The sequence below is a fragment of the Aplidium turbinatum genome, chromosome 2 (assembly GCF_918807975.1).
Source record: "Aplidium turbinatum chromosome 2, kaAplTurb1.1, whole genome shotgun sequence".
In the NCBI taxonomy this organism is placed as follows: domain Eukaryota; kingdom Metazoa; phylum Chordata; class Ascidiacea; order Aplousobranchia; family Polyclinidae; genus Aplidium; species Aplidium turbinatum.
In genome coordinates this window covers 43694906-43839084 of record NC_137473.1, presented here as the reverse complement: position 1 = coordinate 43839084, position 144179 = coordinate 43694906, and the positions used below count along the sequence as shown (strand labels likewise).

At 38.2% G+C, this 144179-nt stretch overlaps 3 protein-coding genes, 1 non-coding gene and 1 pseudogene across 8 annotated transcripts; 2 read left to right on the top strand and 3 right to left on the bottom strand.

Annotated features, from left to right (window-relative positions):
- Window positions 1-40260: 40260 nt before the first annotated feature.
- On the top strand, window positions 40261-67701 carry LOC145765621 (syntaxin-binding protein 1-like). 2 transcript variants are annotated; one of them, XM_082577455.1, is made up of 17 exons: window positions 40261-40416; window positions 43413-43462; window positions 43547-43628; window positions 48644-48793; window positions 49301-49404; window positions 50094-50242; window positions 51378-51438; window positions 51837-51991; window positions 52651-52758; window positions 54503-54629; window positions 54797-55016; window positions 56303-56415; window positions 57287-57468; window positions 57624-57787; window positions 63093-63238; window positions 63745-63944; window positions 64409-67701. In XM_082577455.1, exons 1-15 carry the CDS (start codon window positions 40389-40391, stop codon window positions 63167-63169), a joined length of 1770 nt encoding a protein of 589 aa, XP_082433581.1. In that variant the 5' UTR covers window positions 40261-40388; the 3' UTR covers window positions 63170-63238; window positions 63745-63944; window positions 64409-67701. The 2 variants fall into 2 exon arrangements, with proteins under 2 accessions (XP_082433581.1, XP_082433582.1); XM_082577456.1 differs by lacking the exons at window positions 63093-63238; window positions 63745-63944; window positions 64409-67701 and adding an exon at window positions 58679-58906.
- A 14445-nt stretch (window positions 67702-82146) lies between these two features.
- Window positions 82147-83287, bottom strand: LOC145764323 (leukocyte elastase inhibitor pseudogene; annotated as a pseudogene).
- A 14736-nt stretch (window positions 83288-98023) lies between these two features.
- Window positions 98024-106846, bottom strand: LOC145764322 (uncharacterized). The gene is made up of 4 exons (XM_082575940.1): window positions 105771-106846; window positions 104973-104995; window positions 103703-103797; window positions 98024-100954 (listed from the first exon to the last, which is right to left on the bottom strand). Exons 1-4 carry the CDS (start codon window positions 106775-106777, stop codon window positions 99818-99820), a joined length of 2262 nt encoding a protein of 753 aa, XP_082432066.1. The 5' UTR covers window positions 106778-106846; the 3' UTR covers window positions 98024-99817.
- A 1949-nt stretch (window positions 106847-108795) lies between these two features.
- Window positions 108796-108904, bottom strand: LOC145765730 (U6 spliceosomal RNA). Its single transcript, XR_014288613.1, has one exon. It is a non-coding gene; the product is annotated as a U6 spliceosomal RNA (small nuclear RNA).
- A 25098-nt stretch (window positions 108905-134002) lies between these two features.
- Window positions 134003-141527, top strand: LOC145764955 (uncharacterized). Of its 4 annotated transcripts, XM_082576673.1 has the most exons (5): window positions 134005-134666; window positions 138630-138781; window positions 139196-139268; window positions 139652-139886; window positions 140294-140499. In XM_082576673.1, exons 2-5 carry the CDS (start codon window positions 138717-138719, stop codon window positions 140353-140355), a joined length of 435 nt encoding a protein of 144 aa, XP_082432799.1. In that variant the 5' UTR covers window positions 134005-134666; window positions 138630-138716; the 3' UTR covers window positions 140356-140499. The 4 variants fall into 4 exon arrangements, with proteins under 4 accessions (XP_082432797.1, XP_082432799.1, XP_082432798.1 ...); XM_082576671.1 differs by lacking the exon at window positions 138630-138781 and having other exon boundaries at window positions 134003-134666; XM_082576672.1 differs by lacking the exon at window positions 134005-134666 and having other exon boundaries at window positions 137121-138781.
- The last annotated feature ends 2652 nt before the right edge of the window (window positions 141528-144179 follow it).

Genomic DNA, 144179 nt, shown 5'->3' with positions numbered 1-144179 from the left:
GTACACCTCAAATTGCAATTTAGGGCCTCGGAGGCCCGGTTGTAGTTTAGAGTAAATTTTAGATTATGATCTAAATTATAATAGAATTAAGAAGTGGTAGGCATACACCAGCGAGGTGGTGTTTGCCCATTTTAAAGTTTATGAGTCAGTAATTCTAGAACTGGCCTGTGTTGACTTTGATTTGAGTACGAACATCGGTCTTGCGTAGCGTGAAGTGTCGACCTAAGATTGGTGACCTTGCCATCTCTGAGCTGTGTCGTTCTGTGTTCTGCAGCGGCTGTTTGGAGAGTTTCACTATGCCAACCTGAGTATCATACAGCTCCAATTGGGGTTTCAGGGTGGGATTGGGGAATGATTTGGATGTCGGGGGGCTCTCTTGAGTGTGGAGCTCATTTATCTTGGGTTAGGGTTGTGTTTGTCCATCATTCACATTACGTTCTTTTCATTTTGTTTCCGTATATGTTAATTCCGTATACGTATATATATATATAATATGTATAACGATCAATGCATCCTTCCAACCGCTACATATGGTGCAGAAACTTGGAACCTTACAAAGAAATTAACATTTAAACTAAGAACTATGCAGAGAGCACATGAACGAATCATGATGGGTTTAACATGGCGAGATAAAAAGACTGCCGAATGGATCAGAAATCAAACGAAATTACGAGATATATTAAGCACAATCAAGAAACTAAAATGGTCCTGGGCAGGTCATATAGCAAGCTATCAGGACAATAGATGTAGATTAAAAAATTAACAACATGGACACCACGAGAAACCAAAAGAAAGGAAAACCAAAAGTGAGATGGAGGGACGACATTGACAAACAATGCAATACAACCAATTGGTACCAACTAGCACATAGCCTAATCATTAGGGTGGGTCGAAATTTGGACTTTTTCTCCGATTTCATTGCTACAAACTTTTTTTCTTGCGAATAGTCATAAAACGACATTCCTGAAAATTTGAGCTTGATCGGACATCCTCTTCATTTCTAAAAATCGCGATTTATAAAGGTACCTGAAGCGATTTTTTCGAGGCTAGAAAATGCATTGTTTTTAATAGGAAGTTGTTTTCACGAGATTTGAAAACGTCATAACTTACTTAATTCTTATTGTAAAAAGATGATTTATGCGTCAACAGATTCAATATAATTAGGAGAATCCAATTCATGGTGTACTGACTACGAAAAATGATGACGTCAGCAATGACGTCATTAAACAGTAATTTGCAAATAACGATAAAACTGATAATCCTTCATCTCTAAGTTATTTGATAATGAATTGATGTACTTTCTAAACATAAACATCATACTAGTGATTGATGACGTCACATACATTATTAAATTACATTTCACTATGATGGCTTCTGGAAAATATTGCGTGTTTCTGATAATGGATCGTTATCAATTAGTTATGATTCGCTTGATTTTAAATAACAATATTGCTCTTTAAAGATTTGTTTCACACTGCCTTTCCGGGTGTGCAAAATAGGCATTCTTTTTAACATATTTCAACGCAATGTCTCGAATTTTATCAGGCAAAAGTGAACAGCACTGCAATGATTTAAGGATATGCTTTGGTCTATCTTTGTACAATGGTTCACATTTTATATTGAACCAACATGAGGCATATTGAATGACTATATGCGCAACAATTATTTTCAAGTTTTCTGCAATGTCACTTGGCAATTTGTGATCACTGATGTATAGTTTGTAGCAACGTGAAGCGAAAGTTGGCCACCACGAATGATTTAACGGACCAATCTTTGCGTACATTAGTTTAGATGAAACATAACCATTCCTAATGGCATTGGTAATCTCGTACAGATACCTTTGATCAGTCGATAGATCTTTTACTATGTGCTCCGGTAGCAAACGATTTCCTGGCCCCATATTGACAGGCACAAATAAAGGGTTGACTTCTTCAAATTCAACTCTACTTAGAAGCTTCCCTATTGGCCCTTTAAATGGTCTGTCACCACTGGTAGGTCCATCTAACGTAGCGAAGACGTGTCGAAGGGGTAACTCATTGGCTGCAACTGTGCAACATGCATAGCCTATAAACCAACTCACACGATGACCTATAAACCAACTCACACGAAGGCGTTGTTCCAGTCCAGTTATCACATCTGATTTAAATCCAGTGTTTACATTCACGGAATTACACCCAACTACTTTGACACAATGCACCATATTATATTTTTTGATACAGTCCATGAGAGCAGTTGTAATATCTTCAGCTGTTCCTGATACTGGACTGACAACAGTTAAATACTGATTTCCAGGTTTCTGAACAACACTGTAGTGTTCTTCGCGAACAAAAATCTTGCCACCTGTTCTTGATGCTATCTTAACAGTTTCATCTTAATAAAGTGGGTGACGTCATCAATTACGTCATCAAGTACCAGCATGATGTTTATGTTTGGAAAGTACATCAAGTCATTATCAAATAACTTAGAGATGAAGCATGTAGGATTATCAGTTTTATCGCTATTTCCAAATTACTGTTTAATGACGTCATTGATGACGTCATCATTTTTCGGAGTCAGTACACAATGAATTGGATTCTCCTAATTATATTGAATCTGTTGACGTATAAATCATCTTTTTACAATAAGAATTAAGTAAGTTATTACGTTTTCAAATCTCGTGAAAACTACTCCCTATTAAAAACAATGCATTTTCAAGCCTCGAAAAAATCGCTTCAGGTACCTTTATAAATCGCGGTTTTTAGAAATGAAGAGGATGTCCGATCAAGCTCAAATTTTCAGGAATGTCGTTTTATGACTATTCACAAGAAAAAAAGTTTGTAGCAATGAAATCGGAGAAAAAGTCCAAATTTCGACCCACCCTACTAATCATGTAAACTGGCATGAAAAGGGGAAGGCTTACGCTCTGCAGTGTACTCTCACAGGCTGAAAATGATGTTATGTTAATTCATTTACATAGATAGTACTAGACAAAACGATAAATTTCAGTAACATATATTGGGCTGCAGATTCATTGCTTTATATCCAATAAAACATACATTTACTGTTTAGTTTTACAAAGATTTAAAACTGTCAACATTGAAGTGATTACTGGTAATGCTTACTGAGTATTCTATTGGCGTGCCCATAACCTATTTCAATTAGGCTATATCACTAAGTTATGACTGTATTACTATAGTTGCTTAATACATGTGTTTTTTATATAACTACAGCTGTTTGATTTTGACACTGGATAGGCTGAAAATGTAGTTTTTTGTTGTTAACTATTGCTGGGATGAAACCAGTTTCAAAACATTTGGGGGAAAATCTGGAGTCACCCCAAGAAAATATTTTTGAAATGGTAGAGCTACATTGAATTTAGCACATTCTGTGGCAATTTTGGGATTGCAATTTTCCGAAGGGCAAAATAAAATTTTTAGGGGGGCAGTTCCTCCCCTGGGCAACCCTCCCAGTCAGCAAGGGTTCGTGGGGCCCACGTGGGATTTCCATGGGCATTCGTGGGCTTAAGGTGAGTTTATCTGATGTTTCCGATTAGGCCCCAAGTGCGCGGCCTACTTCATATTTTTTTCTTTACAACCGATTCCCGACATCTTTTATTGAATTTATCTTTATAATGTTATCATATCATGAAAATGTATCTGGGAATTTATTTTCATTTCTTGAAACAAACTTTCTGGGCTTTCTGTGGGCATGAAGTGGGCTACCCACCATGATGAAAAATTATAAAATATACGTTCGCACCGGTCCATTATGCTATATTAAAGTGCAATAATCATAAAAATTGAATATATACAACGATACAATGCGACGGCGGTTTACATTTTAATAATGGTTTCATGGTAGGCTACCCACCCATTAGACGTAGGTGGGCTGCCCACTTGGGACATTTCTGCAAACCGTGGACACATAGGTACTGGGGCCCACGCAATACAATGTGAGTAACCCATATGCAGCCCAAGTGGGCCCCACGAACCTTTGCTGACTGGGCTGTTGCTACATCCGTGCATTATAGGCAACTTTGGCCTACAATCATTTCTGAAAACGAATACAGCCGATGTAATGAATTGAGATACGATTGACTTACTTTTTCATATTATGTTGGTATTGGGCCTGAGAGGCCCGTAATCGCTGTTTGTGTTGCAGAACAGTAATTACAGGATAAGGGTTAAGACAGTTTATAATTAGGAAAACAGATATAATACTTGTTGCGCGGTTAGAGAAGTAGTGAAATAAACTAAAGAATGCCCTACACTCGACTTCAAATCTTTTCCGTTTACAACATTATCTTTGTATTCACAACTTAGTGCCGTACTATAGTCAATAAAGCAAGCAGAATATTGTCAAGAAATCTGTAAAATAAGATAGGGGTACTGTCGGCTTGTTTCTACAGTATTTTAACACAAAGTCGCTTGCTGCCTTTTGGTTGTGTTTTTGTGGCCATGCTAACGACAGACTGTGCCCGAATAGGCGAATAACTGTTCAGTGTGTACTCGTTGTAAACCTCTCATCTCATGGTTTTGCCAGTTTTTCCTATTTGTGTGCTAACATATTGCATATTGTTGCCGGAGCAGCACTTATGGATACGCCAGTGACAAAACAATAATGTGAAGTGTTATTAAAGTGTACATTGTACAAACAGTTGGGAGCATTTTATCCTGCATTTATGAACACAAAGTGTTAATTGTTCAAGAACCTTTTGTGTGAGTGGTGCCTAGTACAGGGTGCGGACAAAGTCCTTGGACTGCTTTAAAGTGTAATATTTCTGTAAACAGTAAATAAAATCACAAAATATTTTAACGGTGTATTGCCAAGACAGTAACTAACAATCGTACAAAGTTTTATTCAATATGTCCCCCTCTGGCCGGAATAACACGCTTAAGTCTACTTCTGAAACTCCCTACCGCTTTACGTATGGTTTCTTGGGGTATTTTGCACCATGCTTTTTTGAGAGAGCACTTCAACGCCTCAACTGAGTCATGGGATGAAGCACAGGCATGCTGCCAAGAACATAGCCATGTGCTCTTAAGCGGTATCGAACCGGCACCCTTTCGAGTACTGTACCAAGGCTCTCACCACTCGTCATAGTTTTAAATGCTTGAGTTAACAGTTAATATACTTTAGCTCAGCATCATCGAGCACCTGGCCACCAAGCATCAAGCCCTCATCATCCTCCTCCAGGAGACCCACTGCACATCTGTGGATAAGTTGGTGCTAACCAACTTCACACTCGCAGGCGCAACCTGCAGCAGGATACACGGCCTCGCCACGTTTGTCCATGACCAGCTGAGCTGGTCCATGGTTGATCAAGCTCAATTGGAGATCGAGTGGCTTTGTGTAGATGTAGCAGGCTGCGACATCGTCAATGTCTACAAGCCCCCACCTTCGCGGATAACATCAACAACCATCCCAGTGTTCCCCCACCACAGCCTCTACGCTGGCGACTTTAACTGCCACCACACTGACTGGTGCTACAACTCCATCAACAACGACGGAGAAAGTCTGGCCGCTTGGGCAACCAACAACAACCTCGCCCTCTTATACGATCCTAAGGACGCAGCGAGCTTCCTCTCTGGTCGTTGGAACACTGGCACGAACCCAGACCTGGCTTTCGCAAGTGATGACCCCGATGATCGCCAGCCAGACAGACGTGTGCTAGAGAAGTTCCCAAGGTCTCAACATCGACCCTCGCTTATCACGTCCCCCTTGCTCGCCACACCTATTCCGAGCAAGCGATGGAACTTCAGAAAGGCCGATTGGAAATACTACAGCTTCCTCACAAACAAAGCTACGAGTATCTCCCATCCCCACTAGGCTGGCTCAAAATCTCGAAAAAAAAATTTTTTCTTATAAATTTTTCGTCAGTTTGTAATATTGTTCCTTTTGGTAAATGTATCTCCTAATACCAAATTTTACAAAAAAATATTACCGTTTGACCCTGGTTCACCTGGTTTGAATTTTTTCAAAATATCGAATTTTCGCTTATCCCTGAAACTGCTCACTCGCTCTCTTCTAATGCACTCTAGCATTAATGGACACAATAAGAGGCAGTAACACAAACTTGTAGCAAGCAAAGTGGTTTAATTAGCAACTCCATGAACACTGACACGTGTATTACTCTCAAAATGTCGAATTCTACCACATTTCAGGCATGATTTTCTTTGTGCACCGTTCACCGTAGTAAATATCTACTGGCTACTGCTTTCAGTTTCTTGAATCATTTGACGATGTTTATCGATTTTCACAGGCCAACAAAAAAAAAATTATATAAAGACAGGACATGTGAGAGTCATTTTAAGTTAGGTCGAGGCCCCTGATTCTAAAAATGCACTTAGTTTTCTCGAATTGGCTCTAGTTTTTGAGTTAGCCAAGATTCCAGCTACCACTTTTGATAACTAAATCTTTAACTACTAGGCTACAGTAGGTGGTAGAAATAGTTTTGAGAAAAAAGCTTGACCTTGCTGCAAAACATTAGCCTTCTGAAGGTATATTGAGGTTACTCTCAGTCATGCCCGTTTTCCTATTGTTTCAAGCAAATCACCACTTGAAACAAGAGAGGGCAAACAGAAATAGCAACGTCCACGCAATGACTGCCTTGCATACTCCATGTAAAAATGATGTTCCAACTTCCTTCGAACATGCTCACCGTACAGAAGTATCAATTTTCATGATGATTCCACGGCTCTCTTTATGCCATGGCACTCTGAACTTCTTAGCCTTGAGCCCAGAAACGGGTTTGAGTGTAATGTTTGCATACTGTAGGAGGAACCCAGGACTTATCTTGATCACCCAGCTTCATGTCAAAGTAATAATAATGCTTGTTTTTTATCTAGCGCTGTATCCATCGCAGAATGCGTTGCTCCTCTGCGTTGCCTCATGCAGTATAATATATCTGGGTTGTTTGTACAGCATCCTACTTGTCAAAGGCATATTTTATTAGCCTATAGGGGAGATGCGGGAGAGTTGAGCCAATTTTTGCTTTTGAGCCCATACTTCCGATTGTATGGTTGCTGGTCCAAATGTTGTGTGCTTATGTTGAAGTAGAACCAATGGGCTTCCAATCACTCTGATTAACTGTTAGTCAATATCAAACGTATTTTCAGAATTTAACTTCAAAAAAGTTTTCCCAAATGGCTCAACTCTCCTGCACCTACAGGAGAGTTGATCATAGGGTTAAGGAGAGTTGAACCGGATAAGGAGAGTTGATCCATGTAATGTAGAAGTTCAAAGTTAGAGTAGCAATGTTCTGCAAAAGCCTCATAAACCTTGTGAGTCATAATTTGTGCTTTCGACAAACAATCAGTGCAGTTAAGAATGACTTTTTCTGTTAAACAGTAAGCTATCTGTAAGCCTAATAGTATACTGTATATTTATGCACCACAGACTTTTATGAGTGCAGACTTTTTTAAAAGAAAACATCAAGCTTGTATAAGCAGTATGCCATAAAATAAACCCGGATTTCTATTCGTAGTAGCTCTGAAGAAGATCTCCAGCGTGCTGCTGAAGCAAATGAACGTGGCACCTGGATTCGATCAGCTGCAAACGAATTTGGGGTCAACAACAGGTCCACTTTAGAGCGATATATTAAGAAACGCAAAGAAAAACATCATGACAATTTTGAATACAAGAAATGTAAAACAGCTAATATGATATTTACAATGGAAATGGAAACCGAGCTAGCCAATCACGTGAAAGACTTGGCCTCTACCTATTATAGCTGGTCAAAAGACAAATGTCGCATGCTTGCCTACGAATTTGCTGTGAGAAGTAACGTTGTTATTCCCGATAGCTGGAAAGAGGACAAGAAAGCAGGACAAAGCTTCTGGTTGGGATTCAAAGATCGCCAAAAGTTGTCGATACATAGCCTACTCCTGAAGCGACATGATTAGCAAGGGCAACAGCATTTAATAGATAGCCTACACTGTTGGTACCTTCTTCGATAAACTTGCAACTGAATGGATTGCTATCATTTCCAGCCACAAGACATATAGACTACGGTATTGCATTTAGAAAAAACACGTTTTACTCAATGTGTCCGCCATTTACGTCGATAACAAGTCGGAGACGCTTCGAAAAGGACCTGCAAAAGTCACAAATAACTCTTTGAGGTATTGAGGTCCATTCTTTTTTCAGATTAGCCTTCAGCGCTTCCAAACTTTAGTTGTGTTTAGTCGAAACCTTGTTCTCCACTATCCAGGTAAGACCAGATACCAAAGTCCAGGAGGTTCAGATCTGGGGATGAAGAAGGCCATTCTTCCTTGGAAATGAAGAACGGCACATTATAGCTGAAAGCCAGTTTTGTGTTCTCTTTGCTCCATGTGAAGGGGCAGAATCTTGTTGGAATGACCAGTTAAGTTTTTTTGAAGTGTTTCTGTGCCCAAGGCAACAATGAACCCTCAAGAATATCATTTTTCTTGGTTCAATTTCACTCCTTGGTCCACAATGGACTCCTTCCTGTTGATTCGTTGACTGCGGCCCACACCATCACTGCTTTTGCCGCCCCTTGTCTCCGAGTGACTACCGGGGTTCCATGTAACCATTTCTTGACCAAACACGATCATTTTGACTGTTAAAATGATGCTAGACATCAAATTTCTTCTCATCGCTGAACACAAGGTTTGGCAGCGTGCCTCCTTCAATGCGTGAGAGCAGAATTCTGGCTCTGGAGAGACGTTTCTCAATAGTATTGACATTTAGCAACTGTTTCTTCATGTATTTAAATGGGCTCATCTTCAAATCCTTCTTGAGAACTGTGAACATGGTTCCATAGGCCACGTTCGCCTTCTTTGCCAGTTTTTGAATTGAATCTCTTGTAACGTTAATTATTAATGACCCTTGTAATAGATATAAGTAGGGTTGCCAGATGTTCACTATTTTAGTGAACAAATCACTATTTTAAGAAAATGTTCACTGTAAACTATTTTGCTAATAGTGATAGTCAACATGTTCACTATTTTGACAATTAATTTTTGTCTACAATTCTGTCAATATATTTTAGCCAATAGCCATGGATTAACCAGTGACTATACACTTCTGCTGCTTAGAAAGTAAAAGCACATGAGTCTGGTGCTTTGAGGAAAAACCCCTAATATGCTACTCCAGTGTAATTTCGCCAAAGCCAGACTTGGCCAGCACGAAGTCCAAAAGTGGAGTGTACACTGCACAGCCTAGGTAGCTGACAAACTGAAAGCCACTAGCCTGAGCAACTAACAGCCTAGAAGTTTGGCCATTTAACTGTTTGTTTATAGACTGTGTAGGCCAGCTACTCAATCATGTGTGATGTGGCTAATAAGTTAAGAATTAAGATCATCGCTGGAAAAGTGGACTAACTTCTTTCAGAAAGAAACTGCACCTAAATTGTTAAAATCTGTCCAGTATACAATGTCTATCCCTGTATTTAATGCCAATGTTGAGAGAATTTTCAGTGTTATGGGTCACATATGGACAGATGAGCGCAGTGGCGTAGCCAAGGGGGGGGTGTTTTGGGGGTTACAACCCCCCCCCCTTTGTCACGCGTGTGACATATTGAGAATGATGCTTTCGGTCTCTATGCCTCAAAACAAAGTTTGCCTAATTTTAAACGAAACTGCATTAAAAGAGCGAGTTTTGCCAATACCAAACATTCAAATATCTCAGCTGGGAATTAGCAACAAGAAAACATAGAGACATAGCTCTATTACCGAAAAATGCCCAAGAAATAATGATCTTATCCTTTTGTTATGCCACCAGACAGCACCATTTTACAGAAATATTTATACCCACATTTTTGTTGAAAATGCTCTCAGAATGCACCAAATTCAAAGTAATTTTTCAAAATTGTTTGGGGGAGGCCCCCCAGACCTCCCGCCACTGGGTGTCGCCTCTGGCGCGCCTGGCGTCAACCCCACCCCCTTTCACAATTCCTGGCTACGCCACTGCTTTGAGAACTTTGAGGATGCGGTCGCGCGCTTTCAAAATGTTCACTATTTTTAGGAAAAATATCTGGCAACCCTAGATATAAGCCGTTAGGTTAGCTATTCAATCACACTATAACAAATAATTCAGCAAAGATAGCTTGGGCTCTTTTGTAGAACTCACCACAATGCCTGAAACATGTGCATGATTGGCTAGACTGTTTTAACAAATAGGTTGAAGCAAAAGTCCAGTTTTTTGCTTCAATAATTAACTGTTGCAAGCAAGTAGGCCTATAGACCTATCGTTTTTAGGCATAAAACAACAATTTAAACGCTAGAATTGTAGATTTGAGAAAAAAAAATTTCATTAAATAAAAGGGAGAGTTGAGCCATGTGGTTCAACTCTCTTTGACGTGATGGTTCAACTCTCCTAATCGTAGCCATTTTGAATTTAGAGTGGATTTCTTCAAAACGCTTTTAAGAAGCTGCATGGTAATTGTTGCATACAATCACCTTTTCCAAAGGTACCCTGCACTATATTTCTAATTTAAATATCTTTTATAGATCTAGAGTTATTTAAGCAAATGCTGAAATTTGTCAAATCTACTTTTTGATACATTTTTTGCATTTTTAAAGATAACTTTCCGTGGCTATATTGTGAAGCCTTCTTGACAACAGTGAAGCTGTAACATTGTTTTTTCATACCACCAGTGACAGTAGAGTGCAATTATGTTAAACAGAATTTCTGCTAGAGGTGGTGGTTCAACTCTCCTGCATCTCCCCTATGCCATTTATTTAGCCTAAATACCACAAAAAAACGCAGCAAAGACTTGGCCTTAGCAAAGGCTTAGACTAAAACTTCACTTGTACAGTATCCATTTCAATAGGCCTACCTTTTCATTTTCAATATAAAGCTGCACTGATTCACAACTCTTTTCATTGAATAATTGTCTCCCTTACGTTTAACACAGTTCATTTCAACCTTTGCTTGCGTTTTGAACTTTCGTGCAATATGAACCAATTGAACTAGACAAGTGCAATTATAGTCTATGACATCATAATGGTAAACAGGGCTGAAAATAAGTAATTTGCTAATTGAAAGCTTTTGAGTAACGATTTCAAAAATATTTTCATTGTCGAACATCTCGAAAACTAGAGCCAATTCGAAAAAGTAAGTGCATTTTCGGAATCAGGGGCCCTGAAATACTCTAAAATGACTCTCATTTTTTGTGCCAAAAATTTTTGTTGGTCTATAGCCTACTCTATATGTTATAGATTCACTGACTGCGAAAAGGCTGTAAAATCAACTAAAATGACACTAAAAGCATGCACTATTAGTGACTCTCAGACTTGGAGTAGGGTGAAGATGTTCCACGTGGAAGTTAACAGAGGAAGAGACATCAAAATCACGTCGTCAAATTTTGAGAAATCCTTTTTTTAGATCAGGGGTTCTTAAACTGTTTTGATCACGGACCCCTTAAAAAAAACTTTTGGTTTGCGTGGACCCCCTTTGTGGCCTAGTCCGAGAAACTTTTCTGATCAGCATGGATTGGACATAACGCAATAAAATTAAAATGTGTTGGTAACAAAATTTATGTTTTATCAAATTTAAGAAATAGCGAATGCAGATTGTTTTTCAATATCTTCGATTTGATTTCATAAATGTGAAGGATGCTTCTGTTTGTCTTCAACAAGAACATGAAATTGTGGGTTCGTCTTTGATAGGCAACACGCATGTTATCCTTTGCATCCAACCGGTTTCGGCTCTTTGTTTTGATAGTTACCAAGGATGAAAATCCTGACTAACATAAATATGTAGTTGCAAAAGGGATTAAAGCAGCCATGGCTCTCTTTACCAAAAGAGCATATGCTTACGCCAACGAACTACAAAAATCGTCAATACTTTTCGAATTGAAGGACATTCTTAATGATTTCATTGCCCTTAGTTCAATGAACTCATCTTTTGTAAGGTCCTCATTACTGATAGATTTCAGTTCAACGAGTAAAGGGTAACGTATCCATGCTGAGTCTGTGTGCAGGGCCGGATTAAGGTTTTGATGGACGTGGGGCTATATGGTAATCTGAGGCCTATATTTCATTCCACTCATTGTAGGCCTACCAATCAATTAAAATGAAACAACAAAAATTATACCCGAAGTATAGTATTTACTTAAACACATTCAAATGACATGTTTTCTGGATTAAGCCAAAGCAAAGCTGCTAATAACATAATCAGTGTGTATTTTATTCCAAAATTTCGTTTTCAATGCAGAGTAGAGCTAAGGAATGCAACCTATTCTGAGTGACTCTGACCCATGAATAAACGCAGTTGATTCACTTTTTTAAGCACTGAAAATGAGCGCTCGCCTGAATAATTAGAAATCATCAGACAAAGATACATTCTCAGTACAACAGATCAGGAAATGCATATATAAATTCATTTTCATTGATGAATCAAACATTTGAGTTTCTTTGCAGCATTTGCTGTTAAAATGGTGTTGTTTTAGCAGTGCAAAAAAATGAATCATCCTTTCAGGCAGTGATTCTTCTAGATTAGGGGTCACCAAACTACGGCCCGTGAACTGATTTCATCCGGCCGCCACGTACTGCGGAAATCACAGCTGCACTACAACTGTTTTTTATCATTGTTTTTATCATTAGTCCACCACAATTTGGGACAGCCTAGGCCAAATTTGGAAAGATGTAATGTTTTATCAAGAGCACGATGCCCTGTAGTGTATCACAGCAGGGAATAACTTTTCCAGCAACCTTTCGATTTTCATCAAAACTTTACTATTCCACCACTGACTTTGTTATTTATTGTGCTCAATTCAAGTCAATGGAGATTCTAAATAGTTGTATATCTTTTCGCAATTTGCATCCCACCCGCAGCCGTTAATCTCGCAGCAATCCGACCCTCAGAGAAAAAAGCTTGGTGACCCCTGTTCTAGATCATCTAGATATGTGAAGCAACGTTTTAGCTCTCTTTTCAATTTTACAGTTAAAAATGGTGTTTAATTCCGCCAGAATCGAAAATCTTATTTGAAGACTATCGTATGCTGCAATTCGGGATTTTATACACATAATAATTTGGTCAATGATTGGCAAATATGAGTCTACTTTGAATCTGCTCGATGGATCAAGCGATATGTCTTCAGATCTACCTTCGCTCTCCAAGCATACTTTTCTTCTCTTTTTTCTTGAAATTTTTTCAGTATAATGATGACAGCCACTTAATACTCTACTCTTTTCTTCGATTCTTGAAACTGGGATCTTAATGTTTGAACAAAGTCATGTAGACCCTGAAGCAAATTTGTTGCCTTATTCAAACTAATTTTGCTATCCTGCAACGCCCGACTAGTTTTATGAAACCGTTCCATTATGCACGACCATAACTCAATTAAAATAACGATTTCAAGCTTTTCCATTGACAAGATAAACCCCTTGGCTGTTTCTTTAGTTTGCGATTGTTCGTTGCTTTCAAGACTTGAAGAACTGCTTGCTTGATATTTTTTTCTTAGGGCATGTATAGCGTCATATTGTGCCTACCAACGTGTATCAGACAAAGGTCTCGCGCCCCCTTGGAAATTAGCTGACGTCCCCCTGGTTAAAAACCACTGGTTTACACAGTTAGCATTTGTTCTACGATTTTATTTTTTCGATCTTAATAATGAGCATGTTAGTTGCTCTTAGTAAGTTGTTATCGGTGGGCCTATTTTTGTGGTGGGCCTGGGGCTGCAGCCCCATCAGCCCCCGCCTTAATCCGGCCCTATCTGTGTGCAGGGAAGATGGTAGAGCATTGCAAACTGCAGTTCCGTTTTGCAGCATAAATTCTTTCAACGTTGAGAAAATAGAATAGTTGTTAGTCTCCAATCTCCACTTCCACAAAGATAACTTGTCCTGAAAAGCTTCAAGTTTTTCAGAAGCGTCCATAGTTGTAACGGCAGGGCCTTGAACAGAACGATTTATCTCATTCATATGAGTAAAAGCATCCGCCAAGTAAGCTAATCCTTGAATAAACTCTTCACTGTTAAACTGCTTTGAGAGTTCAATATTTTTGTCTCTTAGAAAAAAAGAAACTTCGATTCGAAGTTTAAATAAGCGATTCAAAACTGTCCCTTTGACAGCCTGCGAACTTCTGTATGATAGAGAACTTCCTGTTCCGCTCCAATTTCTTGATAAAACCTCTTGAATATTTGATGTTTCAAAGCACAAGCTCTGATAAAATTAACGATTTTCACACTACCACACAAAATTTCTTTCAAATTTGTTGGGAGAGTTTTAGATGCTCATGCATGGCGATGTAAAAAGCAATGAGCAACGATGACCTGAGGAAAATCATCAGCGTTGTTTAAACGTAATCTCCATTCTTTTGAAAAAATTATTCCATTTTTGAAATTATACACGAAGATTTCCATTGGGCCTTCATGGACCCCCTAAAACTAGTCCGCAGACCCCATGGGGGTCTATGGACCCCAGTTTAAGAACCCCTGCTTTAGATACTGCTAAACCACTCCGAAATTTACTACAGTAGAATTCGCCTGTAGTGACACCTGAAGGGACTGCGGAAAAAGTGTCACCATAACCGAAGTGTCACTATAGCCGAATTCTACTCAACTGTTGCGTATGCAAACGGGACTTTGCAACAGGTGTCACTATAGGCGAAGTGTCACTATAGCCAAAGTCACTATAGGCGAATTCTACTGTAATTTTTCAGAAAAATTCAGAATTTCTCCTTGGGTGAACCAGGGTCAAAGATCAAAACCCAACAAAAATTTTTGGTTTGCAAATATCAGTGAGGAAAATGGAACATTATTCCAAACTGACAAAATTTTTAAAGAACATCAAGGAAAATGAGCCACCCTAATCCCCACACACCATCAAATTGGACGAAGCCTACCAGGACTTCTGTGATGCAATCATATCTGCGGCAAAAGACTCCATCCCGCGAGGTCGACGAAAAAGTTACATACCTTGCTGAGATGTGGAGTGTGGCAGGCTCTACCCAGGGCCGGATTTAGCTGATGGGGGGCCCGGGGCACTTTTAGATCGGGGGGCCCCCGTGCAAAAAAATTTTTTGCGCCTACGGCGCGAAAAACCGTCTCTACGTCTACAGTAGCATTAGTCCAGTACTGCACAGCATTTTGCAGAAACTTTAAAGGCCAAACGGAAAAAAATAACACAAAATCACATTTTTTTTCACATAGGGGGGCCCTTCAAAAGTCGGGGGGCCCGGGGCAACTGCCCCCTCTGCCCCCCCTAAATCCGGGCCTGGCTCTACCGCGACTTCCTCCGTTCTCTCCAGGCCCCAGCCACCTCCAACTCAGCAACAGCCCTGCTGGCAAGATTGAATTCAAAGAGGAAGGAGCGCTGGACAGAAGCCATCGACTTCACGCACTCCAGCCGCACAGCATGGAGTACACTCAACAACCTAACTGGCAGATCACGTGCCCCTCGTCGCCAATACCCCATTTCAGCAAATGCCATCGCCTCACAACTTGTGAAAAATGGAGTGCACAGAACGAGAGACCGTGAATCAAACAAGTCCGTCCTCAAGGAAATGACGGACCTCTGAAAGGTCCCAACACCTGTCGAGGGCAACATCTTTGGTGAGTTTACCCCAGAGGAATTTGCCTCCGCCCTCCAGCACCTAAAACCAGGCAAATCCCCGGGCCTTGACCACCTATGCCCGGAAGTTCCGGAACTAATACTCCAAGCTGCCCACACTATGAGGTCCTGGTTAAAAGACTTCCTTTCCTGCTGCTTGTGTCACCTGCGCATTCCAAGAATCTGGAGAAGAGCCCTAGTGGTTGCAGTCCCAAAGCCGAAGAAGCTCCCAGGCAATGCCGGTCTTGGGGTATTTCGGGCCCTGTGCGGAATATGCTTTGCGGCCCCCAATGATAATGAATAATGATCCTATTCAATAGCGTAGCTAGGTATTTTGAAAGAGGAGGGGGTGGTTTGACGGTCGGCGGGCGTTGCCTGATGGTGTGTTCGCCAAAGGCGACACCCAGCGGCGGGGGGTCTGGGGGGACCTACCCTAGAAAATTTTGAACAATTACTTTGAATTTGGGGCATTCTGAGGGCATGTTCAACAAAAATTTAGGTATGAATATTACTGTAAAATGGTGCTGTCCGCTGTCAACAACATCGAAATTCAACCTATTTCGTCCCCTGAAAAGATCGAGAGAAATTTTGAATTGTTTGCCGCAACTCCGATCAGCGACTTCGGCTCTGTTGTTTTTTCTCTCGATCTTTTCAGGATACGAAATGTTCAGGGTACGCAATAGGTTGTGTCTCTATGTTTTCTTGTTGCTAATTCTTTTGTTGAATTTTTTCCATTGGAAATGACAAAAATTACTGCATTTTTTGAGTAGCTTAAATTGCGGGCCCCCTAATTTTCGGGCCCTGTGCGATGGCACGGTTTGCACACCCCAAAGACCGGCACTGCTATAACGTCACTGAGGTGGTGACCTTCACATAATATAATCGTGCAATTATTCTTGCAGTCTCTTCGCTCAAATAGTCAGGCGTTTTACCAACTGAGCTGTCTTTGTGGACCCGCTAAACTTTAATAGGCCTATTACCATAGGGGAACGTTCAAATGTTACGTAACGCCTTCGAGAGGGGGGTTTATGCAAAGCGTTACGTTAGCGTCACATCGGGGGGGAGGGGGTTCAAGCAAAACGTTACATAACGCTTTCGAGTACGGAATGGTAGTTTTTTTGTGCCTACTTTGTAGTGAAAAAGCGTTACATGGGGGAGGGGGGGATTTAAAAAAGCGTTACGTTGGCGTTACATGGGAGAGGGGGGGGGTCAAAAATTTGGAAAAAAAGCGTTACGTAATATTTGAACGTTCCCTAGGCCGACATCTGCTGCTAGGGGCGTAGCTAGCAAAAAAATGTTCGGGGATGGGCAAATAAGTATTTTTGCACGTGAGTGAGCCTGGAAATAAATTACCGAAAGTGAAGCATATAGCCTACTGGTAGGGGCTCACTAGAAAGAATAAATTAAAATTGCGCAATTCTGAGGACACATTGTAGATTGTAGGCTATAGGCCTACTTACAAAACGAAGATTGGATTTGTTGACAACTTTTTTCGTTTGAAGTCTGTGACCGGTGCCTATTGTAGCATTCGCCTACGCCAAATGACAATAAGACATCTGCCGTTACGCTCTTTTAAAAAGTTTAGCCTAATAGTCCGGCAGCCCGTGACGTTTTTGTAACATCATAAGGTACAAAAAGTTTGAGTGTTTTATCAACCTTGCCCCACTGTGGGATGTTCAGAAACCCACATCCGAGGTTTCACTGCTGGGGCGTTTGGGGGCTACGGCCCGGTGAAAAACCCATTTTGGGGGTCAAAAAAACATCATAAGGTACAAGAACAAAGCCTACGCCAGAGTTTATGCCTTCACTTGTAGACTTTGGAACAAGTCGATCTGGGTGCCCCAGGTGGGGCATTCCCGAATAAGGGGCCCCCAAAGTTGGGGCAAAATACGTAAAAATAACATCATAAGGTACAAAGATGGAACTTATTTCATCAGTTAGGGCATGTTCCATTGAGTACGAAACAACTTTTCTTATGGCCCCAAGATGGGGCTTAACCTTATTTTGGGGGTATAACCCCTAAAATTCACAAAATTAACATCATAAGGTACATGGATAAAACCAAGTGTAGGTGATAGTACCTCACTTACGGACTTCAGAACATTAAAATTTGGTCGCCCCAGGTGGAGCATTCCCGAATAAGGGGCCCCCAAAGTTGGGGCAAAATACGTAAAAATAACATCATAAGGTACAAAGATGGAACTTGCATCATCAGTTAGGGCATGTTCCACTGAGTTCGAAACAACTTTTCTTATGGCCCCAAGGTGGGGCTTAACCTCATTTTGGGGGTATAATCCCTAAAATTAACATCATAAGGTACATGAATGAAACCAAGTGTAGGTGATAGTACCTCACTTACGGATTTCAGAACATTCAAATTTGGTCGCCCCAGGTGGGGCATTCCTGAATAAGGAGCTCCCAAAGTTGGATCAAAATACGTAGCCTACCGGTAAAAATAACATGATAAGGTGCGAAGATGGAACTTGTATCATCAGTTGGGGCATGTTCCACTGAGTTTGAAACAACTTTTCTTATGGCTCTAAGATGGGGCTTAACCTCATTTTGGGGTATAACCCCTAAAATTCACAAAATTAACATCATAAGGTATAAAACCAAGTGTCTCTCGTGTATATTTCAAAACGCCTGCAAATATTTTGGAAAATCAACGAAGCATGTAAGATATAATATCTACACAGCATAACATTTGCTTATTAGGTTAAAATTTATCACTATGAAAATACATATTGTACGCAGGGGTGGATTGGCGGCTAATCGTTAGCCTTCTGGGAATTCGAGAACGTTCCCGGTTGGCCGGTCAGAGGGTCACTGTCCTGTTTTATGTACAAAAGAAAATTTTATTTGAAATATAATAGTCGTAGCGCTATATCCTTATTCTTTGTTTGAATAACACTGACAATGATTGAAGTTACAAATCGAAGCTTGCTATACAAATACGTGCAATGTCTAACTTTATAGCCTACATCATATTACCGGTTCCAAGACTTTTTCTGAAATGAAATAAATTGTTTGTGAAACGAGCATTTTTATGCTAAATCTATTTTGATAGAAGTGGATCGTTATTATTTTTAAATTTCCGGGCTAATTCAATTTGCTAATCCGCCCCTGATTGTACGTAGGCCTACCTACATTTAAGTTTCTCTCAGACTAAACACTGAACAGAAACAAATCACACTATGTGGTCTCATTTAAACAACTGAGAGGACTTCTCGAATAACATGTGATTTGTGCTACAAGAAATGGAAAAATTGCTCGCTACAAAATAACGAAACCTGGAACGGCGTGCGAAAGAAACGTTAAATTATACACTAGTAGAACGAAAAGATGCACATTGAACTATTTAAAAACGTATGCCCTGTTCATCAAGTCAAAGGGCTTCTTGAAAAAGCATGCCTCCTGCATAATCTCTCTCGGGTAGGCTATGCATCATTGGCCCCGGTTTGCAGCCATGTGAAAAGATCAATCCTAACACTTTGTTCTATGTGGTTTCGTGAGTTCTGGTGGTAACCGTAAAATTAATACAAGTTCAAATCATACTCTATCCCCATGTTTACAAGAATAAAAGTAAAAAGTTGCTTATGTAGGCTATAGCCTACAGTTTATTTATGCTTGAGGTGGAGAAAGGCAAAAACATCTATTCATTAAGGGTCTGCAGGTTCGTAGTCAGAAAAGTCGCATTCATTCGTTTCTGTTGTTTCATCATCTGATTCTGTTCCGTCTTGATCCAAACCCTTCTCACTTTGCAGAACGTTGTCCAGCGTGGACGGAACTGGATCTCCGTGAAACCAAACCAGTGAATTTACCATCTTCCAAACGCCAGCCGCTTTCAACTGGTTTCTGGAAAAAGCTTCCTTTTTCAGCAGCATGATTCCAAATGCCACAAATGTAATTCGCTCTGAGTATTTTCTGATGGAGCACAGTTTTGCACGGGGGAAAGTTGCTTCCATCTGAACCTTTCAGTCGTCGCAATGGATTGGAACCTTTCGGTTTGTATGTCTCAATGAATTTTTTAAATCGTAATTCATTAACGCAATGACCACTTTTACATCCATACATCTGGCACACAAATTTTTCAATGCCTTTTTCATTGTTTTCATCAAGATTTTTCAAATATCCCAAAGCAGCAAAGGCATGTTGAGCATGCACATTTTTCTTCAATATGTTAAGGGGTCGAGCCTTCCCTTTACCCGAAAAAGCAGCTGTATGATCACAGCCTGTAAACAAATGAAAACCGGGAAGCGACCGAAGCATGTCTGGAGATAAAGTACTGCCAAGCTTTGATACATCAATATATCTCAAAGTGTTGTTTGTCTTTACACCAACTTCCATCCGTATGTTACGTTTTTTTGTACAAACAACAAATTTCCCAACAATATAATCAGAACATTCGTGTCATTAGAGCGAACTACCACATTTTTCACATCTTGGCATGCGGTGACGATGTGGTACATTAGGCACGTATCTGCTTCTTCGTGGTAGCATAACAAGAACTCCTCTTCACCACACAACATTTTTTCGCCATCTTTTCGATAAACATAACATTTTTCATCAAGTGTAGCATAAAAGAACCTTAAGTCGAGGAAGCTGGAATACTCATCTAATTTTCAAGAATTAACAAGAAAATGCACCAACGCTTGCTTGAAGTTGTCATTCCTCATTGCGGCTGCCAAATTAGCAGGTCGTTTTATGGCCTCTCCTTCGATGACGTATTGCTGATCGCGAAAGCCATGAATTGCTCGGCGATCTCGCTCGGCATCTTTCATGGACGGCGATCCAGTTCTATCGAAAACAACGTCTATTGTTTTCCCACTGTGTCTGCACAATTTCTTGAAAGTCGTCTTTGCAACACCTCCGAACGTCATCGGCAAATCTCCAAGAGTGTGAAGAAGAAACATACCATCGATTTCAAAAGCCTTCAAAAGCATTGACTTTTGGGTTTATTTTATCGTTGCATCCATATGGCACAAAGACAGTTTTACTGGTGTGAGGGGGTAAGACAGCATCAATTCCACGTCTACCTTGTGATCTACTGCTAAACATAAGTTAGAAGCCTTCCCATCAAATTGCGTTCCATTCTCAACTGAGAAAATTTGCCTTCGCGGGTTATGCTTTTCACAACGGCAGCTTCAGAAGCAAAGTTGCAGATTTTGTTTCTACGTGTTGGCTTGTTGAAGGTGCTAGCGTCCAGGTGGCATTGACTTATAAATTTGTTTCTATCCTCAGTTCCTTTTTAAAAAACATTCAAAAGAAAATTTGAAGTGGCAGGAGCTACTGCTTTTCCTGTGCTAATATTAAATAGAAAGAATACATCGAAGCTTGCACTAAATGGATTAACTGTACTGCTTATTTTTTGCATTAGTTTATCCAAATGTCTGCGGTCTCTATCGATGCTTGAAGGACGAAGGTCAAATGATGCTTCCTCTGCTGATGTCATCCCCAGATCTTCATAGAAGTGATGAAGGATCGATCGGCTCATAAAGTGGGTAAGTGCCCATCTCTGTCTGGCACCAATTGAATTGGTAAAAGACGTAATCCCAGTGAGTCGATTGGTGGATTCTGCATTGATTGTTTGCTCCAAAGTTTGATCAACAGCACATCCGCAGAAGTTTATTTGAGTTTATTTTACGGACAAGATGCCTTATTCAAACAGATCACTTATTCCAGGGTGAGTTTCTTCCATTTTTAGCATGTTATCCTGCAGTCGCAAAATCCATCTTGCACAAATTGGTGGGTAAAAATGAAGAACACGCTTGACATCTCTCCTATGCAGTGCACAAACAACTGATGATTTGCAGAATGAATGCTCCGAGCAAAGAGGAGGTACGTCTTGACAAGTTTTAAGTATCCATACCAGTACTGGGCAGTCTTGCCATTTTCTCCTGTTTCGGTTTTCCTTTAAAATTCTTGGTAGGAACTCAAAAAGTCTTTAACATCGTCATCCAAAAGCCAATCGTTGACTTGGATGGACGAATACATAAACGACGTAGTTCTTCGTCCAGATTTTCAGGAGCAGGGCATTGTAACAAGAATTGATTAAAATGCAAGATTTCTAATGCTGTTCCGAAAAGAACGTGTATTCGTTTGCACTTATTGTAATGAGTACCACGCAGAAATCCGTTAAGGGATCCTTCGGCAAGAATACCAGCTTCTGTTAGGATGTATGAACCACCTGAACCATCCAAGTACTTACCCATAGCTTTAAAGAACGCCATGCAAATGTAGAAACCACCCAGTAATATGAACAAGCGGTCACATTTCGGACTTTCTTGCTCTTGAATGGTGAGGGCATGTTTTGCAATGGCCAGATCGTATGTAACACACAGGTACTCTTGCTACCACATGTACGTATGCTACTGTATACTACAGTCTTCAACCGGTGAAATATTAAATTATAGTTGCTTATTAAGGAATTATGACTTTCGCACCCGGTATCAGTCTTTGTGCTAGAAAAAATCTTCAGGTGAAACAAAAAAATTTTTGACGTTTTGCAAACACTTGGTTCCATCCAAATAGGCTACAACCTTGAATTTGGGGTTGTATATCCTAAAATGAGGTTAAGCCCCACCTTGGAGCCACAAGAAAAGTTTTTTCGAACTCGGGGGAACGCGTCCTAACTGATGATAAAAGTTCCATCTTTGCACCTTATCATGTTATTTTTACGTATTTTGTCCCAGCTTTGGGGCTCCTTATTCGGGAATGCCCCACCTGGGGCGACCAAATTTGAATGCTCTGAAATCCGTAAGTGAGGTACTATCACCTACACTTGGTTTCATCCATGTACCTTATGATGTTAATTTTGTGAATTTTAGGGATTATACCCCCAAAATGAGGTTAAGCCCCACCTTGGGGCCATAAGAAAAGTTGTTTCGAACTCAGTGGAACATGCCCTAACTGATGATGCAAGTTCCATCTTTGTACCTTATGATGTTATTTTTACGTATTTTGCCCCAACTTTGGGGGCCTCTTATTTGAGAATGCCCCACCTGGGGCGACCAAATTTTAATGCTCTGAAGTCCGTAAGTGAGGTACTATCACCTACACTTGGTTTTATCCATGTACCTTATGATGTTAATTTTGTGAATTTTAGGGGTTATACCCCCAAAATAAGGTTAAGCCCCACCTTGGGGCCATAAGAAAAGTTGTTTCGTACTCAGTGGAACATGCCCTAACTGATGAAATAAGTTCCATCTTTGTACCTTATGATGTTATTTTTACGTATTTTGCCCCAACTTTGGGGGCCTCTTATTCGGGAATGCCCCACCTGGGGCACCCAGATCGACTTGTTCCAAAGTCTACAAGTGAAGGCATAAACTCTGGCGTAGGTTTTGTTCTTGTACCTTATGATGTTTTTTTGACCCCCAAAATGGGTTTTTCACCGGGCCGTAGCTCCCAAACGCCCCGGCAGTGAAACCTCGGATGTGGGTTTCTGAACATCCCACAGTGGGGCAAGGTTGATAAAACACTCAAACTTTTTGTACCTTATGATGTTACACAAACGTCACCGGCTGCCGGACTATAAGTAGCACTGATGGTCTAGTCTATTTAGCTGACTCGGCGACTAGCCTATAGTCTTTCATCGCTGCTTCCTGTCTGTTGCTGAATACAGGTAGGCTATACTTGTACCAGTTTATATTTGTACCGTTTCGCCTACTATGTAGCTTATTATTTGCAACGGACAAAACACAATGTTTCTCACTCACTCTCTATTAAGCTATATTAAGCTTAATATTAAGCTATATTGTCGGCAGCAGTGGCCGAGTGGTTAGCGCGTTGGGCTCGCAGTCGAGAGCCTGCATGTTCGACTCCAGCCACCCACACTTGCTGTTGTTTCTCTGGGCAAGAAACTTTACGATAATTGCCTCTACTTAGTGATCGATTTCGAGTAATGGGTAGTATTAAATTTCAGTCATAAGTAGAGTAGACAACCGGAAACAGACATTGCCGTCGGCTGCAGCGTGGGTCAGGTGTAGGCTACGTTGGAATGCGTACACCGATGCATAGCGCTCAAGTCCGCTTTCCCGCGATGCAGGATAAAGATAATAAAACAAACAAACAAACAAGCTTCAGAGAACAAAAATGCGCAGTGCCGATATGCGTTTGTTCTGAGAAAGCGTTTGAATCAGTGAAGGCAGCTAACGTATTGACTTGGTCACTACCCAGACAACAACTTTTTCTGGTCCAAATCGAATAGGCCCACCGATGTGGACGAGATAAAGTGGCTGTCTGGGTAGGCTGTGTACAAAAAAAACAAAAACAAATTAAAACTATAGGCTACCTATAGCCACTGCATATTTTTTGATAGATGTTGGTTGTGGTTTATGTGTTTCCTGTAAAAAAAGCTTATAAAAACTTCTCGTATTGACTTAAAAAGTTGTCTCAATCTGTTAGATATCCTGCTTATCCAAGTAACAATGAAGCCTACGTTGTAAATATTTTTTTAAATCCTAAAGGGGACATTGGCTCGTCAGGTCTGAAATTTTCATACCAAAAAAAACTCATCGTATAATTTTGGGAATCCATGTTAAAAATTGTTACAATTGAACTTTGTTGATGGGGAGATTTATGCCAAAGTTGCTTAAATTTTTCTTGGTTTGAACTTGTCAGTCATTGTGTTCTATTTTTAGCTAACAAATTAGATATTACGTCATTAGAAATGATGAATTTTTGTTGCAGGAAGGCTAAAGTTCAGAGTTGCCAGTTAAAACTGTTTATAAATTTTGCCACCAATCAATCAATTTGGCTATTGGAGTTATAAAGGATAAAAAATATGATAATTGTGTTTAATTTTGCGACAAGAGACGCAAAACTACGATCCAAGAGGCAACACAATAAACATTTGGAAGCAGTGAAGGGGCAAACAGTCATCGAGTTAGCTGCTACCAATTTTTAGCATGCCATTGCTAAAACACAGCGGCATCAAACCAACGTCCTTTGAAACGTCGTGTAAGCCTTCTTACCACTCATCCGACATGACCTGAAAGAGCTATGCATGTATGCAGCATAACTCAAACGAAGCTCTCCGTTCTGCAAGACAAGTGTTTTAAAGTTGTTTGGGTTTTTTCGCCAGTGCTTCAGTCTATTAGGACCTGGCAACTCTAGTTACGTCTGATCTTCCTGTTTGCAGAACTTATTTATTTCTGATCGAGTCGAACGAATGTAATAGGTGGAATTTTGCCAATTGACCAGATGAACTTCAACATACTTCAGAATCAGTTGCAAAAGGACAATAAGTTTTAGATTTTATGCCTGTTCTGTATTAGTTTACATTCAAGAGATTGATGATGTTTGTAACTTCGTGAGTTGACTGTGGGAAGGCGTTGTTTTAGAGAGCCAGTGGATGCATGCGTGGCCTGTGGGCTGATGTGATTGTGGGAATCTTCTTTAAGCTCAGCTAAATAATCCTAGCAGTTAGGCATACTTGTGGAGGCAAGTTGTGAACTACTGTTGCAGGCCAGTCACTGAGACTGACAGAGTGGCGTTTTGATTATTAAAGTGTTGTCTTACTGTAGTAGCTAAATTATTTCATTTACGGTACCAGTACGTACGGTACTAAGTGCTGCTAAATGAAGAATAGTCACACCTCAAGATGTGAACATGCACTGCTTTATCTTGCTGTTTCTTTCTAAAGTTTATAGAGGTTATTAAGTTTTCGGATGAATGAACAAAACTGAGCCCTTGTTGAATTTTTCTTTTGTGTTTGATCTATGTTAGGCATGATACTTTTTGGAAAATTTTAAGTGTTCCTCATTGCTATTTTGGTAGCATTGATTTTTATGCTGATAGTAAAAATACTAGTTATAGTAAGCAAGATATGGCTGCATGTCAGTAAACAGAAAAAAGTAGCGACACCTTGAATAGTTTAAAACGTGCCTATTTTGTATATATAGGCTAGTAGCCTACTGTATGTAACATGTCTGTTGTGTAGCTAATATGCACAAAAACCCAAAATCAAACAACAAAAGATTAAATAAAAAGAAGTACATATGCAACATCAAACAATAATAATCTGATGGAAGATGTTTTGGATTCAATTTCAAAAGTACCGTTATTTTGCCAGTTTACGATTTACAATTTCGTTTACAATTCGGCAAAAGACCATTGTTACTTTACTACATCCTTATAATTACCATAGTTTCTAACTTTATGTATTGTTTTCCATGTTGTGTTGTCAATATTGTTTTGATGCAAATAAATGATAGAAAATTGCTATATCATTTTACATACGGTACCGGTACCACTGCAGTCACTTTTACCATGATATTTTTGAAGTCAACATCAAAAAAAGTTTTATGCATTGCCTTTCAACATTTAAACCAACAGTTCACACTTTTTTTATTTTCCAAAAATTCTATCTACACAATCCAAAAACGCTAGTTTGCAGTTATTTGTTTGCCCTATTTGTGAAAAAATAACTTTTTATTGCCTTTTCTGAAATCAGATATTGACGGACTCGGATGAATAATTAAACTAAATATTCATATGATATGTTGTATGAATGATTGTGTCTGCCTTGTTGTTAAATTGTTTCAGATGAGTTTGTCTTTGTTACCTAGATGACTGCTTTCCAAAAATGTTACCGGTTATAGAGAGATGCTCCAGTTTTACGTTTCTTTGATACTTCTGCTCATAATGGGATTATGATGGAAATGTTCATTCAATAAAATTGTGCAAGTAAGCCGATTTAGATTAACCGGAGTCATCTATGGATTGATCTGAATTCACTTCTGCTATACTTCACTGCTACTGCTTTAACACCTTCGTCCTTCTTGTTAACTGTGCTTTTTGGGGCCCCAAATTGCAACCTTTTGTCACGTACTCAGAAGCAATTTTTCACGTAGACCCAGTTTGTTCCATTTTTTATCTAGACTTGTGTGTTGTTGAAAAAAGTTTAGTCCTCACCTGGATATTTACATGCCTGGTCTGTCTAAAGTTTATAAGGCAGTAAAATCACTTCCACTGCCTTGCACCTAAATGCCACTTCTGCGAATTCGGTACAAAATTGAGAATCTTTATCAAAGTAAAAAATCGTTTTTGAACACCCTAAAGTTGCCTTTTATGTCAATTTAAACAATTTCAAACAAGCAAACTCTTTTTTTAAATAATTGGACAGACCATAGCCTATTAGCCTACTTGGACAGACCATCAGTTTGAAGTTGCATTGCGAATACTTCATTCCTGTGATAACGATTGAGCCAAATTCAGTACAAAGGTTGAAATCCTCCCTATGTAAAAAGTAGTTTTTGCACACCCAGAAGTTGTTTTTTGGACGTGGCTGCATTTACGGCGCCGTAAATACAGCCGTTCCATGCCTTTTTTTAATCTTTACGTCGCTTTTACTGCGCATGCGCGCTGTTGCTGGAAAGAAAGTGCGTATATTACTTCTAAATTCAACTGTTTTTGCCAAGTGAATCAGAGGCGTGTGCAATCTTTGTCTGGCTTGCACTCACAAGGATATGAGTTCGATTCCACCGAAAGGTAACTTTTTTTTTTAAACTCAATTCTAACCCGAAGTGACTCAATTGTTAGGCTACGTATTTTTTTGGTCGTTCAGTTTAGTTTGTTTTTAGTTCTGACCATCACAACAAAAAAACAGTATATGACAAACATAACAGAGGTATAGAAAAAGGTAGAAGCGACAAAATGCGGATGTTATAGCGTGTATGATAGCAAAGCAAGACAATCAGTTTAAAATATGGCACGGTTGTAACACCTAAAAATTTTATACATAAGTTTAGATTTTTTTTACTCATTTTAATTGTTAAAGAAAAAAACTCACTAGCCTTTTTTTCTCTTTGTTTTAAATTTTAAAAAAATGTTAAGGTGTTACGACGACACCACGGTTACAACCGTGCCATATTTCAAACTGATTGTTCTGCATTGGTATCATGCACGCTATAATCTCCGCGTTTTGTCGCTTCTACCTTTTTCTAAAAGGCATGGAATATAAAATTTTTAGGTGTTACGACCGTGCCATATTTTAAACTGATTGTCCTGCTTTGCTATCACACACGCTATAACGTTCGCATTTTGTCGCTTCCACCTTTTTCTCTGTTATGTTTGTCATAATGTCATATACTGTTTTTTCGTTGTGATGGTCAGAACTAAAAACAAGCTAAACAGAACGGCCACAAAAATGCGTAGCCTAATGATTGAGTCACTTCGGTTTAGAATTGAGTTAAAAAAAAAATTACCTTTTGGTGGAATCGAACTCATATCCTTGCGAGTATGAGCCAGACAAAGATCACACGCGCTTCTGATTCACTTGGCAAAAACAGTTGAATTTAGAAGTTATATACGCAGTTTTTTTTCAGCAACAGCGCGCATGCGCAGTAAAAGCGACCTAAAGATTAAAAAAAGGCATGGAATGGCTGTATTTACGGCGCCGTAAATGCAGCCACTTCCTTGTTTTTTATGTCGATTTAAACAGTTTCAGACAAGCAAATATTTGCAAAAATTGGATCATAATTCTGGTATGAAGGGGTTAATTAGGCCTTGGCACTTCAAGACAAATGAAAGATATTTTGTTTCATTAACAACAACAAAAAAGTATAATACATTAAGAGAATTAGCATTTTTATTCAACCATCCAAGTAGGCTATGTTAATGACTTGTTTCCAAATGATAGCCAATTAGCATGCTTCCTAACAGGATTGCCTATTCAATATCCATCCTTAATGGTAAAGTTTGTTGTAAATATTAGCTACTGATACATATGAAGAGCCCATTTCCAAAACCACTTACATCCGCTTTCGGTGATTTCGAGAAAACCACAAAAAACGTTTATGACATTTTCGCTTGGTAAATGTAATGCGCTTTTGATTTCTGACAATGTATAACTACCTACTGAACAGTGTTGCCAGATTTTTTTTAAAAGAGCCCAAAATGCGCCAAAGCAATTTAAAAGTAGCTCAATTTGCTGTCGCAACGTCGACGGTAGAGCGACGAAGGAGCAAGCTTTCTAGGGGGGTTTTGGGGCATGCCCCCAAGAGTCATGGACAAAGCAACATCTTTGTCCATCATGCTGATTGTGTAGATACAAAATGCATACACTGTTACAACATACAAGAAGTAGAATGTTCAATATGGAATCAAGCATTCTTCAATAAGAAAACCTTAGATGGGACAATGCTATACAGACTTCATACAAATTCCTATTATCAAATTCAAGATACAAATGGTTCCATAGTAGATGCTAATGCATAGCACAAGCCCGTCAACTCAGATGAACTACCAAGACCCGACAAAATTCTATCATCAACTGCTGAAGCTTCATTTTCATAAATAGAGCTGTCATACTTCAGCATTGATTTTTTTTTTTTGCAAAAAAAAAAAAAGCATTGATGACCGGGGATCAAACAGCATTTTTCCAATTGTTGCAGCAAAGATTTGATCCTCAAAATCGCTGATAAAAGTTGAAGTCTCATACGATTTCGCAGTTTGGTTTTGATTGCAGAAACTCTCAAAAAGGCTCGCTCAACCAATGCATTGCTGATTGCTATAAATACATTGTTAGTGCCAATTGAGCAACTTCTCTAAATTTATACTCCTCTGCAACATATCTAAACTCGTACACATTGGTACAAAAATTACAACAATCTATCATCGTTTTTTCACCATTCAAGGAAGACCAGTTTACATTCAGTAGCCTACATTTCTCCACTGACATTCAATTTTTCCCATTTTAATTTATAGCTTAGACACCAATAAAAGCTTCAAAAATTATGGTAATAAACCAAGATCATAACTATAATTTCCAATATTCGATACAAGTGCAATTTCGCCACTCGCCAGTCAGTCCTTCCGTTTTCCCGGATGAAAATGAAGTACAGCATTGCTGTAACAACAGTCAAAGCTGCTAATGGTCAGTGGTAAAAGCAATCCTCATGCTGAATCAAAAAATAATGTCATTTTTTCGTAATAAACCGAAACTTTATCAACATTTTCAAAGGCTCGTCAGATTCTACCAATTATTCAATTCTGCCAACTCAAAATTCACTGCCAAACAACTTAAAATTCTGCCAAATTTAAGCGCCTTCTCGCGCCAAATAAGAGACTGAAAGTAGCCCAAAAAAGCGCAAGTCGCCGACCAACATTTTTTTGCGTCAAGCCCAACTAAAAGTAGCCCAATTGCAGATAAATCGCCCAATCTGACAACACTGCTACTGAATTGAGACATGACGTTTGCCCAGATCTAAGGAATATTGGATTGCTTAGAATCGCCTTTTTATAAAATTAGAAATCTGGATATAAAAGTGGTTTTGGAAATACACTGGAGAATAAAAATTACCAGAATGAAAGAAACCAATTCGTTTACTCACCAAACCAACAAAAGTAATCACAAAACAAACAAAATAAAAAAACAAAGAGTTTTTCGTAATAAAAATGTCACATTTATGATCTTCTTCGAGTTGTTTCACATACAGCCTGGTAAAAATCCATTACTGGAGTATTCCCATTCTGCCCATTGCTTGCTAAGCTGAAGAACATCTCACTTTTTCAGCGCTTTGACGTTGTTTGCATACGCGCCGACTTCCGGGGGGCGGCGCCCCTCGTAGATTTATGGTTGAGGGGCAACAAAAATGGTTATTACAAGTGGTGTTTCAAAGATAAAACACTTCGCAAAAGTGAGTTAGATCATTTATTAAACGGACTTAAAGAATGCCGAAAGCGAAAAATAGCCTACGTTGCTCTTGCCGGCAAAACAGCAGCTGACTGCATGGCTTTCTCATACGGTATGGAAATTTCAAAGTAGATGGTAGAGTAACTTACGCTGCTGGAATAGTCACGTAACTATTCACGGCAATATTAAGTAAGTGAAAAAAATATTTGAATCAATTTTAAGGTATTATCGTCTACCCTTTAAAGTACGTGTTAATTTGAAGAGAAGGAGACATTATTTATGGTCTCTGTTAAAGAAGGACCTTTAGTGCAAACTAGCACACGTTAAAATTATTTGGATTTGAACAGTCAATTCATAGAACTCACGACGTGATATATCTTGACTGTCCAAATCCAAATAATTTTAACGTGTGCTAGTTTGCACTAAAGGTCCTTCTTTAACAGAGACCATAAATAATGTCTCCTTCTCTTCAAATTTACACGTACTTTATAGGGTAGACAATACCTTAAAATTGATTCAAATATTTTTTTCACTGTATTTAGATGCTTCAAGTATCTGCTTTACGTGGATCCCTTGTGGACTTTACGCCCATTCAAGGTTAAAAAGTGTCACAAACCCCCCCTTTTTTTTTAAATAAAAATATTAAGTAAACCAGCTAAATTAGACGCGCTATTTTCAACTAGGTCAGTGGTTCTCAACCTTTTTTCTTTCGTGGCCCATTTTCGTTACACAAAAATTCTTATGGCCCATTAATTGTTTATGCAAGAAAAAAAGCTGCAAAATAAATTTTAAAACTAAAAAACAGCAGAAAATGTTCCAAAACAGATTATACCGTCCATCAATGAGATGCGTGCTCCTGAACATTATTGATTAACTTGTAGTTACAGTGGTTCTCAACATTAATGCCGCATTCCTTCTTTGAAAGACACAACTATTGTCACTTTCTCCCCACAATAATTCACAAAAAAAACTAAAAACGTATCTGCACAAATTTCAGTAGCTACCGCTATCAGTTATAGGCTATGACTTGATGGTAACCACAAAGTGGTTTATTATATCATAAAGTGTTGTAAAAACGCGAAGTTGATCTAATTCTAAAACTATGTGCTCACTTCTCAGTCATAAATTAATCATTTCAATAGATTATTTAGATAAATTTACATTTGATTCACACTTCTTCCCAATTCCTTTCAACACGATCATTCCTCCCTTTAAGGTAAAAATTTCTCTTTACCAAGCCAAGTGACTCCCTAATCCCTATAAGAAGTTCATTGTTGCTACAATCAAAACAACTAAACAAAACACACAAGTGTAAAATTAACTATAGTAACACAAATGAAACTAAATTTTTGACCAACTCTGGCAAATTTTTAAATAGGTCTGTGGCCCACCTCAAAATCTTTCCATGGCCCACTAGTGAGCCATGGCCCACCGGTTGAGAACCGCTGAACTAGGTCTTCCCGCTGTGAGATCACTTATGATTCAACAGAACGCATTGTTTTGTTCACAATGTGTGAGAATTAAATCGAAAACCGATAGAAGAAAAGGTGTTTAATGGTCTTGGTCGCAGATATTGCCTGCATTAACGACGTCTCTTACCGCTTTTATCACCAAGCCAACCTGACATCATTGTTTTATGCGGCCGTTAATGTTTAACATCGACTTCAACGATCATGGAATCTTACGTAATAAGAACGATTATAATATTTTACACGCAAAAATAAAAAAAATGATCTCTTAAAGCAGCTCTTTCTGTTGTTTTGTCTCGTGAGCTTTGCATATTGCTCAACAAGTGCATAAAGTTTAGAATTGACAAAATCATTAAATTTGAAAATTAAACTTGATTCACTGCAAATAAACGTAGGCAGTGTTTTTTTTAAGGTGTTTTGGGGGACCGAAACGGTCCCCCAAATTTCTCCAGCGGTTTCCCAAAATTTGGACTTGCAACTACAGTAGAAAAGTAATGGTTGTTTCTCGCTATGTCTTGTCGATAATACGAATATAGCCTACGATCAATAGTTTACGTCCGGAAAAAAGAATAAGTGGAGGTACAGCTAACAGCTGAATCAAAGAGTTATTCACAAAAGAAGTGCACCTTCGATACTCGTCAATGTTTATTTCTGATTTATGGCGCATAATGATCAGTTTTTACGTGTGGAAACATCACAAGCAGAAGCCAACAAGCACACTTTGTTTGATTGTGCAGCAAACTTGTTTGGCGGCCGTGTTGGGCAGGCTGTTTGGTCGCTGTCACAATCATTTAGCTGTGCGTTTAATAATTCGTTTAAGCAAATATGGCTATTTTTTGGTATTTAAATGAAACACTTGCGGTCTCTTAAAGCAACTTAGCGGTCACCCAAACCAAACCTTAAAAAAAACTTTGAACGTAGGTATTCAAAACTTTTACTTCGGCCGACGCCATTTCACACTTCGTAATCTACGTCGGCAATGATTTTGCTGCAGCAAAACGACGTTCATTTTGAAAACTGCCGAGCTGGAGACAACAGCTTGTCCCATGTATAAGTATTTGCACCTGTCTTTTTAAGGTGAAAATCATTTGCGAACATCTCGACCTATACTCGAGTATATAAGGTACCGTATCCGATAAAACACTATAAAGACTTTCGTTAAATAACAGAAGAGAAAACACTTCGCCGTTGTTAACGCTTTGAAGGTTAAGTAATTAGCAAAACGAGCGAAACGAGGTTAATAAAACTGATGGCGGGTTTCCACTCTGCTTGAGATCATGGTTTTTTGCGTTTTATTTCGATAACTTCACTGTCTTGATCGTTGTTATTCACTCGCACGAAAAGGAAATGAAGCGGCTGGTTTTCCAACTGTTCCAATTATGAGCTATCAATATCAAAATTTTTACGACTAGGCGTATGCATGGTCCTAAAACTAATTGTTTCAAGCAGCGGTTCTAATAACTTCGGTTTACGACCTAACTGTCAATATAAACAAGACACTAAGCCTAATGAAAGACTATTTTAATTGAGTAAAATAGCGTTATGGTTATGACGTCATCACCTTTCTCGCCCCCCAAGGTTTTTTGAAAAGTCGGCACCTATGGTTGGTTGTTCGAGGAAGTTCCTCCACTCAGCCTCATTTCTTTTTCTTTGGGACGGGGTTTTCCAAGTTGACCACCACAATCCAAATCCATTTTAAATAAAGAAAAAACACAGCTATAAAGCTTAAGTGGGCTACTAAGCACTGTTGGTAACTGCAAAAGTAGGCTACAAGCCTACCAGGGCTGGGGAGCCGGAGCTGGAGCGTTAGAGCCAAGCATTTTCTCGGGAGCTGGAGCTACAAAATATTTATCAGCTCCAGCTCCAGTATTGAATACAGATGAAATCGGTTAATAGTATACTGGTACTGCTTAAACGTATCAATTGTTTATTTGAATCAAAACCTGAAATCCCAAACCAAATCTAATCTGATGTTAAGTAAAAACATCGGTTAACCGTATCTGTCACTGCTTCCTTTTGGCGGCAAGAGTTACTGGCTGAGACCATCAGGTCTACGTCTCTTGTTGCTAATTACTCCGTCGGCTTATATCAAATAACACCGGGGAAAAAGCATGCCATTGGTCAAAAGCCTTATCTATCACTTCAATCAATTTATTTCGCAAAATATATTTGTGATTGTGTATTTTAGATAGAAAACAGGCCTCAAAATTCACGGCGGACATGTCCGCCATCACAGCATGTGATGTCCGCGGGAAGTACCCTCTAGATCGGTCATATTTGTCCGCCGAGAAATAAGGCAGAAACTAGCGATACAAATCGTCATTCATAGCACGAGCACCTGTTGCAAGAATATAATTTGCACTAGGAGTGCAAAATTACCGCATTCCCAGCGCGCATCTAGAAAAAGTTAATACTGTATCCCTTAGCTTCCATTTAAGCAGAAAAACTTTCGATTTTTACGTTGCTTCTACGATTGATGACATTGAATCAGCGTAACAAAGGTGAATTCTTCGCTAAGAATCGATGGGAGTACCGGTACTTCTACACTAGGGTGTACCAAAAAAACCTTACTTTCACTGATCTTGCTGTTGGCTGGCAAAAAGTTGTGTTTGGGGTCAAAACTAATGCTAATATAAAAATTTTTAAATTTCATTGTTGTTTGACGCCTATTTTCTTTACGTTTCCATGGAAACAACCCAAATTTTAAAAAAATAGTGTAACTTGAAAACCACTATAGTTAGAAAGCTGTAATAAACACCAAAAGTTCCAGAATACCAATATTCCTATTAGTGTTTCATACATTTTATTGGTCTAGGTAATGTAGTTTTTTAGATATTTCCTAAAATAGCGTTTTTGTAAAAAAATCTTGATAATTTACTCTAAAAATTATTATTTTATACAAATTTTTGCTATAGCTGGCTAAAGTGGCAATGTAACAATCACACAATAGTCTGGCAATGTAAACAAAAAATTAAAGTACTTGACTAAACACTTAAATTACCGGTATACAGTAAGCAATACTATTTTACTTCCTTTGACAATGCTCAAGACAAAAGGTGTAGCCTACCAGTGGTCCGGTACCTGTGTAGCCGTAATGCGATATGCAAAGTTTTACACATCATATCAATGAAAATCAATGTTGCTTGATTTGTAGTTTTTACAAATACAGTTTCATTCCTTTTTTAGTGGCTCTTTTTGATGATGTGGCTTGTTTTTCTCTCAATCCTTTGATAATCTTTAAAATGTTTTGTTTTGCTGTAGCATTTCGGGTGAGTTTGTTATAAAGTTCAGTAAGAAGACCCAATGCTCGTTCAGATGCATCATTGACAACTGGGATTGCTTTGATTATATATATATTTTTACCTTTAAGGCAGTAGATTTTTGTGCCAAAACTTGGGATTAGCTGTTAAAAAACTTGTATCTAATTTGAGCAAATTGAACAAAGTCCATGAGTCTTTTCCTATAAGGTTGTGGAGTTGAGTTTGTTGTTATAGAACTGGCATTTGCTGGATTTTGAAAGTTTACTTGATTTAAATGCTCCATCATACTTTAAAAGTTCTCTAGCCATTTCCTGTTTTTGAGTGAAGGAAGCATGATCGCTGAATAGTGCAAAAATAACTAGGCGCTCAGAAAGGTACCACAAATGTTTATCAAACTTTGTCAAATACGCTGAAAGTTATTTCAATAAAAAGTGGAGGTATAGTTGCAGAATAGTTTTGCATCTCTTTCATATCATTCCTCGACTGGCAATGTAGTTTTAAATCATTGATTGGAGAATCAAGAGAATTGGATGCAGTAAACCAAGGCTCTATAATCTATATGACATAATACCAGACTGCCAGAGATGAGATTTCATTCAATGTTGCTTCAGATACCAGATTTAACTTCAGCAATTGTGATTTGAAAAAAATATTTTTTATCTAAATTTTATCTCTACATCATAGCTTATTGATAGCAGGTGGGTACTTTTTCATGGGTGAGAAGGGGTGAAAGCATCATTTTGAACATAATTTAATGGTAAACAATGTCAGCATTCCAATGTTTATGATCAGTAAGCATAGTACCTAATTATTTTCACTGTCTTCATGATAAATTATTGTTGAATTTTCTCTGACCTACATTACGGACTTGAGATTATTTGCCAAAAATTACCAAAATGTTACATTTTAAAGACATAAAATTTATAGTGAAGGAGTTTGATAATCAAAGATTTTATTTCATGAAATGAAAGAATAAATGTATGTGTTTGTCTGGTATAACTTTCAGTATGACTATAAAATACCCATGTGGTCATTTGGGGCTCTAAACATAGGGGTAAAAAGGGCCATTTCTGCCTGATAGGGTTTTCAGACAGTAAGACAACACAAAGTTGAACACTGAACAACACTGAACAGTTAAACACTGAGTTTCACTGAGTCGAGTTCATAGACAGTAAGACACTTTGAAAAAAAGTGTCAACTGCCTTGTTGTAGGCCTACTAGCTTCTTATCAAGGAGAAACGCAGCTTCTATCAATACCTAAATTGCCATCTGGGACAAGTGAAGTTTTTAGTGTCAATACCATTTCACAATTGACAAAGAAAAAACTGTTTGATAAGTTATATTAAATGTCGCTTTGTATCAGCTAAGGTCTTAATGTAGCAATAGGTTTTCCGTCACTCTACCACAAGTGTGACTTGAGCAAGAAGCGAACCATGAGCGCAGGAATATCAGTATCGTGACTGTCAACCAGACTGGTCATTAACCACCTGACCAGGAAAGGAAGGATTAACAATAACATGAATGCACGATGATACACCAGTTATCATACCATATTAATTCACGGAATGGCCCGTTTCGGCGAGTCCGATTCGGCGAGTCCGATTCGACTAGTCCGATTCGGCGAGTTCCCTATTCGGCGAGAGCCTTTTTCGGCGAGTGCCCTATTCGGCGAGTTTTTGAAATTTTTAAAAGGAAATTATCGGGTACCCTAGCCTAATTGCAATTGCCGTTTTTACATCGTTTTAACGTCGCTAAACGTTGAAATCGTGCAGAAAGGAATAAAAATAAAATGTTTGAACTATTAAATTAAAATTCGTCATGTCAGTTCAGTTATTTTTATTTTTGACCATCATATAAAAAACAATACACGTCAACATAGCAAAGGTAGAAGCGACAAAACGCGAACGTTAAAACGTGCTTGAATTCGTCATGTCAGTTCAGTTATTTTTATTTTTGACCATCATATCAAAAACAATAAACGTCAACATAGCAAAGGTAGAAGCGACAAAACGCGAACGTTAAAACGTGCTTGAATTCGTCATGTCAGTTCAGTTGTTTATCTTTCTGATCATGATATCAAAAACAATTCACGTCAACATAGCAAAGGTGTAGAAAAAGGTAAAAGCGACAAAACGCGAACGTTAAAACGTGCTTGTGACCGAAGTAAGTTATTGAGTTGAAAGAAATTTGGCAAGGTCGCATCACCTTCAGAAAAATTTAAGATATGAAGGAAAAATAAAACAAAGAAAATGTTACAAAAAAAATAATGTTTATGTCTATTAGTTAGTACTTTTGAATAGTTAAAATCATAGGCGCCTAACTATTTTTTTGGCCGTGGTGGCGAAAGCGTGTTTCATCAGCAGCAACGTAAATTCAGCGAAATGTCACGCAGATGGATGACGTAATTACTGTATGTCGTCACACTAGGATTGCTTTTATTGCCACACTCGGAGTTATCGCTACGTTCGACCTACCGTTAATTATTATAAACAAAGCTCGACCAAAACACATGCTATGCGTCTGCGTTGGCTAGCGGTTGATGGATTGCGACTCTTTAAGCTAAGCGCAACATAAAGTTTAGCAACAAACTAGATTTATTAGCATGAAACAAGAGACGAAAAGGTTTACTAAAAGGTATACTGTAAATGGAATGAAAATACTAATTTGATCATATGCTTGAAAATATACCTGTTGAAAGCAAAATCATTCATGTTTACAGCAATACAACAGCACGTCACCTTTAATAAATTTAAAAGTTGCTGACATTCGTAAACAGCCCTTGAAAAATAGTTACAGAGAGACGTTTGATTAAGTTTTCGACTTGATATTGCTTCCTTTTCACTACAATATCGCAACTTATGGCTGACCAGCTTTCAAGTTCCAATTCGCTGTAATACGCCCGTTTTCGTGTTGCAAATGAAACAAAAGATGCGCATATTCCCCGCCTTTGATCGGGTTTCTATGGCAACGGACGTGTGTGCGCCATGCAGTTTGCGCGAGGCCGTTGTTGTGTTGATTATGCCGCTTGTGCGACTGTGGGCAGTGCGGTTTATACCAGCCCTTGTTACGTTGGTTAGTGGTAACCTCGGGCCGAGACTTCAAGTTCATTTTCAAAGCAACCGATTCACTGCCGCGACAATTCTCTGTAGAGGTTTCAACTTTTGAAAGCGACAGCGAGGCTGTTTGCAAGCGCATTATGTTAAACGCACGCTGCGTCAACGTAGCAAATTATGTTGTTTTTGGGTGCATTCAACATCTGATGACATTGAATCGACGCAAAATGGTAGATTTTTGCTATGTCACAGGCAGCAAAATCAGTCATTTTTACATTGATGCAACGTCTGCAGACGTTAAATCAACGTAAAAATGACCGATTTTTTGTCTGGGGTGGGATTTGTAGCATCGCTACTCGTTCTAGTGATTATTTACTGCGAAGCTGTTGCGGTTTGCATTTAAAAATGTTTTCCTGCTGCCGATCGCTAGTTCATGTATTGTTTTATGTATCAAAACTATCAATGCCGCATAAAAAGTTGCTCCCACGCGGAAATATGCGTGGGGGCCTGGCCCCCACGGCGTAGGCGCCTATGGTTAAAATGATTAGTTTGGATCAACAAATGTGTGACCTACACTCCTACAGCTTAGATTGAAAGGAAATTATCGGGTAGGCTACCGTAGCCTAGTTATCCCAACCAGCAAAAATTTGTTCCAAGAACCCAGTTAGCCTAACAGTTCATTTTTACATTGTAGTAACAGAATGAAAAGGCTAACCAAATGTGTGGCCTATCGTTTTAACGTCGCTAAACGTTGAAATCGTGTAGAAAAGGGTGCTTTTGCTGACTAGGATACGTTGAAACTGAGAAACATTCACAGAAGCCCTACGATACGTTGCATTTTTAAGATAATGTATTCAGACGTTGAATCAATGTACAAATGAAATGTTATGCTAAATGGGTTCTTGGAACAAATCGTAGAGTTTCTGTGAATGTTTCTCAGTTTCAAAGTATCCTAGTCAGCAAAAGCTCCCTTTTCTACACGATTTCAACGTTTAGCGACGTTAACACGATAGGCCACACATTTGTTTAGCCTTTTCATTCTGTTACTACAATGTAAAAATGAACTGTGTTTTTGGAACAATTTTTTGCTGGTTGGGATAACTAGGCTACGGTACCCGATAATTTCCTTTCAATCCAAGCTGTAGGCCACACATTTGTTGGTCCAAACTAATCATTTTAACTATTCAAAAGTACTAACTTATAGACATAAACATGATCTATTTTATTTTTTTTTTGTAACATTTTCTTTGTTTTATTTTTCCTTCATATCTTAAATTTTTCTGAAAGTGTTGCGACCGTGCCAAATTTCTTTCAACTGAATAACTTACTTCGGTCACAAGCACGTTTTAACGTTCGTGTTTTGTCGCTTCTACCTTTTTCTACACCTTTGCTATGTTGACGTGTATTGTTTTTGATATCATGATCAGAAAGAAAAACAACTGAACTGACATGACGAATTCAAGCACGTTTTAACGTTCGCGTTTTGTCGCTTTTACCTTTGCTATGTTGACGTGTATTGTTTTTCATATGATGGTCAGAAATAAAAACAAACGAACTGACATGACGAATTTTAATTTAATATCATAGTTCAAACATTTTATTTTTATTCCTTTCTGCACGATTTCAACGTTTAGCGACGTTAAAACGATGTAAAAACGCCAATTATAATTAGGCTACGTACCCGATAATTTCCTTTCAAAAATTTCAAAAACTCGCCGAATAGGGCACTCGCCGAAAAGGGCTCTCGCCGAATAGGGAACTCGCCGAATCGGACTAGTCGAATCGGACTCGCCGAATCGGACTCGCCGAATAGTAGCAGACCCATTAATTCAGGTGCACTGCACAAGTTATTTTCACACGAATGTTGTTTGGCAATTCAAATATGTTACAATTCTATAGAAAGGACTGAATCTTTTGCATTTTTTTTTTAATTTGCATCATGACCTGAATGGAAAATTGAACATAGATCCTTGGCACGATTCCATAATAAGGGGGTTATGTCCATAATTTATGGTAGCATTAGACATAGACCTATTTATACTATCAAGCTAGAAAAGGGCTATGTCCACAGAATTGCACATAGCCCAGTTTGGCTTTTAAAGTATGCGAGATATTTGAGAGTATGTCCATAGCTTCACCTTGAATTTGATTACATACAAGGCTGAAACCCGGAGTGCTGGAAAGAGCTATGTTCAAAAACCGAGAAACTGCAATAAAACAAAAAAAACTAAAAGTGGACATAAACTGGTTTGGTTTTACCTCAACGATATATATGTATCAGATTTCCTTTTTGCATTGTTGTCCATTCAAAAAATATTATACAGTATTACATTTTCAAGATATTAAGAAGTGTGTTAAATGTAGTCTTGTGTAACTTTAAAGAAACGCATTCTGCTTTACAAATTTAATATTTTTTGTGTAAATTTGCGTAACAACTATTTCAAGAGAAACCAAGTCAACTTGAAGAAATTGCCATGGCATTAAAAGCTTTGATTGGAGAAAGTAAGTTAATTTTCATTTACCAGTACAGTTGCTGTTATAGCCTAGAATCGACATTCATATTTTCTGTGTGACAGCCGCCCCATGATTTTTAAAACTTGGTTTCACAGAGCCTACCTTTTTTTTGGTGGTGAGGTTTTACCTGTATAAGATTCCTGTAAAGTTTCAAAAAAATTGGTCAAGGTTTAGAGGTGGCCCGTGGCCACTAAAGTTTTTGGGAGTGAGCGATGCATTTTTAGGGGCGTTGTTGCTATATCTCAGCTTGTAGACATGATAGAAGGTCATGCTATAGCTCAATCGATGCAGTATAGGCAAGTTTATATCAAACTTGTGAACAAATGTTCAGTCTAAAATGTTTAGTTTTTGAGTTATTTGAGAAAAACCTGTTTTTTGCATATTTGTGAGAAAAATGTTCTTAGCACCTTTTCTTCTTGGGTTAAAACACATGGAAAATCAATGAAATGATGAATTCACATGTTTTGTTAATGTTAAACAAAATCACAAAATACATTTAAGAGCAAGGAACAGCGATGATAAAAATCACAATGTGAGAAACCAACACCGAGATGGATGTAAGTATTGTTTATGCTGATTGGGCATAGAATTTCTGCTGTTCTCAACTACTTGAAGAATATTTTGAAATGAAACTTCTGTTTTAGTAGTGTCTATAAAGTCTTGGCACAGTTTGACACCCCTTTCTGCTGCATCATTAACAACACAAAGATTTGAAACCCGTTTCTTTGCTTCACAGTAGCTGCCGTTCTGGCACCAATCAACAACACCAACACTTAAAAAGGTCGTGTCAATCCTCAAGATTCTGAAGAAGCTCCAAGAATCTTCTCCAACAAAGGAGCTCAAGTCATCTGTTGGTTTTGTAGCAACGGAAGGAAAGGAGGGTTTGCCAAAACCACTTGCTTCTCTTTTCAAAGAATGTCCAGGATCTTCGAAGCTTGTCAGCTTTTGAACAATCTTCTGCTTTGTCCCGTCAGACACACTGCTATCGAAAAGGGTAAGGGGGATAAGTTCTTCACTAAGATATCACATGTGCCCCTTTAGAGCTTTAAGAGCTGCTTTGGCCATACTGCTTTCGATTTGTTCATACTCGTTGACGTTGATAAGTTCTAGGTGCGTTGCAAGGAGCAGAAGTTGACACAAAAGTGGTTAGCCACCATGGCACATAGGAATATACAACAAGCTGAACAAATTTTTGGATTTTCTTTAGCTGTTGCTTTGAACATATAAAACTTGCAGGAAGATCTCTAGTAATAACTTTAGTGAGAAGAACGATCTTGATGCAGTATAAAATCTTGGCCATCCATCTGGCTTTGTGACAAGCACCCGGATGTAGAAAACCTCCAAAGGTCTCAGCTCCCTCACCAAGATGCAAAAGCACTAGTTTGACTAGCTCCTCATAATCATCCATCACAAATCCCTGTGCTAGGGCTTCATAGCAGATCTTCACAATCATCCCCTTCTTGATCCTCATATCTGCTGGCCATCGCTCTGATGGTAAGATGGACTCGTCTAGTCAAGCCTGAAGACAATATCCAGTTTGGGACACTTCTATCAAAGCTCAAAATAAAAGACATCAGTGAAGTCCTCCAATTAGGCAGACTGAGATGGCTTGATTTCGTTGAGCGCAGCTCAAGCTGGATCTCACAGGTCAGATGTGTTAACATCGCAGCACAGCGGGGTCAAGGTAGACCAAAACTTTTTTGGGAAGAACTTGTAAAACATGACCTTGTAGCCCTGAACATGAACTCTGTCAACCCAATAAATGAGGTGTGGAAGGGGATATAATCAAAATTGGTTGATGATGATGATCTTTAAACTGTGACATAGCATGTAATATAAATTAGCACTTACCACCATAAAAATTGCCTTAACAGTAAACACAATGTTAGTGTTCAGTTTCTATGCTTCTAACAAAACAAAACATGAGGTAACTTAGGTTTAAACTTTGAAGAGTTACATCTTCTGTACTTCTCCAGGTGTTCCTAAGAAGAAGAAAAAGTGAAAATGATAAAATATTCAATTCATATGTAACAATTTTTCACAAAATTTGTGCAAAAAACGGGTTTTTCTCAAATAACTCAAAAACTAAACATTTTAGGCAAATAGTTTCTTCACAAGTCTAATACAAATTTGCTTATTCTGCATCGATTGAGCTATAGAACGACCTTCTATCATGTCTAGGAGCCGAGATATAGCAAAAGCACCCCTAAAAATACATCGCGCACCCCCCAAAAACTTTAGTGGCCACGGGCCACCTCTAAACCTTGACCAATTTTTTTGAAACTTTACAGGAATCTTATACAGGTAAAACCTCACCACCAAAAAAAAGGTAGGCAAATTCTAAAAAGGTCGGGGCGGCTGTCACACCCTACAGTGTATATATATATGAAATGAAAAAGCATGAAAGAATAAAAATATGAAAAATATCCTTTTACAGTAAACCTGGTCTGATTAAATTAACACAATAAAAAGCATCTTTACGTGAGAGTTATGAGCTAACAATTTTACCATTTATTTACGAGTAATAAAATGGCACATTTATTTTTTATTTGTACATTAATGGTTTTAGTGAATAAAAATTCTCCAGTTCAATGAAAAGTGCATTGTATGTTTCATTGCATAGAAGTTTTTATTTTAAAAAGTGTAAGTAAGCTATGCAGCTTGTGTGATACTCTGTTAAGTTCACAATGTGAACTGACAAAACATTGATAAAGTGCACTTGAGAATGGCTAAAAGAGTTGAGATCGTTCATGTATATAATTGCAGTAACAATTAAGTTATTGCATTTTGTTAAAAAGTGGGACATGAAAAGTTTTTGCATTTTGTTAGAAAATTGGACATGAAAAGTTTTATTATTTTGCATTGCTTAAATTATTTTATCAACCCTTTCATACTTTTATGTTGTATAATGTAATGTAGAATGCAAACTGTGTTAGAGTGAAGTCACCTATTTGTTTCATTATTTTTTCTATCCTATTTTGCAGGGATCATGGAAGACGTGATTAGACAAGTGAAAGTTAATTCACAATGGAAGGTAGAAAAACAAAAAAGTCCTTACAGACTAACAATTGCTTCAACTGTTGCTAAGTTATGATGTGTAACACTTCTTTATTTTCAGATATTAGTATTGGATCGTTTGAGTGTGCGCATCATATCTTCTTGTTGCAAAATGAAAGATATAATTGATGAAGGAATTACATGTAAGTTTTTTTTGCATACTGTAGATCGCAGAAATAAACTGTACCGTACTTCAGTATTGCACAGTTTTAATACTTTCACTATAGCACGAACTTGTGCCACTACAATTGCAAAAGTAGAATTACTTTACTTTCATCAACTGTGTGTCACGAGTAGAATTTTTGAAAAAAGTTAGTTGTTCACTTTTACGTTGATGCTTACTTTTCAATTTTAACCATCCAATTTTGTTGTACCGCTTTTTTCAACTTATTGTGATGTTTTTATGTACAGTAGCTTAATTTTGTTCCTAAAGCTTGCAAACAAATACCAAATCAAGATGTTGCCATTTGTAATTTTAATCATGCGTTTTTTAAGTGGTTAACTTTCATTACAGTTGCAATGTATCAGTATCATTGTTTTATAATTATGTTGGACTGTTGGTAAGATAGGCAGTGTTGTACGCGTCAATGAAATAAATTGACAGCGTCAGCGCGAATTGCCTAAAACCTTCACGGCGTAAAGTACTGCGTTAGCTCTAAAAGAAATTGACGGCGTCAGCGCTAATTTTTAGCGCTATTTTAGCCAGGGTCTGACAAAACAGAAGTATTTCAACCAAGTTTAGGCTAAAAATAGCTTTAAATAAAGAGCAGGTAGCCTATTATATTTTGAGACTGTATTGCAATTGGCTGCTTAGCCTATTAGTTATTTCCTTGTAGAAACACAAGCATTTTAAAATATTTGTCTGACAATCTGCTGCGTTTGGGACGCATAATGTCCTTTCCTTTCCAAGTGAAAACATGCGTTCCACAGCACCGCTGGATGGTATTGGTGTGTTGTATTTCAAACACAAGCCTTGAAAACGTTTACTCGGAAAGGCATCACTGTTCCAAGCGTGCTGTGTTGGTGTAGCATATACCGTAAAACCCCTATTTCACCGTCATGGCGCTCTATTTTTCAACTCTTGTTTAAAAGTGGCGTTCTATTAGAGGTTGGCGTTCTACTGTTCGACTAGCTGGTCAGAATTTTGAAATAAAGTTTATTAATGAAAAGAAAAAAACACCAAACACATTTACCGGTTTATAATATACAGGTAATTTTTAGTTTAAAATTCGTTTGTTTTTAGTTTAAAATTGAAGCAACCTGTCAGGCCCCAGGATTGGCAACACGGCAAAGTGGTGTTCTATTGGAGGTGGTGTTCAATTAGAGGGAGGCGCTCTATTTTTCAACCCTTTTTTAAAAGTGGCGTTCTATTAGAGGTGGCATTCAAATAGAGGTGGCGCTCAAATAGAGGTTTTACGGTATATATCTTTAACGAGGTCCACTGCACCAACATCGCTCTTTTCAGGGGCATTAGAGCTCTTAAAATAAAGTATCTTCAACCGACATTCATTGATTTTTCTTTTTTTCTCTCTGATCCCTCGTTCTCGATAGGCTACTGTTCACGATATGATTGATCTGATCACCATTTGGCGAACTTCTTCCGCTTGTATTCCAGGTAGCTATTTCAACCAACACGAAAGCCGGTAATTCGGATAAGTCGCGCTGGCCAAAATACATTGTTCTCATTGTGAACATTCATTGTTTCCATGAAAACAAAAATGACGCATAGCGCTTGACGCTTAAAATCGGCAAAATAGTTGACGGCGCTATCACTTCCGTCAACTAAAAAATAAATTGACGGCGCTAGCCTCAGCGTCAACAAAAAGTTGACGCCCTCAACGTACAACACTGAAGATAGGGCAGCTCATGTTAAACATTTGATTTTAACAGCCAAGTCATATTATATAGATTGAATTTTTTTTTTTTTCTTGGTAAAAACTAAAAACTTTATGTTTAGTTTTTGCAAGCATTTTAAAAAGCATTCGCTTTATTGCAGATCGTTCTGGTCTGTTTAATTTTCCCTCTTGTGTTTTGAAGATGAATCTTCATTTTGCGAGAGATGTTCTTCAGTGCTGGAAATATACCTTAGGGTGTTACATTTTTTCAAACCTACTACAATATAGTGTTTGTTTGGTGGGAAATGCACTCAAACAAACTATGTCAAAATATTTTTCACTTAAAATAATATTTTGAGGTTCCACACTTGCGTTAACGATTCACCCGATATTGGCGATTTTATCATATGAACAACACAGTAACAGTATGAGTAATGTTATCGAATCTGTCCTGGTAAGAAACATAGACATGGGCTAATACATGCAAAGACGTCGGCAGAATTTTTTTTAAGGGGGGGGGGGGGGGGGCGTTTTTGTAATTTTGACATTTTTTAGGGGGGCGCCACTTATGTAATCTACATAAGTAGAATTACTTTCATTACTTTACACCTCTGGTCATGGCTAAGTGGAAAATTTGGGGCATTTCTTATTGAAATAGTACGTTTCACAATCATATTGATTATTCTAGGGGGGGCCAAGACCCCCCCTTGCCCACGTCCTATCAACGCCCTTGAATACATGCACTGTATTACTAAATAATATCAAACTCTCATCTTCTACAATTCACTAGTGTATCTGTATATTTTAAATATACGAAATATTACAAAAAAATCAAGTGTCCTACAGATATTCGAGACTAGTGGTCATGCAAGTAACATATCCTCTGATCGCTGTATCAATCTTCTTCAGTTTTTCGTCACTCATGTCATCATTGCTATCCTTGATTTTCTTTTCCTCTAAGGATTTCTTAACATTCCCAATCAGTCTTTCATTTGGCATTTGGTTATTTTTGAAACTTTGCCATATTCCTCCGTCACCCAATGAAATACAAGGAGAACATTTACTGGTGATATCAATGAAAGCTTTGAGGGGTCTAGCTGACCATTCTCTTGCCAGAAGCATTAAGGCTGGTCCTTCAACCGCACTGGGTCTTTTAAAAATGGAACAAAACATTAGAGTGTAGACATCAACAATAAATTGGGAAATTTGGTTCAGAACAACATGTTGTGAGGAATTCAACTGAAATAGACAAAATGATAAAATGCGCAAATACCCATTTGCAGTTGTTAGCCATCTTGCATGTCCCACTGTCTCCTGCTTGTAAAATAAATATTTTTGGAAAGAACTTGGAACTTGTCTGAATGTATTGCAAGCCAATGCTAGTAAAACTGCTTGATCATCTCGAATTGATTTCTTGCAAGCAGGTTTAGTGGACTCAGCTTCCAAAAAGTCAGATAAAATCTGTTGACTTTTTGTAGTTGGTTTTAAATTAGGGGTGGTCAAATTATTAGCCAGAAGATAATGTTTTGAAATCTTCGAAATAAAGTTAAAAACCGATCCATGCTGCAATAACTCCGGTGATGTTGTATCGCCATCAAGAGCTTTAATAACATCTCCCAAATACAATTCGACTATGTGAAATAAGCATTCCTATAACAGCACATCATGCTCATACTCTTTATTAACATGCTGTGAAATTCTTGCACAAATTCCACGCCTGTGTCCTGTGTTAAGAGATGTTGTATCTGTCATAACACATAGAATCTTCTTGAAAAAGCTGGGTTGGATCAACTCAGGACTTTATTGCCAAAAAGCAAGCTTCCCCGGTAACGCTCTCATTTCTTCTAAAAGTTTTAAGAGCTATGAAGATTTCTTCATCAGTGAAATTGGCCAAACATACTAGTCTTTCTCTGTTGAATATTCGCTTTCCATCAAAGCATAGCTGATAGTATACAGCATTAATCATTTTTTCTTCTACTTCACCAAGCAACGTGTTCCTCAGTGCCAACTTATGCCGATAAACTGTAACATGGGATCGTTTTGCTTCTGGATGTCCAGATATTTCAGCAGCTGAGTTCAATAGTGATGATGATAAACGATTTGAAGCCAGTTTTTTATCCGCCATAATACAGTTATCTGTGCTAACAACACTTAACCTTTTTGTACGATTAGATGGCCCAGCCTCATCTTCTTCAACTTGGATTTGTGCACTTTCCATTTCATAATTATCATCACTACCCATTAGACTCGGTTTCATCAATTGCTGAACTGCTTCCCTGTATTGATTGTCCATAAAGAACTCTACATGGTTCTGGTGTATTGTTTCTACAGCTGTATTTGCTAATTCTTCTCATATTTGCTTCAGTTTCCTGAATATCTAAACCACCAATCACTTGTATTCTCCTATTTCTCAGGTCAGTTAAAAACCCTGGTTCTAGCACTGGAATGCGCCTTTCAAAATCACATTTGCATACTGTTTTCTTGTGCCATTGCTGCTCAACTGTTATTTTGCACTTACAGGAACTCACATCAAATAAGTTCTCAAGTTTACTCTGAAATGCAGCTACTTTCATTAAATATGCTGGGGAGTTTAGATGAGATAATGGCTTAGCTTGAAGTTTTTTCACCTGATCAAAAAGTTCTTTCGTCATTTGAGTTACACGATCAATGTTAACATGTGGCAGACCAGCTTTTCCCCACAACTGAATGATATTTTGTACTAACAATGTCTTTACTTCAACAAATGTAGGAATTTTTTCAGTATTGTGATCAAGCATTATTTTATTTCTTAACCAAAAGAAAGCTCTTGCTACATCACCATTAGTAGGAAGTTGAAGCTGCGGTAACTCAGTTGGATAACCAATGCAATCCAAGATTTTAGTCAGATTTCTAGTGACGCGTGAAGATATCATTTCATATTCTAGGTTGCCAGATAAGTACACAACAACTTGATTTTATAAACTATTGTTTTTAGAGCCCATTTGCTGAAAAAAAAGTTAATACACATGAATAAATCCAAGAAATAGCAGGCATAAAAATCCTGCATTTTTTTGAATTTTTTAGATTTTATCCAATATTACCCATAGAGCGTGGAACCTCAAAATATAAATATTTTTAATTTATTTTTTGTGCTGACTAGTTTTTGTGCAAAAGCCCATCAAATAAATGATATATTGAACAATTTTGCCCTGGGTTGTACAAAAATGTAACACCCTAATATACCTATGTCCTAAATATAGGCTATATGATATAATAGCATAAATATTTCTGGAATTCCCAGTTTAATTATAACGCACTCTGTTTGTGTTTTTTGTGATCTTCAGTGGTGGAAGATTTATCAAAGGCCCGACAACCCATGACATCGTTCGACGTCATGTATTTCATCACACCAACCAAGGAATCCATTGATCATATGATTGATGATTTTAGTGGTGTAGCCAAGTACAAGAATGCCCACATCTTCTTCACTGACTGTAAGTTTGACATTAGCTCAGAAAAAAACTCCATGCTTTCCGTTTTTTTCATCTTCAGCCATTCTAGTTATCTTTCGATAATTACATCAAAGTTACAATATACTATTTTAGTTAACCTGCAAAGAAATTGAGGTTTGAAAGTTTTTGAGGTCTTGCCTAGTCTCAACAAAAAGCAACAACAAACATCGCCATGACAATGGTTAATGAGCAATGACGTACTGACCCCGTATTTATATGATCATGAAAGATGCTTTGACGTTAAATTTAAATCATGGTGCACTTGCTATTAAAGTGGCATTAATTTGGTACCACTCACACCGTTAAAAAGTGAGTTGATTAGCAGGGTCAAACTGAAAGTAAGTTTAATATATTTATAGTTACTATTTCAAAATTTAGAATACTTGTGCACAATTCCATGAGTTAAAATTACAAACTTTTTGTTGTTATTGCTTACGTTGACTTGTTTAGGCTCAATTCATGACTTCATTCCGTGACCTTTTTTTCTAGCGTGTCCTGATCCTTTGTTTAAGATGCTTTGCCAAAATGTCATTGCCAAACACATAAAGACTATGAAAGAAGTTAACGTAGCATTCCTTCCATATGAGTCTCAAGTGAGTTTTTTTATGGGATTTGTGCGTCAGGGTTTGTGCATCATACAGTGTACGTCAAACTTTCCTGCTTGGTTGACTGTTCAGCGTTCATCTCAAAGGTGCAAATTGTTTTCACCTTCATGTCATTCTTACATATCAATCGGGTTATAAGACATGGACAATCGACGTTGGACAATCGGCAGCAGAAAAAGTATTCATGTTTTTAGTTTTTATTACGCTGTGAAGCACACACTTTTTAAGTTGTGAGTACGGACTAGTGAGTAAGCTGCCTTGTGTAGGTCTTTACTTAGGCTGTCTATTCCTATTCCAAACGCTTGGTCAATGGTCATGGCATTTGCTTAAATTAAACAGAGCACTAAGGCTGATATTGAACAATTCTCGCTACATTCTGTGATGGATATGCATTATGCAGGCTGCGCTTCTGGTTTGAGTTTTTAGAAATACTGTACAGGCTTATTGTCTGCATGCGACCATTAGACAGTTTGGGCTTTAGGATATAAAATGTGGGCTTATAAAACGGGACTCACTGTATTTAAAAATGCGGTGTAAATACCACAATACTTTCATGTTGCGTTATGTCAGACTTTGCAATTAATTGATGTGTCACAACAACTCTCAGGTGTTGTTCGAGAATTACAATATTACTGATGATTATTATTACAGATCCTCTTATAATTTCTAATATTCAGGTCTTCACTCTTGGCACTCCAGATTCATTTCAACAGCTCTACAGCCCGAACCACCGTGACAAGCGAGACCAAGCTCTGGAAAGGACAGCTGAACAGCTTTCCACTCTGTGTGCTGTTCTTGGCGAATACCCGTCGCTTCGATACAGGCAGTACGTCGTAACTTCTTTCCTTGTTTAATGTACATTCGCGTATGAAAGTGCACCGACTGATCAATTGACCATCATAGCTTGAAGCACAGCGTTGACAATTGACATGCTCACATCGAGATCTTCCGATTTTGGCTGATTACGTTTTCTCAAATTGCTTATCGATTTCGGTTCCTACAAGGTTCATTGAGTTTGTGTATTATTCCCATGCGCATTCTGTGTGGTATGCCCAAGCATTGGTTGTTTGGGCATGTCATTTAAACGCTTAGCATACAATTTAAGAAAGACATAAACTCGCTTGTGGATTTCTGGGCAAGTGATGAGCTTCAATCTGCTTCGGAACAGAGTGGTGAATGCTTCGGGCCAACACTGCGAGGTCCGTTAGTGCAAGCTCTACAAAGAGTACATATTCTTGTTTCGAGAAGACAGTTAATGTCATTCCGAAATCAGAGCAGCTGCCATTTTACTGCTGTCTCTCGTACACTAAGTCTGCAACTACAAAATTGCACTCTATTTTGCCACTGCAGAAAGAGTTATTATTAGTATGCCTATGCAGTATTAAGTCCATGGTTTACGAAAATCACCTCTTCAGTCTTTGCTAGAAATGCTGTACAGTGTACAGTATTAGTTTATTGCTCAATGAAATAATTTAAGCGTCCTAGCTTTCTGTGTGAAGCTTTTGTGTAAAAACGAAAACAAGGCAGACCTCTTCAAACACTCTGGCGAAAAATTTGGTTGGTAACAGAACTTAATACTAAAAGAGCTGAAAAGCAGATAGAAAAACGCCTTAAGACTGCGAATCGATGCAACTTTCCATGTTGCTGTATTATGTACAACTATTTTACGCTCAGGTCTTTCCACGTAGGAAAGTCCCGTGATAAGCTAGCAAAATCCTTTTTTTTACACTGATTTAAAGTCTGTACGGTTTAAACCAATGTGAAAAGAACTGACTTCTGCTTGCCGAGCGTTTACAACTGTGTTTAACTTCACGTACGGATTCAACGAAAGTATGCTTTATGTAAGCGATTCGGTTAAACTTTGAGTTTTTAATCAGGCGGAAGTAATTTTAGACAACATTAATTTAGGAGCGTGATTTCTTGCGAACCTTATTAACCATAACCGTCATATGTTTTTTCAGGGAAGGAGATGCGCCTATGCTGCTCGCACAATATCTTCAATCCAAACTTGACGCTTTCAAGGTAGTCTTACCCTGCGTGGTGTCGTCTCAAAACTTGTTATTACAACTCTGCCTGCTTGTTGTATTTTTAGCTGAAATTCTACAAGCTTGTGGAATGGGACTATCTGAAACATTTATTCTTTATGTAGCACGCTTTATGTGGAATAGGAGTAAGAATTTGTTAGTTTGACGTCCACTGAGAGAGCATGACTTTTCTTGCGCAAACATTTGATAACATGCTTAATGTCTTAGAATTAGGTTATGTCCAGCAGAATTAAGCTCGACTTTTTCCACATAATCTTTACTGTCAGAGCTTACGGTAAACTTGAACTCTCTAAAAAGAACTTGCTCATTAAACTTAGGTATATTTAGGCCTAAACATTAGCACAGTGTGTACATTGATTGACGTTTTTGGTCCAGGCTGACCACCCCAACATGGGAGAAGGCCCTGACAAGTCCCGATCCCAACTGATCATCCTGGACCGTGGACTGGACCCAGTGTCAGCTTTGGTCCATGAACTCACTTATCAAGCGATGGTCCAAGATCTGCTACCTGTGGAAAATGATGTCTACAAGTAAGTGATGGAAGCTGAAAACACTTTATTGTAAACTTAGTTTGATGTTGCTTTTATTAGCGCATCAGCAAGTACGATTGCTTTTTTTTTGTTTTTTGTAACTAACGATTAATCGACGCAGATAAAAGCAAAGTGTCAAAAGCAAAATTGTAATTCTTAACGCCATTACAAGACAAGTGTCTGCTGCTATTTCTGTCCGAGTTATTTGACTTTTTCGTAGGGTTGGTCTATTGCGAATTTGTTCATTATCTCCTTCAAATATATGCTTGTTTTACGTTTGAATCAAACCTTTGTATGAGGTATAACGCTTCCAGGTTATCACGAGTTATGACGATTTTGGATTGTTTTGTCATAGATGCAGATTGCAGAAACTTAGCAGTGTTGTCATTTTGTCATTTGCCGCTGCAAGGCCCAAAATTGTATAGCCGTCGTTTTCTCTTAAGATTAAGAATCTTTTTTTCGCGAAGGCAACCAATCTTCGAGATTTGGATTATGATTTTGCAGTCTTGGTGAGCAGAATCATCTCAATCGAAAACCTGGTTGTGAAAGATTTCAACATAAGGTTATGGTAATGCAGCAGGTGAAAAGGACTATGCCGCAGTTGAAACAATACCCTCAAAAATAAATTTCCTTAAAAACTTTACCAATTGTCATTTTAGGTACGAGAGCCAGCAGCAGCAAGGACAGTCCGAAAAGCAAGTGTTGTTGGATGAAGACGACGAACTATGGGTGTCATTCCGCCACGAGCATATCGCTGTTGTTTCTCAGTAAGTTTCCTTGTTGGCTCCACCATTTTTGTGCCGAAAATACAGTTGACAGTCTTACTGTTTTGACAATTGACATAGTTTATAATCTTTTTGTCTGCCCTAAACTTGTCTCAACTGTGTACTGCCAAAGGCACTAGCAGTGCATGTGTTTGCTGCATATGACATACCTGCATTATCCAACACACATCTTTTTTGTGCATGGCGTAGGTTAGTCGTGAATAAACTAGTAACTACATGTGCTTTGTGAAGCTAATTTTATTGTTGGCAGTACCGAAATCTTGATCTCTGCTTATGCGTGTGTATTAGGCAGCTACTATCATTGTGATTTAAATGGTGAGAACTTGTTTGAAGATGCTTGACATTGATCACTTCATGCTTTAGTCAAAGGACAATGTGTTTTTTTCTATGTTCAAACTTGGTGTTTTACAAGACACAAACTACTGTTTACTCATTTCTACCCTATGCGTACAAGCTGTTGCTTCAGTCGGGGCTTGCACCTGTTGTGGCAACTTGCATCAGCATTGTTAAGCGATGCCTTATTTGATTTGTGCATTAATGTTGTGCCACTTTCACGGTAGTTGTAACGCTTCGGCTAAGCCTTTTCCTGTTATCTATCGCACAAACTTCCTGAAGTGTATGCTCTATTAATATAATTGTTCTTGTAAGAACGCTGTCAACCAATCGTGGTCCTTCCCTCCAATTACGACAATAGATGCGGCGAGTCTAGCCTATAGCATAATATCGTGCTATATCGGCTTGTCTGCTTGAAATTGAGCTACTCGTTTGTGGGATTTTGGTTTTGCTGGCAGCTCTCTTTCAATTCAACAAGGTTTTAGACACCGAGCTTTGACCTTATAGTTTTGCAAGGACATTGCACATTTCTTTATATGTGTCAAGTGGCGTCGTTTGTCCTTAGCTTTCCTGGTAGCAACTGTGCCTACCAGAATGCTGATACTACAACAAGCAGTCGTCGATTACAATAGATTTATTTCTGGTGCTTTTTCCATTTCTTTTTCGATGATGCAGTGTCATTTCCGAGTTCTTGTAGCTCGCTTTTTCGCTTCTCCTTTCACGCTTCCTTGTTCTTTGTCGTAGGTCAATATGTTTCTTAACATCTCATTCTCTGTTCACTGTGTGTGCAGTTTGATGTAGGACGCCGCATAGTCTTTCGAAGGGCACAACTTATCAGCATTGTAACGTTGCTGAAATACTACTCTATACAAGTGACAGCTTTTACTCATAGGTTAAAGGGTTAAATTGCCATCTTGTTATGGAACGGAGCGAATTGTCTCTCTATATTTGCTGTCATGTTTGTATTGCGTTAAATTGCCTGTCAATTTAGCCACCAATCTGACAGTTTAATGTTTTAATTGGCACGGCCACGGGGTTTGCTCTAAGCTGATGTGTTTCTTCATGAAGTGTCACCAAAACTTCTGTGTTGGTGCTTCAATGTGGTTGGCACCACCTCAGTTGTGCCAACAATACATCTTGATTGGCTACGAACCTACGATGTGTAGGCTACACGACATGGCATATTTTACCTTCGAAACGACTCGTTCGTACGGGTTTTTCTCTCTTGAGTTACATGTCGATTGAAAGCAATGTCAGTGGCATAAGATTTCACCTCAGCTTCTATCCTATTTTACGCTTTCTTCTTTCAGACCATGTAAGTATTTTGTTATATCACTTTAGTGCTTTATAGTTGTAGCCGATGCAATTTTCAAGCTCTTTGAATTTTTCTTAGGAAGGTGACCGCTCATCTCAAAGACTTTGCCAAAGAGAAGCGAATGAGCAGTGGAGACAAAACGACAATGCGTGATTTGTCAAACATGCTCAAGAAGATGCCTCAATACCAGAAGGAATTGAGCAAAGTTAGTGTAAAATTCTCATAAAAATGTAACGAATAGGTTTTGAATGCATTGAGTAGCTTCGTTTGCACACTTCCAAATCCAATCCATGACTTGCCTGTCTTCCCTTTGCTATGGTTTGATATGTTTGTTTTTTTCAGCGCTTGTAACCAGTGCCCTTTATTTTTCAGTACTCAACTCACCTTCATATGGCCGAGGACTGCATGAAACAGTACACCGACCGCGTGGACAAGCTGTGCAAGGTGGAGCAGGACCTCGCGATGGGAGTTGATTATCTGGGGAACCACATCAAGGAACCGATGAAAAACGTGGTCCACATCCTTTTGGATCAAACAGTTCAGCCCAGCGATAAAATCCGTGTCATTCTTCTGTACATTTTGCTGAAAAACGGTAAGCGTTCTAGTTTCAAAAAGAAAAGTTTGCTTTCTAGTTAAATTTGGAAGTGCAGTGATGAAGAATTTTTTCAAAACTACAGCACTTTGTTCATGTTGTGAAGATAGCATTTTGTGCAGAATGAGAATCCACTACAACAATTTGATTTTAGTTCCTTGAATTACCTACTGTATCTTACTAAAAATTTGTTTTGGGTTATCCACTTCCTTCAGAAATGCTTAAACCGACACTGTACGAATGACCTGTTTTGAGCTTTAAGATCAAGTGTGCTAATTCGGTTCAGCAATCAAGCGTAAATCTTCGACCAAAAGAACAAGCAAGCTGCACTAACCCCTAGCACTAGTTTATAAATCATACAATTACGACCAAACATTTCTTAAACTGCATCGAATACAGATGAACTGTTTTCTCAAGGCCTAGTACGATACAAAATATTGTTAGTTTTTTATGTTATGAACGTTTATTCAATTTTTTCAATTTTATGAGATAATGTTCTTGCTTTATCTACCTCCTAAAGCGATTACACTATTAACAGCAGTTGTGAAGTAACGGACTGTGAGCTGTTAGGCACTCAGGAGTCAGCCTTGTGCTAATGCCGTCTTTTACACAGTGTACTTACTGTACATCCCTGATGGTTTAGTTGTTTTTTTCCACAACGGTTAGACTTCAGTTAACTGGCAAAAGCAGTGGTGGAGACTTGGAGAGCTCTGTGGCATGAATTAGTGGTGCGGTACAAATGAGCCTCATAGATGAAACACGTGTATATCGTTGTCAAATTTTGTTTCACTCGACTGCCGAGAGACTTATTTTACGTTGCTTACGAAAAAGCATCTCACTGCGTTACATTATATCACAGTATGTTCGTTCAGATTCACGAATGTCATACTCGACCCAAAACCACCACCTTGACTGTTGTGGTTGTTCATCGTCCTTGTCGCTTTGGACATGACACGAAGCTTGACGTGGCGAGCTCAAACTACGACATTTGAGGACGCCAATTTTTCAGAGACATCACAATCAATGATTTCTAGCCAAGCTTTGCAATAGTAATGTAGTCTCCAATGCTTGGCTAAAACAATGTATAACAACCCAGCCAGCAAAGTTTCTATTTTTACATATTATTGCAAGTTGAAACAATGTAAAAATGACAATTTTGCTGCTTGTGGTAACTTTCACCCCACCAGTCCCCACTCAGCAGTGACACCGGGTCGTGGTTCCAGTTGAAACTGGTTTTTGTTTGTTTCTCATTCTTATCTTGAGTCTTATTAGGAATTTCTTATTAGGAGTTTCTGATGATAATCTGACCAAACTAATCCACCACGCTCAGCTCAGCCCGGGAGATGCACAGGCCATTCAAAACCTCTCTCTGTTGGGAGCGACTATCATCAACAATGAAGTGAGTGCGATCATCAATAAATATGTTTGCATGACTGCTGCTTGTGGCAATGATTGCGTGGAGACTGGAATAGATTTAAACTGATGGTGTTAAATCGTCATAGATATTGTTTACTAAGCTCCAACCGAGCCAGCAAACCAGCTCTTTTTACATCGAACGTTGAATCAATGTAAAAAAAAAACAGATTTGTCGGCTACATAATTATATGATGGATGGTTTTTGGTTTGTGTTGGCTTTACCTCATGATGTGCTGTTTTTTAGATAAAGCGTATGCTTTCAGCAGCGAGTGTAGTTTTGATTTTGCAGTAGATGGAAGCTCCAGCTGGTAGGTTGTGGAAACTTCCGTCGCAGCGCTCACAGGCTCACGAACGAGCTGGAGCTTTCGCTGCTATTAATGTTAATTTTGAAAAGTGTGCGGTGACCAGGTTTAACCCCATGGCAATTTTCCGACATGAAATATTGCAACTGCAAACGGTTAATAAACAAAAGAACTTTCTCATCAACAGGAAATTTTGTGTTTGAGTTTTCTGTAGATGCAGTATGATGGAATAATCCTGTTAAAGCAAATCTTTGTATCCAGTCACATTGGCTGTTAGCTGGTCTTCAATCAAGCTTAACAACTTTGAAAACAGAAATTGTTTGTTTTTTCTCATAGACTGTTTGTCATAACAGCTTTTCTTTAATATTAGTGCAAAACTGCAAAATCAATGTCGTCCTGCATCGTTGACTTTACAAACAATTTTGTTAAAAAGTTTGACTTAAACTTTTGACGTAGAGACCAGAACTGTTCCCACTGAAAATACGAGATTTTCATCGCCTACTGGTCAATTAATTTTGTAAAATGTTAAAAATCTTCCTGTTTTTTTTTAAGGGAAGGAGGCAAGGTGGCTTGAAGTTGGACCGTCGTGACCGTGAAGCCAAATATCAGCTTTCAAGATGGACCCCCGTGATGAAAGATGTCATGGAAATGGCTATCGAAAACAAACTGGATCAAAAACTCTTCCCTTTCCTGTCAGGAAGAGGAACTACCTCCAGCAGCTCTGGCGCAAGAAGGTAAAATGTTTTATCAGTCTGCTGCTGTTAGTGGTGTCGAACTAGCGACCTTTCGACAACTGTCTCAGCAGCACGCTGATTGCGACAACTTGAGGTAAGACACAGCGTAGCGTTTTGGTTGCATCCTTTCTGCCATGATTGCATTGTTCTTGCAGTGCACGTTACCATTGGCACAAAGACAAGGGTCCGTCGGAGTACAAGAGTGGTCCTCGTCTCATTGTGTTCGTGATTGGTGGGATGTCATGCTCCGAGATGAGATGCGCATACGAGGTGACCAATCAGCTGCGGCAAAAGGGTGAAAAGTGGGAAGTGCTTATTGGTGAGTTCATGTTGTTCATGGTTCAATGGTGCTTGAGAAAGCATTCAATAGAAATATTTACAGCATTTACATGCAAAGGTTTATCCGTTTCCTTATTGCGGTTTGTGGCAAAGCTGCTAACAAATGATGGTTGCGAACGTCCAGTAAGTAAAGTCTAATAAAAGAAAACAAGAAACTTCTTTTTGGACCGTGCAGACCTGATCATTGTATGCTTTGTCACAGATTGAAAATATCAATTTTATTTTAAAAGACCAGAATGGCCTTAAAACACTCCCAGTTCTTTGGTTCTGATTGCAATGACTTCATCAGTGAGAGGGTAGGGTTAACCTGACGTCAGTACGCTTCTGACGTGTCATCCGACATTCCGCCCGTTCGCTTAAAGCAGACAGCGTTAATGCTAACGTTTCAAGTTTTTTAGTGTACTGATTTTCAATCACCATCTATGTCTTAACTAATCTGTTTTCAATGATAGATAGAGCAGCAGAGGTATTGATCTTTAAGTGCCTTGATGGTCTCTAAGTGCCTCGTTTTCGAAGCTAAATACCAGTCTGCTGATTTCTCTGGGCTCATATCATAATCTTAACGGCTGATTAGCTTACTGTGCTCAAATTCGATTGGGAATCTTATCTGACTCTTTAAAGAGCGTTGTAAAAGAACTAAATTTAAAAATCAACGTTGCAAAGTATAGGTTTGTGTGTCAACTAATTAACTCCATTTTTTGTTTTTGCCTTTTTCTCTTGGACTGCTTCAACCTACCTTGCGACGACGGATCGTACGTACATGACATTGTTGTTGTTTTTGTTGTCGTGCATCACTTGTGTGTACTTGCACTCACTGTTTATGCTCATGGCACTCTCATTGAATGTGATTGTCTTGTTGAAATGAGCGCAGGCTCATCTTCGATGGCTAAGCCCGTGTCGTTCATCAAGAAACTTGAAAATTTGTGAAAAACAAATTCGTTCCCTTGAAAGAATTGAAAATATAACTTTGTTGTTGTACCAGTTCGTCGCTCAAACACTACCAAGTTATCACGACGTGTTATTCCCAATTACTGAATCTGAGACGTGTTCTGTGCCATGTCAAAATTTCTGGATTGATTTTTGTCTCCAAACAAAATGCGCTTTAAAATTGCCGGATCTAGAATATGAAGAACGTTTCTCGCGCAGATTGCAAAAATTTGCGTTACATCAATGTAAAAACGGCCAATTTTACTAGCTAGGCAATTTTGCCTAGAAACCTGGTGAACGGCATCATTTTAAAACTCTATAATCTTGTTTAACTTAATGTTTATAGACGTCGAACAAATGTGAACGTTGTAATGCTAATTTAGTGAATTGTTGTCTGGTCAACTGCATGCACCTTGCAATGAGACATTATTGCTTTTGTACTCATCTTGTGGCAAACATTTGCATGAACTCAATGTGTCACGTGATTTTCAATCACACTGTTCGTCTGAAATCAGAGGTTTCTAAGGTAAAGAAACTGGCCTATAGATTATGTTTAAAATTGAAATTGCTTTAAACTATCAATGATTTTAAACGAAAAACAGCCCAGACAGCTAATCAACCCTTTTTCACATTGATTCAACATCTGCAGACGTTGAATCTATGTGAAAAACGGTTGATTTGTTGTGTGGGAGGTACGTTCGTGTCAAATATGATCGTGCATTGGAAGCTGAGTTATTATGCAGACCCCTGATCATATCCTGAATTAAAGTTTTATCTTCCGTAGCCTGTGTCTGTGTCATAGCCTGTTGCTGTAAGCGTGGACGTCGCGCTGTAAGTTTTGCTGGCAAGGATTTTTTGTTGTGCTGATGAGTCATAAAGCGTCATATCTTCTATGCGATTGTGACGTCACGTACAATGGCAGCATGCTGGATATAAACATTGGCAGCAAATATTTTTTTTATGAAGATAACTTTCTATTGAATGGCAAGCGATAACAGCAAGCAGTTCCAAATACGAAACCATATAACACTGAGTGACCCCATACATCCATTCCGAAAATGTTTTTGTAATGTATCGTTATTCAAACCACTACCGTTCGCTTTCTAATTCATGAGCTCTGGATAAGTATACGCAATTGTCGTAAAATGCTTTTCTTGTACTTGGTTGCTGATGACAGATGTCATATAACCGAGGGGCCAAGCTATAGATGAAAGTTGTTTTCTTTCCCACGACATCTCCAAGTCCATACTTGCGTCTGAAGCATCTTCATAGTGCCACTAGCTGTGTAGCTTTAACATATTGGCATTCTATTTTACATTGTGATTGATATCCTGCTTTTCCAGCCATGGTATTGTTTTACTGTGATATATGTAAATAATAGTAATGTGCTACTAAACCATCCGCTTCTCGTCTTCTAAGTTCTGATCAACTGTTCATGGAATTCATTGGTATTTGAATTTTGGTGCTCTCCTTGAGCCAACACATAAAATCAAGCACCAGGCATGGCAACATTACCTCTTGAGTTGACATTTCCAAGAGACCGAACGGCATTGGATCGTTAATACTGTTTCATTTCTTACATGTAGGGCAGGGGAGCGCATCCTGCTGTCGTAGATAAAAAGTATATGCGGCCGCCCACGTGCACATTAAAGTTCAAGTTGTAGCGGCCGTGCATTGATGAAAGCTCTTTGACTGTTAAGTGCAGATTATTAAGAATACGATTAATAAAATTACCTAAGATTACTTAATACGATATTTAAGAATCACTTAATGCAGATAATTAAGAATATGATTACTAATTTAATAAAACTACCTCAGATTACCAAATACGATTACTTAAAAATAAGTACCGAAACCGATTGCGAGATAGCAATCTGGAATTTGCATTAAAGTTAGTGATACTAACGAGTTGCCTGATTTTGCTTGCTTATCTGCGCACACGCAAGACCGAGGGGTTCATTAATGCAGTGCAAACTGTACTTGAAGAAATTGATTCAAGGTTTGGTCCATATGCTTTTCGGTCTGGGCTTACCGGAAAAATCGTTTTCTTAAACATAATTCATAAAAATGACCACACCCACTGCAGAGTGCAGACCGTAAATAGAAAAGGGCGGCTGATGCGACCGCCGAAGCGGAAAGGTGTGCAACCCTGATGTAGGGGCTCGATGTGAAATCGCAATTGAATGCTAGCTGCTAGTCGAGTATTGTGAGGTCGTTACTATTAATCGTTTGATGTTGTGTGATTGATGTGGATCACAAGTTTACTTCATCGCACTGAAGTTAAACATCTTTGGCCTGTTTTTTATGACGTTTGCTTAGTCACTTTAAATATGAACTCATGCCGTTCATTGTGTCATAAAGTATGTGAATTCGGTAATACTGTAATGTATCACAGTTGCATTTATGACAACTAGCAAAAGTTGTCATTTTGAAACCTTTTCCTGACAAGGATAAAGCCGTGAATCATAAATTCAATATCGACCAAAATTACTTGAACGTCAAATTCTGTTGTGTTGTACTTTCTTCATTCATTACAGCTTTCCTCTCCTTAGTTGAACTGGTTTTAATTTAACAACCAGCTTCTTACTGCCATATCACCTTCTGCAATGCTGTCGAATGCGTGCACAGTCTGTGTTGTCGTTTTTAAGAGTTTTTATTCGCTCAAACTTATATTTATGTTCCGAAGTGTGACATGGTGTTGGTGGATGGTAATAACTTCCAATGTCACTGTAAGCAATGAGCATTATCTGTCATTTAAAATAATTAATGAGCAAATGTAACACTTGTTCGGGTAAGCATTTATTTTTCTCATCTCATCAAACAGATCTAATAAAATACAGTCCCGTTGTTCATACTTGTCATTTCTTCCAGTTTGAAGAATTATTGAAAAAGCAATATTTTTTGTTATTGCCACTTTTCTGGAACGCCTTTCTAAATCGATCTCAGGGTCCAGTTCATATCTGACGAGATGTACAAAAAGGCAGTTGCCATGAAAAGTTTTATTTTAATAATTTTTTAGAATAAACACTTAGAATGCCATTCAACGTACTCCATCTGTTTATTCATACACTTTTTCATTCAGTTTTGGTATGCACGCGAGCGCTTGCTAATTCGTTCTCTTTTGCTTTGTTGTCACTGAGTCCTTTATTTCTTCCAAGATGTGAAATGAGTCCTTTTCATCACAACATTCAGCCTAGAAAGGATCCTATTTCCACACGGTGCCAGATCTGGAAGATGCAGAGTATGGTGCATGGTCTTAAGAGCTGCCCAGTTTTATAAAATATTGATATCACATATTTTTTCCATATCTCAGTATTGGGTCGCAAAATGGCTTCCACCGATTCCCCTGTTTGGTCTGAATTCACTCACTATCATTATGTGGTTATTATTTTTGCACAAATTTTTAAAAAATATCATGAGCTTCAGGGTCAGTCACTATTGCCGTCCGGCTTCTCGTGACTTGCTTGTGCCATTCTTGTGCTCGTGTTTGCGATATCAAATCACACGTCCCTTGAAAAAGGTTGAATTAGATGATAGAAAAGATTTCATGTAAAATATTGCTACACAACAGTGCTAAGAAGTTGTGCTCCCCGAATCGCATTGAGCTAAGAGCGTGGTGTGGTTGATGCAGTCACGTTTCATTTTGTCACACCTCGTATTTTGTTGTACACAACCTTTAAATTTACGAGCGCTATGATAAGATACTGTATTTAGCGAATCATCTCACGCCTGCTCGTGATCTTGCAGCAGGAGTTCCTAGCCGCTGGTTTGTGCTGTGTTTCGTGCTGGGGAAAATATATTTCAACTTTGAATTCAATGCGTGGATTTCAGAGCTGAAACCCTTGGGATGTAATGCCAAATACTTCCTGTAATAAACATCTTGGTTCATATATTCTGCTGCAGGAACCGTATGGTTTTTAGACTTAAAAGCTCGATTAATTTAGTCCACGGTGGTACGTCATCATTCCTCCACCGCGCATGCTCAGCACGACTTGGTGCTGTTTGTCACCGATAGTGGTGCGACTCACCTCCATGCTTGCACGTTACGCGCTCTAAGGTGGAAGCTGGGTATTGAACGCAGCCATATATCTTTTTACCAGCTTGTCAAGGTCGATGATAATGTCACGCATTTATCTCCACATTAAGTTAGTTAGCCATGGTGATCTGACTGCATGTCATTTAACTCTGTTTTTACGCTTTTTGGGCGTTATAAATGCAAGCATCTGCGATATATGTTCTTTATGACTATTTTTTTTACTCTTTCCCTACTCTTCTATGCTGCCATGGAGTGTCTAAACGATTTTTACAGCATATTTTACGTGACTTTGCCTCGTAACCATCCTTATGCTTTTTCCAAGGCGCATCCAACATACTGCACCCGGATACCTTCCTCAAAGATCTTAAGAAGCTGACCGATACTGAGGAAAGTGATTGACAATTAAATCCACTGAAAGCTGGGCTACGGAGAAGTTTAAGGAGATTATCAACAAAGAAGAAAAAAATGGTAAGAAGTCGCACGTTTTCGTCAGCCTGGATTGGGTGCTGGCTGGGCCATGAATTGTGTTGGAAACTGCGGTCACAAACATGACGCGTGTTAAGCTTGTATTGAAGTTGAAGAACATAGTGATCGCTTAGGTCTGTTCCTGCGTGATTTTGAAACTTACAATTGTGCTTAATCTTACAAACTTACTTGTAACATTTGAGAATGTTTTTTCAACATTACTCCATAAGTTAGTACAAAGGAGCATTGGGCATCATCCATTACGCTACGAACTCGCATGGGATGCACGATGTTTGTTCGCAGTTAAATTCAACTTCATTGTTAAAGCAAATGCTACTATTCCCACACTACTCTTGAACAAATTACAATTAGCAGAAAATAGTTTAAAAAATCATATACTCGATCTACACCAGCGCGGCCTTGCATGGGATGCTGGGCTCAACCTCTTCCCATCTCTACCCCAGTATCGAGATAGACTTGGCTGATGTATATTTTATTATTTTGAGCAGTCCATATCTGGAACTGGTCCGTCTACTCTTCACAATGTCAATAACAACAATGGACGTGCCCATCTTAAAGACAAATCTCCTGGTTATGGAGCAACATCCTCATCCAAGCCGATCTCTCCGGGATCGGTTGAGATTGAGCTTAAAGAGCGATCTTCCAAATCTCCTCATCATTCTAGACACCGTTCAGATGGAAGATCAAGGTTGGTTGTTGTTTATAAATCAGCGAGACTTCGTTAAGCAATAAGCATGCTTTCCTCAAAAAAGAATCAAAGTTACTCACTGCTATTTCAAAACTCCGAAATACAGTAGAATTCGCCTAATTTTTTATCTCAAGCGGATTAGAAGAAAGAGGCGATTTGTATAAACAGGTCAACCTTGTGAGTTATGAAACCGGGATTGGCAAAAATGTGATGAATAAGGCAAACTGTCGTATTAGTCGAATTCTACTGTACTATGCAGTGGAAATGTTTTCAAGCGTCATTTCAAGTTATAGTAAATACTGCTGGTTTTCTGAACACAGCACAACTGCGCCTGGTTTCGAAGCTAACAACCGCTGTGTCCATTTTTTGTCATAAATTTAAAGCCCAGATTTTCGTCTTATCAAAACGATGCCCCTGATACCGTCGCTTGACAATGTGCTTCACCGCCGCTTCATCTTCTGTAGACGTTCCAGATCAAACTCTCCGTCAAGTGGCCGACGTGGACACGTCAACCTAGCTTTCAGTGGAACAAAGTGATCACTTCCCCCCTCCCCCTGCTGAACAAACTTATACCCGCATCTCGTCACCCTGGGCATCGCACCTGGTGAAAATGGCCACTCGCACTTACTGAATTGTTTAATTACTTTGTCTCATTTGCTTGTTTCAGCCTAACACGAAAGTATATCTAATTTATTTGCGTTTCGTTGATATTGTCGTCGGAGATAGTTCATGCAAAAACATTGTCAATCTTTCTTTGAATTACGTTCCTATAAGTTGAACGCAACTTTTATAAATTATTGTTGTGTAGAAATGTGTTACTGCATTATCAAATGTTGTTGTTGTTGATGTTACAGGTCTACCATTTTTGCGTTTTCATGCTGTAGTGTCGATGCAATCAGTTGAAAGTGAAGGCGATTTTGATTTCTGTTTATGGTTGTCTTTTGTTACTTAACAAATCAAGAACTCAAGCCTCATCAGGTGTTAAGGTCGGTTGAGCTACATTAGAGTCTATTTGTGTTAAACTTTCTCAACATCTTTGCTCAATCAAGTCACTGGTTTGCGGCCCGAGGCTCCGTTCAAATAGCACTGGTGCGCCATTCTCACCGAAATGGCAAGGGTGGGAATCGAATCCATGTCGTGGAATTGACTACTTCTCTAGCGTCTAGCCCTCAATCGCTAGGCTACGCTGCCGACTTTCTACAATGTGCCGCCAGTTTGTACTGGTTTGAACGCTTTTGTTCAATCGCTGATATAGAAATGTTCCCACACTTCATAGCCAGTCATGTATAGTGGATAAAGGCAACCAGTAAGCAAAGCCATACTTGTTACCTTGATTCAACGTCTGCAGACGGTTAATCAATATAAAAAGGCAGATTTTGTTAACTTGTTAAGAATTTTTATCATTTTATCTCTCATTGTAGTTTTGTTGTGTGATTGCAATTCCCTGTCCGCTTGTGGAAGACTGAGGTACCACTACCCCGATTCTTGAAGTTTGAGATCAGTTAATGATAGAAGCTTTGATTATGCAAAACACAATCACCGCAAATGAATCTAATGCAAACGTAACTAGGCCTAACTGATAATTTTTTTAGATGTTTTCTTCAAAGTATGTGCTTCTGCAAAACGTTTCATTGAAGCCATTTTGTAGATAAGAACACGAAATTTTTGATTTGAACGAACTCTGAATTGTTTTCATATGTTTAAAATGCTTTAATGTTGCAGTCTAGAAGTCACAATTTCTTTCAGTCAATGTACATCACTTGACACAATCGGTTATAATCTCCACTTCAACGTAACATTCATTAATGCAAGCTACTTTTGAATGACAGTAATCAAACATAAAGTCTGTTTTCCGCTTCAAACTTGGTGATCAGCGAATCATTTGTGAATAAGGGAGCGTTCTTCCTGGCTATCAGCACAAGGCTGAGCAGAGAGCAGTTGAGCACTCACTACTACAGCGAGCAGTTGCGATTCGCTAACCATATCGGTGTAGCTTCCACGCTAGCCATTCAGATCATCCAATCAACTATATGTTTCTCGGCAGCCGCTTGTAGCAAGAGTTGACACCGATAGACACCGTGTTTCGCCCATGAGGCTGGGCTCATCAGTATCGCACCACTTATTCATGCCACAAGGGTATTCGACCTTCGCTTTTACCAGTCAACTCTTGTCTGTTTGGAAAGAAAAAGAGTTAAACTGACTGGTAAAAGCGGCGGTCGCATACCCTTGTGGCATGAATTAGTGGTGCGATACTGACGAGCCCAGCCTCATGGGCGAAACACGGTGTCTATAGCTATCAATTCTTGCTGCCGAGAAACATATGCGAATCATTTTTTGAGCCTTGTTTTGTTTAGTGACACCCAGTAGCCATTTTCTAGAGCTGACTGTTTATTGCTGTAGTTGATATAAAACTTTGCAAATATTATTTATCGCTTATTGTTGCTGAATTCTTGAATGTTTCGACAAGCGCAAATTTAAGAGTAAGCTTAATTGCACCACACTTGTGATTTGAATTCTTTCTCTTCAGCACTGTCGCATCGTTGGTTTCATTCAAAAGCTTATGTTTTGGACACAAATTCACACTTGTCTCTGTGCTCTAGCAGTTATAGTTCCTCTTGTGACACCGCAAACGCCGTTGCAGCCATGCCGTATGTAAGAAACTAGTGTTGTACTTGACCATGTTATACAGATTCTTGTTAACTATAGTGTGTTTGGAACTGTTCATGAGTGTTCATGGTCTTCATGCTTCAATGGGCGCTTATCTCTTTTTCATTGCTTTCTATAGATAAAATGTTCACCTACAGTGACCATTGAAGCATGTTGACTTTTTTCAACATGCTTCAAAGTTCAAACACATTTTTGGTTTGCACAACAGCTTATTCGTATCAAATCAAGACAAAATGGTTTTAATGCAACAATAAAAGCCATTGTACAAATAAAGTGTTTGAAGTATTCTGAGAAAAATAAACGCTCAAAAAATGGTCACTGTAGGCTACTCCATTCACACTTTTCATTAAAACATTTTCTGAGTAGCCTAGTTTGCTTCGTGTCAGCTATAGCAAACTGAGGATGTTGATATTAATCTATAAAACTGATCGATGATCAAAATGATCCAAAATGCTTGTTTCAGATGTTGGTAGCGGATAATAAAAAACAAGAGTGTTTTGTCTAAAAAGCGCTATTTTTTTAAACTTCACAAGTTCCTTCGCAATGATTGATTTCGAGTATTTCAGTGTAATAATTTAAGTCAGTGTCTATTAACTTGAAGTTTAATGTACGAGCAGAAGTTCAAGTGCAAATTTCTCGTCACAACTGCAGTCTGCATACTGCATAGTGTTAGTTCAAGGTTTTCAAATACGAGAGACCACCATGCAAACTTGTGATGCTGTGTTTGTTTTCACACTGGTGGGCGTTGTATTCGTGCACCTTGTGATAACTCCATATTCTGCAAAACTGTTTACTCGTAAACCAGTGGGGCCCGTTCTTTGATATTTTGTTCCTAAATATTACTCAATGGTAATACATATGTTCCAGGTATCAAGGCTAAGTTAAGAAAAATGGTAACTCTAGATTATTAGGGAGGCTGCTGATAGTGAACCACCTCTTGTACATTGTTTGACATCGCGTTTTTCGACGTATTTTCTGATTGATGTTGAAGCTGTAGTAGCGCTGCAGAGAATTAACCATTATATTTCCTGTACATAAGAATAGACGTTTCTTGCAGTTTATTCGAGCAATAAAATTCATGGTCGATTAATTTTCGAAACTTGGTCAAATGTCTGGAAGCAACTCGTGGTTTTCAGTTAAAGCAAGAGGCATAGACTCCACGGTCTGTCCCTCAGCACCACATTTGCAAGAAGTGGAAGATGTCAGTCATGTGTACACAGTGGAGCGGAAAATCCAGACGCCCTTGCGACGACAGTGGCAACCCATGTCTGTCACAATAGGCTCAGGTATGCGTATTTATAATCTGCAGGTCGCTCCAGCAACCACGTGATATTGTGAGCGTCTTTCAGGAAACTTTCTGATATGAAGCCGGCTAAATTTAATGAGCGATTCGGTAGCAGCAGACTGGCATAATGGTTTGGTCTCTAAAAATTTTTTTTCTTTAATTACTAAACAAAGTTCAAAGCAAGAATCAGTTTTGTGTCTGAGTGCTAGAAGGGTCACAAGGACTCCAGTTAGCTTGTTCACAGGGAAAATTGTAGCTGATACAAGTGGTGCAGAATATTGAAATTCCGTCGCAAAGCGCAGTGTGGATAGGGTGGCTCGTTTTTGAACTTTTTTTTTAAATTCTTTCGGGGTAGTGGGGAAATGGTGCCAATGAGTGAGAAAACGCTCATGACAAAATTTGAGATTCGTAAAAAATTGTCTTCAGCCTCCTCATGGGCAGGGATATCTAGAACAACGGAATTGCTGACTTTGCAAATTTCGATAAAGCGATGGACACTAGAAGGGTTAACGCCGGAAAATGAAAAAGGCGAAAGCGCGTGTCAATTACGCTGTTGAGATGTCGCCTTTTCTAGATATCCCTGCTGTGAAGCTAAAATAAGGTCTTGAAAGTGGGCACTCCTAGGCATCTTCCCTAGCAACGCCCATAGCAACAACTAATGGCCGGCCTTGTCTATAACTTAAGATCATCATTTTAAAGCAAACTTTTGCTGTTAGTCGTCCAAGACTATTGAGTATTGAACACAGTTTTAGTTTTCATATTTAATTAATTACACTGGTCTACACAAAATTTCAGGTTTGGGTTTTGACAACTCATTTTAGCTAATTTTGGGGCGCTGAATCCGAAAATGAACTCAGATTTTCTCTATCACATCACGTTTTTGAGATATGAAATATCCCTAATTTTTGAAAAAAATCAATTCTTGCCCCCCCTCTGTTGTCAAAACAAAGAATTCTGATGCAATGAACACTGTTTTACCTGCAATAATCTAGCTTTAATTAGCAAACAAGCATTCCATATTATATTCACACAAATTTGCGTTGTATTTATTGAAATTTCATACTTTTTAATAAAAAATAGGCATGCAAAAGAGCAACCATAATAACATCAAACACTACATTATGCTGACGAACATGTCGATAGGACAGTGACAAGGTATTATCTGAATTATAGCCTACAGTTCACACAATATGCACATAGTCTATAGACATTCCAATGGAGTGCAGAAATTCTGAAGACACACACAGAAATAGCAAAGTGCCAAAATAAAGATTGACTCAAAGGGACTTGGGCAGGGCGAGTTCAGAAACAGTCAAAAAATAGCTTTCATAAAATATGAACTCTTCACTTATAAGCTTAAAAATGCTCTTTTGAGGGACTTTCTTTTATGAGCAGCATCTGGAATTTCTCTTTTAAAACTCCAGCAATAGTCGGCCATCATATGACAATCCCACCGACCTTGATAACGTTCCTCCATAATTTTAATATCCTGGTGTAAACGTTCACCCTGTTCTTCACTAACTTTCCCAAGGTTTTCTGGAAACTCATCCGCATGGCTCTTCAAATAGTGAACTTTGATGCTCATCCTGCATCCCAAATCTTCAAAACTAAGCAGTAGCTCCCTTAAAAGATCTTTATAATTTTCTGCTTTTCTGTTTCCCAAAACATTTCTCACAACAGCTCCGAAAGCATTCCAAGCTCTAGCCTCGAATGGCAACATTGATTTTACAAAATTTTCATCCTTTAACAATTGCCTGATTTGTGGTCCATTGAAAATCCCAGCTCTTTTTTCCTCTTCACTGAGACCAGGAAAAGCATAACATATATACTTAAAGCACTCTCCTTCATGATCTAAAGCTTTTACATATTGTTTCATGAGACCCAGTTTGATGTGAAGAGGAGGCAAGAGGATCTTTTTGATATCAACTAACTGATCACGTATGATATTTTGTCTCCAGGTGTCAAGGTGAGCCTTGGAGGCCACTCTTCTTTGTTCCAGTGCTGATCCTTGGCCCTGCTGTCCCAGTAGCATAGGAAACATGGGTATTTGGTGTAGCCACTTTGTTGCCCCAGCAAGCCAGCATGGAAAAACTCAACGCTACCAACCTCCACTATGTCCTATTACGATTATCATAACAGGAATTTTTTTTATTTTAGAGGAAATCTGAACCAATTTATGAATTTAGTGTAAAAATATCTATATGTTTGAAAGTTTATAGCTGTCAGAAAATAATTATATTTGACATTTTACTGCACTAAAAAGGGTAAAAATTGGTCAATTTCATAAAAAATGGCAACGATAGAAAGAAAACGTGATGTAATAGAGAAAATCTGAGTTCATTTTCGGATTCAGCGCCCCAAAATTAGCCAAAATCAGTTATCAAAACCCAAACCTGAAAAAAAAAGTTGAAATTTGTAGACCAGTGTTATTGCATCACTTTTGGGCAAGTTTTAGTCATCAAAAATAGGAAATAAAAAAAAACATGAAAAAAAGTAAGAAAATTCAGTTTCGTGGTATTGCTAAACAAAGAAAGTTGGATAAAGTTGGTTGTAAGTCTAACAATGGTGGTAGACTTGATGAACTGTTACTGTAACATAAGTGTAACCTTTCCTGTAACACCAGAAAGCCATCCAACAACAGAAGATCAAAGCCCTCTTTGCCAACCTTCTACTTCAGCAAAAAAAATTAGGAAAACAAGACAGTGGCAAAATCTCTGCATATTCAGAAATCTGCGAAATACTCGACAAGTTTGGCTTGACAAATCAAGAAAAAGAAGCTTTGACACATCCAAGGCCAGGAGAAAAACATTAAAAGCACTTAAGAAAAAATTACAAACCCAAGCAGAGGCAAAAAAAGGGTCTACTTATGATAAAGGAGGCTTTAAGGTGTTGAAAATGTTTATTGTTGTTTTTCGTAAAATGTGATTTATGACCAAGTAGCCTACCAAATTTTAATCCCAAATATCTCTTTCATTTATTTGCCAATCGCTTTCAAATTTTTAACACTATCAGACAGAGTAAAAATGCAAAGCCTCTGGTCAAAGAATTTTTGACATTTTGTCCATGATGCTGTCGGCACCCATTTGTTTCATATCCGAGGATCAAAAATTTTTGAAAAAATGCAACAATTCGAATAACTTTTTATTTTCTCAAAATACTTTCATTTCCTTCCATAGAGCTTCAGTCTTGATACCTATAAACATTCTGTTAAAATTTGATTCAAATCCAGTAAGTGGTATTAAAAATATTTGTGTTTAAAATTTGTGTATTTTTCACCACTTGGTGCAGGTTTGGGGAAAAACGGCCACAGTTTCAATTTTTTTTTGCTGTTTTTACATTATTTCATCTTCAATCATCATTTTAAAAACAAGAAATGGGTTGTATGTTGAGAAATCCACATTTTAGTTTGTGCAGTAGCGTAATGATGCAGTAACCCTCCTATTGTTCACTTCAAAACAGAGTCAGCAATCCAGTTGTTCTAGATATTCCTGCTCATGGGGCCCAAAAATCGAAAAATGGGGTCAAAAACGCATTTTTTTTCAAAAATGTTTTTAGTTTGGGTAGATGCAGTATTGTTTAGATATATCTAATTAGCCTAAGAAAAAAAAATTGGAGTCATTTGAACTATTCCTTCAGCTTCTTCACAGCTTCTGAAAATTTCCATTTTGCTAAAAATTTCGCATTTTTGTGGGTGGTTACATGATACATAATTGCGTTAGACATTTTACCAGCTATAAAACGTCATTGTATTTCTCTTTATAGACCTGCCCTGAGCTGTTGCGTCATTTTTTAATGAAATTGGGTTAATTTGGTAGGAAAAAGTGACGTCTTTTATTTGAATTTACGTCACTGACGAAGTTTGTAGGCTAGTTACGTAACCACCCACAAAAATGCGAAATTTTCAGCAAAATGAAAATTTTCAGAAGCTGTGAGGAAGCTGAAGGAATAGTTCAAATGACTTCAACTTTTTTTTTTCAGGTTATTTAGATATATGTAAACAATATTGTATCTACCCAAACTAAAAATATTTTTGAAAAAAAATGCGTTTTGACCCCATTTTTTCGATTTTTGGATCCCATAAGGAGACTGAAGACAATTTTTTACGAATCTCAAATTTTGTCATGATTGTTTTCTCACTCATTGGCACCATTTCCCTACTACCCCGAGAGAATTAAAAAAAAAAACAGTTCAAAAACGAGCCACCCTAGTGTGGATGTAAAAATAAGCACTACGGCACGCATCATGTATACAGTTTCCTTCTCTGATGATAGGTTATTCCTGGTAGTTTCGCATACTTGTAGAGGCTCTTGACACAAGGCCGGTTACCGAGATTGGCAGAGTGAAGTTTTCCGATTGTTGAAGTGTTGTTTCCGGGGAATTATTCCACTCACTCGGTGCCGCTGTGTAGAGAGCAGTCCTGAGATGCGTTGCTCAAGCGCACACCCAAACAGTCGAACCAGCGCCGCGTTATCTTGAGCCGGGTGCGTAACCACTGAGCTAACGGGGCGTCCATTCGAGGCCCCTCATCTTCATCCTAACATCCAGAGATAAGTATTTCAAACAACCACTGATGCCATAGTGAATAATATGCACATTAACTGAGACTTTGCCAGCGCAGATTTTCGGGGGGGGGGGGCAAATGAGAATTATTAGGCCTAGGCTACACATGTCGGTTTGAGGGACCTCTTCCAGAAACTTTCAAAAAAATGTCTTAAAATTGCGCATTCTGAGAGTACTTTCAGTCCCAACCATAGACACCTTAAATGTCTATGGTCCCAACCAATAGTAACTTAAAACTCTGTGAAATCATGCTGCAACAGAGAGTAAAAAAGTGTATTTAGGTTACATAAAACCAAAACAACTGTTTCGTTTATTTGCATCATTGCGAGACTTGACGACACCTAATCAATCAATGGTTTATTGGCCAGAAACAATACATGGTCAAAATATGCAAGTTGTATACCTACACTGCAAAAGTGGCCCAAGTTTTCAAACTGACAGAGAGACAACGAAACAACGGTAGGCCTACTGTCTACTAGTCAATTGCCACCCTACAGAATGATAATTTTGTCATTTTAGACAAAAAATGTAACTGACAGTACATCAATACCTATTAGCGGCCAATAGCCCAGCTTAAAAGACTGTAAATCGGTGTATATATAAACATGTTTCAGGGGGGAGTGCAATTACCCCCTTGACTACGCCTCTGCACTCAAGTGTTGAAATTAACTATTTGAAGAAAGCTTAAGTTTGTAATTTGATTGTAAACATTTTGTGAAATATTAGGCTACTGTTAAATAGGAAATGTTAATCAAAGAAAATAATTAATTAACATCGTTCGTTATAAATTAGCAGATATTTTTTTCAATGACTTTTAACAGTCAAGCCATTTTTAAAGTAGGCCAACACCTAACAGTAAAAAGTGTGATCTTTAACCTGTTTCATATTTTTTTTCCATAAAAAAAAAACACACCAGAAATTTAATTTCCACGACCTGTTCATGAATACCTACTTTACTTTATTGAAACTGGTTGCCAGAAAATTTCATGTTAATTAGCCTACCAGGTGAAAATTTCTCAGAAAAAAATAGGCCATGTAGGCTATAGCCAAACGTTTTTAAATACACGTCGTAGGCTACATCCTAAATTTTGAGGCTCCTAAATCTTGAGGCCCTAGGCTTCAGCCTTTCTAGTCTAATGGTAAATCTGACACTAATTAATCATTTGAGTCTCCCACAAGTCAGCAGTTGTGATCTGAGCAAATGGTAGTTAACATGGGCGCCGATCGCTCTGTAAAATTGGTGGGGACATTTACTAGGAAAGGTAGGAAAGGGGCGACGAGCGAAGCGAGCTAGAAAGATTGGAGGTCTGTTCTGACAAACAAACAAATACAGTAGGTATAATACAAGTCTAATGCGATGTATACTGTATATCAGGGGTGGCCAACTTCTCGTCAAATGGGATCGACTAAAAAATTTCTTATTTACTAGTGATCGACCGGTCGGTGATGAAGTCACTGAGCAATTTTTGTGACGCCATCAGATGGGTGGGAAGAAAGTGTGTTGTATAAGTGTGTATGAGTATGACTGACAGGTATTCTGTCTTCATACTTAAAAAAAACCCTGATCGAATTTTGTCTGAGTTGATCGACAATATTTCTCACGAAAAAAGTGCTTTTTAGGAATCTTGTAATTTCAACACAAAACCCAACGCGATCGACCAATTGAGACTTGGCGATCGACGCGTTGGCCACACCTGCTGTATTTGGTTGGTTGGTTTTGAATCTTTATCCTCGAACTGACAAAGCCTTGATTGGTTATTCCTGGTAGTTGTTCGCATACTTGTAGAGGCTCTTGACACAGGGCCAGTTACCGAGACTGGCAGAGTGAAGTTTTCCGATTGTTGAAGTGTTGTTGCCGTGGAATTATTCCATTCACTAGGTGCTGCGGAATGGAGAACAGTCATGAAAATGCGTTGCTCAAGAGCACACCCCGAGAGTCAAACTTGAGCCGGGCGCGTAACAACTGAGCTCGCCGGCCGGACAAATATATTTTAATTGTCAGTGTCAGCATTGGACGGCAGACGTCCAAACACTCGGCAACGAGTCACCGGCGAATTAAAAACGAAGTCCTCGGAGAGGCCATGGATGTTGATCGAATTCAAAACTGTATTGTGCACATGGCAGACCATTGCATGATTTAGCCGTTTCTGTGTGATGGTAGATTGTAACCAAGTTTTGACACGTCGCAAAGTTGAAAATGATCGTTCAGCTGAACACGAGCTGGCTGGTGAAATGAGCAAAAGTCGCACAAAAAGTTCCACTTGCGGAAATTGTCGAACGGCGAATGGCATCTTCTTGAATATCATTCAAAAATCTTCCACTGAATTTCCATTGTACTGCTTTCGAAAAAAGCATGGCTCTTGTGCAAGGGACTCTGTATCAAAGAACTCAGGATAATCGTCTACCACATGTGATCGTAGCTTTCCACTGAAGGGGGATTTTTGTAGAATTCAGAAATATTGTAGTGCTCAAGATTGGTTAACTTGAAATAGTCAGTAAGATTTTGCTGCGTGCTGTGAATGACTGCAAAATACTCTGACCGATATTTCATCTCAGGTGTTTGAAGTTGAGGAGGTTGACCACGGCCATGCTGGAGACGATTTGGGATCTTTTTGGGACGTGACAGGTTCAATAACTCAAGCCTTTCAGCATTTACAAAGACACGATGAAATTCTTCTTCACTGCGTAGATGGCGGAGTTTAGCACTACAAAGTTTAGCACCTTTAAGCATGCCAGCCACAGTCATCGAGCAAGGCTTTTGTTAAAACGATCCAGACACTGAATGCAGACACTGCCGCTAATAACCTAATCACACTCGACCCACGAGAAAAAGATTTCAAAAGCCAACTAGTAGCTGTTGCTACATTTGAATGAAATTGATTCACAGCTACTTCCAAGACTTCCAATACTGACTTATAATTATCAAGCACTGCTTTTACAGCAGCTGCACGTGTGAGCTATCTTGTTGGGACTAATTGGTTTCAGTTTTGATGCCGCCTGAGGCAAAGATTCTTCAGAATAAAGATTCAGGTAGGCTACAGATGCTTGAATTTCCAAGAAACCATTAGCCTACGTTATAAAAAATAATTTAAAAAGATGGTGGGATTGGGAACATGTAAAAAGATGGTGGGGACATGTCCCCACTGTCCTATAGGGATCGGCGCCCATGGTAGTTAAGCATGTGACAAACTGAGCGAGCAACATTTCAAAAAAAGGCTGAAGTTAGCAAATGATGAAACTGATCTAGGGATGATAGAATCCACCGTCCCTAAACTAAACTTTATATCCATTTAGATCCACTGTCCCTACACTGAGCAAGCCGAAGCTTGGCATGTCACAAGTCAGCAAAATCAGTTTAACAAGAGATCACCTAGCCAGTCCGAACTGAGCAAGGAAATCTCGTCTACTGACTTGACAGTAGGCCTATAGGTTACGGTAGCTAAAATGTAGCGTAGACAACTTGCTGCGTTGTCGCACGCCGAGTGGTCTGACGACCCTATTATTCACAGTTGTAACCGCAGACTTTTTTGTCTTGAGCAGAAAAGAATACAGAACTTCATTGCAAATTCTTCTGATTGTTGCTGCAATATATTTATGAATGCTTTAGACATCACAAAAAATGTAGTGAACACGTTCGTTTACATTATAACATCGATTACACTTAATCTAGCTAAAGCAAATTGACTGAAAAGTCTATGAAACCATTATAATTACATACATAAATTATTTTGACTAAAAAACATTTTAGTCAAGCCTGCACAGAACCTTATATCAGTTACAACAAAAATAAATCTGATTACAGTGACCAGATTAATAATGGGGCAAAGGCCGATACACGACTGGCTGCAATTATTGTTCAACATCGTTGGTAGAGAGGTTACTTCGTTGAACCATATAAGTTACTAACCAAAGCAAGCGAAAACACTGAATATAATATTATGTTACAAAGGGAAAAAATGGCAAGTGTTTTCGGCTTCACATCATCTAACTTTCAGCAAGCACTTAAAAGACTGATTTGCATTGCACTAACATGAGAATCGCTAAAAATTGGTTGTAGTAAAACGAATTGAGGCACAGCACATGACTACTCAATTAAAAATGTGTATTAAATAGAAGGCTTTTTCGATACACAATTGCCTATATTAAGCTCTGAATTGAAAGACTTGACAAGAAAAACATCATGAGCTTTTGGAAAAATTAGGGATAGAAAAAATATTTACCAACAACTTTTTCAGATTGTTGATCAGATTTTCAGAATCATATATTTATTTTATGCGAGCCAAGTTTGTCTATAGTAGCCAAAATCTACAATAGATCCTGAAACATAACATTCAACTTCTAACAACCTGTATCTGATTTCGAATGTTTATAAGTCTAACTCAAATAGTGGATGAAATCAAACAGGAATAAAAACAAATCACTGAATATAATGCAATAAAACTAAAGAATTTACGAATAAAGTTGATGATAAATTATTCTATTTAAAACCGCAGTGGTAGGATGAATAGGCTATCATTGTTATAATTACTTGTAACTGCGGACTTGCTTTGTCTTAAACAGAAAAGAATACAGAACTTCATTGCAAATTCTTCTGATTGTTGCTGCAAATGTATTCAACTACTCATGCATACTTTAGTTACACAACCCGATCACAAAAAGTAGTGAAGACGTTCGTTTACATGACAACATCGATTGCAATGAATCTAAAGCAAAACTACAGGATAGTCTATAAAACCATTATAATTACACGCAGTATATTCTGTGCCAATAGCCTATTTATATGTGTTTCGTTCTTTAAAATAGAAAACCGCTGAAACTCCGAACGATTGGTCTTCTGCTGTTGGACAGTACATAATCATCAAATCTTCGAATACCACGCATGTATTCAAAAAATATTTTTAAAAAACATCAACAAAAGAGGTACAATAGATCCTAAAATGAAACATTGAACTTTTCTTAAAAATCCATTGCTTCAACTTGTATCTGATTTCGAATGTTTATTAAGTCTAATCTAAATAGTGGATGGAGTCAAACAGAAATAAAAATGAATTATATAATGCAATTGATGTTGATGATAAATCACTAATTCTTCAAAATCTCAATGGTAAGATAAACACCTTTGATATAATTATTGTTGATCAAATTTATCTTCTATATACCCTTCAATTGCAGGCTAAGTAGAATGTAGAAGTATTAGCTGTAGAGTTAGTAGTCCAGTCGTTGAAGCGAAAAAAAGGGCCGAACCTTGACTTAATTGGTGTAAGCTGAAACTTTGCACATTGCTTCTGTTGGTTATGTACATTGACCAAAAAAAATCCCCGTGAAAATCTTTTGCTGAAAAAATGTTATCCGCCTTTTTTAAAAATCCGCCATTTTTTTCTCAAATTGGCGGATAAACAAAATTTGAATATTTTTCCGAAGTATCGTCATACTACGGCTTCTTTAAAATATGATATTATAATTGTCACAATTAATTAGCAAGTAGGTACTCAATAACAACTATATTTGACTTTAAACGAAGTGACTTTAACAAAATATTATATAATAGCCTACGCGATTGCATAATAGTTCCAAAAACGATAAATTTGTTCACTTATAGTCAGGTCAATATATGGTTTGATCCCAAAAAATTCCTACAAAAGGTTTTCCAACGTTTTTTCTAGTATTTATCATCAAGAATAATATATTAAAAATCTAGGAGAATCATAGCACCGGAAAGTTATCATTTTCAAGATGGCCGCCAAAACAGTATAATGACAATAATTCACTTAATATTCATGCTAGAGCTCTAATTCTGGCGTCTATCCCTAGGTTTAAGGTGGTAAGGAATTCATTAAAACAATTCAAAATGAAATTAACTAATTAGTTTAATGGAAAGACGTATATGAAACAAACCCAATAGTGAAAGACTGACAGTACAAGAATCGCAGACCACTTATTAAGTTATTTACATTCAGTTGCGTAATAAGTCCTGGTCATCATCCTCATCCAGTAATGACTGATTGTACGTATTGTCACAGGCATCAAGTTGCACTGTCCACATGCTGAGGTACAGGGTAGATTATTCTGCCTACACCTGGCAGTTGTGCAGTTGCAGTGAATAATCTATAAGAGGGAATCTGGCTCCGCATTCATGTCCGACTCTGTTGTCACAAACTGACTGCCTTCCAGTTTCCAACCCCACCCGCAAGTTTCCGTATCACTCTCCTGTCCTAGCCAGACCACCATTTGGTAGTAAAACCTTAGACAGTAAAATTTTGTTGATGACTCAGTAGGTGGTAGGCTTTCTGGTGTCACAAATGATTGGGAAGAGACTACTTTTTTTCTTAGGGTACCCTACTCTGTAGTGCAATGACGAGAGGGAATCCGTCCGCGTGCCCCTAAAAATCACAGCCATCGCTTGACAATCTTTGTTCACAATGGATGCTGCTGTCTGCTTTGGAAGAAGGAGGTAATTGGCACAGTCTTTCAGAATAGCATCACCCTTTACCAGCTTGTGAAAGACAGTTTTTCTTACCTACACCAAAGATTCTTGATGTTGCGTCACATCCAGTGTAGGCATGTAGAAAAAGTAAATGGGAACATAATTCTTCACCCATCACCATTTTCAGTTCGTTTATATGATACACTTTGTCAGCATTGTCCTTGTCGGAACGGAAATATAGATCTCTGTTTACTTGTTGCGCATAATGAAGAAGCAGGACAAACAGATCTGTGTTTTCTCCAATCAACGTTGTCGAGTGTGACACTGCACTAAGAACAGTAGCCTTCACAACCGGAACATCAGCATCCCCTGGAGTATTGATCACTTCGCAGCCTTTAGGCTACCCCGACGTGTTTACTGATCGAATAGGTCGATCATTTTTTTTTTGTTCATGTTCATGTACATTAACGTTATCCTCGGCCACAGCACCATTCACAATATTCCTCAGGGTTTGATCTTGAGAAAAAGGTACATAACCAGCCAGTGATGTCTTCTACGCTTCATTGGCAAAGCGGAGTTTCAAGATTTCAATCCTAGTCTTCTCTGTGATATTGAATTGTGATATGCTGTGCCTTAGAATCATACGGTTTGCTTTCTGACCCGGTGTCAAGGCAGCAATCATTCCCATCCCGTGGAAAGTCCCCTTCCCATCCAGGGTGATGATATTATGATCAACATTGTCAGCTGCAAATAACATTGTGCTTTCGAGTAGGTCTATGTTCTCTAGAACAATGGATTCTGACGCTACACAATCAGCTGCATTCTTTTCAAACCTCAAGACTTCTGCGTAAGAAGAGCAGTATCCCATATTGTGTAAACTGTAAAGTATCAACAAGAAATCTCGACCTGTACAAATGATGTCCTTGAACAGCAAAACCAGTTTGCAATGGTGCAATCACCGCTCGTGGTCTGACGATCTGGTCGGTCAGGTGGTGAGAACGACAGCTTGGCCAATACGTGCAGCCTTTTACTTTGTGTCTTTTCCTACAAATAAAGAACCCAACAGTGTTCGCAAAGTTTCAGGCAAGTGGGCTACATTAGAGCAGGACCGAGATTGAGTATCGGTTGCGTAGCCGAGTGGTGAGAACGTCTGCGCGACGTTCGAAAGGACGTGGGTTCGACACCGCTCCAGAGCACGCGGCTGTGTCTCGGCAAAGACACTTAATGGCAAGCCAAAATAAGGGGAGCAGCTGACTCGAAGACTATACGTCAATTCGCTGCTTCCTGTCGTCTATTGTATCGCATCTGCGATCGCAGTGTTACTGTATGTTATGTATCGCAATGGGCGCACATAAAACACGATTACTATTATTATTGAGTGCGTCTGTGCTTGGATAGTGATCATTAACAGATGGAACATCATTTTTGATGAGCCTTGCCGCAGTTATAACTATTTCTCTCTTTTGTGACTCTTCATCATCCTCATGCCTTGTTTCTATGTTTCTAGGTAATGAGACCGGAGGAATTCGGATGTCTTTACTCGCATAGTGACAATGTCATGAAGGCCCTGACCTTCAGTCATATAAATAGATTCATCGATTTGGTCTTCAGATATTTTGATCCATAAGGAAGGCAATCATCATTTGCTAAAAACTCCTTCATTTTACATCTGAGGTCTGATATCGTTAACTGTTCTTCATCATTCTGTTCAAGATGGGAACACATCTTTAGAAATGCCTGGTCCTGTTCCTCATCCTTCGGTCGCCCAGATTTTCGACGTTTTGCCTCAATACTCTGCCGCATTACAAGGTTACGTTAAATCCATATATAAAATTAACGCTACAAGAATGATGGTATAAACAGTGCAGCATGCAAATCGCCACCGTAATATTCAATACGACCTTTCACGGCGAATAACCAATCGTCAGAACGTCTCTCACAACACTCTAATATAGTCCTTGCAAAAACATCTGTTTTAACAAAACTAAAGCCAGGTCTGTCCGTGAGAACTCGAGTCCCACAAGACAAACAATGAGTCTTACTGCCGAAATTGCCATCAAGAATTCGAACACTTCGTTTCCTCGTGACGCAGGACCCACTTTCCTCTCTGTTCTTCTTAAGCTGTATATCGATTGGGTTGGTGTAACGTTTACGACAGTCTATGTGTACTTTTCGACCAGCTTTCGCAACAATGTTGTCTCCTCTATTAGTACTGGCAGCATTAATCCCATCAGCACCCTTTTGACGCAGTATACTGAAGGTTTCAGAAGCTTGAATATCCTTGTCACAGATCGTAATATCTTTGCAAGAATTTTCCCTGAACCCTTTTCAGTGTATCCGTAAACTTCCTCCGGCAATCACGGTGGACCAAAACTTTGCCAATGTGAAATAATTGCAGTATGAAATTTACTTTTAAATGAGCACCAACACCAACAATAATTTCATAAAAATTGAATATTTCAGTATTTGTACATCCGCCATTTTGAAAAAAATGGCGGAATTTCGAAAATAGCGGATAACTTTTTTTCACCAAACAATTTTCACGGGGATTTTTTTTGGGTCCTTGTACACAATGAACAGAACCAATGTGCAAAATTTCAGCTTTACACCAATTAAGTCAAGGTAAAACTCTTCAACGACTGGACTATAGGGTACTCAACAGGTTATAGGCTAGGAAGTGCTAGTCCAGCCTAGGGCATCTCAAAATCACTTAAGCCTTGTATGCAACGGCTAGGCTAGTCAAGACTAAGCTGAAATACATCAACTTTTCAACAAAGTTTGAATACATTTTTTAAAATTTTGGGAAAAACATGCTCAGAAAGCACCAAATTTAATGTGATATTTCAATTTTTTCTTGGGGGTAACCTCCACATACTCGTTCGCCTTCGGCGAATTCAGAGTCCATCTTCGCGCTGGATTATTTGTTGCAGGCCCACTGCTCACAAACAGCACCAGCCGCCATTGCATACAACTATACACTATACAGTATATAACATCCTGTACAACATCCTGTTTCTGTACGCTAACACTAAATCACAGCTTATTGAAAACAGACTAACTGTGATCAGAAGAGACTGCTCTGATAGGCTACATAAAAAAAAGCATATAGGCCCACACAAAGGTCTGCACTCTGCAGCCTTTATTCCCACCACATTCACATGCATACGCAATACAATATTGTACGCACTAAGTAAAATTTTAAAATAAACTTGACAAATGTAATCTCATTATTCAATGGAAAAAATGTACCCAGGTGCATTCAATTGCTATGGAGATGCGATTCGTCCCATGAATAAAATGGATTTCGTGGTGTAGTCTTTGATAAGAACCATGAATGGATGATCACATCTCACAACTACCGGTGGAAGAGGCATAGACCGATCCCTGGCAACAATTGCAGTGGCAGCGGCGGCCTCGGTTCCTTCTTCGTTCACTTCCAAAAACGCTTTATGGAAGATTCCAGAAACGTAAAGGCCAGGTAAACTAGAAATTCCTTCTAAGTTTGCTAGATCTGCATTAAACACGTCATTCACTCCTAAAGCTTTGAAAGCTGATACAAGATCAATGTCAAAATCTATTTTCATCTTTGGGAGCGATAAGACAACTTCTTCCAATGAAAAACTTTGCGTGAGACTTTGAAGCTGTTTCGAATTTAGTTTTGCTTCAAGACTCTTCAAACCAAAACGTTCAGTTGGGACAATCAAAATCATTAATGCGTTTCCATTTTTATATGGCAACCCTACAACCTGAGCCCCAATCTCACGATCGTAATGGATTGGGAATTTTCTTTTCTGTGACATCATTTCCACTTGACGGGTTTCGCTTTCGCTCAAATGAAACGTTGACATAGAAGTTTGGCTCTTCTCAAACTTATCCCTCCACATTCCTTTGAAGTAAATAGCATTTGCTATCACCAACTTGGTTAAGGCATCAATTGAGCCACTAGGAAGGAGATTTTTAATTTTTCCATTGGTTTGCTGTTCTGCCCATTCGTTGATGAAACTTATCGAGTCTTCTGATTTCTTTATAAAATCCAGTGATGACACTGAAGTTGAGAAATCTTTTTCACTTTCTTCAACAAACTTTTTCTGAATGACAAAAGTTTGCTCTGGAAACAATTTGTTTGCAGACAAAAAAATTGTCCCATCTTGACCTCCTTTTACTGATTGAAGTGGTTTTAAGTTACGCAAGGCTTTATATCCATTTTGGCCTAACAAGGCAGTTAACTGATTGGCTGTATTTTGCCGAGCCCCACCGAGTAGCATCGCGATTGCAGTTGACACACTGTAAGGTGAAATGACCACATTTCCATTTGTGCTTTTTCCAGTTTGTTGATAGAGTCGGACAGCGAAGTCAAAAAAGTCGTTTTGGACTTGAAGAGAGTCTCCCATAATGCAATGTTTCTAACAAAATTAATTGCCTACGCAACAACAAAAACAATCATGTTTAAGAGTGATATTTTTCAGATGAATTATGATCAACTACAGCAAATTGGTTTCTCTATTAAGGCCTAAGGGTCTGTCATGTTGAAAATCAACAGAATGAAACGTTGATGTTGCCAAGTTTCAATGGTCTGAACAAGCTTCTTGAACCATTCAGAACATGGTCTGAACCATTCAGAAGCAGCAATTTCATTACCATACTTCAAAATGGAAACCGAAACTTAATGCAAAACAGATATAATATTTGGAATAATGTTCCTTACAAACAAAGGGATGGGCTAGTCAGGGTTGAGAAAAACCCGGGTTTTTTAAAAAAAGCCCAACCCGTCCGGGTTTTTTTGGGTTTTATTGGTTTTAATAATTAATTAAACCACCATTCAACGTTTTATAGGCAGAGAAAACTTTTTCTCGAACCGTAGAAAATTTCATTGTCAGATCATCGCTTCAATGCGTGATGGAAATCTACAGATAAATCTGCATCAGGCATTGCAGAGTGCAAAAACAGTGTTGCAGAACGCGTTTTCGAATATCGTTTTTTTTTTTTTTAAAGATGCAAAAAAAGGTAGATTCACGCTTATTTCACCTCAAAACTACTTTTTACGAATGAAGTGCCTTTCACTCACAGTACATGCTTGCATAACTCAATAAAGTAATGCACTAGGGCTGTTGTTGCTTGAATGTTGCATCATCCATTAATTTCAAGATCAAGTTGGATGTTGCATCATCTACTGATTTCTATACCAAGTTGATGCTACCGTGGTAGAAATCATATTATTGCATCATTTGCTTTAGATTTAAAGGCAAGGAGCATTTATGCCATCATGTTTAAATACTTTTTATCATTGTTTATCATTTTTTATCATTTCATCATATTATACTGTAATATAGTAATGGATGAGCAATTGAGCGATTGCGTGGCCAATGGCCATTTAGGCAATTGCTCTGAAACAGCCATGCGTTAGAATCCAGAATCTGTAATTGGTAAATAGCCTCCTAAATTGCATTTCACATCATATATACAGACTACAGTAGAGTAGTACTTTCACCAGTATAACTATAAGGCCTTCTTGCATAAACAAGTTTCAATGTAGTATACACAAAGTGGCATTAGCCTACTTGATTTTTGTGTACTCTATGTACAATATCCACTGCGTTTTCTTTCAGTTTATTCTTGGAAATTTACTTCACAATCACATCCTCAAGTCCTAATTTAAAGTTTGTTTTAAGTGCCTTGTAGTGTTTTTGTTCATTTTTTTAATTTTCTAATAAAATTTAGACAAATATGAAGCTCTGGGTTTTTTTATGGGTTTTTTGGGGGTTTTTTAAGTGGGTTTTTTTAAAAAAACCCACCCGGGCTTTTTTGGGTCGGGTAAAATACCGACAACCCTGGGGCTAGTTAACATATACTAATGCAAGTGACAGATAACTGACATTACATATTCTAATCAAGTTCTGCAGTTCTCAATCATGGCCACACCAATCAGTGGTGACGGACGATTGATCGCGGATGCAAGAAAAGCCGAATTCAAGCAATAAAAGTCACTAGTCGAACGTAAAAAAATAACTCCAGACCTGATACACACCAACCATAACGTTACATATGAAAGATAACAGAAATAAAAAACAATCAGAAAACTTGATTTATTAGTAAAACAGAGCTTGACTTAGAACAGTGGAGTATATTGCATATGGACAGCAAATTAAAAATCTAATTACTTAAAGTTTGATAAGTTACATTTCATAGATTTAGACTTATTTAAGTTGCGTTATATTAAACTCATGTGCCTGTGACTGTGACTAACTGTTTGCCTCTTCTCGTTTGCCTAAAACACTCATGGTGTAATTAAAAATACGATTTTATGACTTAATGTAGGCTATATATGTTTTGTCATTGGCTTATTCATGAAAATCTTTGTAACAAGTTAGTTTTACAACACTACAATGTCAAAGATAACGGCAAAACAATATGTGAGAAAGTTTGCCGAATAAACGAATGCACTTTGTAATTGGCAGTCAATTAAGATGGGATTTGACATCATTGAAACCAGGCCACTGATAAAACAATCGACAAAGCTACATATCTATTTTATCAAAGAAGCAAGTTCAAAGTTTTACTTTGATAAGAATGATATAAAGGCTAATTAGCTCTCTGACAAAGCTACACTTGCGTGGCAAAAGCTCTACAATGCCCTTGAATTTATCTATTTGGTGTGGTAGTGTGGTACTCTATATTTCTTCAATGCAAAATATCTCTATTTACGTCACGCTTTTACACAAGCGCGTAGTCATGTGCTGTGCACAAATCGTAATGGCAACTTCATCGTGTGTTACCGCAAAACTAGAGCACAAACCATTTGCACCGTCTTGCAACATGTTGACAGGTTATAGTAAAGTAGCAAACAATATTTGAACATTAAATGGCATAAACATAAGGTGACGCAAATACGAGCCAATTTTTACGTGATGCAAATGTAGTCCATCTAAAAAGTAATTTTTAGGAAGGAGGGTTTAGAAAGATGAAAAATTATATCAGAGGTCTTAGAATATTTTGTTGTATCCTAAAGTCAGGGCTAAAGTTGAAATTGACATTAAACTTCCCCCTCTAATGTAAGGTGACAAAAAAAGAACTTTGGTGGCGTCTGATGACAAGAAAAAAGTTTATTTCACTATTTTCAAAATCGTCATAAAATTGTTACAGGCATTGTGTGATGTAAAACAGAAAAAAAAAAAAACAGAATGGAAAAGCAATGCAAAAATTAAGTAACAATGTGTCTTTGAGGAGAGGCTTCCAATGTTAATATCTGGTCAATTCTTTTCTAAGTAATTATCAATTATAAGTAAGTTGCTGGTTCCTTTAGCCAATTATCTCAGTTTTTGCAGGTTGTGTTTAGTAAGGTAGCCTAAGAAATGCTCGCACAAAAGTGTTGGCCTGTCTTTCTTGGTTACATTTGTCATTGATAAATTTAGATGATACGACAGCTTCTTAATAACGAAGTTTATCGAATATTGCATTTTACGTTTGCTAATTTAGTGAAACAGGGAATTTTCTTCTACTGCTTCATAAAACAAGTTAATGTGAATATATATGCAGTCCATGAGATTTTAAACATTTGCTCTCATTCAATAATAAACAAAGTTATTATTAAAGAATTATACGGTCATACAATTGTTTATCTTAACTTTTTTTTTGTCAATGATCCTCTTACTGCTGCATGTGCTGTGTTACATTGCAAAGCAAGCTCAGAAGACCGCTACTTTGGCTAGCTTGCAGGAAGCATGTGAGGGAGGTTATTCTCAGTCATGTGTCGGAGGCGCTCAAAATTGAAACTTCAAAATCACCTGAGATTGAGCTATTTAAAAGATTTTGAAATAAAGGTTTTTAAGCCGCCTTGCTTGCATCGGCTCCACTGCACGCTAGACACCAAAACGAATTGCGAGATTTTGAAATTGCACAATCAAAAAAGCTTAACTTCTTAATAGATTTCATCCGAGAAGCTTAGGCTTAGGCCTACCCAAGAGAAGATTACAAAAAACTGTTGAACTTAATGGAAGCCTACATTGGAAGCAATAAAGGCCAATTTAAGTTTTTGAAGTGTGGCGCTATCCATAATGTTCGGTGGATGAGGAAGCAACTTTATTGCTATAAAATGGTCATGATGCACAAGTCCATCCGCCAGGAATCGCTTCAAACTCTGTAGGCCTAGGACACGTTACATCTCTGGCCTGAATTTGGACTCAGCAGACCTCTAAGAAGACTACAAGGAAAAGTTCCAATCGGATTTTTCTCTCACTCTCAGTGGAAACAGGAGAAAACGTGATGGCAGCTATCGCCAGCAAAAAGAGGAGAATGTGGCAAGATATGATCAAATCCACAGATTTGTGTCATAGCAGTCAAAAGCCAACAACCTAGTAGGCTACTTTCAGTATTTTTATTAAAAGTGCATGGAGAATCAGCAGATGAGCCCTATCAATGGCATACCGGTATGCATTTTGCTCTACTGCTGTAAAGCATCATTAGTGCCTAAAAAGCAAACATACGAAAGCATTACAGTATATACCTAAAAACTATCACTAAATAAATAAATGAATCTGCAGTAGCCTAACTAAGATACTGGCCAAGACTAACTAGTACAATACTGTGTAAAGAAATTGTGTAGGTTTGGTATAATAACACTGGTCAACACACATTTTGGTGCCAAGAAAGTTTTAACGGTTTTGGGGTATTTTCATGCTGCTGAATCCGAAAATGACCTTGGTTTTTACGAATTGGCTCTAATTTTTGAGATATTCCATGGTTGTACTTCAAAAAAGTACAAAAAATATGGAAATTTTTACATTGGTATTTTCTTTATGCCATAACTTTGATGAAACCTTGTCTGTCTTTTACAAGCATGTCCATACCTTTTTTTTACATTTTTGATGCGATTCTGTGAAATATGACAATTGTTATTGCAGAGAGTCTTCTATAGGAAAATCATGTTTTATGTGAAAAGCAAGCAAAAATTTAAAATATTAAATAATATTAGCAGTAAACAACAGATTTTCGTTTGCAAAAACAGGTGGCGTCGAACCACAAACACTACTTTTAGTAACAATCGAAGTAGCCTATATTTCGTAAATTGTTAAAGCACATTAATCAATCATATGATGCGAAAAGATTAGTTGATGTTTACAAATTTTCTTTTGTAAGACTTTCTGAATGTGATATGGCCAAACAGTCACGTTGGAGACTCCAACAGTAGTCAGCCATCATGTGGGCATCCCACCTGCGGTGGTACCGCTCTTCTATGATCTTAATGTCTTGGTAAAACCTTTCTCCGTGCTCTTCACTTCGATCACCAAGATTTGCAGGAAAACGATCTAAGTGGCTAAAAAGATAGTGAACCATGATACTTATCTTCACACCTAAATCTTTGAACTTGGAAAGTAGGGGAGAGTGGGATTAGTTGGAAGGCGGGGTTAGTTGAAAAATGATCATTTTTTTAACTCTCGATAACTTTTTTAAATATTTACTGCCAACATGTGAAGTAGTTTATAAAAACACATAATCCATGTCAGTTTCGATTTGTTGAGTCAAGGTATACCTGTTTGGCTGACAACTTTGTATTTTCTTACTTTCGAAGTAAAATTTTTAGCGTATTAAAAAACATCTTATGCGTCGATATCGTTAAAGATAGGCAAAAGTTTTTTGTAGTGTGTCAGCTGTAGGTGTTCTACAACAATAAGACATAAACAAATTTTAGTCCAATGCACCATGCTTGAATATTTTAGGAAAATAGTTTGTCATATGCTAATGGGGCTAGTTGGAGAATAGTGGGTGGGGTTAGTTGGAAAATGGTTTGATAACGGTATGACTATGTAGGGGAAGTACGGGACCGATGGGACACGGGGACCGAAGAGACAGCGCGATATCTTGCCCTCTAGTGAATAATTTTTGACAATTTTGATTTTGGACACGAAATATGTATCTCAGGTTGCGCACGTGAAAGGAGTAGGATCTAGCTCAACTGTGTAAACAATGGCGGCAAAATATTAATTTTAAGACCCCAAAATAAATTGTAGCTATAGGATTAAAAAAAATCTGTGGAAAATATCAGAAAAAACAATGATTGACAATAAAGTTGTTTTAAATCAGTGATATAAGAAGCAAGGTTTGTGATACTAATGGAGTTTCAGATGTCAACAGTATGGACAGCAGAAAAATATTTCTCAAAATTGCTGATTGCGGAACCGATGGGACAAGGGCATTTTAAATAGGCATTTTAATTTGTCTTTCCAAACAATGATGATGTTGCCTCAATTTATCGAAAAGATATCGAAAAAATAATCCTTGCCACAACCAGTTGATATAACAACACGCCTAAGCGGCATTCTACATTTTTCAGAGAATGTTTCGTCTGTATAGACAACCTACACATGGATATTGCAATTGCTTACTAACATTGACAAAGAAACTTGACTTTTCATGTTGATTTTTCACTTTTAATGCAAATAACCTATTTCACTTCATAAAATCATTTTTTGTACTTCTTAAGTGCAATTTTAGATATGTCCCATCGGTCCCATAACACTGTCCCATCGATCCCATAGGTATGGGACCCAAGGGACAACCAACAACATTGATAAAATGTTGAATAACTCAATAACTAATTATAACATTTCAATAATTTTTTCATCATACCTCGTAAGTCTGTGGATCTACAAACCATGAAAAAATGGACGACGTAGCATTTATGTTGGAGTCGTTATTAACAAATAAAAAAATCTGTCCCATGGGTCCCGCACCTACCCTAGTATGATACGAGTATATCGTCGTGGTATGATAATAAATAGTATAAGCTCCAATGTACTTGTTTTAAACATACATTCTAAAATTTTAATTTGCATACCTTGGAAAGTGCTATATATACAGCATCACAAGTTTTAACAATGCGTTTATTAAAAAATGTTTTTACGATGATTAGGTGTAGAATTCACTGCATTTTGATTTTAAAGCAGGTAAACATATTTGCTTACAATTACAACCCCATGTAAATGTTTGTTGGTTGAAGAAAAAGTATCTAGTTCATTAGTGGGCATTAAATTGACGTTTTTCAACTAACTCCAGGCATGGAGTTAGTTAAAAATTCAATTGTATGTTTGTTTATTTTAAATTTTCATTAAAAGCTCAATTGACTCAATACTACTTTTTGTTGGTATGATAGAGGACACCATAGATGATAATTTAAGCCGCTTCAAGTTGTCAGGTTATGCACCAATTGTTTTAAATTTTACTTTAAAGAAAAAACTTTCCGACTAGCCCCACTCTCCCCTATATCTTCCACCAATTCTTGGTAATTTTCATTTTTTTTGTTTCCAAGAAATTTCTGTGTGACCAAAACAAACGATTGCCATGCAACAGACTCCTTGTCTGTCATAGACTGCACAAAACGTGCATCTTTTATGAGTTTGCGGATCTGAGGGCCATCAAAAATGCCTGCTTTCAGCTTTTCGATGGTCAAAGCAAGAAATGCTCTGCAAATATAATTGAAGCAGTCGCCAGTCGTAGGCAAGGCTTTCATAAACTGCTTCATCCAACCAAGTTTGATGTGTAGTGGTGGAATAGATGATTTTCTCTCTAGCAACTAAAAGTTCATTGATGGTTTTCTTTATCAACTCTCATGGAATTTGTAGACTGTAGGTGGCCACCATTTTTTGACCCAGTAATTATTACGAGCTTGGCTGTCCCACAAGCAGATAAAACATGGATATTTTGTATAGCCGCTTTGCTGGCCAAGCAAAAAATTGCCATTTTCAAGTCTACACAAAGTAATCATTGGTGAGAGTCGTAATCCAGTTTCTGTAATATCGTTTTAATGTTATTGTAGCCTACTCTTCTTTTAGTTTTGTTGAATGGCCAATTGGGAGAGATGCATATCTGTTACCGCTATGTAACAATCTTCTTTTATTGTCGCACTTGATTCCAAGCATTGACTGCCTCTTGTATGAAAAGTTTCCAAGATTCTCTGTTGTTTGCTTTGTGTACTAGGTGTATGTTGGTGTTAGTTTTGTCGGTTTGTTGGTTTAAGTAAGTTAATCGTTGTCTGCCTTGGGCACGCTTCCCTTCAATTTTGCCTGTGAGAGAGAGATGTTCTAACTTTCCTTTTCGCAGCACGTGTCCTAAAAATTGAAGTTGTTTTTCTTTGATATTTTTTAGTAGATTGTTTGTTTGTTTGACTTGATTTAAAACAGTTTGATCGCTTTTTCTGTCAGTCCAGGAAATCCTCTGCATTTTTCGAAATGCCCACATTTCAAACCCATTTATTCTTTTATTAATTGATTTGGTAATTGTCCAGGTTTCTGAATTATATTTAAAAACTGGATAAATGTAACACTTCAGTACTCTGAATCTGGTTGCGAAAGATATGTTCTTGTTGCATAATATTGTTTTCATTTGCTGGATAGAGGCTTTTGCTTGAGCAATGCGTATGTTGAACTCCTTAAACTTCTTTTTGAACTGTCTATGATCAAGCGCCACTCTTGAGCTCTATATTGTGGTACTCTCACTTACAGCAGAAGACCTGCGATGTCTTTGGAGTAAACAAATTCATGTTGCTGGCAAAAATATGGAAAGCAATTCATTTTCTCTCGCACAGTAAAATATTATGGAAGCTCCGGTTCCAAGACAGTTTTTGTCTTTGAGTCGGGATGCCAAAATTTCTGCTGTTTATTTAAATAGGTTGAGATCCCTGATGAGATCACTTAGCTCTTCCTGTTTGAATGTCTCTGGAATACCTCAACTACTTTCAAACATATTTCCACCTCTGTAACGTGCAGAGCTCTCTACCTCTTATGAAGCTCATCATATCCTATGGCTATGTCAAGTAAATCACTAAATTCAGGCACAGGCACTTGCATACAGTGAGGCACAGGTCGTCGAGCAGATTGTAAATCTGGGTAATTATACGTGCTTTTCTTGTGACGATTGAACCCTTGTAGGTCTACCAAACAGAAGTAGCAGTCATTGAAATGGCTTTTTGGTTCTCTCCAAACCATTGGTACACCAAAATTAAGATTTTTCCTTGAAAATAACCACAGATGGTTTTGAAAGTAACACTATTGAACTCGCCATCCTCAAAAACCCTAATAGGGAATCCAAGATTGTGTTTCTAGCTTCTCTAGAAGTCATTTTAGCCAGAACTCAAGTTAATTCTTCAGACTCAAGTTACAAACCCTGAGATCGCACCATTCCAGTCCTTTACTTAAGGAGTTTATGTTAGTAGGCTAATAGTTTTTAGGTAGGCCTAATGCTTTCGTATTTTTGCTTTGTAGGCACTAATGATGCTTACAGCAGTAGAGCGAAATGCATATGCCATTAATACTAATAGGGCTATGCTGATTCTCCATGCACTTTTAATAAAAAACTGAATTGATACTTGATGGAGAATCGCCAGCCTGCTGCTTCTGCTTCTTAGTCAGGAGATCCCTTATCCTTCATGGAACTCAAGAAACCTTGTACTTTGATCACCATTAATTCGTGCCAAGCCCAAGCAGGAAATTAATCGTTACGCTTGATTGAACTCCATACCATACTCACTGAGGCATGATACAAAGTGATTTGACAAATAAAAAATGATTAAGGGCTACAAAACAAGACTTTAAAAAATGAATAATATTTGATACAAAATGAGTGAAAGGATTAAGAGCATTAACTGCAGCGATTTAAAAATTATAGACAGATAAAACCCAGCAACCACATGGCATTTCACATCATACAATTAGAGCAGGGGTCACTAACCTTTTTTTGCATGCGGGCCACTTTGGCACTAAGGAGAGCTGTGGCGGGCCGCACAAATAAAATGTTAGGTAGGTTGACTCTTGTGCTAGAAAAGAACGCATTTCGTACCCAGTATCCAGCGTTACATGTTGTTCATATTTATGTTAGAATACCGCAGCAACAAAATTAATCGAACAACGCTACTGCCAGGCCAAGCTCCTTTTACAACACTTTTGATTTTTTTAACAATGCCCAATAAACGAGGCCACTTGTTTTGCGCACTTATAGCGAGGCGAGCGGTTTCATCAGAATATTTATCGCCAAGCAAGAGTGCTGGTGTTCAGGGATGGAGGAAACACGTGGGCCTGGGCCCACCTACTTTATTTTGTGGGTGGGCCTGGCCCACACACTTTTAAAAGCCAAATTTCTTTGAAAAAGTAGAGAAAACGGCAAATTAGAGGAGTTCCAAAAAAAAGCTCTTCACTCATTTGATACACACTAGTTTGATTCAGGGATATCTAAAGAAGGGGATGCGAAGGCTTTTATTACGTCTGACAATAGAAGGGCTTTTGTTTATCGTAAATAGGCTAATTTGTGTTTATCGTAAAATGACAATTGGCACCGATAGTAGTTTAATAAATCTTGTTATGATAACTTGCATTGCGCTAATTAGCATCAGGCCTGGATAATCACAGCATGCTCATGGTTACTTGTTTATTCAACTACCCATATACTTTGCTTTACATCTAGCCTACCGCATCAGGCTTTGTTAAAAAAACAGCTTACTGGTAACTTTCCAACTGTCTTTGTAAACAGGTAGCCTATTCTTTAAATATGCTCTACGTAACATTTGCTAACTGTCTTCTGTAGCTCATTGAAGCAGCTGCACTACAAAATTGCTATGATTTTAAAAAGAAACACATGTTTAAAGCACTACAAACTACCGCCCTGGTAGTGTCATGAGTATAAGGAAATCGCTTCGAGCCTTCATATCCCCTTCTCTAGATATCCCTGGTTTGATTGCACAAACCAACAAAAAAATTTAGGCACAAAAGGTGAGAGTCAATTTAAAGTATTTTAGGGCCCCTGATTCCAAACATGCACATAGTTTTTTCGAATTTTCGAAACTACCAGGAATTGAATTTCGAACCAAGATTACGTTCTTCCGTTACAAGGATAAAATTTTAAGCAGCTACTTCATTGAAGAACACAACTTTGTATTCTGTAATTAAATAAATGGCCTTCGTACCTTGATGGGTGTTGCTTAGTATAAAAGGTAACGACTAGAACATCACACAACTAAGGCGAAAGAGCCACGCAGCTTCAGTCCTGTCTTTGTCATGAGTTACCAAGGGGGTGGGGGGACTTGTATACCTGGGACTGGTATATAAGTCCCCTTCCACCCCCCTTGGTAACTCATGACAAAGACAGGACTCAATGGACATGGCCCTTTCGCCTTAGTTGTGTGATGTTCTAGGCGTTACCAGTATAAAAGGCCTACCATAATAAAGAATTGCGTTTGTTTCATCGATAGCTTTGTTTTGCCTATTCGTCTAGTTTGTTAAGCAAAACAATGTAGGCTATGCATTTTGTTGTTTGTACTTGGTAGCTTAGTTAGTAAGTCTGATACTGTTGAAGTCAACAAATATATTAACGCAAAGCACAAGTTATATATTCTACATCTTAATTGTATCCTAAGGCTTGCTTCACGTCGTGTTTTGATTGTTACTAGGCCAGTAAACGTTAAATAGCCGTTTGTTTGGGTTGTAATCAACGTGATTGGTTCAAAATAGCGTTTATAAAATTCAGAAATGCGTCTGGGATTACTTTCAGTTTTGTCTATCTAATAAACGACACGACGTTAAATCTACAGTATAAAGGCTCAAAATTGCAAGTTTTTGCTGTAGGCTATCTTAAAAACTAGAACCAATTTGAAAAAAATAAGTGCATTTTCGGAATCAGGGGCCTCGAAATACCCTAAAATGACTTTCACATGCCGTGCCTTTTAAAAAAAAAAATTTGTTGGCCTGTGAGTGATGAAATCTAATCTTCAAACTTTTCTGTTGAGCCCAACTGTTGATGGGCAGCACATGTGGGTGTGGTTGCGTGTGATTGGTGGGGTAATCTTTAAATCAATCTAATTGTTCTCTAAGGTTAAAACACTAATAACATTATATATTATGAAGTGCATGCATGTAGGCCTACTGTATAATGCTGCAGATTATTTCTCCCAGTTTGGTATTATAACTGTGTGTGTATTTTGCCTTTTTATTTGTGTGTACATCGCCATATTTTCTATAGCGCTATAGAGCAATTTAACAACTTTGTAATTTGTTTGGCCAAATCGGGCATAAAAACGGAAATTTTTTGCTGGTTGGCACAAAAGGCAATCATGAAAACACAGTGTATAAGCGATTTGAAGTATTAGGAATGCAGCAATGTTATGGGGGTCTGGGGGGAGAACCCCCCAGAAGTTTGATTAACTTTGAATGCTACGCTTTTGGGCCCACCTACTTTTAAAATGGTTCCTCCATCCCTGCTGGTGTTGTCACTTCGCTTCCCGAAAGATATCTTGCAATTAACAGTTTCAGTAAACAAGGAAATATTTGACACATCGCAATACAGGCAACAATAGTGACCTGCAAACATATCAGCGAAAAATACAGACTCCAATAACAGGGGAAAAGAAACCAGGCACAAAGAAACAAACGCTTGTGAAAATCAACGAAAAAAGGTTTCTATCGTAATTCATGAACAGTCTTCCCTCTAAAAAAGCAATGAGTTAGTTTTTCATCTTTTTTGTCAGAGTCTATAAAACCGTCTTTCTTTGATTAATTATTATTAGACAACTGTCACTTGCGGTGCTTATCAGCATGGCAAGAATTGTTTGATTAACAACATTTTGCAGTACTAAGCTAAATATTTTTATAATACACAATCAGAAATAGTCTTTAAATTTATATATAATATTTTGCCAATTTATTACCGACCAATTTTGCCAACAAAAACTTGCATAAAGGGAACACTGCTCGTGAAACACAATAACGGTGAAACGCACACTAGTGTTTACATGACATTCACAAACTTAAAATAAGCAACCCTATGCTCACAGACAATTTCGAAAACAGACGTTTTAATCAACCACTAGGGCAGTGTGACTGGACATCGCATTGGAATAATTTTTAGCGACCCCCACCTAGAACTACAATCTGATTGGTCGGTCGGTGGAATCGTATGCAAAGCAAAAATGTGCTTCCTGGAAAGTATTTTTTGCCTTCATGCTTTTTAACTCCTCAAGAAAAGTATTTTTGGTTATACTTGTATGTACGCTGATACCTTCTGCAGGCCGCACATAACAGCGTGGTGGACCGCATGCGGCCCGCCAGTTGGTGACCCCTGAATTAGAATGAACATAAAACTATAAACTACGAACGTTTTCGGCCATACTCCAGTTAGCCCTTCTCAAGTAACGGAAATAACTGATTTTACAATAACATCTACATTGAAAATAACTGATCTACACAATGAATTGAAAAACGAATGCACATCACAGGGCGGTTAATTACGCGAGGCAAAATTTTATTTTTATTTATTTTATTTGCAATCAGACGCAAAGTCCATAGAATTCAAATTTTTAACAGTCATCGCACAAAAAATCAGACTAACACAACACCAAGCAGGCTACATCAAACAACGTACAAAATACCGTTGTAGTAAATATAAAATGTAGAATTAAAATAGTAATCAGAAGACATAGGCTAACATTGCGCAAAAGTGGATTAATTGATCTTTTGCAACGTTCTACAAATGCATAGCAATTTTTTCTTAATAGAGCATCAAATGTTAACACGTCGTTCTGTACCTGATACACTCTAACACTGTTGCATCTCGACAAATTGTGAATAATTCTGTACGAGTCGTTGTAAGCAACTCGTATGCGATTTAAAGTAGAAGTTTCATAGTTACACCATAGCTGAGAACCATACATTGGCATAGCCTACAGTATGATTGGTAGGTCTACATTACATTTTTAACTTCGGTAAAGCAATTTCCAAACTTGGACGTTAGCTGATTGGCAGCAACAAAAAGAGATCGCACTTGCCTTTTAATATCCGAGTCATCACTGATGGTATCATCAATCAGTATACCTAAATATTTCACTTGTCTAACAAATTTAATTTGTGTATTGTACAGCTGCATGCATGGAGAAGTCAAAACTTTAAATTTGCAACATTGATGGACCAATCCAACAAAAAAGCGCATCACACAACAAATTATGAAAAAACGTTTAGGAGATAGATAGATTTTAAAATAACTGCTAAATGCAGATCAATGAGTGAGCACCGTGGGGTTCAAGAATCTAATCCGGCGGCAAACTCAAAAAGCGCAACAAACTGGAAAGTTGTGAAGAAGAAGGGAGCGTTCTTCTTGGTTATCAGCACAAGCCTGAGTACTCACCAGTACAGTGAGCAACTGCGATTCGCCAATAACGGTGTAGGTTTTACGCTAGCCATTTAGAGTGTTAGACCATCCAATCAACTAAAGCTTATGTTTCTCGGCGGCCGATTGTAGCAAGAATTGACAGCGGGTTGAAAAATTTGAGACTTGCATCATCCTTGTAGCAGTGTGGTGTTAGTGCTGTCACAGATTTGCTGCATCACAAGCTGAGATAAATCACCAAACGTGGTGATACAAACCTGGCAGACCGAAGTAGAACCTCAAATCAAATAACTATATCTCGAAGCGAAAGACTTACACTACTATCAAATGTAGAAATTACCCGTATCCATAGTTTACACTTGTAACTACGGACTGCTTTGTCTTAAACAGAAAAAAATACAGAACTTCATTGCAAATTCTTCTGATGGTTACTGCAAATGTATTCATGTATACTTTAGACCTGTTTAGAGTTTACACAACCCGATCACAAAAAGTAGTGAAGACGTTCGTTTACATGACAACATCGATTGCAATGAATCTAAAGCAAAACTACAGGATAGTCTATGAAACCATTACAATTACACGCAGTACATAGATAATTGTGTAAAAAAAACTCTTCAAGTCAAGCGTAGACAGAGCCTTATGTCAGTTAGCCTACAACAAACAGAAATCTGGTTACAGTAGCGGGAGATGGATTACAATGTCCTCCCCATTAGCTCAGTGGCTACGCGCCCGGCTCAATATTACGCGGCGCTGGTTCGGGGTGTGCGCTTGAGCAACGCATCTCAGGACTGCTCTCCTTTCAGCGACACCTAGTGAATGGAATAATTTCCTGATAACAACACTTAAAAAATCGGAAAACTTCACTCTGCCAATGTCGGTAACCGGCCATGCGTCAAGAACCTCTACAAGTATGTGAAACTACCAAGAATAACCTATCAAGGCTTTGTCAGTCCGAGGATAAAAACGACAAACGTTTTCGGCTTTACATCATCTAGCCTTCAGCAAACATAAAGAATGATTTGTATTGCATTAAAATAAGATTCGCTAGAAAATATATATTACGTAGCAAAACAAATTAGGACACAACACGTGATGACTCAATTAACCACGTGTCATAGACAAGAGAATTCTTCGTTTACACTTGCCTATTGAGCTCTGGGGTGCAAGACTTCACAATGAAAGCTTCATAAGCTTTTGCGCTGAATCTAGAAAAACATTTATATACGAACAATTGTTTTCAATTTGAATCATATAATCATCAAAACTTCGAATACAACGCACCTATTCACAAATATTTTTAAAAAACAGCAAAAAAAGAGATACCGTACAATAGATTATAAAATGAAACATTGAACTTTTCTTAAAAATCCAATCCTCTTGTTTCAACTTGTATCTGATTTCAAATGTTTATAAGTCTAATCTAAATAGTGGAAGGGGTCAAACAAAAATGAATTATATAGACCTAATGCAATAAAACTACACAATCCATTGAATAGACTTGATAATAAATCACTATAATTCTTCAAAATCTCAATGGTGAAATAAACACCTTTGTTATAATTATTGTTTATCAAATTTACCTTTTATACACCCTTCAATTGTAAGTAAAATTTTCAAGTGCGGTGAGGCAGGGGCGCCGGAAGTGGGGGGGGGGGGGGGGGCAGATGCCCCTATGCTTTCAATTTTTCTGTGGATGGGGGGAAGGAGGGGCAATGGTGCCCTTTTGAGGTTATGTAAGCTACTGCATATTTTGCAATATAACAATTTATGCTATTCGATTTTAGCCTAATTATAATCTTTCGTTTTGCCTCAAAATAATATTCACGACACAAAGTTCTATATCACAGCAGTCAGTAGGTTACATCATTATAACATAGCATGATGCCCTTCCGTGTCATTGTTCTTCGTATACCGGACGGCGGACACTTATATCATTACTCGATAATGAGCTGATAGATAAACATTATCGCTATATCTTTAAACTTTACAAAAAAATCGGCCTTTCCGCCACAAAAGGGCCCTTTTTCATAATCCTGCCCCCAGTCAAAAATCGTTCCGGCACCCCTGCGGTGAGGTATACAAATATATACAGTAGTATAGGCTACAGTGCTTCCCAACCTTTTTCAGTTCGCGACCCACTTTTAATGGAAGTTTTATTGTGCGACCCACAATGAAATATGACATCTTTATTATGGCATCTTTAATACTGGCGTATGTACTGAAATAGTTAATGCGACACAACACATCTAATTATTACATTGTTGCATAATTGTTACGTGATGATAATGCAACAATTTCCCGATCTAATAGAAAATAGGGTGCACAATTTATAAAAAGTCAACAAATGAAGTGAAGATAAGAGTAGCGATGGTGCAGTACTGTTCAAGACCAAACTGCGGCTTGTGAGATCCATAGCAATGTCGGTATTTTTTAGAAAATTTTAACATTCAGCACTGCTTTGGGACCCACCTGAAATAGCTTCGCGACCCACCAATGGGCCGCGACCCACCGGTTGGGAAGCACCAGGCTACAACGTCTCAATATTTCTGTATGCTAACACTAAATTACAGCTTAGTAAAAAGAGTACAAACTGGCCGTGATCAGAAGAGACTGTTCTTATAAAAAAATAAAGGCAAATAGGCCCACACAAAGGTCTGCAACCTTTATTCCCACCACATTCACATGCATACGCAATAATATTATATGCACTGAGTAACATTTAAAATAAACTTGACAAATGAAATCTCATTATTCAATGAAAAAAAAATGTACCCAGGTCCCAGGTGCATTCAATTGCTATGGAGATACGATTCGTCCCATGAATAAAATGGATTTCGTGGTGTTGTCTTTGATAAGAACCATGAATGGATGATCACATCTCACAACTACCGGTGGAAGAGGCATAGACCGAAACCTGGCAACAACTGCAGTGGCAGCGGCGGCCTCGGTTCCTTCCTCGTTCACTTCCAAAAACGCTTTATGGAAGATTCCAGAAACGTAAAGGCCAGGTAAACTGGAAATTCCTTCTAAGTTTGCTAGATCTGGGTTAAACACGTCATTCACTCCTAAAGCTTTGAAAGCTGATACAAGATCAATGTCAAAATCTATTTTCATCTTTGGGAGCGATAAGACAACTTCTTCCAATGAAAAACTTTGCGTGAGACTTTGAAGCTGTTTCGAATTTAATTTTGCTTCAAGACTCTTCAAACCAAAACGTTCAGTTGGGACGATCAAAATCATTAATGCGTTTCCATTTTTATATGGCAACCCTACAACCTGAGCCCCAAACTCACGATCGTAATGGATTTGAAATTTTCTTTTCTGTGACATCATTTCCACTTGACAGGTTTCGCTTTCGCTCAAATGAAACGTTGACATAGAAGTTTGGCTCTTCTCAAACTTATCCCTCCACATTCCTTTGAAGTAAATAGCATTTGCTATCACCAACTTGGTTAAGGCATCAATTGAGCCACTAGGAAGGAGATTTTTAATTTTTCCATTGGTTTGCTGTTCTGCCCATTCGTTGATGAAACTTCTCGAGTCTTCTGATTTCTTTATAAAATCCAGTGATGACACTGAAGTTGAGAAATCTTTTTCACTTTCTTCAACAAACTTTTTCTGAATGACAAAAGTTTGCTCCGGAAACAATTTGTTTGCAGACAAAAAAATTGTCCCATCTTGACCTCCTTTTACTGATTGAAGTGGTTTTAAGTTACGCAAGGATTTATATCCATTTTGGCCTAACAAGGCAGTTAACTGATTGGCTGTATTTTCCCGAGCCCCACCGAGTAGCATTGCGATTGCAGTTGACACACTGTAAGGTGAAATGACCACATTTCCATTTGTGCTTTTTCCAGTTTGTTGATAGAGTCGGACAGCGAAGTCAAAAAAGTCGTTTTGGACTTGACGAGAGTCTCCCATAATGCAATGTTTCTAACAAAATTAATTGTCTAAGTAACAACAAAAACAATCATGTTTAAGGGTGATATTATTCGGACGAATTATAATCAACTACAGCAAATTGGTTTCTCTATTAAGGGTCTGTCATGTTGAAAATCAACAGAATGAAACGACGATGTTGCCAAGTTTCAATAATCAGAACAAGCTTCTTGAACCATTCAGAAGCAGCAATTTCCTTGCCATACTTCAAAATGGAAACCGAAACTTAATGCAAAACAGATATATATAATGTTTGGAATAATGTTCCTTACAAATAAAGGGATGGGCTACCATATAATAATGCAAGTGATAGATAACTGACAATATATATATATACATATTCTAATCAATTTCGCAGTGCTCAATCACCGCCACACCAATCAGTGGTGACCGAGGATTAAAGCGTATGCAAGAAATTCAAATTCAAGCAATAAAAGTCACTGGTAGAACGCAAAAAATAGACTTAAGACCTGTTCAGAAACACACCAACCATAGCATAGCACATGAAACATAACAGAAATAAATAACAATCAGAAACACTTCATTTATTAGTAAAACAGAACTTGATTTAGAGCAGTGAAATATATTGCAAATGTGACAGCAAATTAAAAACCTAATTAGTAATTACCTAAAAGTACTTAAAGTTTGATAAGTTACATTTCATAGATTTAGACTTTTTAAGTTGTGTTGTGTTAAACTCATGTGACTGTAACTAACTGTTTGCAACTTCTCAGAAATACGATTTTATGACTTATGTATATACGTTTTGTCATTGGCTTATTCATTGAAATGTTTGTAACAAGCCAAGTTAGTTTTACAACACTGCAATGAGTGCAATGTCAAAGACAACGGCAAAACAATATGTGACAAAGTTTGCCGAATAAACGAATGCACTTTGTAATTGGCAGTCAATTAAGATGGGATTTGACATCATGGAAACCAGGCCATTGATAAAAAGTAATTTTAATTAGCTTTCTGACAAAGCCAAACTTGCGTGGCAAAAGCTCTACAATACGGTACCTTTAAGTTTATCAATGCAGTGTGGTACTCTATATTTCTTCAATGCAAAATATCTCTATTTCGTCACGCTATTTCGTAGTCATGTACACAAATCGTAATAGCAACTTTATCGTGTGTTACTGCAATACTGGAACAAAAAACCATTTGCACCGTCTTGCATCATGTTGACAGAATGACAGGTTATAATAAAGTAGCAAACAATATTTGAACACTAAATGGCATAAACATAAGGTGACGCAAATACGAGCCAATTTTTACGCGATGCAAATGTAGTCCATCTTTAAAGTAATTTTTAGAATGGCGGTTTCAGATGAAAAATTATACCAGAGGTCTTAGTTAGAATATTTTGTTGTATCCCAAAGTCAGGGCTAAAGACTACAGTTGAAATTGACATTAAACTTCCCACCTCCAATGTAAGGCAACAAAAAAAGAACTTTGTTAGTATCTGATTACGAAAAAAGAACTTATTTCCTATTTTTAAAATTGTCATAAAATTGTCACAGGCATTGTGTGATCACTGTGATGTAACAGAAAAAAGTGACCCCCGATGCTAATCATCATTGAACAGAAAAAAAGGGTTCACGTCTTTTAGGGTCCACGTCTTTTACCTGCCAAGCTTATACAATCTGCAGACTTCACTAGGAATAGTACCTAAATGAACGGGCGCCATAGTGCTCCGCCCCCTAATATTATGACGCCACAGTGTGCGCGCCTATTTGACTAGTGTCTAACTGTCTGCACCTAAAAGACTTGCTCCCGAAAAAAACTCATTCGGTATGAAATGTTTCTATTCTAATTCAAAATTTTACCATTTATCCTAAACAGGTTCAACACAAATTAGCTTAGTAACTAGGTAAGGAGTTAAAATTTTGCATGTTGATTGCCAAAGAATGAAAATTAATAAAGAATTAATAACAAATTAAGGTGATACTGCTATTTTGCATTTATCAAATGGCACATGTAACAAAGAAAAATACGTAAAACGAACAAATAAAGCAAAATATCAACATGCATAAAATTCAGTTCTGAATAGATGGTTACATAATGTTAAAACTGAAAGCTGCAAGACTAAATCTTAACCTGATGTCAAGAAATATATAGAGTATAGACAGATCATCCAACAAGTAAATTTCAACAGTACAACAAGACGAATACTAAGAAAAACGCAATTTAGTTTACAGTCCATTGCCATAAGTTCATTGATACAACGTCAAAAGGAATAAATTGTGAATTGGCATTGGTTGAATAAAATTAAAAGAAATATTGTGGAGAGGACAATCAAAATATAATGCATTTTTCACAATTCATGCTTAGTTGATTTGATATATTATTATATACAACACTGACACACAATAGAACCTGTAATATAACATTGGGCAATGCTTATTAAGCAGCATATAGAAGTTTTGACTTCTAACAGTAAAATATAAAACAGTTTTTGTTCAATCAAACAAGTTCATTTACAACTTTATGTGAAAAAACCTGCAAATGTTAATAACTTTAAACAAAGTTCTTGATGATACATCATCCATCAAACAATTATAAGAGGATGACACAATTCTTCAATTTAAGCTGACAGACCACTACATCACGACACTGGGTGTTTGCAATGATTTAATATATACAAATCTGTCAGAGAAAAAAATAAACTCCAAATTTGTACTCAAAAACAAATTTCAAAAACTCACCCTAAAAGTGCTACGCACTAATCTAACAAGATACAAATCTTCCCATAAAAAGGATGTTTTGGGTGGAATTGTGTCTGATTAAAAACATGAATGGATGATCACAAATGATGGGAGCAAGTCTTTTAGGCGCTGACAGTTAGGCGCTGGTCTAATAGGCGTGCACACTGTGGCGTCTGGATATTTAGGTGCAGAGCACTGTGGCGCCCAGTCATTTAGGTGCTATTCCTAGTAATGTCTGTAGATTGTATCAGCTTGGCAGCTTGCCAGAAAATTATATCATGGCTTCAGTGAGTGAAGCTGCTAAAACCGGCAATGCTTTTCACACAAAATGTTACATTGAACAGAAAAATATATTGTTGTTTTATTGATTTATTATTGTTTTATTTGTTGTTAGTCCAGGTTTGCGTTGGTGAAAGCTTTATCAATAAATTATTGAAGCTTCCGAACATTATTGAGTTCATTTTTAGTTAACTCTTTCGCGACCATGGACGTATACACACGTCTTGGGATTTTTGCCATGATGACCAAGGAAGTATCCCTACGTCTAAGGTTAAAACGTAGCCTATTTCAAGCAAAAAAATAATGTAAATGATGGCAGATCCATAGTCTTTGCCTGTCCTTTTTTGGCTAATTAAAAAAAAATATTTTGGCGGTGCAGTTATCAGATGAGGACTTCTTAAAGATGGGGACACAGTGGATTTTTTTTCTTTTACTCATTGGAATTGGCAGTCAAAACTGGCTAGGCAACCCCTTACTTTGGAATTTCTCGATCAAAAAGACTGTAGGCTAAATTACGTAAACTTTTTGCGTAAAATTTTCCCAATTTCTCCATAATCATTCTGCTGTAGGCTACCTCCTAAAGCATTGCGCGCAGAAACGAAGTAAATTTTTTCTCATGTGCAGAATTGTTTTGGCATTCGATTAAACTACATATGTTTTCATATTATTGTATCATGCTTGGGTAGTAAAAATTATAATGAAGTATACTTTTCTGCCAATTTGTAATTTTTTTAGAAATTAGAAAAAATACCGTTTGGAGTTGCTAGTTGTACATAAAATGTTTTAAATTTTATTGCAAAGCTTTGCATCTTCGCATAGCTGAAGATGTATGCTTTCATTTGATGTCAAGATTGTGCGTCTACGTCGATCACATGACATGTTTTTACCGCGTAAATACAACAGTTTTGTGTGAAAAATGTCTGGTAATTTAGATTAAATATAAATTACTTCTGTTCGGGATGGATTGGCCATGTGACGAGAACGCGTAAGACGCTCTACTACTGTTCACATGAATACATTTCTACAGGGCATATAGGCTACACCTTGGCTACAAGTTGCAAGCATAATGGTGAGACTTCGCTCGTTATTAAACCTAGTCCGGGTTTTGACGGAAAACTAAGTTACTCTTCACTCAAGCCTACCGCCCGCTTGAGTACAGCCTACGGTACATTTTTTACTGATGTTTAGTTATTATTTGACCTGACTAAAAGTGAACTCATACATGTTCGGAAACTTGAATAATTTATTGATAAAGCTTTCGCCGGCGCAAACCTGGACTAACAACAAATAAATGCTGAACACGCGCATTAAAAAAACATATTTTTCTGTTCAATATAACATTTTATGTGAAAATCATTGCCGGTTTAAGCAGCTTCACTCACAGAAGCCATAACATATTTTTCTGTTCAATATAACATTTTGTGTGAAAAGCATTTCCGGTTCAAGCAGCTTCACCCATATATTTTTCTATGTAATATAACATTTTGTGTGAAAAAGCATTGCCAGTTTAAGCAACTTCACTCACTGAAGCCATGACCAACAATGCACACGCATTAACAAAACAATATATTTTCCTGTTCAATATAATATTTTGTGTGAAAAGCATTGCCCTACGCCCCTACCTGCCAAGCTGATACAGTCTACAGACTTTTCCAGGAATAGCACCTAAATGAACGGGCGCCACAGTGCTCCGCACCTAAATATCCAGACGCCACAGTGTGCGCGCCTATTAGACCAGCGCCTAACTGTCAGCGCCTAAAAGACGTGGACCCCAAATGATTACCGGAGAAGGTGGAGGGCGACACTTGTACTGTGGGGCAAGCCAAGTTGCAGCAGCAGCCTCTGTACCTTCTTCATTTACTTCTAAAAATGTTTTGTGAAATACTCCAGATACATAAAGATTGGGAACAGAAGAAATACCTTCCAAATTAGCTTCAGTTCGATCGAACAAACTTGTAATTCCTAATGCTTTCAAAGCAGGAACAAGATCAACTTTGTACTCCAGTTTCATTCTTGGAACACCAATAACCACCTTACGATATACCAATTTCTTAAGTAAGGATGATAATTTTTCAGATGTTAGTGTTTCTTGAAATTTTCGAAGACCGTAACGTTCTTTTGGAATAAGCAAAATCATTGAAAAAGCTTTTCCTTCATAAGGCAACTCTACAGCTTGAATGCCTAACCCATCGTCAATGCAAAAGTTGAATTTGCACTCTTGAACCATCATTTTTGTTTTACTGATTTTACCATTCATTTCATGAAAGTCCATTTCAGTGGTTTCTGTTTCCTTAAACTTTTCTAGCCAAAGCCCTTTGAAATAAACAGCATTGGCCAATACCAGACTTGTATCAGGAGAAACTGATCCAGCAGGTAACAAATCTTTGATTTTGCCATTTGTTTCTTTCTCCACCCACTCATTTATGAAGTTCCTTGATTCTTCAAACTGTGTCTTGAAATTTAATGTTCTCATAGAAGCGTTGTAGAAAGACAAGCATTGCTCAACAAATTCAGGCACCAACTGAAAGCGTGATTCGGGAAATAGGTTACTGACATTGTTTAGAACGTTTTTGCTACAGAGAGAAAACTGTTTTAGAATTTCAAACTGAGTTTTATGAAAATTTTCATTAGATATGTTTTCTGCTAGAACATGCTTCAGTTCTTCAGCTGTTTTCTGTTTTGAACCTAGCAAGATCATAGATAGAACAACTGCTACGCTATGTGGTGACAAAAACACGTTACTGCTATCATCAAAAACAAGCTTTTGGTAGAGTTCAACAGCCAACTTTGTCTGCGGATGCTTTGACCAGTTTCCTTTACGATATTCCATATTCAACTTTCTACATGCAAGTGCAAAACAGCAAAGGTATTTCCAACTTACAGACAGAAACTGAACTACTCACCACATGAAAATTTAAAAGTTTTGTTAATCTATAAAAGTAATGGTACATAGCTTGAAGCATGTTACAATTGTTACATCAGTTAATGAATAACTTTTCTGGTGATATCCCACAAAACAAATAGTAAAGGCTCTGAGACTAAGATACATGAATTAATGTTTGCATTGTTGCCAGTGGCGGATTTAGGGCAAAATTTTAGGGGGCGCCAAAGAAGTATGGAACAACCTCGCCGCAAATGGCTTGGGAAAATTCTTTGCGTTTTAATCAATAAAATTGCCTATCTAAGTCAGGTAGGCTACCAGTCATTCCCACATCACAAATCAACACCACAAGTGACAATCAGTTGTAAAGTTGAGGCAATGCCATAATGCCGCTAGTGGCAATTAAAAGCAATATGGTAACGAAAGTGAAATGATAATTTAGGTATTTTCCACTAAAACTTTAACAGTGATTGCTCCAAGAGAATGAAAAGGGGTAACTCCCAAAATCCATTTCAATAAATCATCAACCTAGAGTGCCTGAAGCTCACTGGTGCATAGCCTAAAAAATGCATTATAAAAAACATTCAAACAGTGAGGCCTAGGTGTACTTAGTACAAGTGAGTGGTACTCAGTTAAGATATTGCGAATAAAAAAATAATTCAAATAGTGTATGAACAAAGCGCTTGCAGACTTGCAGCAATAAGAGTCTATTATTTCTATTTTGTAGAATAAGCGAAATCGGGCGTATGCCCTATCAGCAAAACAAAATATCGTGAACTGACAATGATGCAATAGAGCAGGTGTCACCAACTGGCGGCCCACCACGCTGTATCGCTGCGGCCCGCGGAAGGCATTGCCATTAGCATACAAGTATAACCAAAAATACTTTTCTTGAGGAGCTCAAGAGCACGCAGGCAACAAATACTTTCCGGGAAGCATATTTTCGCTTTGCATACGATTCCACCGACCGACCAATCAGATTGTAGTTCTAGGTGGGGATTGCAGTTATTCCAATGCGATGTCCAGCCGGGTCTGCTACTATTCGGTGAGTCCGATTCGGTGAGAGCCTTTTCGGTGAGAGCCTTTTTCGGTGAGAGCCCTATTCGGTGATTTTTTTGAATTTTTTTTTGAAAATTATCGGGTACCGTAGCCTAATTCAAACCCCTAACCCTAACCTAAAACCCCAAAAACCCCAAAAAACCCAAAAAAACCCCTAAAAACCCAAACCCCCCCAAAAAAAAAAAACCCCAAACCCTAAAAAAACCCCATCCCCCAAAAAACCCCATCCCCAACCCCAAAAAAAAACCCACCCCCAACCCCCAAAAAACCCCATCCCCAACCCCCAAAAAACCCCAAACCCTATCCCCCAAAAAACCCAACTTCCCAAAAAACCCCATCCCCCAAAAAACCCCATTCCCAACCCCCAAAAAAAAACCATCCCCCAACCCCCAAAAAACCCCATCCCCCAACCCCAAAAAACCCCCATCCCCCAAAAAACCCCATTCCCCAACCCCAAAAAAAAACCATCCCCCAAAAAACCCCATCCCCCAACCCCTAACCCTATAACGGCAATGATAATTAGGCTACGGTACCCAATAATTTAAAAAAAAATCACCGAATAGGGCTCTCACCGAAAAAGGCTCTCACCGAATCGGACTCACCGAATCGGGCCATTCCGTGTCCAGCCACACTGTCCCAGTGGTTGATTAAAACGTCTGTTTTCGAATTTCGAAATCGTCTGTGAGCATAGGGGGGTTGCTTATTTTAAGTTTGCAAATGTCATGTAAACTCCAGTGTGCGTTTCACCGTTATTGTGTTCTCTTTATGCAAGTTTTTGATGGAAAAATAGGTCGGTGTGTCAACTCAATTTTTAATAAATTGTCAAAATATTATATATAAATTTGAAGACTTTTCTGTGTTATGAAAATATTTAGCTTAGTAGGCTACTGCAAAATGTTTATATTTTTTTAATAATGGAACGTTTCACAATTCGCGTGTCATCCTTGCGCAGGGGCTATGCTAATCTTCTCTGTATCGTTACAATTTTAGTATATGTACTGCCGATTGCCGAAGCAAGTAGGCTACTGCAAAATGTTGTTAATTAACAATGTCTTGCCACACTGATAAGCACTGCAAGTGACAGTTGTCTAATAATAACACTATGTAACACAAAATTTGTCCTTGGGTCAAAACTATTATTTTCTGATTTAATATGGCCTAAATCAACAAAAATGAGCATTCATAAAGTTCAAACTTCGGTTTTGACTTAATGAGATTCATTTATTGGATTTTCTGGCTAATTGTGCCTTTTTAATGCAATGGCTCCCACTATATCTTTTTAAATCAATATAAAAAAGTTAAATCTAAGATTACTTATTGTTGTCTGTGTTGTCATTCTAAAATAATGACGATGAACGTTGTTTCAGAGATTCTTTAAATACATAAACAAGACAAAAACATGTATAGAACGCGATTTTAATTTAGGCTACAAACACGATAGAAGACCTAAAGGCCTGAATACCCTGCTACAGGCCTTTGGTCAAAATTGTTACTGAGCAAACTTATACGTCATCACGTAAAGCACTTACAACTTATAACATAATTACAAAGAAATGTTTTTTTTTTTAGATTGGCGATGATATATCAGTTTTCTTTCACGTAAACGGTTCATATGTAGGCCTAGTCCTCCATCATACTTTCATTGTAGGCCAACTGGCCTTTATATAGCGTTCCTCAAAAACCTGATATCTTGAGCAAATCTTTCACCTTGTTTCTCTGAGGAGTCGCCCTTTTTATCTTTGAATTGATCAAGGTGAGCATGTAGTGCATGTAGTTTCAGTGACATCCTGCATCCCATTTTCTAACACGCATCTCTGAGTTGATCAAAAAGCACCCTGTAATTCTCTGTCTTGTGATTGCCCAAAAATCTGTTAACTACAGACATGAAACAGGTCCAAGCTGTCTGTTAAACTTCAGACACCAGAGGTTGTTGTTTTACATTATAAGATCCAATCTCATAGCTGGTTCTTGGAGGCCAATTCCACTTCTTGTAGTGAAAAGCTGTGTTTCTGCTGTCCCAGAGACAAAGACAGCATTGAAACTTGATAGAACCACCCTGAAGCGCCATTATTAAGGACACTATCTTGAAATCACCAACAACCTCCCAATTGTAGAGGTCCTACTTCAATGCACTCATCACGATTTTGATGTTTTAATATTCTTCCTTCATATAAACTGAGCAAGCCGTAAGAATGGAGGGACACTTGTCTGCGTTACTCAACAATACAGCTGTGAGACTTCTAGATGAGCTGTCGGTGAAGAGCTTCCACTCAAGGATTGCAGGAAATGCCAATTTAGCCTGAAAAAGTTTTTCAATATCATGGCAGTAGCATAAACTGTCTTTAAATGTGTAGAACACTGAAAAAGTTCATTGTGAAATAAGTTGAACACTGTCATCCAATTAAGTCCCATTGCTCTATTGTGGAAATGAGTAACTCTGCAGTGGACTTATAAAGATAATACTTGTTTTGGATTTGTATGTCAATGACAATTTTCCGACACTATCGTTTATATCTTTTTAATGGCGGTAGTAAGGGCCCTTTTCACCAGTAACTCGGAGTTGAAGACAAGACAAACACACTGTGTAGGGTTGCATCTCGCAAAGCAGAAAATGTTAATAAATTGCTCAAGAAAAGTATGCGACTGCAAAATGCTCAGCCTTTTTTGTTTCATCACAAAAGCAAAACCTTGCAAGGCTTTATGTGCAAACAGAATCCAAGTGGCTAATTGGAGGTCTTAATGGCTAGCGTGGAAGCTACACCGTTCTGGTTAGCGAAGCGTTACTGCTGCTCGCTGTGCTAGTGAGTAATCAGCCTTGTGCTGATAGCCGGGAAGAACGCCTTTCTTCACATTGACCCACCCCAGGCACATGCTGGTTTTGTTGGCTCTTTCTTTCCACAAAGATAAGAGTTAAACTGACTGGTAAAGCGGCGGTCGATTACTCAAGTGGCAAGAATACGGTGCGATACTGATGAGCCCAGCCTCATGGGCGAAACACGTGTCTATCGCTGTCTATTCGATGCTACAATCGGCTGCCAAAATAACTTAAACGTTTAATTGGAGGTCTTAATGGCTAGCGTGGAAGCTACACCGTTCTGGTTAGCGAAGCGTTATAGACCGAGAGCCTACGACAGAAGATTTCACCCCATAAGGTACAAAAGGTTTGACCCCTTGAAGTTACTGGGGTCAACCATGTCACTCACAAAAAGTATGGAAGATTGACCGCACCGGGTGGATCTGGACCCTAGAGCCCCCTAAAAAGCCCAAAAAGGGGGTTAATTTCACCCCATAAGGTACATGCACCAAACTTGGTGAATACGAAGTTTTATGTCAGGACATCACAAAAATATCAAATCTAACAATATTTTCGAGTGGAAAGGTGATGTAAGACCCCCCCCGAAAGTGACCCCCCGGGGGGGTTAATTTCACCCCATAAGGTAGGCTACATGGACCAAACTTGGTCAAAACGAAGTCTTATGTCAGGACATCACAAAAATATCAAATCTAACAATATTTTCGGGTGGAAAGGTGATGTAAGATGCCTTCAAAGTGACTTCCCTTAATGTGACCCCCTCGGAAGGTTTATTTCACCCCATAAAGTACATGAACCAAACTTGGTCAAAATGAAGTCTTATGTCTGGACATCACAAAAATATCAAATCTAACAATATTTTCGGGTGGAAAGGTGATGTAAGATGACTTCAAAGTGACTTCCCTTAATGTGACCCCCTCGGAAGGTTTATTTCACCCCATAAAGTACATGGACCAAACTTGGTCAAAATGAAGTCTTATGTCTGGACATCACAAAAATATCAAATCTAACAATATTTTCGGGTGGAAAGGTGATGTAAGATGACTTCAAAGTGACTTCCCATAATGTGACCCTCTCGGAAGGTGTATTTCACCCCATAGAGTACATGGACCAAACTTGGTTAAAACGAAGTCTTATGTCAGGACATCACAAAAATATCAAATCTAACAATAGTTTTGGGAGGAAAGGTGATGTAAGACCCCCCTAAAGTGACCCCCCAGGGGGTTAATTGCACACCATAAGGTAAGCTACATGGACTAAAGTAGGTTAAATCGAAGTCTTACTTCACGGCATAACAAAAATATCAAATCTAACAATATTTTCGGGTGGAAAGGTGATGTAAGATGTCATCAAAGTAACCCTAAGAGGGTTTATTTCACCATAGAGTACATGGACCAAACGTGGTCAAAACGAAGTCTTATAGGACACCACAAAATATCAAATCTAACAATACTCTCAGTTGGGAAGATGATAAAAGACCTACCCAAAAGTGAATCTCCTCCTACAGTTTAATTTACTTCATTCCTTACTCGAACCAACCTTGGTGTAACGGAAGTGCTATGCCAGGACAGTACCAATGGATGAAATCTAAAAATATTTTTATATAGGTTTTGGTGAAATACATTCACAAGCTGTCCCATGATGCATATGCATGAAATGGAACTATAGCCTACTTTACAAAAAGTTTTTGTATAAATCATACTCAGTCAATCGAAAAAAGGCAACAGGACATGACAATACATGGCTTTGTAACACCAAAAACAGAAAGTACATAAAAAGCATATAGGCTACAGTCATGGGCGCCGATCGCTCTCTAAGATTGGTGGGGACATTTACTAGGAAAGAAAGGGAAGACGAGCGAAGCGAGCTGAAAGATTGGGGTCTGTTCAACAAACAAACAAATAGGCCTACAGTAGATAGGCTACAAGTCTAATGCGATGTATTTTAATTGTCAGTGTCAGCATTGGACAGCAGAAGTCCAAACACTGCAACTCGCCAACGAGTCTCCGGCGAATTAAAAACGAAGTCCTTGGTTGATCCTTGGCTTGTAATGAAGGTTGATCGAATTCAAAACTTTATTGTGCACATAGCAGACCATTGCATGATTTGGCCGTTTCTGTGTCATGGTAGATCGTAACAAAGTTTTGATACGTCGCAAAGTTGAAAATGAGCGTTCAGCTGAACACGAGCGGGCTGGTGATATGAGCAAAAGTTCCACTTGTAGAAACATTTGCCAAACAGCGGATGGTATCTTCTTGAATATCATTCGAAAATCTTGTGCAAGGGACTCTGTGTCAAAGAACTGAAGATAATCGTCTACCAAATGTGATTGTAGCTTTCCACTAAAGAGTGATTCTTGTAGAATTTTGTAGTGCTCAAGATCGGTCGACTTGAAATAGTCAGTAAGATTTTGCTGCGAGCTGTCAATGACTGCAAAATACTCTGACCGATCGATCTTGAAGTTTAGGAGGTTGACCATGGCCATGTCCAATGTCCATACTGAAGACGATTTGGAACGTGACAAGTCTTTTAAAAATTGGGTAGGGTAAGAGTTTTTTCAATTGAAAAAAAGCTGCCTGCCAGCCTTCCAACTGCTGATTTTCCTATATACAATTTTTTGCCAAACCGGTAAAGACATTTCAACAGCTCTTCACCTCAATGTAATAATAACTGAAAAAATAGCTTTTTTCTTATACAAAAGTAACACAAGCTACACTTACTGCACTACATGCTTGTACGACTCTTTCAAAGTAATTCTAAAACTCTGCACTGTGTGGCCCTGGCGTAACCAAATTAAATACAATTTGCGAGTTACACCAGGGTTTCTCTGCCTAATAAAACATTTCTACTACGGTTGGGGCTTCCTCGCATAAAACAAAAATATTGTCCCCCCCTTTCAATATATTTTAAACGTTTGACTGGTAAAATTGTGACATTCGGGTAATATTTTCCCTTTTACGTTACAAAAATAATGTAAAAAGATGATGGGGACATGTAAAAAGATGGTGGGGACATGTCCCCACTGTCCTATAGGGATCGGCGCCCGTGGCTACAGTAGCCAGAAAATTGATCCAAGGTCTTGATACGACCACTAAATGTTGACTTAATTGAACAACTGACTATCCAAATAAGACGAAGAATAAGACGAAGAAAGTGAAAGCGACAGCAGTGACAATGAAGAATAAAGAAACGACCGTTTACGTTTACACAAACAATCTCTGTTTATGAATGAACAGTTACAATAACTGATTAGAGACATGAAGCAAATGGCATTAAACAAAAAATTACTACATTGGGTTTATTGGGTTATTTATTGTAGCAGCTGGAAAATGTTCATTACTGCCTGAATTAACGTTCCAAATGATTCACTTCGAAACGTTTTGATTTGGATAGTCAGTTGTTCGATTAATTCAACATTTAGTGATCGTATCAAGATCTTCGATCAATTTTCTGGCTACTGTAGCCTATATGCTTCTCATGTACTTTCTGTTTTTGGTGTTACAAAGCCATGTATTGTCATGTCCTGTTGCTTTTTTTCGATTGACTGAACATGATTTATACAAAAACTTTTTGTAAAATAGGCTATAGTTCCATTTCATGCATCATGGGACAGCTTGTAAATGTATTTCACCAAAACCTAAATAAAAATATTTTTAGATTTAATCCATTGGTACTGTCCTGGCATAGCACTTCCGTTACACCAAGGTTGGTTCGAGTAAGGAATGAAGTAAATTGAATTATAGGAGGAGATTCACTTTTGGGTAGGTCTTTTATCATCTTCCCAACTGAGAGTATTGTTAGATTTGATATTTTGCGATGTCCTATAAGACTTCGTTTTGACCACGTTTGGTCCATGTACTCTATGGTGAAATAAACCCTCTTAGGGTTACTTTGATGACATCTTACATCACCTTTCCACCCGAAAATATTGTTAGATTTGATATTTTTGTTATGCCGTGAAGTAAGACTTCGATTTAACCTACTTTAGTCCATGTAGCCTACCTAATGGGGTGCAATTAATCCCCTGGGGGGTCACTTTAAGGGAGTCTTACATCACCTTTCCTCCCAAAACTATTGTTAGATTTGATATTTTTGTGATGTCCTGACATAAGACTTCGTTTTGACCAAGTTTGGTCCATGTACTTTATGGGGTGAAATACACCTTCCGAGGGGGTCACATTATGGGAAGTCACTTTGAAGTCATCTTACATCACCTTTCCACCCGAAAATATTGTTAAATTTGATATTTTTGTGATGTCCTGACAAAAGACTTCATTTTGACCAAGTTTGGTCCATGTACTTTATGGGGTGAAATAAACCTTCCGAGGGGGTCACATTAAGGGAAGTCACTTTGAAGGCATCTTACATCACCTTTCCACCCGAAAATATTGTTAGATTTGATATTTTTGTGATGTCCTGACATAAGACTTCGTTTTGACCAAGTTTGGTCCATGTAGCCTACCTTATGGGGTGAAATTAACCCCCCGGGGGGTCACTTTCGGGGGGGTCTTACATCACCTTTCCACTCGAAAATATTGTTAGATTTGATATTTTTGTGATGTCCTGACATAGAACTTCGTTTTCACCAAGTTTGGTCCATGTACCTTATGGGGTGAAATTAACCCCCTTTTTGGGCTTTTTAGGGGGCTCTAGGGACCAGATCCACCCGGCGCGGTCAATCTTCCATACTTTTTGTGAGTGACATGGTTGACCCCAGTAACTTCAAGGGGTCAAACCTTTTGTACCTTATGGGGTGAAATCTTCTGTCGTAGGCTCCCAGACTATTACTGCTGCTCGCTGTGCTAGTGAGTAATCAGCCTTGTGCTGATAGCCGGGAAGAACGCCTTTCTTCACAGAATCCAAGTGTTACTTAATTATACCCAATTACCCATTATTAGGTAACTATTGCTGGAAGCAGCTGACAGTAAATTTTCAACGTTATGTATATGCCTATTTTCATGAGAAATGAGAAAAAATTCAAACTAATCTGAGGAACACAAACCTGAAGTTATTGTGGTAGTGTGGTACAATACAGATTTTTTGTATTTTTTAGGCAAAAACAAACAGAAAATAGCAATTATTTCCCAAGGACAAAAAATTTTTCTTTTTTTGTTACATAGTGTAATCAAAGAAAGACTGTTTTATAGACTCTCACAAAAAGGATGAAAAACCAACTCATTGCTTTTTTAGAGGGAAGACTGTTCATGAATTACGATAGAATTACGATTTTTCGGTGATTTCCACAAGCGTTTGTTTCATGGTACCTGGTTTCTTTTTCCCTGTTATTGGAGCCTGTATTTTTCGCTGATATGTTTGCAGACAGGGCCGGATTTACTAATAGGCTAGGCAGGCTGATGAAGCCTAGGGCCTCAACGTCCAGGGGCCTCGAAATTTGGTTTCGAAGTTTGTAATATTCTTTTAAAAACTTGACAAGTTAAAACCCTACCTAAATTATATATATATATATACTGCTACATCAGTATATCAAGCTTTTCAGAGTAGAAAATTCTATACACAACTGGTTTCAACCACGTTGTAAACAGTCATTATTACGTCGTTTGCATCATACTAAAGGCAATTAAGAAAATTATGAAAGACCAATCCATCAGTGCGACTACCTGGGCGAACCACCAATGGAGCTCGGATTAGAAGAAGAACTCCTCAAGACTTCAAAGTTTCATTTCCGACACCGGCCCCCACCCAACCGGAATGCATTTGTCAAGGAAGGCCTGGGTGCAGCTCAACATCCTGCGGAGCTGGCGTCGGACTGTTCCGCACCAACATGCACAAATGGGGGATGGCTCCATGCGCGATCTGTAAGTGCAGCAAGGAGGAACAAACCACAGACCACACCATCTGTAACTGCGCCATCTACCATGCGCCAAATGGTGTGCGTGATCTGCATGGGCTCTGTTAGAGGGGGGTCGCGGGGGTGATTACCCCCCCCCCCCCACTAATTGGAGTGGGGGGTAACTAATGCAAAATTACCCCCCCCCCCACTAATGTAGAGATAAAAATTTAATTTTTATATTTTTTCTACTTTTGTGTTTTATTTTCATTTTTTTATTTTGTTGCACAACTTTTTAGTCGTTTGCTTGGAAACTCCGACTCGCAAGACAACGCAAATATGCAATAGAGATCTGCATATAAAATATATATAATGCTACCGTATGGGAATTGTTCAGGAGCTAAGTAGTTTGCAAAATCAGTCTGGCAAGTTCAAAATCGCCCTGCAGGAGGAACCCTTTCATGGCTTGCACACTTTGTGCCAAACAAGATGGCTGACACGTGTGTCGTGTACCAGCCATTTCTTCATTGTTATCAAACTACGAAGCCTTGCTAAACACACTTCAAAATTTCAACAATGCGAAATCATTAGGCCTTTATTCCCAATTATTGCAAGGCAACACATACTTTGCATTGCAGTTTTGCCAAGTTTTATTCAAACCGCTTGAATAGATAACTGGCCTGTTGCAGATCAAGTCTTATACCATCAGCGACATGATGGATCTGGTTGAAAACTCAAAAGTTAATTACCAGAATCTTAGAAATGAAGAACAATTTTTGCAGTTATACAAGGAATTTCAGCAGCAAGTAGATAGCTTTGGCTTAGCTAAAGTCCAAATTTCAAGAAAGCGCTGTGAGCAGAGTGCAGGGATGGAGGAACCATGGGCCTCATGGGCCTGGGCCCACCTACTTTATTTTCTGGGTGGGCCTGGCTCACCCTCTTTTGAAAGCCAAATTTCTTTGAAAAGGCAGTGAAAAGGCAAATTAGAGGAGTTCCAAAAAAAGCTTTTCACTCATTTGATACACACTAGTTTGATTACACAGGCCGACAAAAAAATTTTGACACAAAAGGTGAGAGTCATTTTAGAGTAGGCCTATTTCAGGGCCCCTGATTCCAAAAATGCACTTAGTTTTTTCGAATTTTCGAAACTACCAGGAATTGAATTTCGAACCAAGATTGCATTCTTCCGTAACAAGGATAAAATTTTAAGCAGCTACTTTATTGATATAAATGGCCTTCGTACCTTGATGGGTGTTGCTCAGTAGGTCTATAGTAAGTCTACCATAATAAAGAATTGCGTTTGTTCATCGATGGCTTTGTTTTGCTTATTCGTCTAGTTCTAGTTTGTTAAGCAAAACAATGTATGTATTTTATTTGTACTTAGTAGCTTTAGCTTAGTTAGTAAGTCTGATATTGTTGAAGTCAACAAATATATTAAAGCAAAGCACAAGTTAAATATTCTACATCTTGTATCCTAAGGCTTGCTTCACGTCATATTTTGTAATAATATATAATAATAATAATGGTGGTGGTGCAAGTACAGTAGTGCTTTTTCACCTTCATGATAACTTACATAGCAATATTAAATGAATAAAAAAACAAAATAGAGTACCAACAAGGAAGTCATATACAAGAGAAATAATACTAAGAAAAAAACGAGTCAATACTACCTAGAGCATATATACATCTTATAAAGGCACAGCATAACACTAAAAACTCAAACAAAAACACCTGGGGCTGGAGACACCATATAGCCTAAGATAGAATATAACTGTCAGTAGAGATAGGTATACAATACATCATACAAAGTGGGCTACATACGGTATATATATACTGTACAATTTACAAGATGTAATAAAATATCAACGTTAGTGGAGGCGGCCAGTACTTGCAAAATATGACTACCCAAGTGGGTCAAATTTAACTTCTCTATTTCTCCAGTGGTGATCCAGTCTTGCTTTGAAGCTGTTCGTTCAAACTAGGTGCTGTGACAATTTTCTCGGGTAACTTATTCCATTCATTAACGCTCCGATTCGGAAAAAAATTTCTTCACTTTGTTGTTTTGAAGGTAGCCCTACTGATTTTTAATTTAAATTTGTGACCTCGAGTGTTGTAGACACCTTCATGCAAGGAAAAAAGTTCTTTTTCATCAACATCATAAAATTTTGATTGTTACTAGGCCAGTAGGCTAAACGTTAAATAGCCGTTTGTTTGGGTTGTAATCAACGTGATTGGTTTCAAATAGCGTTTAAACAACTCAGAAATGTGCCTAGGATTACTTTCAGTTTTGTCTATGTAATAAACGACACGATGTTAAATCTAGAGGGGCTCAAAATTGCAAAAAAAATGTTTTTGCTATTGGCTATCTTAAAAACTAAAGCCAATTCGAAAAAAATGCATTTTCGGAATCAGGGGCCTCGAAATACCTTAAAATTACTCTCACATGCCGTGCCTTTAAAAAAAAATTTTGTTTGCTGTGTTATCTTTGATAGCTCAATGATGAAATCTAATCTTCAAACTTTTCTGTTGAGCTCACTGTTGATGGGAAGCACGTGTGGGTGTGGTTGCATGTGATTGGTAGAGCAATCTATAAATCAATCTAATTGTTCTCCAAGGTTAAAACAATGATATCATTACATACTATGCAGTGCATGCACGTAGGCCTACTGTATAATGCTGCAGATTATTTCTCCCAGGTTGGTATCATAACTGTGTGTGTAATCATAATGTGTATATTGCCTTTTTATTTGTGTGTACATCACCATATTTTGTACAGCGCTATAGAGCAATTTAACAATTTTGTAATTTGTTTGGCCAAATCGGACCTAAAAACGGAAATTTTTCGCTGGTTGGCACAAAAAGTAATCATGAACCCAGAAGTTTGATTAATTTTGACTGCTACGCCATTGGGCCCACCTACTTTTAAAATGGTTCCTCCATCCCTGGCAGAGTGCTTCCCATGACCTCGCTTCTCGTTACAGAAGGCAGTTCTATGCATCTATTGACAGCATAGTGCAAGGCCTCACCCACCGCTTCAATGGCGAAGGAATTAAAAGTCACCGAATGCTTGAAGTTTTAGTATCTGGCACAGTCAACGACAGTCCAAACAAGTTAATGGGACTTATGCCTATTACTGTCAAAGAGTTTTATGCCAGTGTAGAAAAACTTGTAAAATTGCTATTGGTCAATGGCCCTTCTTCTGCAGAAGCTGAAAGGTCGTTTAGCTCGCTACGCCGCTTAAAAACATGGATCCGAAGCACAATCACTATTTCAAGACTCAATTTCATTGCCATGTGCCATGCCCATTAAGTGCATTTGGATGAACTAAGCGTAGATGAAATCTGCAAAGATTTTTTTTTCAACAATGCACAAAGATTTAAAGTCTTTGGCGACTTCTGACTGTTCTGCGTAGAATAGAAGCAGAGTGCACACAGTGTTTTGTTTGAGTTGAGGTGTTCGTTTATAATGTTATTTCTTTGTAGTTTTTGTGAGATTTTGGCACAAGGTATTACCTGGGTGTTATGGCATTTTTTGTTTAGTGTTATTTCTTATACGGCGCAGATGGTAGGCCTTCCTCCTAGTATCGATCAAGATGTCACCTTATTTTCAGTTCCTGTAAAAGTTAATGCATTTTAGCTTCTTCTTTTATCTGAGTTGAATGTAGGCCTAACCCTAAATGCTGAAACGTTTCATGTCACTGTGGATGTTATGGCACAGGTTGTCGTGTTGTATTCATGTAATTGTAAATTAAGTTTTATAGATTATAGCTTTGACCTTAACGCTTTTGGCCTTTTAAATCTAACCTTTTAGCGTCTGAAGTGCAAAATTTGGAGGACTGGACCCCAGGAAGAATACAGTGAGGGATTTTGCGTACGTCCTCTCTTCCAGTCAAAATTGTCTCAAAAGCTCAAAATAATGTGGCAAATGTTAAAAAGCTTTTGCTCGTGATTTCAGATTCGTTTCCGTTATAAGAAACTGAAGCTTGCAGTAATGCGAACGGGGTCTGGGGAGCAACCTTCCAGAAGTATATGTAATGCGATAGTCCAATAAGCCCATGTCGATGTCAAAACATCGTTCCCGTCCCAGCTTAAATTACCCCCCCAATCTCAGGAAGTGTCCGGAGCCCCTGGTGGTCTGTGTGAACTGGATGACGAATCAATTAAATGGCTGCTCGACACCTGCCCAAACATCTAGACCGCGTCGCTGCCACAGACTGCCCAAAGGTGATAAAAGGCAGAGCCCCTCGACCCTTGAAGTGGCGAAGTAGGTTCAAACGAAGAAGAAGACAATTATTACGCGCATTCTGCTGGAAGCTTCTACGCTATAAAGTACCGGAATGGCCCGTTTCGGTGAGTCCGATTCGGTGAGTCCGATTCGGTTAGTCCGATTCGGTGAGTCCGATCCCTTAACGGGGGATTTTTTCAATTTTTTTTTTAAATTATCGGGTACCATAGCCTAACTATCATTGCCGTTTTAGGGTTAGGGGTTAGGGGTTTGGGTTAGGGGTTAGAAGTTAGTAACTCACCGAATCAGACTCACCGAATCGGACTCACCGAATCGGACTCACCGAATCGGACTCACCGAATAGTAGCAGACCCCTAAAGTACCGTAGTCTTCTCTGCAAAAAACAATATCGGTAGTTGACATCAGGGCTGCCACTCCTAGCGATTTTCCACTAGGAATAGTGGTGTTTGAAATAATCTAGTGGTCTAGTGGTTTTCTTGGAGAATCTAGTTTTTTTTTTTAATTTTGAGAGTGGCAGCATCAACTTTCCTTCTGTTTGTGAAGAAAGGCGTTCTTCCCGGCTATCAGCACAAGGCTGATTACTCACTAGCACAGCGAGCAGCAGTAACGCTTCGCTAACCAGAACGGTGTAGCTTCCACGCTAGCCATAAAGACCTCCAATTTAGTGAGTAATCAGCCTTGTGCTGATAGCCGGGAAGAACGCCTTTCTTCACATAACCCACCCCAGGCACCTGCTGGTTTTGTTGGCTCTTTCTTTCCACAAAGATAAGAGTTAAACTGACTGGTAAAGCGGCGGTCGATTACTCAAGTGGCAAGAATACGGTGCGATACTGATGAGCCCAGCCTCATGGGCGAAACACGTGTCTATCGCTGTCTATTCGATGCTACAATCGGCTGCCAAAATAACTTAAACGTTTCCTTCTGTTGTTAACGGAGAAGATTTAGATGATTTGCAAGAAGAATAGGGAATTTTGCCTCAAGCGTGCAATGCTCTCCATGATAGTGATAATCTTAGCCCACCAGAGTTAAAAATCAATAAAATTTACACCTTTTTTTCAGCTTCCACAAAGAGGTGGGCAGTTCTAAAATCATTTTTGCAACCTCAATCAAAAGTGCCAAAACATTTGTTAGATATACTAGGTAGGATGCACATGCAAAAGCCACGGAAGCTATTTTGGAAAGTTACAGTGCCAGCACCAATGCTCTCAGTCATTTGCACTCCAATGTAAGTGAGAAGGGTGATACCGCAGACTTCATGCTAACAACCTTTTGCAAAAAATGGAAAAATTGGAATTTGTGTTTATGTTGCATTTTTGGTCCAGAGTGCTAGGTCGTTTTCACAGGGTTAGCAAAGCCCTTCAGAAATCTGAATTGTTATTAAGTACTTGTGCCGAATTGTACAGTTCACTTGTAGACTTTCTAAGCGAAATTAGAGATGAGATTGACGAGTTTGATCAGCAAGCAGTTCAGTTCAGTTGTTCTTATTTCTGACCATCATATCAAAACAATACACGTCAGCATAGCAAAGGTCGAGAAAAGGGTAGATGTGACAAAACGCAAACGTTAAAACGTGCTTGAGACCGAAGTAAGTTATTGAGTTGAAAGAAATTTGGCACGGTCGCAACACCTTCAGAAAAATTTAAGATATAAAGGGAAAATAAAAAAAGAAAATGTTACAAAACAAAAACAACAGCTTTATTAGCCCACATACCGTAGCTTTCATGGGCTCTATCCAAGGGGGGGTGAGGGGGGTGATCACCCCCCCACTAATTGGAGTGGGGGGGTGATCAATGCAAAATCACCCCCCCACTCATTTGGCTTTGAAAAAGTTTTGTGATATTTTATTGATTAAATTTTGAAAAAATATATTTTCGCTGTTAGCACATTTTGAATTTTTTATTAATGTGAATATATGCATATATATTTCATTTCAATATGATTTTTTGGTTTGGCAACCCTGAACTACGAGCTAGGCGTTTACACTGTGTTTAACTTAGTTTTCTTGGTAGCCACTTTAACAAGAAAAAATTCTGCCATTGCAAATGACTAGAATGACACCGCCAACCAATCAGAACATGTTATAAGAGGCTACCGTCCAATTGTGACCTTTCTCGCACTTAGCCAGAGAGTTAATCTTTGTTTTGAACTTTATTTGGTAATTACAGAAGAAAAAAGAGCAATAGCAGTTGAGAGAATCGAACCCACTTCAATGAAATGACTACTTTCTAGCCCTAACCCCTAAAAAGCCAACCAGCTGCCAACTTAGTCGGCAGCAGTGGCCGAGTGGTTAGCGCGTTGGGCTCGCAGTCGAGAGCCTGCATGTTCGACTCCACCCCCCGCACTTGCTGTTGCTTCTCTGGGGAAGAAACTTCACTATAAGTAGGCTATAATTGCCTCTACCCAGTGACATAGGCGTAGACAGGGGAGGGGGCGAAAGGGGCCATGGCCCCCCAAAATTTCCAAAGTTTAGATTCCGAAGTTGAACCCTTTGTTGAAAGTATAATATAATTTGTATAAATTTATATCGTTTTCCAAGACATCTCGCAATTATCACCCCCCAGGACTTGTTTTAGACACACAGAAAGACACCAATGAATTTTGCAAATCGTAAATCGCGCAAAGTTTACGCGATTTACGCTTTTAAAGGGATAGTAAAGGAAAAACCTGACTTGGCGATTTTCCACGTCCTTTGTGTTTAACATGCTACCATAAAACAATTTTCAATAACATTTTGCCCCATTGCGGTCTGATCAGCATTCCACGCGTACTTTTTTCAGAGCTTTCAAAACCAGAATGGGCCTGAGCAGCGAAGCGTGCGACTGTACAGTCTACGTAATAAAAGACGAGCAATCAGCTGATCACGTAACAGTTGTTACTGCCGGCGATTTAACTGTAGGCTATGTATGTATGTACATCAAAACATCAGATTTCAACGTCAAAACATCAGATCTGATGTGAAAACATCAAATGTTGTAACGTGGCTTTTGTTATTGCTGTCTTATGTGACGTATTCTCGAGCTGTGTTTGCACTTTTTGGTCATTTTGAAAATAAATGAAACATTGGACTTTGGGCCTTGCCAGCGCCATTGAAAACAAATTTTTTTTAGGTAATTTTCATTGAAATGTATTCTTGAATGTTCAGTTTACGCATTTTAATGCTTAATTCCCGTTTGAAAATTTCATTTAGTATGCCTTTAACTAATCTGTGGAAGCAATTTCAGAATCGCTTACTCTGTTGGGTTTTTGTGTAGCTGAGTTTTTTGTGTTCTCTTATTTTAGCTGCAAGTTTTGCCCGTTCGTGTGTAACAGCTACCTTTAATAAGTTAATAGCTGTTTATCTGCTAATAAATTTCATACAAATATTACCCTGAAAGTGTTTCCAGAAAGCGCTATAATCCATTATTTGAGTGTAATTTTGCAAAAATTTCCTGGGAGAGCATGCCCCCGGACCCCCCTAGAATACGCGTGCCTTCGGCACGCTCTAACCCTCCACCACCTTTATTGCTTCCCTTGCTTAACCCACCAGGATACGCCACTGCACATCACGTGACGATGCCTTAAATCAAACACTTTGTCGTTCTCTTCAATTCATCAAATATTTGCCCCCCCCCCCCAATTTTTTTTCTGGCTACGCCACTGCCCAGTGATCGATTTCAAGTAATGGGTAGTACCAAATTCAAGTCATAAGTAGAGTAGACAACCGGAAACAGACATTGCCGTCGGCTGCAGCGTGGGTCAGAAGGCGTACACCGATGTACACAGAAAAGTACAAAGAAATCCTACCACGGGCAAAGCCATTTCAAGCGCAACGCACCATAGGCTTTGCACGACTCACAAAATAGATCGGCTATAACTTGACGACATGAAAACAATGACAAAAACAAACTAGCAAAAACAACATCATCATCTTGCGGAAATTCAATTATACCCAGGGAAGCTATGTTTTGAAGATATCAAGCGTGCTTTGATAAAAGTTGCGTTGATAAAGCGATAATTTTATACCCCAGTCAGTTAAACTCGTCACCTCCACACTGATCCAACGTTTGCAAACGTTGAATTAATGCAAAAACGACAGGCATCGCCAGCTGGGATGTAGTAGTGGCATGTTACAGTAATACCTGTATGATAAAATTGGGTTACCGTATGTTTTACACGTTAAACCATTACAAAAAAATCCAATTTGGCATGTTAGAAAAATACTGTAGATAAACAATCAGACAATAGCATGACGATCCAGTCCAAGATATTGATATAAAACAACTGGTTGGAGCACATGGTCACCGCTTCACCGAAAGATGGCGATTGGTCGAAGAGGATGGAAAAACTTCTGCAGACTCTGTAGAGCTTCTGTGGACAAAAAAGCACAAGAACAAGAAGGCCAGTAGGAGTACTTACAACCTTACTATTTTGCTAATAAATCTACACACACTGGTCTATCATTGCTGGGCAAAAAATATATATATATATATTAAACTTAGTAAGTTTGGTGCATGTAATACTTAGATGGGATTATTTCAAGGAAGATTTAGCTTGTTCAATTTTGATTTAAAGCCTTTTACAGTTTTGCATTCATTTCTTATAGTAGGGGGAAGCTTGTTCCAAACTGTTGGCCCCAATTGATTGTTTGCAAGTGTTAATTCTGCAATATATCGGAATATAAGGAGAATTACTTCTTGTTGTTAGGCTACTTGATTGTTTACACATAATTATATCATTGAATGTTGTGGGAAGTAGCTTTTTTGAATATTTAAACATGAAAGTTGCAATCTCTGTATTTTTCATGTGGTTGATTGATTTTAAATTATTGAGTTCCATTACACCTTTTATGCTTTTACTGCGGTCAATGTCAAACACAATACGAAGAAAGTTATTGCATGTACGTTGCAGCTTTTGCAATGTAGTTTTGTTTTCATGACACCATGTTGAGATACAATATAATATCTGACTCTCAACTAGAGAATGGTAAATGGAGAGAAGTGCTTGTTTGTTTAGGAAAGGCTTAATTTTTTTTTGTCACGCAGAGTGTTGATCTTATTTTTTGAAGCAAGATTTCCATATGAGATTTTTTATGACACATGCTCGTTTACAATTATTCCCAGAAACTTTATTGAGGCAACTTGTTCTATGTTGTTTTTTCTAATATTTAAGGGTGGGTTGCATGATAGTGTCTTGCTTCCTTGACTTGAAAATAATATATGTTTGGTTTTGGTGACATTTAGAGACAATCGATTTGTTGATAGCCATTGATCTATGCATACAAGCTCTTGATTTGCCATATCATATACAGTAGAAACGGTTTTATTTTTATATATAATGGTGGTGTCATCTGCAAACATAATTGCAGTTCCGTGTTGAAGGCAGTTAGGAAAGTCATTTACATAAATCAGGAATAGAAGAGGGCCTACGATAGACCCTTGTGGGACACCCAAGGATATGTTGTTAACATTAGAAGATAGTGTAGTGTATTGAAATGTGATTATTATGTTATGCTTATGACCGGTTACCAGATTATCTTTTGGCAACCCTGGCAAGTATCCCGGAAGTACATTCTGTTGTCAGTAATTAATCAAAGTAGAAGTGCATGTTATTTCTGTATATAATACACCAGTAAACAGACAGAATATGACATTTGGCGACGAGGAAAATATTTAAATCTGTAGCCTATTAGTTCAAGAGGTCCAAGCAGACAGTGAATTGTTCTTATCGTGTTGTCCAAACTACTAGTGAGCATCATGAATGGAGCTGCAGTTACCTGTGAGGTGTCAGCTGTATTACCCTTTGATGTCAGTGGTGATGCACAAAGCCAGGGACAACGTTGGAAGCGATGGAAACGGGCATTTTCATTGTATATCACTGGAAAAGGTGTCACCAGTGATGAGCAAAAACAGGCTCTGCTTCTGCATACTGCTGGTTTGGATGTGCAAGAAATTTATTTTTCTTTGGTTCCAGACAATGAAGGTAAAACTCTTCAAGAGACTTTAACATTGTTGGATGATCATTTTCTTCCTAAGGCTAATGTACCTTTTGAACGCCATGTTTTTAGGCAATTGATGCAAAAACATGATGAGCCGGTGAACAAATTTGTTTGCAGACTGCGACAACAGGCAGCTATGTGTGAATTTGGTGATTCATTGGATACCCAACTTCGTGATCAAGTAATTGATAAATGTCATTCCAATCAATTACGACGAAAGTTTTTGGAAAAAGGAGATGTGCAGTTAAATGATATATTAGCTATTGCTAGAGCACATGAAGCAGTTAATTCACAGGTTAAGATGATGGAAAGAAAATCATTAGAACCAAGCATGCAGCATGAAGTAAATTCAGTTCCTATACAAAGAAAGAGTAACATTAAGTCAAAACAGGAAAAAGACACACAAGAGTGTTTTGCATGTGGATTATTTGGTCATTTCAAACTTGACAGGCAGTGCCCTGCAAGAGGGAAGAAGTGCCACAAATGTGGAAATCTGGGACATTTTCAAAAGAAATGCAGATCAAAAGTAAGGAATACAACACAGTTTTATCAACAAAGAAATGCAAAATCTAAAACCTTTTTAAAATCTAATGCCAATCAAATAGATAATTCAGGATTGGGTGAAAATGAATTTGGAGCATCAATTAATGTCTTTTCAACGAAAAGTTCAACACATGGGCTGTGCAGTGTAAGTTTAAACATTGGTGGTGTGTCGGTGGGAGACATGTTAGTTGATTCCGGTGCATCATGCAACATTGTGAACAAGCAAACTTGGGAATGGCTGAAGACATGTAATATTAATGCAACCATTGCAAGGCCTATACTAGACTTGACCAAAAAGACTGCAAAGTTTCAATGGCATAAAGCACACCAAGATGCATTTTTGAAATTAAAAGCAGCGATCACAAAGGCTGATACATTGGCATATTACCGGAATGACTGTGAGACAAGAATTGTGACAGATGCATCTCCAGTTGGTCTAGGTGCTGTGTTGACTCAGTTACAAGATGGAGTGTGGAGAGTCATTTCTTATGCATCTCGAAGTTTGTCAGATGTGGAAAAGAAGTACAGCCAAACGGAAAAAGAAGCTCTAGGGTTGGTTTGGTCTTGTGAAAGATTCAATTTGTATGTATTTGGAAGACATTTTGAACTTGAAACAGATCATATGCCCCTGCAATACATTTACACGAAGAAATCAAGACCATCAGCAAGAATAGAACGCTGGGTATTGCGTTTACAATCGTTTGATTTTAGTGTTATCTATCGTCCAGGGAAAACTAACATTGCTGATGCATTGTCAAGGCTAAATAAAGAGCCCTATGAAGAAAGCAGAGATTTAAAAGAACCTTATGATTATGTGAGATCTATTGTTCTTCAAAGTATGCCAGTCGCTTTATCTACAGAAGAACTTGAACAAGAATCAGCTGCTGATCCACAATTGTTAGAAATTAGGGACTATATTCATTCAGGAAATTGGTCCAAGTGTACAGACACAAGCTTTTTGCATGTAAAAAATGAACTGTGTACATATGGAAACTTGTTGCTCAGAGGGACAAGACTCGTTATACCTGCTACATTGCGTGAAAAAGTGCTCAATTTGGCACACGAGGGTCACCAAGGCATTGTCAAGACAGCACAAAGGTGTGGTGGCCAAAGATCGATGCTGATGCAGAAAAGATGTGTAAACTTTGTCACGGATGTCAAGTCACCAGCGACTTTTGCAGACCAGAACCAATTGCTCGGGTATTGCCACCAAGCGGGTCTTGGCAAGATTGTGCGGCAGATATTCTTGGTCCATTACCAAGTGGTGAGAACATTTTAGTAGTGGTAGATTACTTTAGTCGTTTTTACGAAATTGCAATCTTGAAATCAATCACAAGCGAAAAATTGATTCAAGCGATTCTGCCCATGTTTTCAAGGTTTGGAGTACCTTACTCATTGCGAACTGATAATGGTCCACAATTTGTATCGAATGATTTTGAGAATTTTCTTGAAGAATATGGAGTAATACACCGCAAAACAACACCATTATGGCCTCAAGCAAACGGTGAGGTGGAACGATAAAATCGAACATTGTTAAAGGCAATCAAAGTTGCTCAAGTTGAAAAGAAAGATTGGCGGTATGACATCAACAAATTTCTAATGGCATATCGTTCAACTCCGCAACTTTCTACAGGTTCTACTCCTTATTATATGATGTTTCGCAGAGAAATGAAGTCTAAATTACCTGAACTGTGCCGAGAACCTCAGATCTTTGATGAAGGGATTCGAGACAGAGACTGGAAGGGTAAAATAGACGGTAAACTATATACTGACTTTAAGCGACGTGCTGTCGACTCAGATATTCGGGTTGGAGATGAAGTTTTGGTTAAAAGTCAAAAATCAAATAAACTTTCTGCAAATTTTGATAGCGCTACCCAACGGGTAGTTAGGAAGGAAAGGGGGGAAGTGACAGTACAAAACAATGAAGGGGTTCAATTGACACGAAATTCGTCGTTTTTTAAGAAATTGAACACCAGTGATGAAAATGTAAACTCACCTCCTGCGGACATGACCTTGAACGCTGATTTGAATGAGTCCTCAATACCTGTACGTACTCGTCCGACACGTAATGTCAGTAAACCTGCTCGCTTTAACGATTATGTAACTTGAAGTGACTAGAATGCAGACTTGTATGCCTATGATTCCTTTTGTTCTTTCGTTATAAAGACTAGCTCTGGAACGCATGTCTATTTGTTTAAACGTCATGTCAATTGAGTGGTAATCTATTTAATTGTTCGCCACTACAATTTCAAGATCAAAGTGTGAAAAGTAGAAGCAAACGTATTAGGCTAATCATGATCTTTGGAGTATGGCTATATTGCTTTTGACAGTAAATGTTGGTACTTAAAGTTAATCTGTGTATACCATAGATTGCATGAATGATGCTTACGTAAACGAAATCTAATGATGATGCGTCGTTTGGTTCAAGTGCTCATGGTTTTCATCACCTGTTATGATCATTTAATGTAAAATAGGTTTTTATCGAAAGAAGTAATGCCTTTGAAAACTACGTTTTAAACCGAGAAGGAAGGGATGTAGTGTATTGAAATGTGATTATTATGTTATGCTTATGACCGGTTACCAGATTATCTTTTGGCAACCCTGGCAAGTATCCCGGAAGTACATTCTGTTGTCAGTAATTAATCAAAGTAGAAGTGCATGTTATTTCTGTATATAATACACCAGTAAACAGACAGAATATGACAGATAGTGTGCCATTGAAAACCACTCTTTGTTTTCTTTTACTCAGGTAACTCATGAACCAGTCATAGGCCACGCCTCTTATTCCGAAATGATATAATTTAGCTAGCAATATTTTATGGTCAATGGTGTCAAATGCTTTAGATAAATCAAGAAAGATTCCTAATGCAAGATGGTTGTCATTGAGTATACTGGTGATACTTTCTATTAGCATTGAAGCAGCATGGCTTGTGGAATGATTTTTTCTGAAACCAAATTGATTGTTATAGAAAAAATTATATCTAATTAAAAACGAGTATAATCTGTTGTACGGTACGTGATTCTTTTTAATATCTTTGAAAAAACAGGTAGTAGGCTGACTGGTCTGTAGTTGTTTGAATCTTTGCAGCTACCCTTTTTAAAGATAGGTTAAAGATAGATAAGCAAAAGCAACCTTGCCGAATATTAACTACAGAGCTGACACTAGGAGATAAAGAAATGTACCTGACGCTTTAAGTGAACTCTCTTCAAAGGAAAAGTTTAAAATAAATTCCTTTATCCGTATGCTCGACGCACTTGAAACCAACTTAAGTAGAAGAGCTAATGTGTACAGTGACATTGCAGAAATGTTCCTTTTTCTTGCTAATCTGAAAGCAACTAAGGTAGAAATTGTACGAGGCGTAGAACTTTTAAAGGAAGCGTATCCGGAAGATGTTGACCCGAAACCTACTGATGAACTTCTACATTTTCATTTGTACGTGAGACAAACACAAAACCAAGGGCTTACTGGCACAGAAGATCAATCTATTTCCTTGTCTCATGGAGACCTTTACGAAATTATGTGCAAGGAAAAAATTAACACTGCCTTTCCTAATGTGGAAGCAATATTAAGACTGTTTCTAAGCTTAATGGTCACTAACTGCTCAGGAGAGAGATCTTTCTCAAGGCTCAGAAGCATCAAAACTAAACTGTTACGGACAATTTTCACCAAATCAAACGTCATATAAAAACCGTTATGGTCTACTTAACCTAACTGGCATCTTACGTCATGGAAATTGCTAGAAAATGTCCAAATATTGCATCATCGTTCGTAAGACCTGATGAACAAGACCTGTCTTTCATTATTGCGTCACAGTTACTGTTTACGTGAGTTTGAGATATCGCAAATTATTCTAGTCATTCGTAAAATGGTTGCTTGAAAGTTGGAGGCATATTTAACTGTTTGCTTAGTGCTTATCAGCTAGACGAAAATTCCGTCTTTTATCTAAGTAGTTTGTATTGTAGTGATAAGTTTTTAGTGGTGTATCGCGTTGCACCCCATTTTCGACAGCTTTGAGGCTAATTTTACAGAAATACAATTTTGAATAGACGGTTTCAAAAGAGTGTTTTTTCGGTCATTACATACAGACGAACGGATCCGCATATCTTATGTTACAATTTTTCCACGAAGAGATTATGGTTTACCGCTGTGACCATAAAAAATAAAAGACGTGGCTTGTTAGTTGGTAGACCAAAAAGCACTTAGAAGCAAAATAATGAAAGACGATTCTCTGGCTAGTGTTTGTAATAATAAAAGACGTTGTTGTCAGTTGGAACTTAGAAAGCACAAAATAAAAGACGAGTTCTTGTTAGTTGGTAGGCCAAGAAGCACTTAAAGCAAAGAAATAAGAAAAGAAGATCTTGTTGGTTGGTAATCTACAGAAGCAAAAGAAAATTAAAGACTTTTCTTCTCAGTTGGTACTGAAGAACTTCAACCAAAAAAATTAAAGAAAAAACAACATTGACATTCATTTGAAGAAAAAAGATTAAAGACAATCGATCTGTGCTTGAAGATTCAAGTGAACGAATCCAAGCAAGTTTTGTGGAACTTTAGGACTTCATATACCCGTACAACTACGGTATTGTGCATTTAAATTCTTTTTGTATTTTTACGGTCTTTGGAGTTAAGTTTTTTATAACTTAATTTTGTGTGTTTGTGTAACTTAATTTTTTAATTGTTAAATTTAGCCCCAACATTTAATATGTCTACACTCGGTGGCGACAGGGACTCGGCCGCCGTCGACTCGACTGAGTTTAAGCCTGATGATGTTCTTTGCGGTCGGGCAGGCCATTCTGGGGAGAGACCCAGTAACGATGAGGCTGAGGCGATGAGGCTAAGTCAGTTCGAGAGGCCCGGCATCTTAGAATGGATATTTTGACTCAAATCGGGGAACTTTCTGTAACCCTAGGTTCTTTGAGTGATAAGCAGGAACTGTTAATTTGTCAATCTAACTTATCTACTTTAGAAGAGGAATAACGGCATTTCCATGCACTTTTGAGTAAAATTTTTAACTCTGCAATTCTGGCAGAACTTCGTGATAGGGTAGATCCCGAATTTAACTCGTTAAAAAATAACTTCGAACAAAAAGTAAGTGAGTTTTCAGATAGGTTGGATGCTGACATACATCCTGAGGATAGCGTCTCAAATGTAAGCACTATCCCCATAAACATTGGCTCGTGAAAAACACGTGAAATTCTGGGGGAACTCGTGTAATACTGGGGTACGTTTTTTTTACACCTCTTTAACACGTGATTAACACGAGTTTTTTTACACATGTCATCAATTGCAATAATGCTTTATATCATATTTGAAGTAAGTTTTTCAACTCTAGGATATTAATTGATACGTTTTATGTTAATATCTTTGAAAAATTTCTGCAGTTGCATATTCACCTGTTTCTGCGTACTCACGTGTTTTTAACGTGTTATACACGTGTTTTTTACACGCCAGTACCAAGTTTGTTTCATCTTGTTTTTTTCGTTTAAAATAATTTTTCAACTCTAGTAGGCTATTTGATACGTATTATGTTAATATCTTTAAAAAATTTCTCCAATTGCATACTCATTTTTTTCTGCATACTCACGTGTTTTTAACGTGTTATACACGTGTTTTTTACACGCCAGTACCAAGTTTGTTTCATCTTGTTTTTCTCGTTTAAAATAATTTTTCTACTCTAGTAGGCTATTTGATACGTTTTATGTTAATACTTTTAAAAAATTTCTCCAATTGCGTATCCATTTTTTTCTGCATACTCACGTGTTTTTAACGTGTTATACACGTGTTTTTTACACGCCAGTACCAAGTTTGTTTCATCTTGTTTTTCTCGTTTAAAATAATTTTTCAACTCTAGTAGGCTTTTTGATACGTTTTATGTTAATATGCTTAAAAAAATTCTCCAATTGCGTATTCATTTTTTTCTGCATACTCACGTGTTTTTAACGTGTTATACACGTGTTTTTTACACGCCAGTAGCAAGTTCGTTTCATCTTCTTTTTCTTGTTTAAAGTAATTTTTAATCTCTAGTAGGCTATTTCCTATTTGATGCGTTTTATGTTAATATCTTTAAAAAATCTCTGCAGTTGCATATTCACTTTTTTTTGTATACTCACGTGTTTTTAACGTGTTATACACGTGTTTTTACACGCCAGTAGCAAGTTTGTTTTATCTTGTTTTTCTCGTTTAAAGTAATATTTCAACTCTAGTAGGCTATTTGATGTGTTTTATGTTAATATCTTTAAAAAAATTCGGCAGTTGCATATTCACTTTTTTTGCATACTCACGTGTTTTTATCGTGTTATACACGTGTTTTTTACACGCCAGAAGCAGGTTTGTTTCATGTTGTTTTTCTTGTTTAAAGTAATTTTTCAACTCTAGTAGGGTATTTGATGCGTTTTATGTTAATATCTTTAAAAAATCTCTGCAGTTGCATATTTACTTTTTTTCTGTACACTCACGTGTTTTTAACGCGTTATACAAGTGTTTTTTTCACGCTAGTAGCAAGTTTGTTTCATCTTGTTTCTCTCGTTTGAAATAATTTTTCAACTCTAGTAGGCTATTTGTTGTGTTTTATGTTAATATCTTTACAATAGGAATTGTGCAACTCAGGAATACAGTATTATGTAATTTTCATTAAAACCGAATTTCTCCCCTTTATTTTTCGTAAACCTTATATCGCGGTTACCAGCGGTCACCTGATTAAATATCCCCGTGAGTCTGTGACATAAAAAAATGGCACAGAATTTCACTAAGTATTTGCTTATCAGCTTAGGAGAGGACTTTTTGAGTGCCTGTTAAGTAGGCTACAAGGTTTGTGTTAATTAATCTTCCATTTATATTTAGAAATCATTAACTGATTTAAATCTACCGAAAAGCGCCTGAAGATAAAAGGTTCAATCTTTCTTTTTACCAAAAGATTGTGCACGAATTGCGGTGAACATACCGAAATGGTGCAGTGCTGTTCAGAAAGGTAGCGAAAAGCTGTGCCTGTTTTTGGTCATCTATCGAAGTATGGTACCTACCTACAGGCTACAGGGCTTGCTGTAGAGTGTAGACAGTGCATTTATTTCTATTGTACGAATAGTTTTACTCGATTGGCCTATCATTTAATGTGCAGTCTTCAGAAACAACACTGATTGAAAATGCTTTACTGTCTATGTTAAGTACGGTAAGTCCAGTCTATTTTGTGCTTCTGTAGATTAAAAATATGAAGACTATGACTGAGAGCATTTGCAGTCGTAGACTTTATATCATGAGGTGAAGTTGATCTTGTCCTAGAGAAATGGATATTTCATGATAATGATGTTTTGGAATGTTATTGGCCTGAGCTTCCCGGTTACAAGGTTCGCCAGTTATGCCTACAAAATTCAGATGTCAATCCAAATTGGAAAAAGTATCATGTACGAATTATGTACAAAACAGGTAAACATTAATATTAATTTATACTCCCCATTAAGTTATAATACATACGGCACCTAAATAAAAGTTGGAAACAATCAGAGGTAGGGTTTTGCCAGTAGAGTACCCAATGGCCGGCTATATTATACATATACATATATATAATTATGGTGACTTAAGAGTTGGAATTCACTGGCCTTATGATTCTCTCTTATTAATTTACATTGCCAAGTGTCAAGGTTGTTTTATTCAACAATCAACATGTATATTAGGGTGGCTCTTATTTGGCAAAAAATGAAAAAAATATGAATTTTGTGTGGGACACCCTTTTAAAAGGTGAGGTTGTCAGAAAAAATAACTCCTGCAAAAAATTTTTGAATTTGAAATTGATTTAGAGGTGGCCCTCCCCCCCTAAAGTTTTGCGCCCTCCTCCAAAATACCAAATCTGCATATCTCAAAAACTGCTTGAGCTAGAGATACGGTTTTTGTGTCAAAAGATGCAGAAAGCATGATTTCCTATCTGCTTTCTGAACAGTGATTGCGTCTATCTTGAGTAGAAAAGCAGTTATTTAGAAAAAACCTGTTTTCGGTATTCTAGCACAAAACAGTGCTAAACAAGTATTGTGGCCCAAGCTATTCAATAAACAAAGTTCATAAACTAACCTGTAAAACTGGTAAAGCAATAAACGAAATAAGTATTCCTAAACTTTTATGCATTCATGCATAGCTAAAATGCCCGTTTTTTATCATATTCCTTGGAGAAATTCCTGAGCGTGGAATCCGCTTTCAAGCTTCAGGTGCTATGCATCGCACTTGTTGGATGGCGAAGGCGATTTATGCAAAAAGCTTGGTCTGCATTTATGGTATCTGTCCGAAGAAATGGTTGGTCTAGCCTTGTTTGACTCTCGATTGTCTGTGGAAAGTAAAAAGCTAATGGTGGCAACCATGTTAGATGAAACAGGAGAACGTCCACCAAGGAGACCAAGCATCAAAGTAGATGCGTTTTTTAGCAATAAGGGTCTAGATCAGTATTGCACCTCTAATTCAAAATGGCTTCTTCAGCTGTTGGTGTTGGGTGAAAATGAAGCAATAATTATACTTTCAAAGGATCCTGCTCATTGGACTGAAGATGGTGCATTTATTCAAGCTTTACACATGGCGAAGGGACTTTCAGTAGTCAATGACAGAGCAGAGAGAGGAGTTGCTCAAAGTCTAATCCAGGATTTTAACAAAATCTTAACTGAAGATGAGTACCAACTTCAGTTTCTTTTGCAAGTTGTTACTGAACACAGGAAACTGTTTCCAAATTCCAACAAGAACAATATTGTCTATTCTTCTTCGTTTAAACTTTAAACCTTCTTTGTTACTCCAGGGGTCAAGGGCTCTGTCTTTTACCACTCTTGGGCAGTGGCGATGCTGTTTAGATGCTTGAGCAGGTGTTGAGCAGCAATCCTTTGATTCGTCCATTGATTCGTCATCCAGTTCAAGCAGACCACGCACACCATTTGGTGCAGTTACAGATGGTGTGGTCTGTGGTTTGTTCCTCTTTGCCACACTCACAGATTGCGGATGGAGCCATCCCCCATTTGTGCATGTTGAAGCGGAATAGTCTGACTCCAGTAGGCTAGCCCAGTACGCAGGCGGTTGAGCCGCACCCAGGCCTTCCTTGGCAAATTATCCATTCCGGTTGGATGGGGGCTGGTGTCGGAGATACAACTTTAGAGTCTTGAGGAGTTCTTCTTTCACTCTGAGCTCCATTTGCTGTCCTCCCAGGTAGCCGCGCTGATGGATTGGTCTTCAGCGGTTTTCATCAGGAGTTGTGCGTCACATACAAATGGGTGTCTCGATTTCAGTTGCCGAGGATGCTCGATTGCTCGCTCACAGATTCGTAGAGATTTGAGTGGAGCAAGTGGTTGGGGTTCGTAGTGCGGCGAGAAAGAGACAGGATGGCTTCTTCGCGACGAAACTCAGCTGGTTGGTTGCCTGCAAGGACAGGGAAATTGTCCGATGGTGTAGGTCGCAGACATCCTGTCACGATACGCAAGGCAATATGTAAAATATTGTCAATAATATCGCTTCTTCCAGTATGATACTGACCAGAATTACATTTTGAAATGAATATCGTTACCAGTGTTCCCTCTAAGGTGCAAAAATTAAGACAAAAAAAAAAGAAATTTTGTAGACGGTTGCGTGGTCACAAAAAAGGTTGTAAAATCAAGATTTGGTCAAATGCGTTTTTTCTAAATAACTGCTTTTCTACTCAAGATAGATGCATTCAATGTTCAGAAAGCAGATAGAAAACCATGTTTTCTGCATCTTTTAACACAATAACTGTATCTCTAGCTCAAGTGGTTTTCGAGTTATGCAGATTTGGTATTTCGAGGGAGGGCACAGAACTTTAGGGGGGGAGGGCCACCTCTAAATCAACTTCAAATTAAAAAAAAATTTGCAAGAGTTATTTTTTCTGACAACCTCACCATTTGAAAGGGTGTCCCAAGCAAAATTCAAAAACTCAATTTTAAGAGCCACCCTAATGTATATGTATATAATATGTTTTCCAATATATGGAGTTTTGTGCAACAAAATTTATGTTTGCTCTGTTGTTTCTGTTGCAGCACAGCTGCTTGTCTTAATTAGCTGTCAATTTTTTGGTATGTAATTTCCATTTAACCGCTTTAGCAGGTTGTTATTATTCCATATGCAATATGCATGAGATCTTATTCTTCAGTGTATCGTTTTTACTAAGCTTGATCACTGTTATGGGAAGATGACATGTTAACATTTTGCAACACATAATTTGGCTAAAGCACTGATAAAGTTACAACATGCTGAAAATACTTCGAGACCAGCATGTGCCTCAGTTGGAGCGCGATACATTGGACAGTCCAGAATAACATAGTCGTCAGTTTGTTTTTGTGTGCGACACTTGTAGGTGTAGAGTGAGCCAAGCATATCACTAAATATATTTTGTTTAAGCAAGGGAAGCAATAAGGCTGTCGGGAGGTTAGAGCGTGCCAAAAGCACGCATATTTTAGGGGAGTCCGGGGCCATGCTCCCCCGTAAAAAATTTGCAAAATTACACTCAAATTATGGATTATAGCGCTTTCTGGAAACACTTTCAGGGTAATAATTGTATATATGAAATTTATATGCAGATAAACAGCTATTAACTTATTAAAGGTAGCTGTTACACACGAATGGGCAAAAACTGCGGCTAAAATTAGAGAACACAAAAAACTCAGCTACACAAAAACCCAACAGAGTAAGCGATTCTGAAATTGCTTCCACAGATTAGTTTAAAGAAGCGTAAATCGCGTAAACTTTGCGCAATTTACAATTTGCAAAATTTATTGGTGTCTTTCTGTGTGTCTAAAACAAATCCTGGGGGTGTTAATAGCCAGATGTCTTGGAAAACGATTTAAATTTATACAAATTATATTATATTTTCAACAAAGGGTTCAACTTCGGAATCCAAACTTTGAAAATTTGAGGGGGGCATGGCCCCTTTTGCCCCCCTGGCTACGTTTATGCAGTAATGATGACAAACGAAAGAAACGCCCCAGTACAGTGCCGGTCTTAGGGTATTTCGGGCCCTGTGCGGAATATGCTTTGCGGGCCCCAATGACAATGATCCAATTCAGTAGCGTAGCTAGGTATTTTGAAAGGGGAGGAGGGGTGGTTTGACGGTCGGCGGGCGAAGCCTGGCAGCGTAATTGCCGAAGGCGACACCCAGCGGCGGGGGATCTGGGAGTCCTCCCCCAGAAAACTTTGAAAAATTACGTTGAATTTGGGGCATTCTTTGAGCATGTTCAACAAAAATTTGGGTATGAATATTACTGTAAAAAGGTGTGTAATTTCCATTTAACCGCTTTAGCAGATTGTTATTATTCCATATGCAATATGCATGAGATCTTATTCTCCAGTGTATTGTTTTTCCTAATCTTGATCACTGTTATCGGAAGATGACCTGTTAATATTTTGCAACAGATGATTTGGCCAAAGCACTAATAAAGTTACAACATGCTGAAAATACTTCTGATTTGGCTTCAACAGCAGCTAGTGAAGAAGAAGTAAATGACAGTAAACAACCTAAATCGAAAAGAAGAAAGCGGCATAACAATGCATTCATTTTCCCTGATGTTTGTTCAGTTCATTTTGATTTTAACTGCTCAAAACTAATTTTACCCTTTCTTAACTTAATTATAATACATGGGTGCATGCCAGTACTTCGCATTATAGTAACTTATTGCATTGAAGTCACAGTTACACTAACGTGGCAGTTGTACATAACGTTTTTGTAACATTGTTGTATAAATTGTATCTAATGTAAGTACATTTTGGCTTGTTACATTGTACCTGACAACACCGTGATGCAAATATAAGCTAATCCTTTAAGATACCTTACACCCATGCATTTCTACGTTTATATAGATGATTGGTTGTATATATGCAAAATATGTTGATGTTGACGAGATATCAGTAGGTAATGTACCAATAAGCAAGGGCAAGCATGACATCTAGCTGAAGTAACTGTTTTCAAATTATAAATGCAGGAATTGCCGGTTGCCTATGAGGATTGCATATACAGATGAAAGCGACTCACCGGAGTCAGAAGATATCATTACTGTAAGTAAACAAATACTTTAATCACTTATTAATTATGATAATCCCAAAATTTGACGATTTTTAGGTGTTGTTTTTAGGGAAATTGAGCGGTTTCTAAAAGTGGTATGATTTTAAAAAAATATTGCAATCTCATTTTTAAGGTTAATAGCACGGATTAAGGTGTTCAATCAGAACTTTTCGAACGTTGCCTAAATATGCTGTCATCATCCAGGATTTTGAGACCAGCATGTGCCCCAGTTAGAACGCGATAGATTGGACAGTCCTGAATAACATAGTTGTCAGTTTGTTTTCGTGTGCGACACTTGAGGGTGTAGAGGGAGCCAAGCATATCACTAAATATATTTTGTTAATGTTCGCTCTGACGGTCACTAAATCTTCCATAGGTTTCTACTCCTGTACGAGCAGCTGAGGTTGCTACAACCTTGCAGCAACTGCCACAAGTTCCGGAATTTCCACAATCTTCCTCTGTGAGGGCACCACAGCAATCAAGTCCAGAGCGCGAACAATCAATCCTTGATTTTCACTTGGATGACAATCAGTTGAATGTTGCAATCGACACTACGCCTGAAGTGACCAAGAACATATCTTGTGACGAATTTGTTGCGCTGCAAAGTGAAGGTTTGCACCTGGTTAAATTAAAATTTTGAAACTTGTTCGAATAACTTCGCTCAACAATTGCTCAGCTGCATCGGTGTGATGATATAGTTTTAGCTATAATTCTTCACTTCGTTTATTTATGTTTACTCTCTTTTTTATCCTTCGTAACTCCCATCTTTACTCACAAGCATCGCATTTTGAAAATTCAGCTTCTCGAATTTTGGAAGATCTGCTGAGTCTCTCACGTGAGCGCCCCTACAAGAGCATTGTTCTTAATTGGCAGTATTATTTACCACTCGCTTTTCTTGTTTGGCAGCTGCTTAAATCACAACTGCCCTAGCCTGGGAGCTATTCTTTTTGTATTGTCAAAGCAAAGCACCTTTGCTAACACCAAATCATGTTAAAGCAACTATTTATTTTTCACACAGTTCGACGAATTCGAATTGCTCAACTGGAAATTATGGGAATTTTAAATTCTGTCAACGAATAATTGGATATAATAATGACAAACGAAAGAAGCGCCCCAGCTCAACAAATAGAGGAACCCCCTTCGGACATTCCATCTTTTCCCATCAACAGCCTGGAGGATTTTGATCAGCTTGAACACAACCTGGGAAACAGCACTGTTCAAAATAAACTGGTAATTTTTTTTTACTGTTAACATGGCTGTGGAATCGGTATCACAACTCCGACTCTCCTCATAGAATAGACATACAAGAAATACTGGTTATTTTCACCCTCTTTAAAACAGTTTTGCAATGTCGTACTGCTGCAAATTTCTTGAAAGTTTCAACCAGCATTGATTGCAGCAAAACAACAAAATATACATTTCCCAAAGTTTTTGACACTCTGACAATGGATAATTTTAAAATTCCTCGCAATGTAGAGCATTCCTCAATTTTATATAGGGGTAGGAGTCAGTGCAATTTTTAAAACTCCGACTCCTTTGGCTAAACTATAAACATTGTTACGGCTCTGACTCCACGGCCCTGACTGTTAACAATGAAATTTAACAGCTTGCAGTATGAGTGCGCTCTACGTTTATTCTATGGAATATAACCGTGAAGTCTAAGTTTTATATGATAAATGTTGTTTTGCAGATTTCTTATTTGAGTCGGTATTTTTGGACGGACTACAAAAAGAGCGTAAAGCAACTTCTTTCTGGAGTATTTACGGATAAGCTTATGACGAAGTTTAATTGGATGGGTCAACGCGGTTCCAAGTGCCCAATTAAAGATTGCAAACTTATTTTTGTAATTTATGGTATGTAGCCTAAACTTTAGATTTTGCACGTATACCCTGCTTAATGAACGTAGCCTATGTTGCAATCTATTTTTAATATATTTGATCCGTGAAGAATTCTGTATATCTATTGCTAGCCTATTGATTGCTTTTGTGACTAAGCACTAACTCTTTTTTGCTTACAGCATCAGTTCGAACATACAGTTACACAAAAGACACAACCATGGGCGATGTTAAAGCTGTTGTGCAAGAATTCCTCAAATCAGCTGAAAAGAGAATAAGAAGACAATCAGTTGCAAGGACATCTTCATCCAGCACGGTTCGCCCAACTGATGATGTGTGAAACAGCTGTACTGTCTTCAGTTATATCTGTGTTTTTTGGCATGTGTGATTTTGGTACCAAATAAATTGCCATATTAAACACGGGTTTGATGTGCAAAACACGGGTTTAGAAGTCGTGTAAAACACGGGTTAGAAGTCGTGTAAAAACACGGGTTGCGTTTGTGCAAACACCCGTGTAAAACACGGGTTTAGAAGTCGTGTAAAACACGGGTTAGATGCCGTGTAAAACACGGGTTAGAAGTCGTGTAAAACACGGGTTTAGAAGTCGTGAAAAACACTGGTTTAGAAGTCGTGTAAAACACGGGTTAGATGCCGTGTAAAACACGGGTTTAGAAGTCGTGTAAAACACGGGTTAAATGCCGTGTAAAACACGGGTTTAGAAGTCGTGAAAAACACGGGTTGCGTTTGTGCAAACACCCGTGTAATACACGGGTGCACATCACGGGTTTTACACGAGAAACTGGGGTAAAAAAACACGTATCTTTCTCGTGTTTTTCACGAGCCAATGTTTATGGGGATAGGATGTCTGAGAGCTCGTCACGGATAGTTGCACAAATTAACCTGCAGCTAAGACGAGAGGAGCTCCAGATACAAGCTGAGGCCGAAGCGAGAGCTGCTGAGGCCGCTGCGAGAGCTGAGGCCATGCGAGTTGAGGCTGCCGCGAAAGACGAAGCGAGAGCTGCTGACTGCTGAGTTTGCACTCAAAGACGCTCAGTTGAGGGCTGAACAACGTAAAGAGGTAGCTTTGGCTGAATATCGATCAGAGGCGGGCTCCCGACGTAGCTCTAAGAAGGGATCTTCTAGCCATTCCAGAAGTGAACATCAATCGCAGTTTAACACTTTCATGCCTGGGCTAGGGCATCTCATGCCTTACGAATTTTTAAACGCTGAAAACCATACGATAAAACTATTCTAAAAAACTGAAATTTCATGACTTTGTCACAAACTTCATACGCATATTGGAGTTGCTACTCAAAAATTTGTATCTCAAATACTTTTTGAAATACAACGTGGTTTATGACACCTTGTCACAAACAATTTTGCAGTTTGCTTTTTTTAGGAGCAGAAATTTTTTCCTGTTGTTTCTTTATTCACTGGTGATACGCGCCGGCGCATAGCACGTGCCCAACTTGCAAAATTGAATCTTTTATAGAAACATCACCCTATTTGCATTGATTCAACGCCAGTAGACGTAAAATTATTATGAGCATCTACTTTCGTGCCTCGCCTTGCGTTAGCTTGTGCAGCTGTAACCGAAATGATCGCGCTGCTTTTACAAGACATACACAACATCAACAGACGTCGAACGTATGTAAGTAATCTACTCTACCATAATATAATCTACCATATAATTTGTTTGCTCAAATATCAAGCAGCGAAAGGTCAACTCTGGTTTGCCGTTCTTGCCCTGACCTAATTCTCATCGTAGAGAAATAAGCACAGCTTGATATGTCCTATCGTGTCATTGCGAGTGCTAACAGCTTATAGATACTTTGCTTATGTCGATACAACGTTCAGCGGTGTTGCGATACAACCTAAGAAAATCATGAGTTTGTTTCAAATTGCATTCCTCTTGAATGAATGCTTTTTTGTTACGCAAAACTTTCGCAGGAAATATCGGCCGCTTTACAGCGGTTCACCATCGTCAGACGTTGAAACAGTACAAACATTTGATCTGTGAAAGTAATGCCTATCAGCGAAAATGGAAACACATAATGTCATCCAGGCACTGTTTATTGAAAATGAAGACATGCAGCTCGTCATTGCATTGAGAAAAACTGACTTATCAAAATTTTTCGAAGACAAGAAATTCCAGTCACAAAAAAAATATGACTTGTGCGAAATATTGTACAAAACAGACCGTATTGCAAGTGTAGTAAATTAGCATCGTCAAGTATAATGTTAATGAAATTGAACCGCACAGCTTTATAAGTAATATTTCGATCAATTAATAGATAGAAAAATACCCCGCTTTTGAATAAAACGGTGATGACCAAATCATCATCGGCCATGCCTGAATAAGGCGTCGGCTACCGTGAGTCTCCACAACGATCGATTGTCCATACTTCTAATTAGATTTTCAAAATTTTGGTTTGTCCACGTTGAAAGATTTTTGAAGATTTCCAAACGTGGACGCCCCTGGTGTCTCTGACTAGGAAATCGCCCCATCATTGCCGAGTGTTCAATTCCGCGTTTGCGGTAGACATGCCCGATAAATGTCATTTGCATTTTTTTGATAGTTGTGATGAGGACGCCAGGGGTGCACCCAGAGCGTCTCCACACTTCTTCGTTAGTGATTTTATCCATCCAGTTAATTCCCATCATTCTACGAATGAACCAAATTTCAGCACTGTTGATCTTCTTTACTATCTTCGGGCATACAGTCCAGGATTCACAGCCATATAGCAGAAATGACCAAATACTGTGATTAAAATATCTAATCTCATAATCAACGATAACATGATAAGAACAAATCTTATGATAGCCCGCTATTTCATTATGAAAACCACTGGTAATAGCAAATTTGAGTTTGCTGTTAATCCATGGTTTCGTCCCAAAAATGTTGACATTGCATGGCGGAGTGACCCACGTAGAATAGGTACATCATCCGATCGTCTAGACATGTGTGGTTTGACTAATGACATGGCTAGCTGCCACCCCTCCACAAAACTTTCGTCTCTCTTGGCTTGTGAAAAGGACAACTCGCGGTTCAAGTAACTAATGGTCATC

Coding starts and splice junctions, on each gene's coding strand:
- LOC145764955 (XM_082576670.1), top strand. CDS start 140,368: ATGACAAACGAAAGAAGCGCCCCAGCTCAACAAATAGAGGAACCCCCT. Junction 140,506..140,965: donor GCACTGTTCAAAATAAACTG/GTAATTTTTTTT, acceptor GTTGTTTTGCAG/ATTTCTTATTTGAGTCGGTA. Junction 141,129..141,292: donor ACTTATTTTTGTAATTTATG/GTATGTAGCCTA, acceptor TTTTGCTTACAG/CATCAGTTCGAACATACAGT.
- LOC145764322 (XM_082575940.1), bottom strand. CDS start 106,777: ATGGAATATCGTAAAGGAAACTGGTCAAAGCATCCGCAGACAAAGTTG. Junction 103,798..104,972: donor AGGTGTAGCCTATATGCCCT/GTAGAAATGTAT, acceptor CCTAACTGTCAG/CGCCTAAAAGACTTGCTCCC. Junction 100,955..103,702: donor TCCTTTTTATGGGAAGATTT/GTATCTTGTTAG, acceptor TAATTTTGTTAG/AAACATTGCATTATGGGAGA.
- LOC145765621 (XM_082577455.1), top strand. CDS start 40,389: ATGGCATTAAAAGCTTTGATTGGAGAAA. Junction 49,405..50,093: donor TCCTTCCATATGAGTCTCAA/GTGAGTTTTTTT, acceptor TCTAATATTCAG/GTCTTCACTCTTGGCACTCC. Junction 51,439..51,836: donor CCAAACTTGACGCTTTCAAG/GTAGTCTTACCC, acceptor TTTTTGGTCCAG/GCTGACCACCCCAACATGGG.